Source organism: Anabrus simplex, chromosome 11 (genome assembly GCF_040414725.1).
Source record: "Anabrus simplex isolate iqAnaSimp1 chromosome 11, ASM4041472v1, whole genome shotgun sequence".
NCBI classification, from domain to species: Eukaryota; Metazoa; Arthropoda; class Insecta; order Orthoptera; family Tettigoniidae; genus Anabrus; species Anabrus simplex.
Window position 1 is genome coordinate 111491375 of NC_090275.1, and position 144179 is coordinate 111635553.

The window sequence follows — 144179 nt, forward strand, 5'->3', positions numbered from 1 at the left end:
AACTCACTGTCACTAGGTACATCTGATAACTGGTCTGCACATTATTCATCACAAATATCCGTATCTGAAAGCAACTGCATGTGCCACGCCATGTTTACAGCTACACTGAAGCACCAAGGAATAGCTCAATATCTCAGATATTATTTTGTGTTTGCTATTTGTTTTACATTCCACGGACACAGTAGGTCTTATGGCGATGATAGGATAGGAAAGGCCTAGGAAGTGGAAGGAAGTGCCCGTGGCCTTAATTAAGGTACAGCCCCGGCATTTGCCTGGTGTGAAAATGGGAAACTACGGAAAACCATCTTCAGGGCTGCCGACAATGGGGCTCGAACCCACTATCTCCCAATTACTGGATACTGGCCGCACTTAAGCGACTGCAGCTATCAAGCTCGGTATTATTTTGTTTAAAGAAGATTTTAAAAAAGAAGAAAATATCCCAATAGCTGCCTTATACTATTTGTTAAAAACTTATAATCTCACTACCACATTGTAGCAGCGATCAAGGAAACACAACGTGCATAAACATGAAAATTCTCGTAGCCGGTGACATGACCCTATGACTAGGCCCTGGATCCCTATCAGACTCATTTCACCACTGTGAGTCACTACTTCCATCAGATGCCGCACTGTCACTTGTGCTGTTCTTACTCTCACACTCGTCGGTTTCACTTATTTCACTATCACTGTCAGAGAATCTAATCAGAAGTATGATCATCACTTACTTCCAAAGCAGATACTATTTGCTCATCAGTCCATAGTCTTTTCCACAATATTATGCAAAAATCACCAAATATGCACAAAAAATACAAACACATTTTAACATCTACAAAATATCATGTGCATGCATCTGAATCAACAGTTGCCTGTGGATATTTGTGAAGTCAAAGAAGTCTCGAGCAGTGATATGTTAAACATCAAACATGTGTCTGTATGGTGCTGCCATCTTCTCAGTCTAGCATTAACTATCACAGCAAAAATTGGCACCAGTTTTGAACAAGAGATGTATCTGTTCTCCACTTGCGGATGAAAGATCAGCTCATGAAATATCAATTTTCCACTCCACTGAGACTAACCATTATAGTCTTGCTCTCCTACTTTTCTCACACTCCATGACCGAGTCATTTTATCCTCCTAGGTAACTTATCCTTCTCCACTCACCACACATGACCCCACACTGAAGCTGGTTTATGCGTACAGCTTCAACAGTCGAGTTCATTCCTAACGTAGCCCTTATCTCCTCATTCCGAGTACCCTCCTGCCATTGTCCAAACTGTTTGTACCACTGATCATTCTTGCTACATTCATGTACATTACATCTAATTTATGAATAAGTTATCTTGAGTCCACCCAGCTTTCACTCCTGTAAAACAAAGATGGTCTGAAAACAACCAGCTAGAGAGTTTAGTACATTATTGGTACCAACATGAAAAACTATCACCTTCTCATTATCCTCATCCTTCTCTTCTACTTACCTACATCAGCATTAACCTGGATAACACTCTACTCTGTTTCCCCTTCCTCCACACTTTCCCCACATGCCTAAAAGTATAGAGTTCCAGACGCAACATGCACTTCCTGGCATAAGCAAGCATAGTGATAATTCCAAAACTCAATTACTTCCTTATTTTCAGAGCCAAGGCTCAAACTGGCACACAAATAGAAATGAACTTATTCTAACCAGTACCAGAATACACAGCCCAGTGTAAGCACTATATTTCAAACTATGCACCTCTACATAATTTTAACTCTTAATCGGGCGCGTAGCGGTCTAAACGACCGACCACTAAAAGTTTTGGTCAGGGAATCCGTCTGAAGGTCAGCTTTGCCCCCCTTCTCCAGACTATCCCCAAGGGATAATCTAGGTACCTGATAGGGTGACAACTCGTCAGACACCCTGTAGACAGAAAGGTAGATGTTCGAGTCAGTCTGCGGTCTTTTACACCGATGCGCCCGTTAGTGTAACTCATGTCTCGATCTTTGTGACCAGTACGCGCCAGGCTGTTTTACTAGATTCATTTAGTTTCGTGTGCATATACATCTCAATATGGATCCTACTGAAGAGGAAAGGACCTGATTATGGATAGAGTGTGTTGAAAAGGAAGAAAGTGAATAACTGCATTTGTGAAAGACAGAGACAAAGCAGTAGGATGCCTATTGGAAGAAGTTGATGAGGCAGCAGAAGATACTTCCAGACAGCAGCCACAAAGTGATGATGAAGGTGAAACTGACAATCTTCAGGTTACTGACTGTGATATAAATAGTGAGCTATCTGGTGATGATGGATGCGGTGCTGGTGTTTCTGAAGTGAATTTGATAGGCAAGGACGGTAAGACATAACAGCATGCCCACCCAACATTCGCAAGGACTGGTCGTGGACCAGGTCATAATATTGTAACATGCCTTATAGGGCCTAAAGGTTTAGCCAGGAATATTAAAACTCCAATTGGAACCTGGGAGCTATTTTTTCCAGATGATATTGTACAAAAGATTGTCGACTATACCAATATTTGGTTAAAATAATGACAATAATTCTTCAGGGTGTTCACATACAGAAAATAGTGCAAAATTGAACTTGAATATGAACTCAAATATACGTAAAATATTGTATAATTCTCTCATATACATGTTTTTTCACAAATGTGGTAGTTATGCTGTAAGATTAGAAGTTTTTATCATTTGAATTACAAGTATTTCTGAAGAAAAAAAAAAACGGTGTTTTAATTTATGATTACTCATGCCAGAAATATTACAGTGACAATGGATGAAGGGAAGGATATATATATATATCTAGTTCAAACAGCTTCCAGTTTACAAACCAGAAAAAATAAATAGAACGGAAAGTTATTTTTCAAAGCTTTCAAAATTAATTTGTAAATCAACTCAGTTTTCAACAAGTTTTTATTTTCCTAATGCGGTCATCAAGTACGTAAAAATGTTTTAAATATTATCTAAATAATAGTAAACTTACTTGCAACAGTATTAAAGTTCAACATTTTTATTAGATTACAAGGCCGTACAATAAATTATGAAAATAATCGCTGCGGTCTAAAAGACCACGCGCGCCCGATTGAGGGTTAAGGTTATAATATTTTGTAAGTAAGGCAGCATTTATCATTGGCTTGTTGAAAGCCGTGACTGCACTGGAGCCTGGTGTTTATTTGGGAGTATAAGGAAACATGTAGCCTTAGAACCACAACCACTTTTCACATCCTACTCTGTCCTGACCTATTCCTGGATTAATTGTGTATAAGGAAACATGTAGCCTTAGAACCACAACCACTTTTCACATCCTACTCTGTCCTGACCTATTCCTGGATTAATTGTGTCGTCTACGTAAATGTCTAAGAAGGCTGCTACGTCTAGTGAACTCCTCTTCACACTCTGGACATTTGTGCTCCTTGAGTCCAGAATGCGTGAGCAGATGTTGCTTCAATGTGTTTTTCTCTGCAAAACCTTTGGAGCAGATATCACAGCGATGGCTCTTGATTCCTGAGTGACGGAACAAATGTTTTTTGAGGGCATCACTCTCCAGAAAAGATTTTGAACATAAATTGCACCTATATTTCCTAACTCCGGAATGAGTTTTTAGGTGGGTGTTAAGAGTACTAACTTGGGCAAACATCTTGTTGCAATATTTACAATAATGTCGTCTCTCACCAGTATGTATAAGGATGTGGGTATCCAGGTGCGACTTGCGAGCGAATGCTTTATGACATAGCAGGCAATTGTATGGCCGCTCACCTGTATGTATTATATGATGCTTTGTCAAACCTCCTTTGTCGAAAAACATCCCATTGCATATATTACATTTAAACCGGCGTTCACCGCCATGTTTTAGAATGTGAGTGGTCAGTGTAGCTTTGCTAACAAAGTGTTTCGAACAAATGTCACACTGGAATTTCTTTACCCCTGAATGAGACCGCAGGTGCACGTTCAGGTGTCCACGACGAGTAAAGACCTTTGAGCAGATCTCGCACTTGAGATTTTTTCCATTTGAAGACGGTTTAGGATGAAGGAAAAGCCGAGCACTATGAAAAACAAGAAAACAGGTACTATTATAATAAGCAAGACGTTATTTGATGTGATGAGCTAACACAGCAGCTCAGGAAATTGTGTTTACATCTGTGTAATCTAGATTTCACTAAGTGTTACGGAGAATGTCCTGTATGACAGAATGGGCAAGGGCAGAAGTTTACCTTGGAAAATCAGTGAAACATTGTACAGCATGCTTGCCTATTAGAAGTACTCAGTAAATAAGTGAACATAATGAAGGAGGACCAAAGAGAATGACAAGAATGAAGTAGATCATACAGAATAAGACGACACTGTACTACAAATGCCAAAAATACTTGCCAATGTGTTCATCGGTTCAATAAGCCGACAGATAAAACAAGAGCAAACTGAATTAAGGACCTGGTAATTCCTAGCCTATGTTCCCAAGTCATCTATGTTGTTGATGATCACTGCTTTAATAGAAAATACAACTAAGCAAGGATTCCCTCTAAACATAACTTGGAAGGAAAAAGATCCAACCCTTTGAAAAATGAAGGTTATAATTTGCAGGTTTGAATTGTCTGGTTAGCAGTGATTAGAGATTGTCAGGAATGTGTTAAGGGGTTCATCACCGGAGTTGGTTTAGAACTACTTCTTGAGGCACAGATAATACACAGGATGGTCAAAATAAAATTGGCCCAGAAAGAGCAGGGCCTGGAAGACGGAAAATTGAATGTAATAATTCCTAGCCCTTACAAACCAAACAATGTCAGTGTCAGAACGGAAGAAGAGAAGGCTAGATATAGATATGGTGCAGATATGGAATATAGAGCATAAGGAATTGCTGCATCATTCTTTCTTTGATACTTCATGCAGTTAACAAACTAATATCAGAAATGTAAAGCCTCAGTGCAGTATGCAACTATCAACATCACACGGTGTATGCAGTTGGTAACAGGTAACGATATTCATGATGAATGATATGCAGTGGTTATCGAATGTACCAACTAACAGTGAAATGAATATTTCTAAATATGTTAATCATGTGGAAAGTGATCTTGGTCCTTCTACATCAAATCATGGACAATCTCACATGTTGGAATACAGCAGTGACTCAGAAACAGCACATCAAGGTGTAAACATATGTTATATGGTAGGTAAGTGAGGCAAAGGGTACTGCAGTGAAAGGTATCACATCATTAGGAAATACTAAACAACCTGGTAAGTACATTTTCCACATTTGAGCACGATATCTTGAATAATTTGTGTGTTACAGGTCAGTAGATTGATTGCAGCAGTGTAATCTTGTTCTTAGAGGCTTGAACTGTCCCATCAACAGAGCATAGTACTTCAGAGACTGTCACCAATGTGTTTAGAGGTTCATCAAAGGAATTATTCCAGAACTACCTCTTCCAGTACAGAAAATACACTGTACAGGGTGGGCAAAATAAAATTGTCACACAAAATATTGATAATACCAACACATATCGACCCTTGCTAATGAACAGGAGAACTGCGTATCACAGAAAAAGCTAGAAACCATGATTTCGATGCACCTATTGGTTGGTGCCACAGGTCTACATGTGAGCATCTTCCGTGTGCTCTGTCCCGAGTATGTTGCTGTGTCACTGCATGTGAGGGAGTGAGAGGAGCAGACATATTTAGTGACCAGTTGAATGCAACACAAAATGGTGCTCATAATAAAACAGTGCATGTTCGTTGATGTTATGCAAATCACGATTTTTGGAAAACCTGTGTCGAATCCTTTGTGCAAGAGGTTAAGAGGAAGTGTTTTGACAAAACCTCCAAGTCTGCAATGCAAAAACTCAGTGGCAAAATGATGTGAAATGGGCTCTTTAGTGAATGAAAACTATAACTATCTGATCAAATACCAGAAAACACTGTTTGAATGAAGGAAATTCTGGAATGAATTTTGACGAAATCTCAACGCCGTTCATCCTAATGTGGGACTTAAGAGATCATCACGTCGAAACACTATCAAAAAAGGACCTGCATCTATACCCTTAAAAATGTACACTTCTACATCCGTTAAAGCATCCAGACATGTTCAGTTCTGCCAGTGGTTTCTGAGTGAAATGGAGTCAGGAGTTTTGGATCAACAGTTTTTCATTTCTTTAGATGAAGTGATTCACATCTACTGTGATATTCATTAAGAAGGGTCAATCCTGCATTAGTCCTTTTGGAAATATTTTCTGGCCAGTTTCATTCTGACCACCTGGTATTTACATTGGGCACAATTTAATACATGGGAAAGACAGTTGCATCAGTAAAGGTGTAGCAACATTCAATGGCAACACAGAAACTGCTCAGTCTTGACAGAGATAATGTTCAACAATGATTCCAATAAAGAACTTTTGCCCTCACTTTTCTAATATGAATGTGAAGATAATGTGGACATTTTGCCTCTTTTGTAGAATTTTTCATTGCTCTTCCTTAGTTTACAAATGACTATATGGTAGGTCTATTGTCTAAGCAGAGCTCACATTCTTTGTCATTAGATATAACATACGGTCATTGATGTTTCTTCTATCTCAATAAATTTAAAATGTGTAGCAAGAGGCAAGGAGAAATGCTACTAAGAAAAATACCTGAACATAGTCTATGTATGGCCCAGATCCAGACTGCAGTGTCTCTCCTGGTATGGGTTAGATTAAGTTTGTTACTGTAATTTCTCTGTGTCAGTCTCATCCTGACTGAGGTATGAGGAATGCGAGCAATGTCATTCCTTAGGCAGCCAGTACATTAAGAATTGTGTAAAAATAATGTTCATAAGGTTAGTTGATGTATGTATTTTAGTGCACTTGGCAGACTGATATGCAATAGCAACTTCTGGCTCAGTGAGGAAAGAAACAGCAAACAAACTCATGCCTCATTTCCCTAGAGTACCTCTTCAGTGACACTTAGACTAATTACAACAGCTGAAGGTTCCATCCAGGACTCAAAATAATTCAGCAACACTTGGGCTACTTAGAACAGCTGAAGGTTCCATCCAGGACTAAAAATAATTCATGTACAAAAAGCACACTAAATGGCAAAATCTTCACAGTTACAATAGAAATTTGCAGTACTTTTTGCATAGTTACCAATAAGCTGCAACATCAAAACATCCTTTTCTAACTTAAGATTATTCTTTGACGTATTGTCGTTGCCGGAAAAGAACCTCCTATGTGATAATATTTTTGGAGATATACTGACCTGCAGCACATACAGTATGAAGAGGAAAATGCCTTGAAAATATTCAAACAATATTGCATCTTAGATGACAGAACCTTACCAGCCAAAGTTCTAAGCTGAAATACACATAGGAGATAGGAGGTTTTATCCTGGCAGCGACAATATATTAATCTCATTACAGTGAAAATCAAGAGTTTAATAAGGGTCCACGGAGGACTCCTGTAAACTCCCAATTTTCAGTGTAATGAGATTAATAGTAAAAGTCCATACAGACCAAAAGAGACCATATCAACTGTCAAATTAGTATATTTTACATATATTTCATCGTTTTGTTTTCTTCCTTGTAGTAATTATATCTTGGATAAAAAGAAATTCCAACTCCAAGAAGACATTAGTTAAGAGGAATAAAAATTAAGCTAAGCAACTTTCTAAGTAATTTGATTAAGGTTTCCACCTCAGGTTCAAGTATGTGTAAGAAGACATGTGACACGTTAATAACTGCTTTAATCACCACTGTGTTGAAGGCAAGCATGCATTGTGTCATTCAGGTTTTGTATGTCATTTTGTAGGATGGAGCCCCATGCCTGCTTTACTTAATCAGTCAAATCAGTTACTGCATGATAGTGGATTCGTCATCCCTTAATGTCCCATAAGTGCTCAAAGGGCAAAAGGTCTAGTTATCTCACAGGCCAAGGCAACTGGTTGACAATCTGTAGAGCACATTGGGTGACAGCAATGGTTGAAAACTGAGAGTGAATGGTAGCACAACAGGTACAACCACCAGTTTGACGTACAAATCTGCTGTGAAAGTTCTTGGGATAATGACGATAGTGCTCCTGCTGTCAAAAGAAATTGCTCCCCAGACTATAACACCTGGTGTAGACAGTGTGTCGATGCCACAGACAGCTTGTTCCCCAGTGCTCACCTGGCCTCCTCCTCAAAAGTTTACAGCCATCACTGGCAGGAAGACAGAAATGGCTTTCATCTGAGAACAGAACAGTTCTTCACTCTGCCCTCCATTGAGTTCTACCATGACACCACTGAAGTCGTAGATGGCAGTGATTCAGATTTATTGAGATGAATGCTACATGACGTCTTGTTCGGAGCTCTCCCTCAAGTAATCGATTTGTTACAGTTTGCTGTGTCACTCTGGTGCCAACTGAAGGACTAATGGCTGCTGGAGATGCAGTACGATCCATCAGTCATACGGCGAATACTGTGGCCGTTGCTCTTCCATGTGGCCCATACGTGGCATGACTCAGGTCCTCTTGAGACAGTGCCTTCCCATAAATACTGTTGCAAACATCAATGCACTGTGGATACATCCCTGCCAAGTCCTCCTGCATTATCGCAGAAAAACATCCATCTTTTTGTACCTCTATTATACGGCCCAGTTCAAACTTGGTAAGCTGCTTTACTGCCTTCTTCCCCTCCTTAAGAGCACACATGAATCACATCTAGCCCACAGCATCAGCACCAGACAATGACTAACATACATAAAGTGTACAACGTTACTAGCACCAGTCTTCTTTGATTAGTGTGCAAATTTGATTAGGCGCCATCTTTCATATGTCCAAACGTGCCTCCTGATTTTTGTTTATCCAGCACAACTCCATCTTTGTGTAGAACAATCATAACACATTGCAGTTGTTATTATTATTATTATTATTATTATTATTATTATTATTATTATTATTATTATTATTATTATTATGATGCTGATGATGCTTGTTGTTTTAAGGGGCCTAACATCGAAGGTCATTGGCCCCTATTATTATTATTATTATTATTATTATTATTATTATTATTATTATTGGCAATCGTCCTCTATTAATACTCTTGAGAGGGAAAATGGAAGTGGTCCGACACTTTGAAAAATGAAGGGTTTGTGAAAAGAAAGGGAAGGGCGTGAAGATGCAAGACTCTCTAAGTCTTGTAAACCTAAAACTAATGAACAGAAGAGAATAAGAGTTAACCAAGGGAGGTCAAATTGGAGAGACAAAAGTGAGGAGTTTGACTGAACAAGCAATTCCAGACTCAACCAGGGAAACTGCAGTCATCAATCCATGCTCCAAAGTTGAGAGCCTATGATCCCCTTTTCAGTTGCCTTTCATGAAAGGCACAAGATACCTTGAATATTTATTTTCAAAATCTTCCTTCACTTGGAGGCTGCCTAGGACGAAGAATATACTAAAAAAATTAATTAAAAAGAGTAAAGTATAAGCCCATGATCTCAATATGATGATGATGATTGTTGTTTAAGGAGGCCTAACAGCTAGGTCATCGGCACCATGATCTCAGTATGGCAAAAAGAAGTGGTGTCAGAGTGTCAGAAGAGAACCCCGAGCACTTTCAGCTCCAGTCGATGAACTCCTTGGTACTGATATTGAAGGTCTTCATCAGCTCTATCGTCTTCTAAGGGACTGTCCTTCTTGCACCGATCATGAGATCCCTCAATCGTACGTTGTCCAGACCATATTCATTCATATAATATGGCACTGTACACAGGTAGACTTCTTTTCTCTGCCTACTATGTCTGGTTGGTCAGAGTATGTTTCAAATCTTACTGTGGAAATATATATCCTTTTTTCCATTTAATGGTGATTATGTCTATCTTTCTCTTTCCTGCCATTTACTCCGATGCCATGGACTTCCTCATGCACTTAAATTCCCTTTTCATGGAGAAGCTGTGCTTGGGACAAACAGATGTACTCTGATGGCACAACGGTACATCATGGATATCCTACATCCTCATGTGTGATCCCTCATGCAACAGTATTGCGGTGCCATTTTTCAATAGGACAATGCTCGTCCATACACAGCACATCTCTATGAACTGTCTGCATGACGTTGAGATATTCCCGTGGCCAACAAGATCCCTATATCTGTCCCTGATAGAACCCGTATGGGACCAGCTTGGATGAAAACTCCGTCTCAGTGTCAGTATTCAAGATATCAAGGACCAGTTACAACAGTTATGGGCCAGCTTGCCTTTGGAGAGGATACAACGGCTTCATGACACCCTTCCCAACCTAATCAGTGCATGCATCCACAAAATGGTTTTGGGAGACACCGAGGTGCCAGAATGTTGTTCCGTAGGACTTATATTATGTACCTGTAAATCTACTGACATGAGGTTGACATATTTGAACACCTTCAAATACTACCTGACTGAGCCAGGATCAAACCTGCCAAGTTGGGATCAGAAGGTCTGAGCCACTCAGCCTGGCATTATGAGATATCATTTGGTTGATGGTGCAATGAGCTGCAATAGGTTTCTTGAAATATGATTTCTATATTTTGCTAATAAAACTGACATTGATATGCATGACAAACTTTGCAAACAGAGGCCTCTTATAACAAAAATCGAAAACAACTTCATGAAGCAATTTGCTTGCAAGATAAACTTCAATGAATCAATGATCGATCATATATTACGATGCAACCCTTGCAAAGAATTCATCACGGGCAAACTGATCAAATTTGGTCATAAAACATGGTTTCTTAACACACAGGGGTGTTATGTAATCAATTTTAATGTGTGTTGAGGTAGAAACCCTAATTTTCAAGACGATTACAACATGAAATTCGGAAAGGAAGGTCCTCAACTAATTTATTTCTTAAATGAACTTCCTTGTGAAATAAAAAGTTTTCCATTTGATATCATTTTTAATAGTTTGTTTACTGAAATGAATTTGCTCTCTTACTTGAAGTCATGTAGTTATTCCATGGCAGGAAGTACTAGAGAGAACGGATCCCCAAAGAATGTAAAATTATTCCTCCTAAAGATATATAGCGAAAAGAGGGATACATTTGATTACATAAGAAGTAATGACGACATCACCTTCGCTCGCTGGCATGATAATAGTGCAGTAACTCTATGCTCTACTACGTATACTGTTTTCCCCATCGATCAAGTCAAGAGGTACTCTTGCACTGACGAGTGTAATCATGGTTTAGCGTCCTTTCCTGCTTGGAATTTCCTACAAATTCATGCGAGAATATACCTCATGGATGAAAATGTCAATATGCAATGTGTGGGAATAAGAAGCAAGAAATACTGGTGGGCAAAATTCTCCTGGCTTTTTGATGTATCTCTTCAGAATGCATGGTACCTTAACACTATGCCATGAACGAGGACAACTAAGCTGGAATTTAAGAGAGAAGTGACACAGTACTGTGTGAAATCTTTCAGTGTTGAGACAAAGGGAGCCTGTTGGCCATCAGCAGGGCATGCAGGGAAAGAGCATGCGAATGAAGGCTTGAGATATCATGGATAGAATCATCTTGTCACTGAGATTCAAACAAAGAAGCAAAGGAAATGTGCCAGTGAAATGTGCAAAAGGAGTGTTCGCATTGCACGTTCAGAATGTGACGTGGGAGTCTGTGTACCGTGCTTTGCACCGTACCATATTAAAATAACATGTGCAAGCTGATGTGTGACATTTGATGAAGTAAATTAGAACAAACTAGGATACACACAGACAGTGCAATTCCTACTTCTCTTGGTAGTCCCTTAGTTCCATCTCTTGCTAAAAGGTCAGGGCTGAGGTGAAATGTGGCATGTTTTATGGCCAGATGATCTTCCTGTTGCCAATCTCGGTTGATGAGCTCATGATGGTGAATGAAATCATGTGAGGAGTTGGAAGGAATCGGCTGTGGCCTACGAATAGGAACTGTCCCAGCATTTGTCTGGAAGTGAAAATCGGAAACCACTGAAAGCCATCCTCAGAACATCCAACAGTGGAATTTGAACCAACATGTCTCCTGAATGCAGAGCTTACCTCTTAGCTTTACATATGAAGTGTGTTCAAAAGGAAACTTTCAAATAGCATACCACCTGGCACAGGGAGCACGTTGCGGCTACTGAACGCATGTAGAGGCAGGTTTAGACAACGCAGACATTTACTGCTTTTCGCTTCACCGTTAGTTGAAGAGCTACAGCTGCTGAAGTGAGCAGGTGCACAAGCTGTTCGTCAAATTAGTTCCCAAGTGACAAAGAACGAGCTTGTGTGTGAAATTTTGTTACAAACTTGGCAGAACTTTCACAGAAACATTTCAATTGCTTAGCCAAGCATACGGGGAGGACCATATGAGTTGCGCGCAGCACTACAAGTAGTTTAAGTGTTTTGAACAAGGCAGAATGTCGGTTGATGACAATTCCAAACCTTACACATCAACAGATGATGAGTATGTTGAGAGAGTCTGTTTTGTGATTAGTGTAAATTCTCGTTTAACTCTTCAAGGAGGGGCTGACGAAGTGGGCATCGATATAGGATCATGCCATAAATCTTGAGTGACAAACTTGAGATGTGTCATGTCAGTGCAAAATTTGTACCGCGCCAGCTCACAAGTTGCTCCATTTCCGCAGCTGTCCAGCAAACTTCACACTGCTGTTGTGCTGCATCCACTTTATTCTCCAGACTTAACCCCAGCAGACTTTTCCTGTTCTCCAAACTTAAAACCACATTGAAAAGATGTTGTTTCCAAACCATAGAAGAGATTCAGGACAATGCAACAAGAGACATGAGCACCATTCTAGAAAGTACATTCCATGAGGCCTCCCAAAAATGGAAGAAATTACGAGAATGGTATAATGTCAGTAACGTGGACTACTCTGGTAGGGACAGTGATTAAAATTCTGTACAACAAGCGATAATGTTGTTATAACAAAATTTCATTTTCTTTTTGAAAACCCCTCGTATACGTAACTGTGTGTATTTCCAAAACTAGAACGGTCAGTTCTATAAAACATCATTTGAGTGGTTTGTTGCCTTTTGATAATATAATTGATTAACAAAAAACATAAATATCCTAAAATAATAATTCACCCGTTCAAGAGTTAATTTCTCTTGTCTCAAAGAAGTATTTCACTTAAACATAATTGTTTTACTTATTTATTTAATAATTTTTTCCAGGTACATATTATTATTCCCATTTTGAACTTGATTTGGGCAACTAGTTGTCATTCATGATTTTCTTATCATTCATGTTAGAGATTACATTGCCTGACAGAAAAAGTTAAACACCCAGGAGTGGTTGAAAGTGAATGAACTACATATGCTAAAAGACCATGTGCCTTTATCGAACTGATTACAACATGGGATGAAAGAGACAAGGCCGTTGGCAGTAACAGATGGAATGTTGGCACCAGGTCAGTAGGTTTTTGCATCCCCTCCTGGCCGCAATGCGACCTTATGCAATTCAGAATGGTGTCAAACAGCTTTTGGATCCTCTCGTGAGGCAAGTTCGTCCACAGTTGTTGCAGCTGTCCCTCCAGAACTTGAAGGTTTGTACTGGGATGGAGTCCCCTTCCACTGTCATCCCACGTGTTCAATGATGGAGAAGTCCGGGGTTCTTGCTGGCCAGAGGAGCACCTCAACATGCTCTAGGCAGTCCATAGACATACATGCTGTATCTTGTTGGAACACTGTCCCAGTGTGCTGTGCCATACGGGTTAGGGTGTGCAGACGCAGAATGTCTGTGATGTATCGTGCCATCAAAGTCTGCCGAAGTACTATTAAAGGTGACCTGAACGCACATCCCATGGCTCCCCACACCATGATGCCAGGGATTATGCCTATGTGTCTTTCCACAAGATGGGCAGGATCTACCAACTGCCCTCAATGCTGCAAAAGAAACCCAGCACACGATAGTCATTGGAGGTTATGGAGAAGCGGGACTCATCACTGAAAATCCGGCAATGCCAGACATCTTCTGTCCTTGCCTCCTGGGCAAGGCACCATTCCAAATGCAGGCGTTGGTGTTCTGGTGTCACTGGCAACCGACACATGGGGCAGTAAGACCACAATCCTGCAGATGTTAGTTGTTGAGACACTGTACGGGAACTCACAGGATAATACCAATATAAATGGTCCGTTATTGGACATTATAAATTTTCCAGCTAGCTCATTCTTGGTTGCCAGCGTTTCGCCCTCGTGTGCTAGGGTGGGCTCATCAGTTGGTACCTAGCACACCTACCAATACGCTGGCTAGTGCATACCGTGGAGGCCACTGCGTAGGCTAACTGGAGCCACCGGCAGTGCCAATGCACTAAGAGACTTTGTCTCATCACTAAAAATTGATGCCTGCTTGGCCATCAGATGATATAGATGTTGATTCCCATAGGGAATCTGAAATATTTGTCCTGAATGAGCAAATTTATAATACCAATATAAATGGTCCGTTATTGGACATTATAAATTTTCCAGCTAGCTCATTCTTGGTTGCCAGCGTTTCGCCCTCGTGTGCTAGGGTGGGCTCATCAGTTGGTACCTAGCACACCTACCAATACGCTGGCTAGTGCATACCGTGGAGGCCACTGCGTAGGCTAACTGGAGCCACCGGCAGTGCCAATGCACTAAGAGACTTTGTCTCATCACTAAAAATTGATGCCTGCTTGGCCATCAGATGATATAGATGTTGATTCCCATAGGGAATCTGAAATATTTGTCCTGAATGAGCAAATTTATAATACCAATATAAATGGTCCGTTATTGGACATTATAAATTTTCCAGCTAGCTCATTCTTGGTTGCCAGCGTTTCGCCCTCGTGTGCTAGGGTGGGCTCATCAGTTGGTACCTAGCACACCTACCAATACGCTGGCTAGTGCATACCGTGGAGGCCACTGCGTAGGCTAACTGGAGCCACCGGCAGTGCCAATGCACTAAGAGACTTTGTCTCATCACTAAAAATTGATGCCTGCTTGGCCATCAGATGATATAGATGTTGATTCCCATAGGGAATCTGAAATATTTGTCCTGAATGAGCAAATTTATAATACCAATATAAATGGTCCGTTATTGGACATTATAAATTTTCCAGCTAGCTCATTCTTGGTTGCCAGCGTTTCGCCCTCGTGTGCTAGGGTGGGCTCATCAGTTGGTACCTAGCACACCTACCAATACGCTGGCTAGTGCATACCGTGGAGGCCACTGCGTAGGCTAACTGGAGCCACCGGCAGTGCCAATGCACTAAGAGACTTTGTCTCATCACTAAAAATTGATGCCTGCTTGACCATCAGATGATATAGGTGTGCTAGGTACCAACTGATGAGCCCACCCTAGCACACGAGGGCGAAACGCTGGCAACCAAGAATGAGCTAGCTGGAAAATTTATAATGTCCAATAACGGACCATTTATATTGGTATTATAAATTTGCTCATTCAGGACAAATATTTCAGATTCCCTATGGGAATCAACATCTATATCATCTGATGGCCAAGCAGGCATCAATTTTTAGTGATGAGACAAAGTCTCTTAGTGCATTGGCACTGCCGGTGGCTCCAGTTAGCCTACGCAGTGGCCTCCACGGTATGCACTAGCCAGCGTATTGGTAGGTGTGCTAGGTACCAACTGATGAGCCCACCCTAGCACACGAGGGCGAAACGCTGGCAACCAAGAATGAGCTAGCTGGAAAATTTATAATGTCCAATAACGGACCATTTATATTGGTATTATAAATTTGCTCATTCAGGACAAATATTTCAGATTCCCTATGGGAATCAACATCTATATCATCTGATGGCCAAGCAGGCATCAATTTTTAGTGATGAGACAAAGTCTCTTAGTGCATTGGCACTGCCGGTGGCTCCAGTTAGCCTACGCAGTGGCCTCCACGGTATGCACTAGCCAGCGTATTGGTAGGTGTGCTAGGTACCAACTGATGAGCCCACCCTAGCACACGAGGGCGAAACGCTGGCAACCAAGAATGAGCTAGCTGGAAAATTTATAATGTCCAATAACGGACAATTTATATTGGTATTATAAATTTGCTCATTCAGGACAAATATTTCAGATTCCCTATGGGAATCAACATCTATATCATCTGATGGCCAAGCAGGCATCAATTTTTAGTGATGAGACAAAGTCTCTTAGTGCATTGGCACTGCCGGTGGCTCCAGTTAGCCTACGCAGTGGCCTCCACGGTATGCACTAGCCAGCGTATTGGTAGGTGTGCTAGGTACCAACTGATGAGCCCACCCTAGCACACGAGGGCGAAACGCTGGCAACCAAGAATGAGCTAGCTGGAAAATTTATAATGTCCAATAACGGACCATTTATATTGGTATTATAAATTTGCTCATTCAGGACAAATATTTCAGATTCCCTATGGGAATCAACATCTATATCATCTGATGGCCAAGCAGGCATCAATTTTTAGTGATGAGACAAAGTCTCTTAGTGCATTGGCACTGCCGGTGGCTCCAGTTAGCCTACGCAGTGGCCTCCACGGTATGCACTAGCCAGCGTATTGGTAGGTGTGCTAGGTACCAACTGATGAGCCCACCCTAGCACACGAGGGCGAAACGCTGGCAACCAAGAATGAGCTAGCTGGAAAATTTATAATGTCCAATAACGGACCATTTATATTGGTATTATAAATTTGCTCATTCAGGACAAATATTTCAGATTCCCTATGGGAATCAACATCTATATCATCTGATGGCCAAGCAGGCATCAATTTTTAGTGATGAGACAAAGTCTCTTAGTGCATTGGCACTGCCGGTGGCTCCAGTTAGCCTACGCAGTGGCCTCCACGGTATGCACTAGCCAGCGTATTGGTAGGTGTGCTAGGTACCAACTGATGAGCCCACCCTAGCACACGAGGGCGAAACGCTGGCAACCAAGAATGAGCTAGCTGGAAAATGTATAATGTCCAATAACGGACCATTTATATTGGTATTATAAATTTGCTCATTCAGGACAAATATTTCAGATTCCCTATGGGAATCAACATCAATATCATCTGATGGCCAAGCAGGCATCAATTTTTAGTGATGAGACAAAGTCTCTTAGTGCATTGGCACTGCCGGTGGCTCCAGTTAGCCTACGCAGTGGCCTCCACGGTATGCGCTAGCCAGCGTATTGGTAGGTGTGCTAGGTACCAACTGATGAGCCCACCCTAGCACACGAGGGCGAAACGCTGGCAACCAAGAATGAGCTAGCTGGAAAATTTATAATGTCCAATAACGGACCATTTTTTATTGGTATTATAAATTTGCTCATTCAGGACAAATATTTCAGATTCCCTATGGGAATCAACATCTATATCAACTCACAGGATGTTGTAGAGTCTCCAATATCCTCTTCCGACCCAATATCTACATATGTGGACAAATATGTTTTATTCTCTGACTAACAATGAAATTCAAATTTCCCTCCAATTTTACTTTGAGTGTGTTCTCAGAAGATCTCTCTTTAACCCCTTGACGTACTTTGACGGATCTCTCCGTCCTGGCTCTCAACTGCACTCCGGTACAAAGACAGATCTCTCCGTCCGTGCGTAGTGTTTATTTCTGGACCCGCTCCAAGCCGGTTTCCTTTGTGAAAGGATTTGATATTAGTAAGGTAACCTCTTGACAGATGGAATCACTGTTTTATTCCAATGATGTACTCGATAAACACGCCTGTGCAGTTATTTTGCGGAAAGAATAAGCAGTATCTTAGCAACCTCATCGTAAGCGAAATCATGGCTCCCTCCATTATGAGTTACGAAGCGATTATATGGGAATTTTTAGAAGAGAATGACATTGATATAGAAATAAGCGACGAAGAATTTAGTGGATATGGAAAGTAGTGAAAGTAGTTCGTGTGATAGAAACTTTAGCGCTGGTAGAGGTGAACAAAGTGCTGTTTTGCCGTCAAATATGTCACTGAATTTTAGGCCTACAACTGATGCCGCACCAGCGGCTTCTAATCATGTTTTACACGATAGGGAATGGAACTGGGAGCACGTAAGTAATACTCCAGAGTATCATTCATGCGTCGCAAGTGGTGAAATAGTGTTTTCCAAAGGCACCTAGGACAATGCCCGAACGAACTACAAGTTGTGAACGAATTTCTAACAGCAGACTTTTCGGGAACATCTAACCAATGAGGTAAATGCTTATGCAAGTAAATGTCTTGTATCGGCTGCCGAGGATATAAATAGGGTAGTGTCATTTGGAAAGGAACACTGGTTTCCTATATCTGTGGATGAAATGAAGGCCAGATTACCTTGAAGTGGTAATGTATGATGGAAAAAAGACGTTCAGACCCAATCTTGTTGTTGACTACAACGGTGGTGTTGATTCCCATGACCAGAGACTCGCATCATTCCCCTTGATGAGAAAATATGTAAAAGGATACAAAAAATATACTTCTACATGCTAGATATGACACTTCTGAATTCCAACATCATTCACCCCCTCCTCAACCCTGAAAATAAGCGAGTAGGCTTTATCACCTTCCGGATCAATTTGTCCGAACAGCTGTTGGCAAGTGTGACCTTGCCTGACTATCCAAATTAAGGCACCCAAGCCCTAGAGATACACCACTGAGACTTCAAGAGAGGTACTGGGGACACTTTCCAACCAAAATACCCCCAACAACATAGAAGGTTATCCCATCACGGAGATGCAAAGTCTATGTGACACGGGGTCTGAGGAAGGAATCTTCATTTGAATGCCACCGGTGCAAGGTGACGATGCACGAATATGACTGTTTTATGACCTACCATATTCACAAAGACTTCACAAAGTACATCTGACAGTAGTTTGTATATATCCTTTCATTACGTTGCTGTAAAGCATGCTTTAATAGTGTTGGTGATAATATCATGTAAAGTAATGAAAATAAATGGTACACCAAGGCACAAATAAGTTCAGTTAAATGGTATGTGAATGGGTTAAACTTCACTGTTTTTCAACTTTCTATAACCTCCTTGGTAGCACTCAGCAAGTTGGCAGGAAGTGAAGACATGGATACATCACAGGACAGCCGACTTACAGGTAAATGCTTGTTAACGCTTCATTTACGGGCTTGTCTGATAAACTTTTTCAGTTAGTTTCTGGCAATCAAAGATCCGAACTGACGAATAATGCAGAAATGTATTATTGTTTTTATTTGGTGTCGATTGTATGTGCATGCAAATTATTTTGTCCACATATGTGGACATTAGGTCTCCATAACAACATAACAACAACAACAACAGATTTAACTAAATCTACATTAATCTAGAACACATAGGGGAAACTGTCATAAATAATCATATTTAGTTACACAATCAATCTGTTTCTAGGTTTGCCGGTCATCTTCCTCTAGCCATGGATGTTAAAGACGAGCAAAGATACCGAAATCCTGGCTGCAACGAAAAAAGCCGCATTCTCTGCATAACATGCAAAGTCTACTTGCATTGTCTTAAGGACAGGAATTGTTTTGTGCATTTCCATATGTAAAAGGGAAGAAAACGTAGTCTGTTACTGAACCCATTGAGTCTAAAATTGGGCCACAGTGACAGCTGAATGGCCCACATGCCTAGCCATTGCACGATACGACCAACCAGCCTCGTGAAGTCTCACAATACAGCCTCTGTCAAATGCTGTCAATTGGTGGATAGCCTGTCTAACACATCTGAGAGGCATCACAGGTACTTTATACTGTACGCAGTCCTCTCTGCACGTCTTGCTTAACTGTACGATTCTCATCAGCTGACTGGTATCAACTTATCAACAACAGGACAGCGCCATAACAAATGCACTCTGGTGGGCATTCTACACATTAGAGATCCTTGTAAATCTAATCATTTACTCACACTCAATGGTATGCATGTATAACGAAATGGGATAATATCGGGCCTCTCCCTCTAGGTGCTTAACATTTTTTGTCAGGCATTTGTTTTTAAATTTTATTTCCGGTGGTTTAATGTTCCATTAAGACATCAAAGGTTTTCAGCAATGCAAGGATGGGAAAGGGCTAGAACTGGGAAGGTAGCAGCTATGGTCTTAATTTAAGTACAATCACAGCATTTCCCTGGTTTTGAATATTAACCTCAGTATTTATATTATTCTTTTCCTCGTGTGGTGCATCTTACTTTATAATCTTTTTGCCTTTTAATTATGTTTGGTAACCATCTACAAGAATGCTACTGTAATATTTTATTCATTCAGCTAAGCTATTCCATTAATAATTATAATAATATAAAGCATGCTTTTTTAAAACATCCACTAATATCATTAAATTTATAAAATATTAGGGTGAGCTGTGAATCTGTTGCATCTTTCTACTGTTGGGTCATGTAATTGTTGCCCAGCTTTCTTTGGTTTCAACATTGCATGCCTTTGTGATGTCATGACCCATTGTTTGCTGGATCCATATTATGAACGGACATGGCTGCTATCTTGTCTTGTGGTGACTGAAGATATACCTGTAGTTTTGGGATTTTTAACTTGTTTTGTGATTTGTTAAATTATATGATTCTGATGGTGTTAGAAAATGTTTTTTTCAAAGATCTGTTGATTAAAAATTCAAAAGGTGGTGTTTTCTGTTTCTCTGGAAAAATGTAAAAATTTGGAAAGCCATCAGGTTTGTACATTAACTGCATTTTGAGTCAAATAAAATTAATAAAACATTAAATAAATGAAAACAAATACCAGGTAAACCATTAAACATGCCCATGAAATGATGAGAAAACGCTTAAAAGGAAGTCACATTTGTATTTTACATTCACCTCAAAGCAGCGTTTCGAAACACATTTTAAATGAATAAATAAAATATATAAACCCTTATTATTGTATTCTGTAAGTCTGTCCAGGGCAGAAACTGCTGTCTTTGGCATTTTTAAAACCAAATTTCCAACGTCTGGTAACAAACACTGTTATCCACATAGTTGATTGTAGACACACCAGTATAAAGCAGTAACTGCATGCAAAATTTACTTATCTGCTTTTTGCTTACTGCCAAGTTTGGAACTACCACAATGAACACATGACCACTAACCTATTCATGCAAATAACACACTAGCTTCAATGATAACACACAATTTGTGTCTTTCTATTTAATTATATAGAATTCTCTGCTATGAATTATATTCAAACAAATACTGATGTAACAGCAGGTAAACATAATTCTCTATTTGAATAACATACACATTACATTTTGGCCAAATGATTCACAGCACGATGTAACGGCTGTTCACCACTACCCACAGCGTTACTATCGATGTTTCCTATAGTTATCCATCGATATAATCATTTTGACCAACATCTTTTTAGTAAGAAGACTATGAAAAATATACTGTAGTATTGGTTGCCACTCATGAAACTAAACAATCAACCATTCTTGAATTTACAACAAACAAATTTGAATATCAGCTGTGGAAAAGAATGTTTTGAGCGACGTGGGAAAACTTTATAAAAATGTTGTTATTTTTCAGATTGTCATGTTTGTGGTGTTATTCACAAAACTTGTGTTGTTAAATTCACTCCTCAACAACACAAAACATTTAAATACGTGAAAATAAAACCATCCTAACCTATAAACATGATTGTTTTATTGCTCATTAGGGGAAAGTAACACCTCTAGTGATTTAGCTTCATACTTCAGTGATTTTTCCCAAATCCCAATTTTATGCAAACCAAAATGAAGAATGGTGGTTCATGATCTCCCATTGAGGTTACGTTCTCATGAGAAAGGACTTAAATGTAATGTTTTGATTTGACCGTTTTTCTTAAATTATTTTCATTTTATTTCATCATCAGCAATATCATCATTTTACCGTTCCAGTTTCCCAGGTAATCTTGGTGAGCCTCTTCCCCACTAATTGAGATACTTTCCATTGTTAATGGTGTCACGTTGGTGATGAGTTTTAGCTCTCCCCAACCATTTTTCAAACCTGCATTCATGCTATAGAAATTGGTGTCATTCGGAAATTATTTCCGTCTTGTATTCAACTAGTACTTTCTACGTGGCCTTGCCCACATTATTTATTTGATACCATCTTCATCATTGTAACCATGAAGTTATATTGCTTTAATGTTTTCTCTTGGAATCCTTAAACTTGGTCGGTACAATTACATGCACTAAGTTGTAGTGTCTTCTTGAGGGCGAGTCTATTACTTTCTCTTTCTGCTCGGTGGGGCCATGCTGATTATTGGTGTGCCGCCATGAGTTGTGCCTTGTGTAAGATGAAGGAAGGACGTGTGTTTGCTGTGCTCCGGGATATGGTTCCTATCTATGATATGGAGCCTGGATAGTTGTTATTTGTGTGAGGGCTTGCCCTCGGAAATCTTCTTAATCTTTTTCAAACAGAACATCCTCTTATTTATTTACTTTTCTTCTGGATATGGTAAAGTACTAGTGCCTCTACATGAGTAGACCATGGTAACGTGTTTCTGCAGCTTGAACCAACATGTAAGTCTCTTCACAATTCTAATCCTTTTGGCCTCTGGATTCTATGGAAGATGATGTACAAAACTTTGCGTCTGAAGATTTTGGGTGTGTGAACTTCTAAAAGGGTCCATCTTCGCATTCTTTTGATTTTAGTTAGGGTATTCATTAAATCGGGTTCCTTTATTTATCTTGATAATATCGCTTAATTGTTTCTGAAAAGTGAGCGTAGTGAATTTTACGAAGGTTACTTCCAAATAAGTATTATGATTTCGCATTTCTTCTTGTTTCAAAAAGGCAAATTGGTTTAAACTTACCTAACCTTTATGGTATGCATAATTGGAAAGGTAGCTACTCTGTTTATAAATTATAGAGCACAAGAGGTTTCACCTGAATTTCAGTGAAATGTTTTTCTGCCACATTCTAATTCTGGTTAATTAATTTTATCTTGTAGTGTTCATTTTTCATTATTCCTCCTGTGTATGTACCATTGTTGTACTTGTTTTGATAGTGGTGGTCGCTATGGACTCATGGCGCGTTTACGTTACCATAGCAACTGGTTGGGTTGATGATTATTATTATTATTATTATTATGGGGTGGCTCACGCTCTTTGCGTTTGATTTTTATTACATGGGTTGGGTGTCCCTACATCTCGGTGGTGTATTAACTTGTTTTCCTTGCCTTTTCCTTCTTATTTCCCTTCATTATTTTGCTGGGGTTGGTTTAATTCTGCCCTCCTGTTGGTGGTATGATTATGTTTTCCGGCAGTAAGATACATACTGAATTCTGGTGGAATCTCTGTGATGATTGTTGGTGCTGTTCAAGTATAATAATAATAATGAAAGAAAATTAAATTGCTTGAAACTATGGAAGAAAATATCTTAAGCAAAGAAATGGTTTCTGGTGGATTGTAAAACAGGTTACTAAATGCTCAATTTCTTGGAGGTGTTTAAAAATATAGAAAATCTATTATTTCTTTTTTTTTCCCTTTTTGTTCGGCCGAACACTTAAAATTTATACATCACTATTTTGATTTTAAGTAGTTTATAGTTTCATCTCGAGGGCGTTCATTTCTTTAATTTTATACTAATTATGTCTCCCTTTTAACTCTTATTTATTGAATAAAATAATATGTACCTTGTTCTCAATGAACCTCTTGTTTTCTTTGGTAGTGTTAAAACAACTTATTGCCATACCAGGGGTTATTTTGGGTTCATGGTCTCTGGGTAACTGATGGATTTAATTAAAGTAGCGGTAAGTGTTTGATGTTAATGAACTATTTTTGCTGTTGCCTTTAATTTTCTTGCCTATGTTTAACTTCTGCTGCTGATAGTCGGTAAGGCGGCAGAATGGCATCCTCCAATATCCTTCCCCAATCTGCAAGGTCCGTTTTACGATGTCCATGCAGTGGGTTCTTGGTTTTTCCACCATCCGTTCTCCTGCCACATGTCTCTCCAAGTTAACATACGCTGTCCTTGTTGGCTCCATCTTCATTATATGCCAGAACCATCTCAATCTGGATATGCTGACTTGATTTAACAATGTCTCAATCCCAGCTTCCTTTCTATACATGTCATTCCATAACTTGTCTGGTTTTTATGATTCCTCCTAGTGAGGGTTCAGGTTTCTATACCATAGGTTAAGATCGGTATGAAGTACTGATTCAACATCACCAGCTTTGATTTTGTTGGTACTTCAGGATCCCAGAGGAGTGCTCTTACTTGCTGGAAAAAGTCAGAGCTCTTCTAAAACCTCTGTGGCTAGTGTGTCCCAAGAAATTACACTGCCCAGGTATGTAAAGATTTCCACACTTTCCAGAGGATGGTTTCCTATCATGATGTTCATTGATCATCCTTCTCTGTCTATTGTCATCATAACTGTTTCGGGTTCGTTTACAGTGAGACTGAATTCCTGGAACTTAACCTTCTATTCATTGAGTCTCAAATGTACTTCTTCCTCAGTTTTTTCCAAGATCATAACATCCGTGAAAGCCATTGCATTTAGTTCATCAGAGGTTTTCTTGATGTTCTTCATTATCGGGCCAGCATATCCAGATAGTGCACTGCCTTGCTGGGCTCCACTTTCGGTCTGGAACCAGGATGAATGTCCGTCACCCAATCACACACACTTGGTACAGTGCTCATACAGCATCTGAACTTTCCTCACCAGTCTCTCTGGCACATTCCTTTTTCTCAAGCATTTCCATAATCTTCTCTCTTGCAATGCTGTCATATGCCTTCTCAATATCAAGGAAAACCATGAATAAATCTTTGCCTTTCTCGAATATTTCTCCATTAACATAAGGACACTGAAGATTAGGTCTGTTACAGACCTATTAGGCCTGAAGCCATATTGCTCCCCTTACACTATGGCTCTCAGATGACTCGCAATCTGCTCTCTAAGATTTTCTCAAGAATAACTAAAACCCATGGCGCGACAGCCCCAAAGGGCCTTGGCCTACCAAGTGACCGCTGTTCAGCCCGAAGGATTGCAGATTGTGAGGTGTCATGAGAATCGCAAGATGAATCCGCTCGGCCGTTATTCTTGGCTTTCTTAACCGAGGCCGCTATTTCACCGTCAGATAGCTCCTCAAGTGTATTCACGTGGGATGAGTGGACTTTGAACCAGCCCTCACATCCAGGTCAAAATCCCTGACCTAGCTGGGAATTGAATCCGAGGTCCCTGGGTAAGAGACAGGCACATTACTCCTGCACCACGGGGCTGGCTTCTCAAGAATAAGCCCATGAGAAAGGAGTGGTATTCCCTGGTAGTTGCAGCATTTTTGGTCATTTCTATTCTTAAACAGGGGGATAATGAGACCCTTGCTCCAATCAGCAGGTATTTTGTCATCCTTCCAAACTACACTGAACACCCTATGTAGCCAATGTACACCCTGTGTGGCAGTATGATTATGGGACATTTATTACTAACTGTGGCATTCTATATGTGAGAATTTTTTTCATATCTAAATGTATGATCATAATTATACACCATTGACTGTGACAGAGCATTTGCCTGTATTCGTTAACTAGTGTACCTCCATCTTGGACTGAAAGATAAACATGTAATTGCTATATTTGCTGTTCTTTGACAGCACTGCATGATCCTCACTTGTTTATAAGTACTGCCTGCGGGCAAGCATCTCCGTGTTCTGTGCGTTGCTACTCGACTCTCTTCTAGGATGGTCGTGTTGTGGGCTACTCTCTGTCTAGCCATGTTGGTTAAACGGAATGATTATCGACCACCATAGTGAACTTCAAACAGCTTTGGAGCCTCAGTTTTTAACATCTATTAACAAATTTTGAATGTGGTGGTGTAAAATTAATTTTTAATTTGTTTTATATGTGACTCAAGTGATGTTTATTAACATAAGCTTTAATTACCTAGTACTCAAGTATTCAATCTGTGAGGTTTGTGCATTATTACAAAGTGAGCCTAAGTAGATTATTCCTGGGATGCGATGTCGGTAAGGGCTCACCCACTTACATTTTTAAGACTTTTCCCAGACAAAACAACTCGCCTCATGCTGTGTATTGGAACTCCAAGATATCGGACAGCAGCTACCTATTATTCACTGAACTGTACACATCCTTACCACTTTTGTAATGAACTGATTTACTTGAAAATTGTGGTTCATCAGTGGAAATAATTTTTGAGGAGGTATTAACAGTGTTTCCCTTCGAAATTCTCAAACTGACCTACTGCCTTATTTAAGTAAATTTTCAAAACAAATACTTAAAACTGTGGTTCCTGTTGTCAACTTGCATTGCCTTGCACACTGTGTAGGGGCACGTAAATATTGTTCTAAGTAAAGAGAAGGTTCCCATAATTTTATTATTAAAATTTGAAACTCTTTATTGTATACACCTTAACCTATGTGGATGTATGACCTTAAGCAATATTCTTATTAGCTGCTTGGGTCACGATACACATTTACTTGTGAATACTACTTTTAGGGTTTCTTGAGTAACAAAGATATTTAATTTCTAAAGAGAACTGAAGTGGCATATTTAATCTCTTTGGGGTTTTATTTCCCTAAATGTTATGGACTTGTTTGTTTTCTCGTAACTGCCATCCCTTCCTATTGCTGATGGGTGGCGTCACCTCGCAACGCTAAATAAGATAGGATAGATGTAACACTATTTGGCAGTCTGTAATTGCCTTCGAGGAAGCATTGTTGGATTGACGCTTGGTTGGCATATACTTAAAAGTCATTGTTTTGAAAGTGATGTGTTCGGCCTTTTCCTCACGATGAATATCTTGAAATGTGGAATTTAACCCTTTGCAGTCCAAATTTCTGTCACGTGTTATAACAGTCTGGTCCAAATTAATTTTGCACATTTTTACCTAGTCAGATTAAACTCAGATCTTTTATTAGTAACGATACTTATAATATTATGATTATTATATCACATAAACATGAGTCTAGTGAGTTACTTACAGGTCTGCACAAAAGTTATCAGTGCAGGAGTGAAAGATAACAAAATCTGAAGTGGAGTGATGCAGCTAGAAGGTAACTGCGGTCCTCTAGTTTCCTGACCTGATGAATAACTTAGTCTAGGAGGCTCACTATAATGAAAAGTTACATTCCGGTAAACACTACTGTCGTTTGCATTCCCACTTGTATATGCGACAGTATTTTCAGCATCACTGTTACTCAAATGATCAACACTGATCTGAGAAGCATCATCATTGCCGTGTGCCATATCCCCTCCTCCACCCCGGCACATTACCTTTGTGCGTCTTCTTGCTACTGTAGCAGACACTGGAACTTCCTATTCTGAATCTTCAGAAACAGCATATGATGGTCCGGGATTATTCGGTGCTTTTATACGCACAGGTCCTGTCGCTGAAATTTTCGAATTTCTTTTTTAAAAATGGGTATTAATTGAACTATATACTTCAATTTTCTATTAGAAATTTGTCTTCTATAAGGGGGTCCCCCTACAAATAATTTATTGCAGTATATGAGAGTTCTCAAGGTAAGGTCTTGCATTTATGAACTGGAGTTTGGTTGTCAAAAGGAAAAATAGGTATATAAGATGTATAAAGGATGTTCATTACGAACTGTAACTTAAGTGGTTTTGAGTATTATTTTCAGAGAGACTAGGCGAGATGGCCATGTGGTTAGGCCGTGCAGCTGTAAGCTTGCATCTGGGAGATAGTGGGTTTGAAACCGACTGCCGGCAGCCCTGAAGATGGTTTTCTGTGGTTTCCAATTTTCATACCACTTAATTAAAGCCACAGCAACTTCCTTCCCATTCCTAGGCCCTTCCTATACCATCGTCATCGTAAGACCTATCTGTGTCGGTGAGACGTAAAGCAAATAGTAAAAAATATAAATATTTTCAAAGATATAATCTTCCTAATTTTCAAGTTTTCTTTTAAGTAAAGAATATTTTAACTGAGAATATCTGTTAAAGACTTTAAATTTTTGTGATGGTACCAATTTCTAGAAGATATTGTAATGAACTTCAGAGAATTACTCCAAAAAGCATCCTCACGATTTTAAAAGCATTCTGGAGAATAATTTTGATGATTCTTTCAATTTTTGTTTATGAAATGCATTTCAATTCAATTATTCAAATGTTTATTTATGAAGAATTTTTTTTATGTTTATTTCTAACTTATTTTGTATACCCATCAGATTTTACAGATTTTCCTCAATAAATTTTGTGAGTTTAATTACTGGTGTTCTTTCAAGTATTGTTCTATCCTTATTTACTTTATTTACTCCTCTGTTGCAGTCATTTGACCTTGGTTTTCTCAGATTTCCATCGCTTCCCTGTCCTGTTCCCTTGTGCTTATGTCAAGACCAAGGCATAATTTCACATTGGGATGGTCTCTAGGCTGGTTGTGCTGGCAATTGACACTATGTGCTTGCAACATTGTGCTGTCACTTGTTTTGTTGTCCTGGTTGAACACCAGTTGGTACACCATACCTGGACTCTTCCTGCTTTAATCATGTCAATGCTGACTTCATCAATTCCTGGGGATTTCTCTCGTGGGATCTTAAGAACTGCTTGTGTTTCTACCCATGTAATAGGAGGTTCTTCTGTGTAGTTTTCAACAGCCATCTTTTTATTTCATGTGATTCCATCTTAATTAATTTTTACAATACTTACTTTTATTATTTCACTGTCACCTTCCCCCTTATGATGATGATGATGCTTGTTGTTTAAAGGGAGCCTAACATCGAAGGTCATCGTCCCCAATCTCCCTTATTACTAAAATATATCATGTCATTCATTTTATCTCATTACCACCTAAGATGAGGTTGACATCACGAACAGCATGCGATTATAAAAACTTGCTACAAAGATTTGTCCCACTTCATACCTGACCCTGTAGAGAAAACAAGGGTGGACACACACATGCACACTCACTTAAACACTTATGATTGTATCCTCTGCATTTTTAAATTTTCATTTAAATATTAGTGTTGGTCTGTTACTTCTTTGAAAGATCATAATTTTTCCCAATACTTAAGCATCCCTTATCTTCTTTCTATTTCTTATTTTCATTGTTTTGGGAATTGTATGGGTTATTTTTCTCCACATTTTCCATGAACTATTCCTATGTTGCTACTTGTTGTACATTGGTAAGTATTTTCCCCGATACTACCTACCATACACGTCTTTGTCCAAAATTTAACTGAGTTACACTAGTAACAAAGCCTGTCCTCTTTACGTCACATCCGTGAGAATAGTGTCACTGGTAGTGTACTACTTTAACTTAAAGTAATTGCCACTGAAATAAATAGAGTCCATCCAGTGATAGCTGCCCAAAAATAATGAATATAGTATTAACATTCTTTCAGGGCCTATGAAAATTAATTATTAATTTTTATTGTCTTCTTAGATTCATCAGGAGGCTGAATCCATGTGGTTTCCCTCTTATAAGGGGACTTATTTGAGTGGATTTTCTCTCTCTCTCTCTTGGTAGTAAATATTTTACATTTATACATTATTATTTACTGTATTAGTCTCCTTGGTCTCTTCTTTATTTCATTAAACTGCTGCAGTGTTTTTGTTTTCATGCTATCAGGTAAAGAACAAGTGTTCCTTATTTGTCGTATGGAAATCTGGCAAACCTAAATCATGTGTGTTTTCATCACTCTAAAATGTTTAGTTTTTAATTCAGTCACTATCCTTGTGGTGATAGACAACACAGGGACAAACAAGTAATCACTTACTTTTCATTTTCTTTGACAACCACATCTGCAGCTGGCTTGTCATCAGTCTCTTCCTGGAACAAACAAAGTCATTTATGTTGACCGCATACATGATCTACACGTTTTGTGATAAATGTTCTATGTATTAAAGAGTCACATGGGAACATACATTTAAATGTACATCATGCACAGAGTGATTAGGCCGTGCAGTTAAGGGCGTGCAGCTGGGAGCTTGCATCCAGGAGGCAGTGGGCTCGATCGCCACTGTCAGCAGCCCTGAAGATGGTCTTCCATGGTTTCCCATTTTAATACCAGACAAATGGTGGGGCTGTATCGTAATAAAGGCCACAACCGCTTCCTTCCCACTCGTGGGTCTTTCCCATCCCATTGTCATCATAAGACCTATCTGTGTCGATGCCAAGTAAAGCCAATTGTAAAAAATAAAAAAAAAGGATCATGCAAAATCTATTTGATATGGACATTATTTCTGGCTTTTTTGTGACCTATTAGGAATGCTGACCAGTACTTCCCTCCTCATATTGTAAAGGACTGTGTAATTGTACTGTACATATGACATTCCTTGAACATAAAAATGCTGCCAAATTGATGTTGTAGACTGAAACAATAAATATGACCAAAAGTTGCACTATTTTAACTAAAATTAATAACATTCTTCATTGTATAATAATCATGTAAGCAATGTACACAGTACAAAAATTTCTCCTGTGCAGCTGAAATTCTCAAACGGAGCTATTTTAGAAAAGTTACTCCAAGTGCATACAGTTCGATCTTCAACTTAATAACAAGTTAGCTATGTAATAAGACCTGTTCATACATTGTAACCGACAACTGTTTTCAATTTTTGGCATCTTTTTTTTTTTTTTGGCATTTGATGAAAAGTTCTTAATGATTATACTGCAGGATAGTTGATTTCAAAAATATGTTACCATGTCAGGCAGGAAATAAATTCCTATACTGGAGGATGTCAGATGGAAAGGAGGATCAGGATTATTTGGAGATGGTTAGGACCATCCATCAATGTTAACCATAATTTATTATGTAATCCTTATAGTTTTTCCCATGAAGGGTCCTAAGTCTGCACAGGTACTTTTGAAGGGTTCCATTACGAGATGCCACAGCTGCCATGTTTCTTTACCACTCTTTCAATGAGCCAGTCAATTTTCTGGTACTGCACATAATGATGTGCTCTCATGCAACTTACTGAGAACTCTTCAACTGTCAGGAAGTAAAACACAATCATTCTGGAAGACATTTCCATCCTTTAAGGTGTACTGGTAACAGTTACTGCAGTTTTTCAGGTCTTCAAAATTCTGTTAATTTCTGGATCCTTTTGGTTTCATTTCTTTCAGTTTACAAGTGCAGAAGATTGTTTTTGGGGTATGCAATTTTGCCCTACCCTGAACTTACACATCTTTTGCATTTTGCTTCTGTCACCTAGTGTAGCTCACTTGAACAATAAAGTTGGTATCACTGCCACTGGTCATATTCCCTTGCTGACATCTGGTGACTGTACGTACGTCATTCACAGTGTGACTGTTGTGAGAGACAGGAGGACTGTTCCAAGGCTGGTAGGTTAGAATGTAGGAAATGGCCCTTAAAAAAAAAATTTCCCTTCTGGTTAAGAGACATGGTTATTTTAATGTTATGTCTTAAGTACGTAACTTTTAACCTTCCAGTGCTGGCGCCCAATCAAGATTATCAAATGCACTTTCTAGATCTATGAATGCCATGTACATGGGCTTGTCCTTCTTATTTCAAACTCCTAGGATTAGCCGTAAAGTCAGCATTGCTTCATGTGTTCTTACATTTCTCCTTGAAGCCAAACTGATCTTCTCCCAAGTCGGCTCTGACTTTCTTTTTTTTTTCCATACTTCCGTAAATAATACACGTTTACATTTTGCAAGTGTGAGATACTAAACTAATGGTATGGTGGTAGTTTCCAATTGTCATTACCTGCTTTGTTAGGAATAGGTATAACAATATTCTGTCTAAAATCAGGTGGCACTTCTCCTGTATCATACATCTTATACACCAAATGGAATAACCTCTCTACACTGGTTTCTCCTAAGGCAGTCAGGAATTCTGAGGGTACTGTATATCATCAATTCCAGGTGTTTTGCTGCTATTTAGGTCTCTAAAAGCTCTGTCAAATTCTGACCCCGAATTGGGTCTCTCCATCTCACCAGCAAGCCTCTTCTTGTTCCAGAACATTAGCATCCACTACTTTCCCTTGATACAATTGTTTAATATATACTTGCAATCTTTCTGCCTTGTCTTGTAGAAGTGGTTTTCCATCTGAGCTCTTAATATTCATACACCTAGTTTTCTTTTCATCCAAGGACTCTTTGATTTTCCTGTATGGAGCATCTACCATTCCTACAATGATACAACCTTTAACATCTGGCACTTCTCTTCCAGCCATTCCTCCTTAGCTGTCCTGCACTTTCTATTGACTTCATTTTTTAATTGCCTGTATTCTTTCCAGCCCTCCACATTTATTTGCATTCTTGTATTTTTTTTGTTTGTTACTCAGGTCTAATATCTCTCAAGTTATTCACGGATTCTTACTTGATCTTACCGTTCTTCAGCAACCCTGCAGATCTCATTCTTCAAGACTGTCCACTCTTCAACTGCTGTGTTTCCTTCAGCCTTTTCATTTAGTCCTTGTGCAACATGTTCCTTGAAACAATCCCTCATACCCTTTCCTTTCAAGTTATCCAGATCCCGTCTTCTTGCATTCCTCCTTTCAGTTTCTTCAACTTCAGATGACATTTCATGACCACCAAGTTGTGGTCGAGTCCACATCCGCTCCTGGGAATGTCTTGCAATTGGACACCTGATTTCTGAATCTCTGCATAAGTACAATGGAGTCTATTTGATACCTTCCTGGGTCTCCAGGTTTCATCCATGTATACAGTTGTCAATCGTGGTGTTTGAACCAAGTATTAGCAAGGACTAAATTTTGATCAGTGCAAAATTCAATTAGGTGATTTCTTTTATCTTTGTCTGTATTATTGTCAAATGGTTTCTCCTTATTATCAGTTATAATGTCCTCGAGTAAAGCTTGTAATCACCTTTTTCCTTGGTTGTAAGCCACAGTTTGAAAATTAAGTGTGAGTTATGAATTAAAACAGCAGTTCCTAGTCATTCAGCAGAGTCATACAGAAAACTATCCTGTTCAAAGAAATTTACAGCTTAGGATGTGCAAGAGAGCACAAACCACAATCACGCTTGCAGTTACATCAATACTGGCCCCACACTGCTAAAATCTCAGCTTACAGTAAACATACACCATGCACATGTTCACAGACACACTAGATGCTGAAACAGGAAGTTAGACCACAAAACATGTTTCAAAGCCCACTCCTCTGAGTGCAGTCAAGGAACACACAAGCTTCAGGTCTGAAAGACTTGGCATCAGCACTGGAAGGTTACATTTGGGCATTTACATCTACTCTATTTCGTTGTTAAACAATGCAGGTGAAATTTACAGTCTTTTATCAAGCTAGTAATGGAGAAACTTTTCTGTCATGTGAGATAAACAAAGGCACTTGAACTTGTTTGAATTTCTCTTACATAAAATTGATGAATACCATGTTGGTTCCATATTAAATTTGAATAATAAAATAATTATTGCTTTAAATGGAATATGATGTATTTTCCACCATTCAATACGTAGAAAGATATGAATAAATATGTTAGTAAATGTTTTCGTCTGTGTGGCATCCTTTAGCAAATGAATTTAACACTAGAGCACTAGCACTTACAAATTGTACGAGTCAAGGACAGATACTTCCCTCCCCTCTATCCTGTGAGCCGTTAGGCTCCGTCTCATTCCAGGCATGCTGCCCCGGGTCAGTTGTGGTTCCGCAGCTACTATGAGAAGGCCGCTGCTTGGGGTAAGTTTGCCACAATATATTTTTGTAATTAATCACTTCTTTGTAATTTAATGAATGCTAGTTATGGGAGGTAAAGGAATTCTTACAGAAATCAGCAGTGATATGCAGTCGGTGAGTTCCTTTACTATTTCACATTCTCTGCATGAAGCCTATCTTACCGACATTGGGTTATATTTCTGTAACACGGATTTGGTCTTTTGTTCTTTTGGTGAAAAATTAAAATAATGAACCATCAGACACTTGCAGAGGATTATATTTTGGATTTGCTTTTACCTGACGATTAAGGAGAAAATTATTTACACCAAGCAGATTTTGGTCACAAGGATGGACAGGACAGCAATAACAACCCAGAATACATTCTTGATACTTCTGATTCAGAATACGCAGAAGAGAGTATATGGGTATGCCTTTATGAAATGGAAAGAACAAATGTAAAATCGATAGCTAAAAAGTTTCCACTTATTCAATATGCACTTATTGTAACAATAAAGACATAGATTCGGAACTAGTTTCGGTCTCTCTAGAGACCATCTTCAGCCAAAATTATGTTAAAAACAAATCACGACATACAATAAAATCATGATAAACAATAATAAAATAAATGTTGTTATTGTAGTGTATGTCATGACCTGTTTTTAACATAATAATTTGGACTAAAGATTGTCTCTAGAGAGACCAAAACCAGTCCCGAATCTATGTCATTATTGTCACAATAAATGAATACTGAATAGGTGGAAATTTCTTAGGTTTTGCTTTCACATTTGTAATTGCTCTTCAATTGAGATCATTATGAAGTTTACTGCTTATGAAATGGAAAGTAAGCGGAAACAAAGAGGAAGACCAAGAAAGCTTCTGAAGTGTACGATGGGAAGTCTAGAAATGGGCAATGACAGCGACGATGAAGAAGAGGGGGAAGAGATACTGACCAGCGGAGAGAATTAAATTAAAAGGAGGAGAGGGAGAAAGCAAGATAAAAATGAAAGTGATCAGGAAAACAGTCAAAATGAATTTTTTGCATAAAGTCAAATTATCTGCAGAAATAGGGGAGAAAACACAAGATCTACACATAAAAGTAGTTGCAATCTATCAGCTGAAAGAAACACTGATACTGGAGTGGAAGGAGAGTGTCCAATTGGAGATAGTAGAGGAAAACCATACATAATTAAATTACAAGATACAGAAGAAATCACTGGAAAGAATGGTTTTAACATAGTGTCCACAGAAATGTTCTCTCAAGTTACCCTGACTTTCCTTGACCTATTAAGAAAAATTTTCCTGACTCACGAAAACCGAGTGACAAGTTAATTCGCCGAACACCACATTTCACAAGGAACAAAAAGAAAAATTCCAGCCTCCACCATCCCCATAGCTGGCCTAATTCTCTCTCCACTTCCTTTTCTTCAATTATTTATAGAAAAACAATTACATTGATGGCACTTTACATATAAACAAATATTTTAATGGTAACATGTAACATATACCTTTATCTTATAATTTCCAAGGCACAAAGTAGAAATGACTTATTAATAGAGTAATTCAAATATGAAAATAAAATTATTTTGCCACAGCAATCTAATACTATATTATGTCAATTTAAAGCACTCTTGAGATCAAAAGCTTGTGTTTCTAATGTAGGTGAATATAATAAATTCCAATTAGTTTAGGTCTATATTCAAAACAGTTTTCAAATTTGAAGACAAATCAGTCAGAAAAGCTAGGAATGAAAAAGAAAAGTTTGCACTTATCCAAAACGTTACTTTTTTAAAATGTTTTCAAGAACTATTTTCTTCCTTTCAATTTCAGCATCCTGCTTTTCTCTTTCAATTTTTAACTTTTTCTGTTTTATCTCCAAATCTCTTAATTGTAATTCAAATTTTCCTTTTCTCCATTTTCTTCTTTTCCTCTTCTGATTGCTTTTCTTTTTTTATTTTCTTGAAGCTTGGATCAATGTCAGCACACTTCTAATGATGCCAACATTCCTCAAACCACCAATGTGTTTCTCACTATCAAAAATAATTCTCTAGGTCACAAGGGATTCTTTCAGAAGATTTTTGACTAGTAAATGTTTATTGACAGAAAAGCCTGTCTCAGCAAATGCATTACCATGGGATAAAATGAAACAAAGTTTCATTACAGACCAGAGATCTCATCTTCTCCTACGAGATTGTAGTAAAATTCATCCAATCCCCAAGTCATCTGTTCTTTTAGAAATGAAGTCATTAATTTTTTTGTTAATTCCTGCATTGTTCTGAGCTTCTTTGGTTATCAGACAGAACTGTCGTTTGGCCTTTTCAGCACTTTCATCACATATCCTTGTATGATTGTGCAAGTTTTCACGAATAACATCAATCCTTTTCATTGCCAAACTGTCCGACTCGTTGGCTGAATGGTCAGCATACTGGCCTTCGGTTCAGAGGGTCACAGGTTCAATTCCCGGCCGGGTCGGGGATTTTAACCTTCATTGGTTAATTCCAATGGCTCGGGGGCTGGGTGTTTGTGCTGTCCCCAACATCCCTGCAACTCACACACCACACATAACACTATCCTCTACCACAATAACACGCAGTTACCTACACATGGCAGATGCCATCCACCCTCGTCGGAGTGTCTGCCTTACAAGGGCTGCACTTGGCTAGAAAAAGCCACACGAAATTATTATTGCCAAACTGGATTTGAGAAATATCATTTTAGGGTCTAGGGCAGTGAGACCCCTTGCTAAATGTGATTTTAGAGGATTTTTCCCTCTGAGTTTTTCTAACATGGTGATCAAGAGAGATTTTTGAGCTCATTCTTAAAAGTAACTTTTCCTTTTCATAACACTTGTTTGAGTAGGCTCTTGGCAGCATAACCAATACCTATTTTTTCTACTGAAAGCAGATTGGCACTATCTTGTAAATCTAAATTTATTACTTTTTGGAAGTACTTGCTTCAGCTATCTTTTCAGACTTAACAAATCTCATCATTATGTTTTTCATAAGTTCTTCAAGCAATATAAGGCACCATATGTTTCTGACTTCGAAGTCTTCTGAAGAAAGGTTTAACATCTGACAAAATACTTCTAGAAGCACTTAATTTTGCCTTAAATAGTGGATTCTTCACAGCTACTCCAAGGCATTGAAGTTTCTTTTCAGTGTACTCTTTCACAGATTTGTCAACGTGATCATATATTTTTAAGAGCTTGATCAAGACAGCGTCCATTTTCCAACCATCTTCTTGCAGTGAACTTGTAAGGGAATGTGGTGCTTGCTGTTACGTCTGTATATTTAACACGTCGAGCAGGGCTATCTTTAAAAAGACTGTACAGAGACATGAAAAATGGATAAAGGTCCCAGTCAATTTTGAAGATCCCAGTTTTCATGGTTCCATTCACTGCATGCAAACTGCATATGCCTATATCAAAAAGAGATTTTCCCTTCAGGTTTAGAACTTGCAAATGAAGGTTTACATTCCAAAACCTTATTCACAAGTACAAATTTGTTTAACAATTCATCAAAACAAACAGTGTAGTGAGAACACTTTTTTAAGTCATTTTGCAAACTTTCTTTAAAATACGCGGCTAATCTATGATTTATAACATAGGAAGCCTTAGTTTTCCCATAGTAATTTTACTCACTAGAAACACTGTTTTGAATGCTACAGAGGTTTCATTGGGAGATGAGGGACACCTTTCCAGCGACAACCTGGAGAGCCCATATGGCTTCAGCTGATGTAACATAATCCTCATTCAAACTGGAAGTCTTTCAACTCTTTTGACTTGTTCCTGCCACTGCTAATTCCTTTGCAGCTGTGGATGTAGTGCTAAATCTTGGCTGTGCATCAAGTGGAGAAAGAAATTGTTGGCTGTGAAGACATAGCTTTCATATATTTTAAATGAGAAGGTACTTTAGCATAAGAAGTGACTGCTTGTTCACCTATATTACTAGGTTTGAATGATTTACAACACTCATTATGCTGAAGTTGCATCATTTACCACTATATGCAACCAACCAATCAGTTTAGGATACACTGCTTTGTTAGCCATTGTCATGAGTTTCAAACAAGCATCCTAGAACTGAAATAAAAGAGAATAACATAAAAATGGTTGAAGGAAATGGCACAAGGGCACAACAAAAATTGTAGACTTGTTGTGCACTTCTTGTAACAAAATACCTGAATGCTACAACAGCCTGGGTTACAGCAGACTAGAGCCTAAAAATATCCCCTCAAATCCATCATTGGGGAAGATTTCCCTGACATTCCAGTTTTTTCTCTATTTCCCTGACTTTACCTGACCAAACTTTTCTCTGACTTACCAGAATGTGCACATTATGTTTTAAGTGGAAAACTAGTGAGAGGGCACCTTTAAATGGAAAAATGATGCAAAAAATTTACTCTTCATGTCAGGCCAGGTCTCATAACAAATATAAGTGGTGTCACAGAACCAGCGGATGCTTCCAAGATATTTTTCCCACTTCATTTGCTTGAAGAAGTTTTGATTCATACCAATAAAGAAATCGTGCTCCAGCAAGTAAAGTATAAGAAATTTGCTGATGCCATTCTTCAAGATGTCAAGATGAAACAAGTTGAAGCTCTACATGGATTATTGATACTGACTGTAGCCCTACGGGACAACCATCTCAACTGAACTTCCTTCCTTATGTTAAATAAAAACACTGCTTCTTCCCAAAAGTTAATCATCTACCTTCCGTAACTCTTCCACGAAATTGTATCTGTGAAGAAGTCCACACATGTGTAATTTGGACCAATATATGTTAGGCCCCATTATACAACATGCATCATCATCAATCTTGTGTAATTTGTCATAATATATACAATTCCCTGTTGCAGTGAAACATACAATAACATTCAAATTACTTTTTTTTTTTTTTTTAATTTTATAAATGCAAAATCTGGTACAGTAAAACTTTGATGCATCGTTTTTCAAGGGAGAGGGGAAAAATTACGATGGATGAGGGAAAACCATAAATGCGGGTAACATGAAAAAGTTGGAGGGAAAACAAAATAATAAAATACGGTTACCGTATTTGGACATATTTCTGTATGACACAGACACATCAAAATATTGCAACCACAATATACGTGATGGAAATAATAAGCATAATTTTTACGGTGTTTCTTTTCACTTTTCTTTGCATTGTCTCATCATCATCATCATCATCATTTCCCAACTCCAGTTTCCCAGGTGTGGTGTACAAGCGCTCGCCATCTCCTTCTGTCTTCATACATCTTCTGATCCAGTACATCCTCCCATTTGTATCCTCTCTCCTCCACATCTGATCTTACAGTCTCTATCCAACGTTTTCTTGGTCTTCCCTGTTGGCTTCTTCCTACGAGATTAAGGTCGAAATATTTTCTGGCAGGTCTTTCCCTGTTCATTCTCATTATGTGCCCATACCACTGAAGTCTGCGTTTCTTTATGACACTGATAATAGGAACCTCGATACCAGCTACTTTCCTATTCACTTCATTTCTGATCTTGTCCTTTCTGGTTGTTTGGTTCATGGTACTAATGAATCTCATTTCAGTTGCTTGGATTCTACTGAAGTCTTTGTTCAGTAGGGTACATGTCTCTAAACCGTACATGAGGATTGGTATGAAGTAAGTGTGGTTCATGATTGTTTTCGCTTTCTGTGGTATTTTGCAGTCCCAGAGGAGATTTCTGACTTGACTGTAGAAGTTCGATGCTTTCTGTGTCCTGCTGAGTATTTCCTGCCTAACAGTGTTGTCTTTCGATATTGTGCTTCCAGAAATATATTTGAGCTTGTTCCTTCCCTGTTGATGGTCATTTCCACTGTCTTTGTTTTGCTCATCTTCAGTCCAAAATTTTTGAATGTGTTGTTCCATTCATTTTCTTCTGAACTTCAGCTTCTGTCTCTCCCCATAAAAGCACATCATCAGCAAATACCAGGGCGTTTGGTTCACTGTCCATTTTCTTGATAGATTTGATGACCTTGTCCATTACTATTACGAACAGGAGTGGTGACAGAGCACTTCTTTGTTGGACACCTCTCTTTGTTTCAAACCATTTTGATCATCGGTTGCCTATCTGGACACAACTGTAGCACTTCTGGTATAGCATCTTGACTTTGTCAATTAAGTACTTTGGCACCTTTACGTCTTCCAGACATTCCCATATCTTGTTTCGAGGAACACTATTATATGCTTTTTCAATGTCCACAAATGCAATCACAAGATTTCTTCCGTATTCCCAGTACTTTTCTGTCAGCATCTTTACTGCAAAGATATGATCTACAGTACTTCGAACTTTCCTGAACCCGTGTTGTTCTTCCTCAAGCAAAGGTTCCACTATCTTCCTAAGTCTTGTTTCTATGATCTTTTCCAGCAGCTTCAGTGAGTGTGACAACAGCGTGATGCCTCTGTAATTTCCACAATTCCGTCGGTTGCCCTTTCTGAACAGTGGAATGATGACTCCTTTACTCCAATCTTCTGGAATTTTCTTACTTTCCCAAATCACCGATAACACTCTATATAGCCAATTCAAGCCTGGTATTCCAGCTGCCTTTATCATGTCTAAGCTGAGATCATCAAAGCCTGGGGACTTCCCATTTCGCATGCTCTTTAGTTATGTTTCTACCTCAAGCCATGTTAATGGGTATTGGTTGTTTTTGGCTTCATCTACACTACAATCATTGGTGGTGGTGTTGCCCCCATCTCCATTTAACAGCTTGTTGAAGTACTTCTTCATTTCATCCCTGATCCCTTCCTCTGTTTGTATTAAGCTACCATCATCTGTTTCCAGTGCAAGGATGTTTATATTTTCATTTCTTTTACTGTTTACTATTTTGTATAGTAGTTTCCTACTTCCTTGACAGTCTTCCTCTAGCCTTGTAGTAAAGTTATCCCAGTACTTTTCCTTTTCTTTCTGGATCAGTCTTTTTACAGCCAGTTTCTTTTTCCGGTATTCCTGTGCTAGATGTTCAATTTCTAATTCATTTCGTCTATCATCTGTTTTCTGTTTTTTGAGGTCTAATTTTCTTTTCAGTATATTTCTATATTTTACTGCTGTCTTCACTCGGTCATTCCACCAAGGTGTTTCCTTCTCTTTTGGTGTGGCATTGTGAAATAACTGAAAACCATTAAGGTCAGTTTTCTTTAGCAAATTACTGCTATAAGTGAATATTATGGTGATAACCTCCATTTTCGATGAATACAAATGATTTAAAAGAATGTGTCATTTTTCATTATTTAGAATTGAAATAGAAATTTGGTAGGCTTCATTTTGTTCCTTTATTTTTCCTACTTGTTTAACGTCGCACTAACACATCAGAAGGTTTTCAGCGAGGGAAGGATAGGGAATGGCTAAGATTAGAAAGGTATCAGTCATGTCGGTAAATAAGGTACAGTCCCAGCATTTGCCTGGTGTGAAAATGGGAAACCATGTAAAACTGTCTTTAGAGCTGCTGATGGTGATAATCGAACCCACTATCTCCCGAAGGCAAGCTAACAGCTGCGCGACTCTCAACGCAAGACCAACTTGCTCGGTTGTTTTGTTCTTTACTGTACATATGACTCGATTAGAAACGTGGTGTATACGTTCTCAATTCACCAGCCATGAATTGTTTAATCAATTTGTGAAAAGTAGATCACTTAATTATGGACATTTAAATGGTAATCATGAGCATGAAGTCGGCTTCCAGCTGACGAGCCGAAATCCGCACACTGTAGAGGGGACAATGGGCGACGTTCATTATCTTGTGAAGAATGAGGGGATGCACCAACATGAAGGCTTTTTTAATAGCGGTGTTTGTAATATTCTGTCAATTTTCAAAGTATACTTACTATAATTGCCATTTGTTAAATTTAAAAACAAATGTTCATTCATTAAAGTATGAAGGCTTTGGGTCTCTGAGTACACGACCTCTGATTGGTTCACGCCGTGCAGTATGTCACCAGGTTGAATATATGAGGGCATGAATTCTGACTGGGTCGCTCCGAGCAGTCTGTCATATGATTGGATCTCGGAGTGCACAACCTCCGATTGGGTCGTGCGGAGCAATGGATCCTCTGGTTGGTTGACTGTAATGTCCCTGATCTGAGTAAACTTCGGCCGTACGTTATATAAAGGGGTGTACCAGGCCTTGCTGAGTTTCAGTCCTTCCTCCTTTCTATTAAAGTTATCCGGATGTTTATGTATTTCGATTGCTTCCCTGTAGAAAGTGAAAGTGGGATGTTGTGGCCAGTATGTCAGTATCCTCGTAACGGATCTCATGCTTTCTGTCAAGCGGTGCATGCTCCGCTACTGCTGATTTGTCGTATTGCCCCAAGCGACAGTTCCTTTTGTGCTCCGTCAGGCGAGAATTGACACTTCTGCCAGTCGTGACAACACAAACAGCTCCACAGCCGCACGGTATCCTATAGACCCCAGTAGATGTTAGAGGGTCACGTGGATCTTGGGCAGAACGTAACATGTTTTGTAGCTGTCGGGTCGGCTGAAAAATGGTTTTAACATTGTGACGTTCAAGGATCCTTCCAATACGATCCGTGACATCCCGTATATACGGCAAATAAGCGATACCTTTCTTCCTGGGTTCTTCTCGCTTACTATTCGCTGGCTGTCTTCTGGGGTGGAGTGCTCTCCTGACCTCTTGTACCGTGTGGCCATTGGTTTGTAAGGCTAGATCAAGATGCCATACTTCCTTCTCGATGTACTCTGGTTCACAGACACGAAGGGCCCAATCTACCAAGGTCTTCATCATGGCGCGCTTCTGGCCAGGATGGCGACTGGAATTTTTGTTTAAGTATCGGTCTGTGTGTGTTGGTTTTCGGTATACTTGATGCCCTAGGGATCCATCATTCTTCCTCTTCACCAGCACGTCCAGGAAAGCTAATTCCCCATCCTTTTCCTTCTCCACAGTGAACTGTATACGAGGATGAATACTGTTCAGATGTGTAAGAAAGCCGTCAAGTGCCTCCTCTCCATGTCCGCATATCACAAAAGTGTCATCCACATAGCGGAACCAACACCTGGGTTTATTTACAGCAGTCTGCAGGGCTTCCTCTTCAAAGAACTCCATATAAAAATTAGCAATAACATGGCTAAGTGGGCTTCCCATGGCAACACCGCCTGTCTGTTCATAAAATTCATGTTTCCATTGGAAAAATGTCATCATAAGTACATGTTCAAATAAAACTATTGTTTCCTCTGAAAAGAGATGTTGAATATGTTCTAGAGTATCCTTGATTGGTACCATGGTGAACAGCGAGACGTCAAAACTAACGAGTATATCCCCTGGTTGTACTCGCAAGTGTCGCAATCTGTTTATGAAATGGGCCGAGTCTCTGATGTGTGATTCCTTAGTCCCTACGTAAGGTTGCAGTAAATTGCTTAAATATTTCGCGACTTCATAAGTAGGAGAGCCAATGGTACTAACAATGGGGCGAAGAGGAACGTCTGACTTATGGATCTTAGGAAGACCATATAGTCTTGGACATAAGGCTTCTGATTTCTTCAGCTTCTTTTCTCCTGAAATAGAAGATTTCTTGATCAAAGTATTGGTCTTGCGCAGGATACTCAGTCGGATCGCGAAGAAATTTCTTGTAGATCAAAGGATCAAGAAGTTCTTTGATCTTACGTTCATAATCCACGGTGTTCAAGATAACAGTAGCATTACCTTTGTCAGCTGTTAATATGGTAATAATTTCGTCGGCTTTTAAATTCTTTAGCGCAAGCCCCTCCTTCTTGTTAAGACTATGTTTTAGTAACTTGGCCTTGCAGAGTATCTTGGAACAGTCGTGACATATTTCCTCGGAAACCTCTGGTGGCAACTGACGTATTCCTGATTCTATGTTGGAAATGATATCTTCTATTGGAATGGCCGTCGCTGTAACAGCAGAATTGCCTCCTTTTGCAAGCACAGTAGTTTCATCTTCTGTTAAACAATGGTTAGATAAATTAACGACTGTCCGGGCAGGATCCACTCTGTGGATCGGATTCCTCGTCCTCATATTGCCACTTACACGTTCGTACTTTTTCTTCTGCCGCAGCGTATCCTTCTCCTCCTGATGTTCCATGGTGCTGTAAGTAATCCTGCCAATTTGGTCCCGGTCACCCAGTGCATCGAGTTGCCTGTCGTCAAATGTAGTGATAAAAGCCATTCATCATTAAGGGCCAGTTCTTTACGAGTAAAATGAATACATTCCCTAAGAGCTTGTACCGTCCTGTTATAAATTCTATGTGCCGAAGAGATTGAAAAAATTTCTCTTCTGTTGTAGAAATTGTGGAAAAACACAGGTCCGTTATTGGACATTATAAATTTTCCAGCTAACTCATTCCTGGTTGCCAGCTTTTCGCCCCCGTGTGCTAGGCTGGGCTCATCAGTTGGTACCTAGCACACCTACCAAGACGCTGGCTAGTGCATACTGTGGAGGCCACTGTGTAGGCTAATTGTAGCCACCGGCAGTGCCAATGCACTATGAGAAATCCTGTCTCACTACCAAAAATTGATGCCTGCCTGGCCATCAGATGATATAGATGATATGGATCTTGGAGTGCACGACCTCCGATTGGGTCTGAGATCCAATCCAATCAGAAGACGGACTGCTCGGAGCGACCCAATCAGAATTCATGCCCTCATATATTCAACCTGGTGATATACTGCATGGCGCAAACCAATCAGAGGTCGTGTGCTCAGAGACCCAACCAAACGTCAGGCTGCTCGGCCCGACCCAATCCAAGGTCGTGCTTTCAGATACCCAATCAGATGTCGGATTGCACGGCGCAAACCAATTGGAGGCCGCACACTTACATATAAATACAGCTGCTTCCCAAACAACTTTCGCAGTCGCCAGCGGGATACAGGATAGCGTATCTTCATGACGCCACAGAAGATGACTACCGCAGCAGTAGTTGAAACGTCTGGAAGAAGCGAGAGGAGTGGACCACGGCATAATAGCCCAGAAGATTTTTATTATATTAACACCGGCCGTGAAAGCCTTCATACTTTAACGTCAGTATACTGTTTAGTTTCATTCTGAGTGGACCTGTAGTGTGTCTTTGTTGTGTGCGGTGATTACAATTTTATCTATCGTTCGTAATTACATTGTTTTTCTCATTTTAGTTCCTATGTATTATTGCTATTCATGACATGTCACATCCCATGAAAAAAAATAAGAACTCTGCAAGAACGACTGAAAATTACAGAAGTTGAATCGAATCCGTTCGAAAAATGAGTGGGTCTCGCTAAACATCTTGGGTTAGCGTTCTCAACTTTAAACTCCATATCAGTAGCTTGGTTCTAAAAGGGCCAATGTCAAAAAACCTGTTTTTGAGCCATGAGCATTTGAAATTTTGCTTATAGTTTCCCAACTTTTTTTTCAACAACTAACTTTGAATAATTTTATACTTTCTTTGTGGAAATCACCTGATTAAACACTAATTTTTTCTATCATATTCTTTAAAAATCGCCAGGTCTCTAATCTTTATTGGTAATCTAATATTGTTGCCAAGGGTTTATTTAATTAAACGTTAATTGTTCGTTTAGTACTTATCAGAGACATTGGCCCTTTTAACATGTTGCAAGCCAGGATAAAACACATTTGTATCAGTTAATACCTCAATTTTGATAAAAAATGACATTGGCCATTTTAGAACCAAGCCACAGATATTTGCTAAGAAAAAAGAGATAAGAGAGCAAATTGATAAATATGGCAGTTCATGTAAAAGCAGAAAAACTGGAAGAGAATCTACATTTGCTCAGCTGGAGAATGTCCTTTTCACTTGGTACCAGAAAGCAAGGGCTTCCAATATCCCTATAGATGGAACCATATCATGGGATAAAGCAAAGAAAATAGCTGCAAGATTGAAAATTGATAATTTTACTGCATCGAATGGATGGATCGCTCGATTTAAAGAGCGACATGGACTAGTCTTCAAGAAGGTTTCTGGAGAAAGTGCTTCTGTGGACACGGAAGTTAAGGATCTGTGGATTGAGAGGCTGCCTTCACTATTGGAGGGGTACGAGCCACGTGACATATATAACGCAATTGAGACTGGACTTTTATACAGTGTTCTTCCAGACAGAACACTGGTGCTGAAGGATGAATCTTGCCATGGAGGGAAAAGTTCAAAAGAAAGCCTAACTGTTCTGTTGAAGTGTGAACAGTGATGGCAGTGAAAAGAGAGTGCCAGTCATAGTGGGAAAATCATTAAAACTAAGTTGTTTTAAGAATACGCAAAAACTGCCCATGACGTATCTTGCAAACAAAAAAGCTTGGATGACCCACTCACATTTTTTTCACAGTTTTGAAGGTCATTTGGTGCCTCCATGGGTGCACAAGGAAGAAAAGTCATGCTCTTTGTGGATAATTGTGCCGCTCATCCACACGACACGCTATTTCTTTGCATTGTGAAAGTTGTGTGTTTCACCCCAAATAGTACCAGCGTGGTGCAGCCTCTTGACTGTGTGCTTGTTGGATTCCGGGAAAGAAATGAGCAAAAATACCAATTTACTACAGGCGATTCATTTCACGGTACCAGCTTGGCGGCAGGTATCCCAGCCAACTGTCATGAACTATTTCCACAAGGGTGGTTTCAGCTGTCAGCTACTGGGGCGGAAATAGACTCCGCTGAAAATCTCTGTGCTAATGGTGAAGATAGTGATGACGATGATGTCTTTAATGAAGACTGGAAACAATTAAAGGGTGAAAGTGACTCTGTCCCCGTTGATTTTAGAGACTATGTGTTGATCGATTCCCATGTAGCCATGTGTGAAGTAGAAACAATTGAAGAACTGTGTGATGATGGTGCAGGGGAGAGGAGTGATGAAGGGGAAGAAGACGATCGTGAGCCCAAAGCCGTCCCAAGTTTTGCTGAAGCGCATAACACCTTAACCAAGATGAAATCACGAAGAGGAGAATGTTATGCAAGTAGAGCAGGCTTTGTTTCATCTGAAACGCAAAGCTTTGATGAAACAAAAAACAATTAAGGACTTTTTAACTAAAAGGAGCAAGTAGTAAAATAACAGATATGGCATTGCACTGTTATTTTGTTATGTTTATAACAAGATTGATACGCATTAAAATTAGCATCCTGTAGCATTAATTACTCAAAGCTATATCATTTATTACCTATCATCTGTTTTGTTATATTAGGCCTATTTGAGAGACACAAATAAAATTAAAATGTTATGCCTGTATAATTGAATGTACATAACCTAACCAACATTACAGTGTTCTGTAAATAACTAGACCAGTAATAGTATCGATGTTGCCAAGAACAGAAGATCAGATTATGTAAGTTTTGTGTGTACATTTGAATTAAATAATAACATTCCACAAATTTCAAGAGTTTCTTTCGTCAGTACTTTCCAATATAAACTCCGAGATCCAATCAGACGACAGACTGCTCGGAGCGACCCAGTCAGAATTCATGCTCTCATATATTCAACCTGGTGATATACTGCACGGCGCGAACCAATCAGAGGTCGTGTGCTCAAAGACCCAACCACACGTCAGGCTGCTCGGCCTGACCCAATCCGAGGTCGTGCTTTCAGATACCCAATCAGATGTCGGATTGCACGCCGTGAACCAATTGAAGGCCGCACACTTACATTTTTTTTGCTAGGGGCTTTACGTCACACCGACACAAATAGGTCTTATGGCGACGATGGGATAGGAAAGGCTTAGGAGTTGGAAGGAAGCGGCCGTGGCCTTAATTAAGGTACAGCCCCAGCATTTGCCTGGTGTGAAAATGGGAAACCATGGAAAACCATTTTCAGGGCTGCCGATAGTGGGATTCGAACCTACTATCTCCCGGATGCAAGCTCACAGCCGCGCGCCTCTACGTGCACGGCCAACTCACCACTTACATATAAATACAGCTGCTTCCCAAACAACTTTCGCAGTCACCAGCGGGATACAGGAGAGCGTATCTACATGATGCTACAGAAGATGACTACTGCAGCAGTAGTCGAAACATCTGGAAGAAGCGAGAGGAGTGGACCATGGCATAATAGCCCGGAAGATTTTTATTATAGCATACTGACGGCTTGGTGCTTCAAGCAGAAACCTTAGTGCCACAAGGCTCGTAGTCGTAGTTAGGCCTATATGTGCGTAAATAATCTGCGCACTTCAGTCCAGCCTACATATACCTTGCTCCAGCCGAGAAACTTGCTCAAGCCTAGTAACTTCTAATCGCTTGAAACGCATACGTTACAGATTGCCACTGTTCCATGTTGCTTTAAATTCAAACAAATGTTTGCATATATTTTTCTCAAAAACGATCAATGCGGGTGAGTTGTGGCCAAGGACTAGTAACTTTTTGATGATTGATGCGAGAAAATGATAGTTCGAGGAATGATGGATGTAGGGAAATTTAACATTAGTTTATATGGAACATTTTCGGGACTAAATAAACTGAACGATGCATATGGGAAAACATCAGTTCCAGGAACGATGCATCGAGGTTCCACTGTATATGAAATCTCTCGGGTGTTTACACTCTCAGTGTAGTGAATAATCTTGAATACTATATTCTAGTTTTTCATTCATCAGTGAGGCAGGTTCGCTGTTCTTTGGCAGCCATGCGGCTTCACACTTGATAAAGCCTGTACCTTCCACAACTACAGACTCCAAGGCTTCCTGAAACATCACCATCTACTGCAAACATTCCCACAAATTTATTCTAACAACACAAATACAGTCATATAACGCTGAAGAGGATCTTTTAGACTAATTGTTGTAAACATTAAAATTGTTGTAACCATTCTCCATGAGAGATACTTTAACGTTCTTTGTAATTTGGCACTATGCTTTTTCTGATTCTAAATGTATGTTTTTTTCATTCCTAACTCTGGCTATCATTTCCAGATTTACTTCTTTACCTCAGGTCCTAAGTCAACTTAAAGACATCATATTATGACAAGAATACCATAACAATAATTCTTGTTATTATGTGTTTTAAATAATTATTCCTGCAACATTGTCTTTGTCTGGTAAACATATATTTTAGTTATCACATAATCTGTTTCATTTTTACTCGGCTGAAGATGACCAATAAGTGGCTGAAATTAGTCGCAAGACTTATGTAATATTATTTACCTGATACATTATACTGAAAAGGTGGGCCCTCTTATCAATTCATTTCTTATAATGGCTGCTAGCTCATGACTTTGTAAACAGGAGGGTTCAAATCCCCTGTCGACCATCCTCAGATTGGTTTTCTGTAGTTTCCTATTTTAACTCCATCCAAATGGATGGTAACTTTCTCCCTTTCAAATCCCAACCCATATAATGTACAACCACAAACAACCTCACACAGTGATATATATAGCTCACATCCAAAGGATGTACAAGGAAAAGCAGGTACAGAACTGCCAAGCAGAATATAACCTCAAACACTCCCGGTACTGAAAGCCCTCATGATCATCACCATCACCATCATCATTTTCATTTCTGCATGTCCAGCTCCTGCAAGGTCGGGATATTGATGATAATTCTCCACCGTAGCCTCACCTTTTCTGAGGCTGATATTGACCTTCACTCGTTTTAAAGCTATAGTTACAATGGCGTCACCACTTCCAAAGGCATTTTAGAGCTACTGCCAGCAATTATCCAGGTTGCCACTTACATGGAGAACAGACACTGCTAATGAATAGTGTACTCATACCAATCCCTGAGAAATGGGCTGCCTCTTCTGCAACTGCCAATGTTCTGAAGTCCATCTCCTCCACTGTAGGTTCCAGTAAGGTCATAAGGTCATAACCCTGAACTCGAACCCTTACCAGATGATATCGGGCCTTAGTCTAATTAAAACAATCACCTCTTCTACCAAAAGTTTATCATTTATCTTTTGTAAATGAACCAGGACATCTGTGAAGAAGTGCAAACTTGTCTAATATGACATTAAATGTACAATTTCCTGTAGCAGTGAAACATCCATAACTTTCAAATGATTTAAATTTTTGTTTGAAAATGTTACAAATTTAAAATCTTTACAGTAGAACCTCGATGCATTGTTCCCAGAACTGTTGTTTTCCCGTATTCATCATTCAATTTATTCGGTCCCAAAAATGTTCCATATAAACCAATGTTAAATTTCTCTGCAGCTATCATTCCTGAAACTATCGTTTTATTGCATTGATCGTCGAAAAATTATTTGTCCACTGCCATAATTTTCCCGCATTGATCGATCGTATGTAAGAAAAATATATGCAAAAGTTTTTTTAATACAGAGAGACTGCTCAATACTCTTAGCACAGAACAGCGGCAACCTGTTACGGGAGAATGTATGAATGATTCTGTGTTGCTAGTCTTGAACAAGGATCTTGTAGGCTAAAGTGCTGTGCGCAGGTTATTCATGCGCAAGCTCACTATGAGCCTCCTGGAGCCAATGCTTCTCCCCAACCCACTAACTGACCCCTAGAAGTATTCTTATTTATAAGAATTAAAATGCAGGCAGTGTAAAACTCAAATTTGCCTCCAAATTCCTGAGTTGGTATAGGCTGGCTAGGGATGCCAACTTCGTTGAAAATGAGAAAACTGCACACTGCACCGGATACATATGGTGATTAATGGCATCCTACCTTGTGGAGTGTATGGGATGCTAGAGGCTTCTTGCCGCTTTGTTGTCTTTTGCCCAACAGTCTTGTTACAAGCCAGACCAATCATCTTTTCTCATAGCCTAGTCTAGTAACTAATTCCTAAGTTGGCAGCCTCACACAGGCTGCTGTGATATTGTCCGAGATGTGCGGTGAATTTCTAACCTCTGTGACATAGTTTGAGCCCAGCTGTGAGAGCCGTACCATATTGGGTACTTAATCTATCATTCGCGAAGGATCTACACAATCTTTTCCTAAATACAGGCTTTTGCCATAATATCTTCGTATATCCTTAATTTGCAATAAAAGAACTGAACTTAAAGGTTTTCAATTATTACGAAATGTGAAAAGAAAAGTCAAACGAGACAGCGTAAACGTCGCGCTTTTTATTTTCATCGCGTAGTCCTATGTCATGGATGCAACATTTTGATACCATTATATATAGTATGAGCTAAAAGATTAGTGCGTTGGCCTTTGGTTCAAGGCGTCTCGATCGGGTCGAGGATTTTAACTTTCCTTGGTTAATTCCAACAGTTCGGGGGCTGTTTATGTGCCGAATTAAACATTAGAATTCATCTTAGGTAGGACCGCATTTTCATATGCACGTAGATCGCCTATCACGCGACAACTCGAAAGACCTGCAGCCGTATCCGGAGGCCAAACACAATTATTGTTGTTGTTGTTTTTATAATAATAATAATAATAATAATAATAATAATATATTTATGTAACGAAAAAGGTCCAAATACAGTACCCGTATTTTATTATTTTGCTTTACCTTATTCTTATGTTGCCCGCATTTATCGTTTTCCCGCATCCGTTGTCATTTTCCCCCTCCCCCTTGAAAAACGATGCATCAAGGTTTTACTGTACTTGAAATTTCCCTAATGTTCATACTCCCAGTCAAATGAATAAACTCAAATATTACATTCTAATTTCTCACTCACCAGGGAGGCCGGTTCTCTATTCTCTGGCAGCCATGGGATTTCACTCTTGATAAAGTCTGTACCTTCTACACCAATAGATTCCAAGGGTTCCTGAAACATCACCATCTAGTGCAAATATTCCCACAAATTTATTCTCTCTAACAACACATAATGCTGAAGAGGATCCTTTAGACTATTTGTTGTAACCATTCTACACGAGAGATATATTACAATTCTTTGTGCTTCAGTACTATACTTTTCTGACTTTAAATAAAGAATTTAATTTTGTGGATTAAAGATAATACTGTTTTTCTCGCATAATTAATCTTCTTGCATAATTTACGCATCCCAATATTTTTGGGTCCATAATGGAGAATCAGGAAAGGAGTAAGACAGGGGTGTTCCTTATCACCATTTCTATTTAATATGTACATTGAAGAGGCCATGAAAATTTTTAAATCCAAAACACCTGGCATTAAAATAAATGGAACAACTGTACACTGTATTAGATTTGCCGACGATATTGCACTTCTGGCTGACAATGAGAAGAACATGCAGATCATGCTCAACAAATTAACATCCACCTTAAAAGATTTCCAACTTAACATTAATGTAAATAAAACTAATGTTATGGTTGTAAGCAAATCTAAAATGAAGCCAGAGGCACAGCTCAGAATAGGAAATATTTTAATAAAACAGGTGCACAAATTCTGCTACTTAGGATCAGTTATTACCGATGACAACAGATGCACTGTGGAAATAAAAAGAAGGATTTCCCTGTGTAAGAAAGCCTTTGAGGAGAAGAAGCAGCTCTTAACTAATAAATCCTTAAATACTGAACAAAATAAATTATTTATCAAAACGTTCATTTGGAGTGTGCTGCTATACGGCTGTGAAGGATGGACTCTCTTGAAGGAAGACGTGAAACGACTAGAGGCAGTGGAAATGTGGCTATGGAGGAAGATGACAAGAACTAGCTGGATTGAGAAGAAAACTAATGAAGCAGTGCTTAGAGAAATAAACACCCAGAGACATTTAATAACAACGATAAAAAGGAGAAGAGCGTCAGTTTGCAGTCACATTCTCCGGCATAATAACTTCATAAAGAACTTGTTCGAAGGCAAGGTGATGGGAAAGAAAGGCAGAGGGAAACCACGGAAGAAGATCATTGAAGAGGTAGTTGAGATGATGGGATGCCAAGGTTATGGAGAGATGAAAAGGATCTCGGAGAGAAGAGATCAATGGTTGCAGCGACAAGGCGAAGCCTTTAGATAATGATGATGATGAATGGAGAAAAGGAAATGTTCATGTAATTGTCGCACCCACTTCTTCAAACATCGTTCATGCAGCTCCAGATGTGTTTCGAAATAAAGATGTCAATTATTCAAGTAGCAGATATTCCAAATACAAGGCAACGTGCGGTTATTAGCCAGCAGAAAATTCCATTGCACTAGTTCAATGAGAGAATCAGCCCAGAAGTGACAAGTGACGCTCTATTCCAGTTTGGTACAAACATATTTTACAAGTGTTTTGGGTATGGGCCATTCTGTGATCTCAAAATTGTTTGTTGGTCCACAGTGAGCAAGTATCAGAGTAATAGTGCATCCTACAAACTCGCAGTGATCAGTTATGCCGAAACATATGGGAATAGGCCAGCGGGCTGCAAATATTCAGTGTCTGAATGCAACGTGCACCACCATGATAACAGAGAAGTGCACTTCAAGCGACCAACAAATCTCGCAAATTATTTCATGGACCAAAAAACGGCAAGTTTCCACAAATAGAGGGAAACCAAATATATATAAGATTTTGTTACGCAATGTTGGATAAGCCATTTCTCACAAAATGTTGTATTTTAAAGAATGAGAAATAGCCGCTGCACATGGAATCAGTGTCTCGAATTTGAAGGTTAACCAAGGCTTGATTCATTTTATGAAAAGAAATGGACTTTCTCTTCAACGAAGAACAATATTATTAAAAAAAATGACGAATGATTTCTACCATTTTCATCGCTTTGTGATTCAGAAGCACGAAGTGAAAGAATATTTGATATCCCAAATAGGAACCGCTGGTCAGACGCCAATCAGTTTCCATATGCCACAAAGTCGAACAATCAATCAGAAAGGAACATCAAGTGTTATCGTATGTGCTACCGGAAGCAAAAAATGATTAACGATGTACTGCAATGCTTGCTGTAACAGCTGATGGCAGAATGCTTTCGCCTTACATTGTTCTAAAACAAAAATAATGCCTACAGCAAAATTTCCGTGAGTGATCCACGTTTGTATTCAAGAAAAATGGTGGATGGACATGTCACACATACAAGAATGGATACGAACAGTTTGGGAAAATCTAGCAGTGTGCCTCCTTCGATGCCCGGCCCGTCTTGTGTTGGACAGTTTTCTTTTCTTTGCCGGTACCGGTATGTCATTGTTATGACATTACATCAATTGCATTTTTATTAGTTCATGTTTGTTTCACTTCAGGTCGCATTATCAACTCGTAACGGGAAAAAAAAAAATTCCAGTGTCGGTACTTCAAACCCACATGTCTAACTTACCTGATGTACCCTATTTGACTTTTCAGCAAAAATCTCACACCAGAATTTTACGCCAAAAGATGATAACCGCAAATGAGTTGAATCAATTGTGTTTATATTATATTTGATGTGTCTTTTAAATGTAAATGAATTGTAAATAATTTTTAAATATCTGAATTCCTTGAATAATATACGCATACAAACTTTTTACCAGTATTTTTCACAAAAATGTGTAAATTACATGAGAAAATACGGTAAATAATTGTAAGGAATTTACCACTGTTACGCAAAATAACCTCTTCTACCTCTGAATAAGTTAGCTCAGCCTGTTGGGGCATGTCCAGTTATGGCTACTAGCTCTGGAGTTCGTACAAAGTTGGATTTGAATCCCCCATTGGACATCCTAGAAATGGTTTTCCATTTGTTTACCATTTAAACTCCAGGCCAATGTTGAGATAGTACCTTCCTCAAGGCATTGTTTGCTCCCTTCCCTAACCCAACCTATACAATTATACCCACAAATGAAACCCTCACACAGGGCTACAAGTAGCTAAACTGTGTGGGGTTTACAGGGAAAAGCAGCTACAGAAATGGCAATCCAGATATAACCTAGGACACTCTGACATTAAATGCCTTACACTGAAAAAGCCCACCCCTCCTAACAATAGCTAATGATTTATCTTTTGTAACTGGACTAGGAAATTATAATTCCAATACAATTCATCCCTTACCGGAAATTATAAACTTTCCAGCTAACTCATTCTTGGTTGCCAGTGTTTTGCCCCACTGTTCCAATTTGGGCTGATCAGTTGGTAATTAGCATATGAATGACCTGCATAAGCAGAACCATATCAGGAAGAAGAAGAGTTGGTAATTAGCACACCTACCATGACTCATGGTTAGTGCATGTAATGGAGGCCACTGCACAGCCTACCAGAAGCCTCACACAGTGCCACTGTACTATGGGGGAATTGATCTCTTTTACAAAAATTGATGCCGGCTATTCCATCAGGTAATACAGATTTTGATTCCTATAGGGAACTTGACACATTTGTCCTGAATGAGTAAATTCATAATTCCAATACAATTGGTCTGTAACTGGAAATTTTCCAGGAAATTATATCTGCAAAGAAGTCCAAACTTGTGTAATTTGGTATTAGATGTACAATTTCTGGTTGTGGTGAATATTTAATAACCTCAAAATTATTTTATTTTTTGTTAGAAAATGTTATAAATTTGAATTGTTATGTATCAAATTTCTCTGGTGTTTACACTCTAAGAGTAATGAATAATCTTACATATTATATTCTAGTTCCTCACTTACCAGGGAAGCCAATTCACTATTCTCTGGCAGCCATGTGGCTTCACACTTAATGAAGCCAGTATCTTCGACACCCACAGAATCCAGGGTTTCCTGAAACATCACCACCTAGTGCAAACATTCCCACACATTTATTCTCTCTAAAACCACATATACAGTAATATAATTTTGAAAAATAAGACTTATTGTTGTAACTATATTATATGAGGGATATAATACGGATCCTTGTAATTTAGTGCTATACTGTTTCTGATTCTAAATAAAGAAATTAATTTTTGTGTTAAGAAAACCAGAATTTACCACTATCATCATCATCATCATCATCATCATCATAATTTCTTCGCTCCAGCAAGCTGGGTGCGGTTGTGTACGAGCCTTCTCCAGTTTGTCCTATTCATACACAGATGCTGCTGATATATGCAACGCCAGTTCACATCCCTAATTTCAAGGTCCTTCGATATCTGTTTTTCCCAAACATCACGAGATCTTCGTCTTGGTCTCTTCCCACGAACGTTGTGATCAAAGTATGTTCGAGGAGTCCTGTGAGGGTCCATTCTTTTCATGTGACCATAACATTCCAATCTCCTGACTTCTAGAGTCTCCAGCAAGCTTCTTTCAAATCCAAGCTGTTGCTGGATAACCACATTCCTTATTTTATCCATGTTTGTTTTTGGTAGACAAGAACAGAGGAACTTCATTTCTTTTGCCTGAATACGACTCTTTGTTGGTCCAGTAAGTGTTGCTGCTTCCAGGCCATACATCAATATAGGTACTAGATATACTTTGTACAAGCTGATCTTGGAAGCAAATGGAAATGTTTCATCCCAAAGTATTTGATGTACAGCGTGATAAAATTTGTAAGCTTTCTGTATTCTGTTGCTAATCTCTTGATGTACTGTATGGTATTGTCTGATAGCAGAACACTACCTAAATACTGGAAGTTGTCTACAATATCCATCACCTCATCTCCAATTCTTAGATGAACAGTTAGAGAGTTTCTACTCATCACCAAGCCAACTGTCTTCGTTTTACTGATTTTGAGACCTAAGGTTGTAAAAGCTTCATGCCAGAGATCTAGTCTAGTTTTTACTTCCGCTTCTGTCTCACCCCATACCATTACATCATCAGCAAAAACCAGGGCATTAGTTGTTGGATCCTTTCTTTTAACCGCTTTTAAAACTTCATCCATTATGATAATGAAGAGAAGTGGTGAAAGACAACTTCCTTGCTGGACTCCACTCTTCGTTTCAAACCAACCTGACCTTCCATCCTGGACCTGGACACAACACTTGGTTTCAACATATAATCGTTGTACTCATGTTATGATGTAATCAGGCACTTTCCTACGTCTCAAACATTCTAGTATATGCCTGCGTGGTACATGGTCGTATGCTTTCTCGATGTCCAGAAAAACAGTTATAAGTGGTTTACTTTTCTCCAAATACTTTCCATAGAGCATTCTGGTGACAAAAATGAGGTCTGTAGTTGATCTATGAGGTCTAAATCCATGTTATTGTTCCTCAAGTGTAGTTTCAACATATTTTCTAATCCCGCTCTCAAGGATGGATTCGTAGATTTTGAGGCCATGTGACAGCAGAGTTATACCTCTGTAGTTGGTACATTTCTTTCTGTCACCTTCTTTCAACAATGGGATGATGACTCCTTGCTTTCAGTCATGGGTATTACATTCTCTTTCCAGATTCTATTTAGTACCCTGTACATCCACTGTTGTCTAACCTCTCCTAGTGCTTTGTTCATCTCAACACTTCATTCATCTGATCCAGTTGATGTGTTGTTTTCAGCTTAGATATTGCTGTCTCTACTTCCAACCATGTCAGACTAGTGGTATTTGTGCTGCCAAAATCATAAGGTTCGTCGTCTAATGGAGTGACATTTTCACAACAGTTCAGCAAAGTTTAAAAAATCATTTGGAACTCCTGTAATATTTTGGTCTTATCCCTAGTCACCTCACCATTAGGAAGTTCTACAGATTGGATAAATTCATTCTGAGTTCTTCTATTCTTAACAATACTGTATAACACTTTTTTATTTCCATCTTGCATTATTTTGGTAGCTAGATTTTTCTTGCATTTCTGCTTTTCAGCTACAATGAACTGTTTGACCGGTAATTTTTTTTCTTTCTGTATAGTGACAGCTTCCCCTCTATTTCACGTTCATCTCCCCATGTTCTTGCTTCTGACATTGATAGCCTTTTTAATATCATCATTCTACCAGGCAGGTACTTTAGGTTTTCTTATTTGACTCTGTCATCCACATACTTTTTCTGCTGTACCAATCACAACCTTCTTTAGAGTATCCCATTCTTCATCTAACAATTTTAGTTCTTCCCTCTGTAACAACCTGCGGACACCTTCCCTGAATTCTTCCTTTACACTTGCCTCGGTTAGTCACCAAGTTTTTATTTTTGGGACTTTTTTGTTAGAGACTTTGGGAGGTCTTTTCTCTGCAATAACTGCAACCAACAGTCTATGGTCTCCACCAAGGTCTTCACTTGGAATGACCTTGACATCATTGACATTTTTCCATACATTTTGATCTATCAGAATATAATCTATTACTGTACCTATTTTATCATCCCAGCTATATCTTGTGAATTTACCACTATAACACAAAATAATCTCTTCTACCTCTGAACAAGTCACTCAGCCTGTTGAGGCACGACCAGTGACTAACTCTGGACATGGTAGAAAGTTGGATTCGAAACCCCCGTTGGCCATCCTCAAAATACTTTCCCGTAGTTCACTGTTTCAACTCCAGGCAAATGCCAGGATGGTACCTTTCTCAAGGCCATGGTTGCTCCCTGTCCAATCCCAACCCATATAATTACACCTACATCCAAAGATACCCCTCTTACTCTTAGGGTGTGTCCAGACAGGATCCGTCTTTTCTGGCAATCCGTCTTTTCAGGCAACTGCGCTATGTGCGTCTTGAACATACCTACCTGTGTTAATGGAGGTGGCCGCACAGAATGCATGTGCGGCTTATTAGTCTTCTCCACCGAGTCCGTCATCTGTCTTATTTCAAAACAGTTTGTTTCTAGACGCAGAACGGACAAGACGCAGTGACTAAAATGAGTAGTGAGCCATGCAAAGAGGACATTATTTCACGGGTGTTCAAGTATCCGCCACTGTGGGATTCATCCAACAAAGATCACAAGGACCACAATGTAATCCATCGTATCTGGCGAGATTTAGCGACAGAATTAGGAGCAGACAAAGGTATGCAAATAATGTTATTAAAATGCATTTAATTTAATACTGATACTGTATTTAATTAATATTAAGTAATATTTCAAATTGTAATAATTCAGTATAGCAGAAGCAGAATGTATGTTTACAAAATGCAAGCACATGGAAGTTGTTTATCGTTCTATTTCTATAACAAACGGTACTGCCATGGAACTTCTCCCTCGGGACTACAAAAGTACAAAAGTACTGTGTGAATCTCTGCCTTATCAATTTTGCTGAAGTGGTATAACGGTTGTGAACTCTTATTACTGGAATATGGTCCACAGATGTTGTCTCACAATCGGGCAAATTATCTGTTGATGTTACACCGTCATGAGTCATCACAATGTTATGAAGGCTGCTTTAACTATTGACACAGATGTTTCTACACTTGTTTCTATAGCTGTATTAAGCACTCGCCATTTGGCTGTAAGAATTCCGAAACTGCATTCGACCATTCGACGGGCTGATGCCAGTCTGTAATTGAAAATTGTTTCTGAATCCCCCAGTGATTTTCTCGGATATGGCCTCATGACGTGTTCCATCAATGGATAAGCTCTATCGGCTACAAAAATGTACGGTGTTTTACATGTTGTCCCCAGTAAATACCCATCTTCAGGAATATTCAGGCAATTACTTTGTAGTTGATCATACAAAACAGATCTTCTGAACACTCCACCGTCACTTTCAGTACCATAGTCACCAATATCCAATACAGTAAATTTATAGTCCGCATCACTGACAGCTAATATGTTGATGGAATAAAACTGGTTGTCGTTATAATATTTCGATCCAGATCGAGGGGGGCACTTGATAACTACATGCTTGCCATCCTGGCTGCCTAGGCACTTGGGAAAATTCCACTTTACTCAATATTGTTTTGCTATGGCAAGCCACGTATCAGCTGTTGGTGTTGCAATATACATACTACTTAACAGGTCCCATAGTACATCACACGTTTCCTTTACTATTTCTGCGACAGTACTTTTCCCCATGCGGAATGAGAATGCCAGTGCCTGAAACAAACTGCCTGTAGCCAGATACCTGAAACAATTCTTTTTTCAGAGAACCTCAAGATGAAATGGCGTGGAATACGGGACTATTACAGAAAGGAACCGAAGAAACTGGAGAAACCCCGATCGGGTGACGGAGCTGATAGCCATTCAACCTCCAACTGGCCCCTTTTCCCTCTGTTTTCATTTTTGAATGGTTCAATGTCTACTCCGCCCAGGACAACAAATCTTGAGTCAACAAGGAGTGAAGATGCACTGGAGCCAGCTCAAGAAACTATTGAAAATGCTAGTAATGACTCCGTTATGGAAATCAGTCAAAAAGCAGGACCCAGTCAAGACATCACACAAAACCCTAAGTCATTATCTATAGAAAGAAACACTCAAAGGCAAGACCTAAAGAAAAGAGGGACCGATCTGTACCGGCAGTCAATGTTGGAGTTTGAGGCTAAAAAAGTTAAGCTTCTTGAGAGGGACTTAACTGAGGATGAAGATAAAGATTTATTATTCTTTAAAAGCATGTTAAAAGATTTCAAATCCCTTCCGAGAGAGAGAAGAATGTTACCAGAGGTGCCAACCTTTGAAGGGGGCTATCAGTAATCCCATTTTTAACTCCCCCCCCCGTTGTAAACGTTTACGAGTTAAATCCAAAGCACCCGGTTTGCCCTTTCCTACAGCAATCCATTCTAAAATATATCATATTACACAATCACATTTGCTCATTACCTGTTAGTTCTGCGATAAAAAATTCTTTGTAGCTTGTTTTACACCCAGCAGCTGCTTTTCGGTGTAGGTTTTCTTGAAACATACCTCCGCTTGAGATGACATGTTCGTCTTCAGAACCATAAGTGATTCCAGTGTGGATGTACTTAATGTAGGCCTGAATTCTGTCTGATTTTTCCTAACAACACTGAAAACTCTTTCTGTGGGAGAGTTACTATGAGGTACGCTTAGTACTGCAAATACTACATTACTTAAGGTTTTATACTTAATTTGCTCACTTTCATTTTTAAGCTTTGCAATGTTGCCCCAGTTCACATCAATGTTAGGTCCATGTACAATATATTCCGGGAAAGTATCACACCGGTAAACGGCAAATTCCTCTTCACATTTGTCATGTTCACTTTCTTTGACCAAAGTTGGGAATCTTCGAACAAAGTATTCAAGAGATGAATAGGAAACCTTCATTCTGAGAGAGATGTCTACAACTTCTGCATGATGGAGAAATTCATCATCAAGGGGGAAATTTCCTGATAATGTAACTGCAAGCTGCCATATAAAACTCTCTTACAGAATTATAAAACATCTCTTCATCACAGTCATTATCCTTCAAGTATGCCCTAGCTTTTACTCCAATTACAAAGTCCTCATTGGTTTTCTGGTATTTCTTCTTCTTGAATTCAGCACTCAAAAGGGAGGTAGATTTTGACTGAATAGAACATGGCTGAACAAATCTGACCAATAGGTCAGTTAAAAGACCAGCAAGTTTCCACCTAGGAAGATGTATGGCTGGAGCATCTTGTTGCAGAAATATATTCACTGAGTTAAAAATGGGAAGTGTACTCTGAAGAAAGTAGCAAAACAGTTTTGTGTGTGGGTCTTGTATGAAAGATTTTACAGTTTCAAACTGCTTGGTGGTCTCATTTTTATGGTGGATCTCACTATAAAACATGAATGTCAAAGCTTCCCACTGCTCAAGAACTCTGTCAATAGACTGAAGAAGTGAGAGCCAGCGGGTATTAACATATTTCAAAATTTTGTGACCCTCCGTGCCACAAACAGCCTGATAAACTTTTAGAACTCTTATCAAGATAGTAACATAACTGAACCAAAATGTTCTCTACATTAATTGGTAATTGGGCTGCTGCATTTTGTACACAGATGTGTATGAGATGAAATGAACAACCTGGGACATAAACAGAAGAATACCTGTCCTTCACAAATTTGGCAACACCTTTATTTGCCCTTATCATTGTGTATGCATTGTCAGATGAAAAAGAAATGCAATATTCCCATGGAATGGCTAAAGAAGACAATTCACTGTTAATAACACAGAAAATTCCCTCACCTGTATTGTCGGTACTCTCTAACAATGACAATAGAAGAGTTGATATTTGGCCTCTCTGAGCATTAAAGAAAGAGACAACTATAGGATAAAGTTTAACTGCATTTGAATCCGTGCTACCATCAGATGCCAAAGAAAAAGGTGTTATTTGCAAAAGTTCACTTATTTCCTTTTTCCCTCAGATGCCATGTATTGAACTAAAGCAGAGGTTTTAGTTCTTGCACAGCCATATTTCTGAGATATTTTATAGTCGGGGAACATTGGTCTAAACAAATTTCCAGCATCATCTGAAACAGATAACGGAATATTATGCTCCAAAAGAAATGATGTGAACAGCAATTCGGCATTCGTCACCGCAGTTTCATTACCTTTTACGAAGAACGATGAAACAGACTGGTTTTGTAATTTTGATTCACCGTATGTGTGATGTTTCTTGGATTCTATGTGTCATCTGCAATCCTCACGTCCACCGTGAGACACAGAAAAGTCAAATGAACACGCACTGCAGAACACGTGGTTTTCACTAACACGAGAAGCAAGTAGGCATGGCCATTTCCTTTGTGTAACCGCCTCGATATTTCTGTAACATTGCTGTCTTCTTAGAAGAAGATGTAATTTGACAATTGCTCCGCTTCATTTTACAAAACCAATCACTTCTTTTCGAATCAATGACTAGGATAATTAGAACTGAAATGCGCTAAATATACCACTCGTTCTACACACCGAATGCGCGCACTGGAGAACTGCAGCAGAGCAAGGAGTAGCGAGTAGCAAGGAGCAGAGCCTACCTCACGGCCGACTTGATGCGTCATTCTAGCTAAGAGAGCAGCGTATATTTATGTAGCTGGCCGTAATTTCACAACACTCGCAGGAAACAAAAGGAAGTGATGACCAAGTAACTGGCAAATATGGTTAGTTGCCAACTTACAAACATTGAAATGAGGAGGATTGACCAGTTATGTTCTAAGGGATTGAACATTTTTTATTTCTTCCCCTTTTTTCGTAGAAATTAATTTTTATCGTGACAATGTTGCTTTTTCGTAATAATTTCCCCTTCGACCGTAATGCCGTAATCACGAAGTGAAATCCACAAACATTACGGACAATCCATAATAGTTGGCACCTCTGTATTACTAAAGCTTAAATTTCAAGAGATGCTGTACAAGGAAATTACCGGTGACTCAGTACCTGACGGATTAAATCAACAACATTACTCCACGTCACCAAGTACAACATTATCAACATGGAGTGAACAGACTGACACTAGTATGGTTGACTACCAGGCACAGTTCTCTTTTATTAATAATGAATAACTCACAGTGAATTGCCATTATTTTGTATCTATCTGTACTTAATTTTTTAAAATAAAAAGTCAATGATAGTGAAACCCTAAAGAAAAGTCCTGAATGTAACTACTAGCCTTTCCTCCATAGAAATTGGATCACGGTAATTTCATTTCATTTTTGACAGTCTGTCTCGAATACTCTCATGAATAATGTGAAAGCAGTATTTCGACATCCTGAAGTACTCAGCAAATTTTTCATCGCGCTTCAAAAGTTTCGGAAATAATGTATGGTATTCGCCATAACTTCATCTGATATAGATGTTGATTCCCAAATGGAATCTGAAATTTTTTGTTCCGAATGAGTAAATTTATAATACCAATTAATTAATTAATTAATTAATTAATTAATTTTGGTAATGAGACAAAGTCTCTCATAGTGCATTGGCACTGCCGGTGGCTATAATTAGCCTACGCAGTGGCCTCCACGGTATGCACTGGCCAGCGTATTGGTAGGTGTGCTAGGTACCAACTGATGAGCCCAGCCTGGCACACGGGGCGAAACGCTGGCAACCAGGAATGAGTTAGCTGGAAAATTTATAATGTCCAATAACGGACCATATATATTGGTATTATAACTTCATCTATCATTATTTATTTCATGACACCAACTTCTCTCTTCACACAAACTTAATTTCAGTGCAATATTTTCACAGAACAATAACCTCTGTCCTATCCTTCCCAGTGGCATGGTGAAGACTGAGAAAACGGATGACTGATCCTGTGTGGCCACGCTGTATAAAACTGATAAGACACTGTTGTATAAAACGCATCATGACATGTTGCACGCAGCGGAATGGATCCTGTCTGGACACTCCCTTACACAGGGGTACACATAGCTCACTCCCAAGGGGTATACAGAGAAGAGAAAAGCAGCTACAGAAGTGGCAATCCAAATATAACCGCAGACAATCTCGGTGTTAAGAGACTCAAGCTAAAATAAAACACCCCACTTCTTCTATCCAAATTTAATCATTTATCTTTTGTAACAGAATCGAGAAGTTATACCTGTAAGAAGACCAAACTTCTGTAATTTGGCATTAACACATTGCAGACGGGAGACGAGTTAACTCATCTTTGGCTGGCCGAGTGTTGGGGACATGAGACAAGTTAACTCGTCTTCACGAGACTCGTATGTTTGGTGACACCTGTCAAAACTTCTGAAACTAGCTGGCAGTCAAGGTCACTAGAATCTCAGTTTTGAAGCTTGTATTCCATGATAGCTTTGCGTTATGTTCTTCTTCTGCTTTATGATTCATTTGCTAAATTTTCTGACCTCATGTTTACATCATTCAAGGACCCATGTGGTGGGTAAGATGGTGCTTCCCAGACTGAACACGAGCTTAGATGCAGACAAGCTTTTTAATTATATCCAGATAAGTAACCGGATTGCCCCAGTGATGTTGAAGAACGCGATGTCAATGTTGAAAGCTATTCTAAGAAAAGTGTTTTGGTTGATAATAATGATGTACGCCCCCCAAAACAACGTAGCGTACAGGCGGTCGAGAACGAGGCTGAAAGTGATATTGTGAGAGTAAATGGAAGTATATGCCTATTCATTCTGATGAATAGGTAGAAAATAATAGTTCACCGAGGATTTCCGAGGAGTTGCTGGCAAAATGGTAAAACTTGATGAACCTCAAAATATTGAGTAGTAGGGCTTAATTTTTGTGATGATTTCTTTGAACTTGTTGCTGAGCATACGAAATTGTATCACGAGCAAACTTCTTCATCACACAAAATATCCCTAAGAGCTTGAAGTGGCCTGATGTAACGACACAACACGATGATTTTTTGCTTTGTTTATATTGATGGGACAGGTAAAGAAGTTGTATTGGAAAGACTACTGGTCAACTGATCCCCTCGTTTAAACCACCATGTATAGTGAGTAGAAATAAAGGTCTCCTGTAAATTTCACCATAATCAGTACAAGGTTAATGAAGCTCGACTCGTTTGTTTATGTGCATGCACTGTAGCAATATGTTACACAGAAAATGGCCGGACACAGGGGTTGGGCAGTGTGATGATCACCCAGTCTGCAATGTGTTAAGTATACAATTTCCTGTCTCACTAAAACATTCCATAACTTTAAAATGATTTTTATTATTTTGTCTGGAAATGTTACAAATTTAAAATGTTATATATAAAATTTATTTGGTGTTTACACTAGTGACAAGCGATATTGTGATTTGTGAGTCACAGCGTGATTTGATACCATGATTTTTTTATATCAGTGATAACTAACCATGACATGATCACAATCACTCGACTGCACGTGCTGCTTATTTGTAGCTTGTGATCATGAGAAGCCCTTGTTATTGTGACTATGTCTCCGTGTAAATACTTACAAGACAATCATCCACGCATGGTCATATATGACAAATAGAGGAAGGGAGGTCCACCTATCACATATGATGATCATATACATAAGTCTGTATTTGGTTGCAGTAGAGAACATGATGGTTGCCAATTTACTTCTAGGTGCAAAAATATAATAATTTTTGCATCTAATTTTTTGGACAAGCTGAAATCCAACCAATATGTCAAAAATAAAAGGTTAGGACCACGAACACTGGTAACGGTCATCTTCTGTACCATAACCGATTATTATTTGGTATGTGCTAGAAAATTAAATTTAACACATTTGTCTGGCACAACTGAAGAATATAATAATGGATAACTCTGTTCTTGGCTACCTAAAGGTAAGGTTAGGATTACCAATGTACTTTCTTCCTAGATATATAATCATTTATCACTTCAAGAAGTATCGAAGCATCATGTGATCCTAAAGCAGAAAGTCACTTGTTAAAAGAAACTCAATTAATCTAAAACAGAGCAGAGGTGCCAACCTTTGAAGTGGATTATCAGTAATCGCCCTCCGCCCCCGAGAAGAATTTCGAGTCAAGTCCAAAGCATGCTCCTTCCTTGTCGATAATGACACCCCCTTTGTCCTTCCCTCTAGCAATCTATTCGAAAGTATACCATATTACACAATAACATGTGCACACAACCTGTCAGTTCTGTGATAGCTTGTTTCTCACGCAGCAGCTGCTTTTCAGCGTAGTTTTTCTTTAAGCATCCTTCCCACTGTGATGGTATTTTCGTCCTCTGAACCATAAGCGATTCCAGTGCTGATGTGCTTAATGTAGGCCTTACTTCTTTCCAGGTACACTTAACACAGCAAATACGACATTACTGAAGGATTTATAGTGGAGAAGGGCAGCGCCTGAGCTCCTTCATTCACAATGAATTTTACAGCGCTTGTGGGTAGCAAAGGAAGTCACGATCGAATAAGTATCGTTGCCAACTCACAAGCATTGAAACGAGGACGATTTAGGAGAAAGGCTAGAAAGGATTGAAAACTTTTCCTTTTATTTTTACCATTTAAAATTATTTTTTCGTGATGTCTGCTTTTCCGTAATAATTTCCCCTTTGACCGTAATTCCGTAATCGTGAGGTGAAATCCGTAATTATTACGGACAATCCGTAATAGTTGGCATCTCTGACAGAGCAAATAAAATACCTAAATCACCGCTTAATATGCCAATGAAACATTGTTATTTTAGTACTCTAGGCAAGTCCTGTGAATCACGATGCAATCTGAATGCATGCTTAAAAATAATACCACACTCCGACTCAACATGACAGTTTCCTAAAATTGATATTAAATTACTAGGTATGACGAGTATTAAGTTATTCTTTGTTCGGGCGGAATATGCTCGATTTTTATAAATACTTTATACTTACAGTAATTTGATTATCTTAAAAGAATTAAATTACAAATGTCCATATGGTTAACTAGGATAGTGATGCTCCTTCCTTTATCACACAGCTTTCCTTGCATACCATTACGGCAGTACGTTACAATATCATAGCTGTTTACAGTCGATGTTTGTGCAGTAACATTCAGCAGTTCAGTGTATGGGGTTATTAGGGCACGCGATGATAACACTGGAATGAAACCTTGAAATCACAGCTGATCATAGTGACAGTGCAGGAAGTAACATTCATTACTCGTGATTTTTAGATATAGGTGAAAAAATCACAGTTTGTGAAATATCGCCCATCACTACTTTACGCTCTCAGTCTACTGAACAAACTTTAATATTATTTACTAGTTCATCACTCACCAAAAAGGCAGGTTCGCTATTCTCTGGCAGCCATGGAGCTTCACACTTGATGAAGGCCGTAGCTTCCACACCAACTAAGTCCGAGGGTTCCTGAAACATCACCACATTATGCAAACAATCCCACAAATGTATTCTCTAAGAACTGAAATAACATGATATAATCTTGAAGAGGATCTTCTGCCTTGGTGTACTGAACAAGCTGAGTTTTTACCAGAATCAGCGGTTCAAATGGAGCTCCACACAGATAATACTGATGATGAAACTGAACTTCCAGTAAGAAACCTCAGTCAATGCACTTAGCTTCAACACCATAGCAGTTAGGCACGCTCACAGCCCTCCCAAGTCTGACAGCAAGCAGTCACCACTGATGTCAACGTCATAGTGGATATGAAACTTGGAGTACCAATGGACGGCACTAAAGTTGTCTGGGAAAGAGGTAAGGAAAAACTGCAGGACAAAATCTGTAAACTAGAACAGGCCAATAACAGGAGTGAGTTGTGATCATTATTGTTTCATAAGGTACGACTACGCAAACATCCTCTCTTAACAATAATCAGTCTGGCTCAATGGCTAAATTCTTAGCATGCTAGCCTATGGTTCAAAGCAACCCATGTTCGATTCTCGGCTGGGTCGGAGACTTTAACTTTCAATGGTTAACTCCTCTGGCTTGGACAGGCTGCATAATTGTGGCATCTTAATCATTAGAATCATCTCAGGTAGGGCTCCATTATGAGAGATGCAAAGGTCACCTATAGGTCGTCTAATAGTCTCTTTTTTTTTTTTTTTGCTAGGGGCTTTACGTCGCACCGACACAGATAGGTCTTATGGCGACGAAGGGATAGGAAAGGCCTAGGAGTTGGAAGGAAGCGGCCGTGGCCTTAATTAAGGTACAGCCCCAGCATTTGCCTGGTGTGAAAATGGGAAACCACGGAAAACCATCTTCAGGGCTGCTGATAGTGGGATTCGAACCTACTATCTCCCAGATGCAAGCTCACAGCCGCGCGCCTCTACGCGCACGGCCAACTCGCCCGGTTCTAATAGTCTCAACACTGAAAAAAAAGAAAAAAAGGTGACGTGTGTCTGCCTTGTCAAGAGTACCAAAATAGATAGATAGATAGATAGATTGAGAAAGCCTTTATTATCTATGGAGAAGTTAGGGCTCCTGGCCCTTTCTTACACTTAACCACACACATATTATTAAAAATATTTTTAAAAATTTAACTAATTGTAATCTTGCAGTACTAGATCTGAATTAAATTCTGTAATTACTACTAGCTCTGTTTACTTCTAATTGGTAAATACAGTACAGATGATTTTAATTTTATTAAATTTTTGATATACACTGTTAAATCAGAAAGTCATTAGATCCGAAAAATAACTTAATCTAGTTAGGATGAAAATTGCAGACTGAAAAGTTACAAAACTAACCTTAATTTGAATATTTTATTTATAGACCAATACGATCAAAATAATAAATTTGTTCAGCTCAAAAGACATACATAAGGCCTCTACCAAGGCCACATGCCACAAAAAGAGGAAGATAACAGCAAAAGAAAAGGAAGGGCCACAAAGCATGGGAAAATGAAAGACTACCTAGACCTTGCACACGTACTGTAATAGTGTCGAGCTTGGAAGATTTTTATCGTTTTTACAATTTGCTTTACGTCGCACCATCACAGGTAGGTTTTATGGTGACAATGGGACAGAAAGGAATTGACCATGGCCTTAACTAAGGTACAGCAACATCATTTGCCTGGTGTGAAAATGCGAAATCACACAAAACCCTTTTCAGGGCTGCTGAGAGTGGGGTTCTAACCCACTATCTCCCGGATGCAAGCTGATAGCTTTGCAACCCTAACCACACGGCCAACTTGTTCTGTGAGGTTAGAAGAGAACAAGAGCAGACCAAGACAAGAAAAATGTAACAGAGAAGCCTGGTGCAAGTAAGAAGAAGCAACGTGCGACTCAGCTAGGGAAACCGTGGCCACCAACCCAAGCTCTCAAGCCGAGAGCCCCCGGTGCCCCTACTATAAACCACTAAATGGTTACTTAACCACCACCATTAACTACTGATGCGTGCACACACACATGCACACACATACACACATGCACACATGCACACCACACACCAAAAATGGTTGAGTAATGAAAATACCATTTAAATACAAGTAAGTATATTCTTTTAGATCAAATCTTTTATAATGTTATTGTATATTAAATTGTAAAATAATGAAATTCTTGAATTGTACAATTTATATTGTAAGTTAGGTGTCCTCCTACAAATACCTTGGAGAAATCATACTACCATCAGGATTAGAAAGTAGGGCTAACGTAGGAAGAGCCACCAAACTCCATAAGGCATACAGACTAACTTAGAATTACTACAACAATGTATAATGCGAAATTACGATGCTACAAGACAGTTGTTTTAACAGAAGCTTAATATGCCTACGTCACTCTAAAATGATAGAAATTGAAAAGCAAGAAAGGTAAATTCTCCAGAAAATTTATGGTACCACGACAGAAAATGGAATGTGGATTAAGAGAAGAACAGTGGACCTCTACTCATTAACTGACAGGTTCACTGATTCTGAATGCAAGAGATGCCTGAAATTCTACGGCCATATCTATAGAATGGACAGTGACTGACTCGCCAAAAGATTATTTAAAGTAATCAACTCAAAGAAAAACTGGCTAGAAGAAATTAAGGCAGACCGCCAAGAAATGAATATCATAGACGATATCACAGAATATTGTGAAGCCTTTAGTACAATAGTAGCTAAGCATAAATTTGTGGAGACACCTAAAAAGAAAACTGGTACGAAGTGGTCTAAAGGACGTAAGATGCAAAACAACACATTTACAGAGATTAGAAGGATAAGAAAACGAAAACCGTCAAGCCAACGAACAACTTCAAACGCACTCTTTGAATGGGTATAATGAAAAAATATTAATAATTCTTTGAAAAAATGTACCACCGTTCATCTTAAATAATCCAGGATCATCCAGGTCTTTTCAAACACTTCGATGGAAGGTGCAAAGGAAGAAGCAGGAGTAGAAACAGGTGTCTGATAAATTTTCAATTCCTTATTTGCTGTATTACTTCCATCAGTAGTGCATAATAGTGGTACTATTGTTTATGTCTTCTCAGTCCGGCTTTCTTCATATCCTACATCAAGACTGAAGATCTGTCTAGATGGAACCACAGTGAGTGGTGAAGATGGGAAGTAGAAACGAGCTCTTTGGGGGCTGAGAAGAGATGGATGTAAAAGAAGTGGGACTGACGAGGAGAAGATGTAGAGTTTGTCCTTGTCATTTTGTGTTTCCATGTTTGTCCTCGTCTGTTGCTCCCTCTCCCCACACTGACCTGCCATTGTGCTCGTCCTGTTATGTTTGTTCCTTTTTCACTCCCCTCTCTGTTTCTCTCTCACTTGATTCTTCACTTAGAAGCAAGTTTTGTTTTTACAAGAATGTTATAGTGTTGGACAGACTGAAAAGCTTTGAAGTTACATTACCGAATAGCTGAAATGTTGTAATGTAATGGGACAGTGTGGTTGTCTGTTTGGCTGTCTTTACTAGCCCACCTGATGGCCATGACCTTTCTAACAGAATTGGATGGCAGGGAAGGAGAGGTGTTTGTGACAATTGGACCAGAGCTGTCCTTGGTTCAGTACTTACCTGAGCGAGAGGATCATCCTCCTGGGACCGAAGCTCAGGTTTATGCTCCATCATCCTTACTGAGTGCACTGGAACAAAATGGAATACGTATTATCTGAAGACAATCTGAAGGGTAGAAGAAGTAGAGGAAGACCAAGGAGACCACAGAACTGGATGCAAGTAGAGGATTGTACAGATTCTTAGTTAACTCACAGAGGCTTGCAGACCTGACATATAGAACACTGAACAGTACACTATATATGACTAGGAGAGCACATGACCTTGTTTACTTGGTGACTGATGGGTGATGATGTAATTCCTGACGTCATAGGGTGTTTGAGAGAGACAGGGCATTAATATTCAAAAACGAAATCCATATTTTTGCTGCTGCGGATGCACGGCAATTTTAATTGTTTAACATTTCACTGCGGACAAGAAAAATTCTTGTGACATAATTATGACATCACTCTACCCCTATACAGACAATTCATGTAATACACCTGCAAGAATGTGACATAAGCCAGGGCAGCCAATTTGTCCTCGTGGAAGGAAGGAAGGAAAGCATAACATTCATATATTATTAAAACATTATTAAAACAATGCATACCATCACATATAAAAATAATCAAGTTTTTAAGTAAAAAATTCAGAAAAATAAATTATCTGATCTATTTTCTATGTGACTGAACAGGTAAGTAGGGTTGTTAGGTGTTGAAAGGATGGGATCTCAGAGCAGTACCCTAAATAAGGTGCGTAAGCTGCTGATTACATTGAATGACTTTGTTGTATTCTGCCTCCATGCTACTAAAACAGGCTGCTGTTTCACAGTCTGTGACTTCTGGAGTTCTAACCCCAAGTGGTAACAATTTTTAGGTTGGTACTGCTGAGAAAGGTCTCAGGCACATGTGTAGATTGAAGGAGGGGGAGGTAATCAGCTGCAGTTTGACAAGTCACCATTACCAAATGCTTGTGATCATGGTATCATTACTGTCAATTCAAGATTTGATATTTATTTAACTAATGACTCGTGTATGTAAAATGTGCAGAACTGTGTATATAAATAATCAATTAATGGTTCACACATATTCATAGTGCATTGTTTAAAATGGAGTTTAACTACAAACGACAGTGCGATGAAACTAACCTTGTGAGTACTTTCAAATTCAAATATGCTGGCTTTGCAGAAGATTTCGACAGTATGTGCACTGGATATCATAATAACCTTGTATAGAAATCTGTGAATACCATATGAACACACTACTTCCTACTCTTGCTACTATGTAAACTTGCAATATAATGTCTTCAATCTGATTTTTCTGTACAAGTAATGTATATATAAAAAATAAGAGTTTTGTCTGTACATTGCTCAGAATTTAAAAAAGATGGTATTTCTGTATCGGTTGTGTCCATAGAAGCAAGAAACTGCACTTTTTAATTTTCCATAATTTCTGTCTGTCTGTCTGTCTGTATGTATTGTCCCCTTCAAAATTGGCAAAATCATTTATTGGAAAGCATTTATTTCTACTGTATGTTAAAATATTATTTTATGAACCAGGAAGGGAGTTTTAACACGTCGAGTTGACTGAGCGAGATATGCCAGGTGGCTGGGAATTCCACTCAAGGCCAGGCGAGGGGAGAACGCAGAGACAGCTAGCCAAATAACCTTGGAATCAGCCGTGAATGACACGTGACCAGGCTGAATGTGTGTCAAGTGCTCGATCGATAATTGTGAAGGTGCATGACGTCTGACTATGGCAGCCAATCAAGCGATTAATTTGGTGCTAAGTTAATAAATTAACCAATCGCTTATGAGGAAAAGACGCACCCCTGTCTTAAGACAGTGAATAATGGATTTTCCTAGGGAAAATTTACACAGAAATTTCTACCTCTGAACACGTCTTGTGGAGGATTACTCTAGCTTCAACAACGGACGGAAGAAGACGTATTTCGCTTACTGAGAAGAATTACTCAAGCTTCGACTACGGGCAGAAGAAGACGCACTTCGCTTGCCAGGGAACTTCGTCATTCAGAGCCTACAACTGGTTACAACTGCAGTTCAGATGTTTGCAGACTCCATCTATAATTCAGCAGACTCTAAAAGTTAAGTTTCCTTGTCATCTTATCAAACATCGGTGTGAGTTTTGGACTTTGTCTTAGACGTGATTTTTAGTTTCAGCTTCACAAGATTTCCACTGAAGAGGTCACCGGTTCGAGTCCGAGTCAGGATGTCAGTCTTCTTTCTTCGTGAACGGTGTGATTTCCAGCGCGCCAGCATGTCTCCAATGCACGAGTAAAATGTAAGGCAGTCCAGACGGGCGTGACGAGGATCGATGGTGCGTAAGGTGATAATGCACTAGGTCATCAGCCCGAGTTCTACAACCGACAGTCACCACCAAGTAATATTTAAACTTTGTTATTCTTTCTTTCCTTTTGTAAAGTAATTGTAATGACATAGCCTCTACTTATTTGTTTAGACATTTTCTATTAGTTAGAATTTTTCCATCTCTTCTTTCTTGGTGATGGTAGATTGAGGATGAGTGAGTATTTGAACCTATTAGTTTGTTTGAGTGGATGTCTTCGAGAAGTGTTTCAACTGTCCCGAGTTCGTTGTGGCAGGAGAAATAAGTGTAAATTGACCCCAACGTTAAACTTGGACTATTTGAATATATTTTGACTTTTAATGAGATCAAATGGGACAGAAATTCCGTGGATTCTATCATGTCAGAGTTCATTCTTCAATTATGCGACATATGGTTGAGTTTTGTGTGCAATAGAGTCATCTGAAATATTGTTGTGTAGTAGCTTCCGCACGTATGATCTTGCGCGGCCAGTAATAATAATAATAATAATAATAATAATAATAATATTAAAAATAATTTAACTAAATTACCGCGTAAAAGAACACCTAAGGTCATGAGCATAATATTAGTTATTATTGAAAATGGTTGATGTGCGCTCATTATTGTAATTTAGGCCTGGGAAATGGCAGTATCTGACCGATACAATTTGTTATATATTTGCTGTGCTGTGATGATTAGTTGATTGATTGATGGATATTACTGAATTCAGCAGTCGAGCTGTGCATCCATTAATGAGTCAATGACGGAATAAATATGTTACTTGATGTAATGTCTTCGTTATGAGTGCAGATTAATCGAGAATCACAATTATAGTGGAGAAGTAAAAATAAATGTCGTAGCTCATGAACCGCGTGCGCGGAATATTTGTTCTGGCCTATGTTTAAGCGATTTATCGATGATTTTTTGGATGATTTTGTGTTCGTAAATTTTCTCTAAACGTTGTCGTATAACTGTGTTCTATAATTAAGTGATAATCCTTGCTCTGTCACATTTCCCAGTTGATGAGAGGAGGTCACCACGATAGTGTCATCGTGAGAATAATTTTCCTAACTTTGTCTAAACATAAAAATTAATAATCAAGGGCTAGCGTTCGTGTAAATATGTATATAATATTTCCGTGTATCCTTGTGTGAGTGTAGTATGTGTGATTGACTGTGTTTTGCTTAATGTAAGTTTATAATCCATAATTGTGATGATGCTCTTCATTATTTTGTGGAATTTTCGGCCTAATTTACGCCAACTTTAGTGGTTCACCATTTGAATGAATTCAAACCTTTAGTAAATTTTATTCGTTTTTAAGGAGGAATAGGATCTTATTTAACAAATACATATGAATAAGTATAGGCCATGTCAGTGGATTGAACTCACAAAGTCGAAAATTGTAAGAATAATTTAATTACTTGTTTCGAGTAACGGATAAATGTAAATTGACATGAGGTCAAGTTCCGAGCTATTGTGTGAGAAGCAAATACTAAATAATTATAAAGTTGAGTTTATTCATTAATTTAAAGGTCAAGGAAGACGACTTAACTATAATTTTATAAGAGAAAAATTTTTATTTAATTTTCAAAGAGAAATGAAAATGATCATTTTCAAATTTGTTTAAAATCAAATCCATGAAGGAAGGAAGTTTATTTTCAAATTATTAAATTATAAATAAGAGAGATCATCTCAAATTAATTATTATTAATTATTTAATTAATTTTTCACTAAAAATATGAATATTATATTTGCAGATACAGGCATTTACTGTTTCGTTTACCGATGAAGTATCTATGTGACTACGACATAAAAGAAGACAATCATATAAACAAAATACCTAGATTTTGTTAATTATTGTATAATTTATGAAGAGCAGTAGTTGTAATAAATGTCTAAAACCTATTTAGCTTTCTCTCATTTGCCACTAGTTCATTATCTATCCCTGCACTTTAAAATTTTCGCACAGCCGATAAGCGAACGATCTGCACCCTGGAGATCTTCGCTCACCGGCCGAGCTGAGCCCGGCATGACGGGTGCAGGTATAGATTTGGCGGCCAACGTGTTAAGGCCCGATTTATTGGCTGTACCAATAAAGAACTCGATCTTGTAGTCCAGAATTTGGATGCAAACAAGATGCAGTGGCAAATTAAAAATTTCAGGTTTATTTTGTGACATTTATTAGCCCAAATTTTTGTGGCGAACTACGCTCATGTTAAAGGTTAGGAAGGGCCTTGGTGCTATATTATAAACAAAATCTGGATGATATTTTCAAAATTTATCCCTTTTGCGGCAGATTTCCGCATAGTTTGGACTTAAATTATAAGATATTATTGTGTGCGATAATAATCTTCTTTTATGACTGTGAATTCAATCCACACGTGACTGTCGATCGGAACTCGGGTATTAGACCATCGAACCTGGTCCGTCCAATGTCTGAACTGCTAGTTGTCTCAAATTAGAATGGGTACTGTGACTATGGAGGACCTTCGTAGGCTCTTAGAGGTAGTGACTGCGGACTTGAAGGACAGTTTAAAACAAGAGTTAAATGAAAACAGTAATTCATTGAAGCAGGAGCTAAAAGTGGAGCTAAATGAAAATAATGACTTATTGAAACAGGAATTAAATGAAAACAATAAATTACTGAAACAGGAATTAAAACGTGAGCTAGGTGAGAACAATGAACTGTTGAAACGTGAGATTAGTGAGAACAGTGAATTGCTGGAACGCAAATTAACCGAAAATAACACTCAGTTGGAACTTACACTAACAGGAAAATTAAATGCAGGACAGGACAAACTCAAACAAGATCTTAAGGGTGCCCTAGAGGAAATTCAAGCTAGGACGGATGAAAACTTAGGGAAACTGCACATGGACGTTAAATTATTTAACGGAAAACTAGCGTCAGTCCAGAGTGAGTTGGTGTCCGTTAAGCAAAATTTTTCTAACCTGAAAGGGGAAATCCAGGCCGGAATCGATAGCTCCATGTCAGCTATGTCAAATGAGTTTAGCGAAAGGCTAGCCAAAGTACAGACAGGAATACTGCATGGACTAGATCAATACAAGGACGAAGTAAATGGAAATTTTAGGACCATTGAAGAGAAAATTAGTGACAATGCCGAGGACTTGTCTGCAACTAAAACCGCATGGGGCAGGAAGTTCACCGAAATCTATGAAACGGTAGAACAGGTGGAGAAGGGCGTAATAGCCGAGATTAAGGTAGCCCAAGTCACTAATTCGGAACGACTCGAATACTTTTATGAGACAATCGAGGAAACCCAGCAGAGTCTTGAAACAATAAAAACATCCGTGGACAAGGAGATAAGTGAAGTTAGAGCTAGCTCGGAAGTCTACAAACAGGAATTACAGGGAGAAATACAGGAGCTTACCAAGGAGCTGAAGCTACTCAAGTTACAAGGAGAGAGTAATAATATTGTAGCTAATTCTTTAATAGAACGGCAAGGACAACTGGAGAAACGTGTATCTGGGGAAGTTCAATTTTCAACTCCCAAGACCGATGAAAGGGTAATTCTAAACGTTCCCGTAAACTCCACCAACCCATTTTTAGAGCCTGTTAGAGGGGAAACAAGTCAACTGAACACTTCTGGTCAAACCCAGATCGTAAATATAATACGATTGCATGAGGACCACCCAAAGAAATTCAATAATGTAAAAGGAATAACCCCCAAGAGTTTTATTAACGAATTGCAGGAGTTCTTCCGAGACAATAAAATCCCTGTGGAACGTCAGCTACGAGTAACCGAGAGATACCTGGAAAACTCAGTGTTGACGTGGTTCACAGCCTTCCGATACTCGTTTGACGATTTTGAAGGCTTTAAAAGGGCATTTTTAGAGAAGTACTGGAACTCAGATATTCAGGACCAACTTAAGACAGAACTGTACGCTAAGAAATATGCTCAGTCTACACCCACACGCTTCTCAGAATTTTTTTCAAGTCAATTACGCAAATTGCGTGAGCTTGACGCGCCACCTACAGAAACTGAACTAATAAAGGTCATCGTAAGACAACTGCCTGCGGATATCCAAAGAAGTATGATAGCCTCGAACGTCCAGACGGCAATTCAGGCAGAGGCTATTCTCAGACAGTTAGATATGACATCTAGGGAACCGTCTCGGCGAAGTACAAACCCAGAGCAACAGGTGTTCCATGCAACTGTCAATCGATCAGACGACAGGAACCTTACCAGCCAAGGGAGAAACCGGAGTCGCGAAAGTGAAGAAAGACCGCCCAGGGATCGTTCTCCAAGACCAGGCTATAGGAATGAAAGAGAATGGAATTACTACCGGCGGAACAATCGGAGAAGGCCGTGTGAAAATAATAGAGATCGCTGGAGAAGAGAACCCAACGACCGCAGACTCGAAACCCGGAAGAGGAACTGGAGGCAAGAAGAGCGGGAAAAATATCTCCGCGAGTTACAACAATCCAACCAAGAACGACGCAAATGGCACCGTGCTATCCACGACCAAGACGTCAATCCTGACATGGTCGGCGCCGAGAGCCTAGAATATCAGAGAGCTAAAGAAAAGGAGGAAAGGGAATGTCCTGAAAGAGAAGAACAGAGTCAGGGCGCTATTAAAAAAAAAAAACAATCCCTGAACTAACGGGAGATAGCCGGAATTCTAGCCCTTGTACTGTCAATAAGACACGAGAATGAATATGTTCTTTTAAAGAAACCAGCCATTTCGGAACCTACCAGTAAATTTTACGCGAAATTCGCACCTCTTTTCGTGGGTCCCTATAAAATTATCCGAGTATATGGGAATAATGCCTATAAAATTCAAAGTCTTGATAAGAGCTATGAGGGAATTCATAATGCCTCAAATTTACGAAGCTACAACTGCCCTAGACCAGTAAATAATGCCCAAGTCAACACTATAATGGAAGAAGAAACGTCATGGGATACAAGTGAGGATGCAGTGTACCACCATGCATCGACCCAAGTCAACCTGCAAGAAGAAACCTGTGAGGAATGTCAAACAATGCAGAACACTATAATGAATCAACTTCGACTACTGGGCGCAGCACTAGAAGCGGACAACAGGAGGCTACGTGCCGGAACAAGAGCTGAAAATATGGCTTAGAAGTGTTACACATGTTTACCACTCAAATTTTTCAGGGAACATGTTAAGGGTCTATTTCCAGCATTAATGATTTCATCTTCCGACTAAATCATTAACCAACCAAGGGAGATGATGTCCCCTTCAAAATTGGCAAAATCATTTATTGGAAAGCATTTATTTCTACTGTATGTTAAAATATTATTTTATGAACCAGGAAGGGAGTTTTAACACGTCGAGTTGACTGAGCGAGATATGCCAGGTGGCTGGGAATTCCACTCAAGGCCAGGCGAGGGGAGAACGCAGAGACAGCTAGCCAAATAACCTTGGAATCAGCCGTGAATGACACGTGACCAGGCTGAATGTGTGTCAAGTGCTCGATCGATAATTGTGAAGGTGCATGACGTCTGACTATGGCAGCCAATCAAGCGATTAATTTGGTGCTAAGTTAATAAATTAACCAATCGCTTATGAGGAAAAGACGCACCCCTGTCTTAAGACAGTGAATAATGGATTTTCCTAGGGAAAATTTACACAGAAATTTCTACCTCTGAACACGTCTTGTGGAGGATTACTCTAGCTTCAACAACGGACGGAAGAAGACGTATTTCGCTTACTGAGAAGAATTACTCAAGCTTCGACTACGGGCAGAAGAAGACGCACTTCGCTTGCCAGGGAACTTCGTCATTCAGAGCCTACAACTGGTTACAACTGCAGTTCAGATGTTTGCAGACTCCATCTATAATTCAGCAGACTCTAAAAGTTAAGTTTCCTTGTCATCTTATCAGACATCGGTGTGAGTTTTGGACTTTGTCTTAGACGTGATTTTTAGTTTCAGCTTCACAAGATTTCCACTGAAGAGGTCACCGGTTCGAGTCCGAGTCAGGATGTCAGTCTTCTTTCTTCGTGAACGGTGTGATTTCCAGCGCGCCAGCATGTCTCCAATGCACGAGTAAAATGTAAGGCAGTCCAGACGGGCGTGACGAGGATCGATGGTGCGTAAGGTGATAATGCACTAGGTCATCAGCCCGAGTTCTACAACCGACAGTCACCACCAAGTAATATTTAAACTTTGTTATTCTTTCTTTCCTTTTGTAAAGTAATTGTAATGACATAGCCTCTACTTATTTGTTTAGACATTTTCTATTAGTTAGAATTTTTCCATCTCTTCTTTCTTGGTGATGGTAGATTGAGGATGAGTGAGTATTTGAACCTATTAGTTTGTTTGAGTGGATGTCTTCGAGAAGTGTTTCAACTGTCCCGAGTTCGTTGTGGCAGGAGAAATAAGTGTAAATTGACCCCAACGTTAAACTTGGACTATTTGAATATATTTTGACTTTTAATGAGATCAAATGGGACAGAAATTCCGTGGATTCTATCATGTCAGAGTTCATTCTTCAATTATGCGACATATGGTTGAGTTTTGTGTGCAATAGAGTCATCTGAAATATTGTTGTGTAGTAGCTTCCGCACGTATGATCTTGCGCGGCCAGTAATAATAATAATAATAATAATAATAATATTAAAAATAATTTAACTAAATTACCGCGTAAAAGAACACCTAAGGTCATGAGCATAATATTAGTTATTATTGAAAATGGTTGATGTGCGCTCATTATTGTAATTTAGGCCTGGGAAATGGCAGTATCTGACCGATACAATTTGTTATATATTTGCTGTGCTGTGATGATTAGTTGATTGATTGATGGATATTACTGAATTCAGCAGTCGAGCTGTGCATCCATTAATGAGTCAATGACGGAATAAATATGTTACTTGATGTAATGTCTTCGTTATGAGTGCAGATTAATCGAGAATCACAATTATAGTGGAGAAGTAAAAATAAATGTCGTAGCTCATGAACCGCGTGCGCGGAATATTTGTTCTGGCCTATGTTTAAGCGATTTATCGATGATTTTTTGGATGATTTTGTGTTCGTAAATTTTCTCTAAACGTTGTCGTATAACTGTGTTCTATAATTAAGTGATAATCCTTGCTCTGTCACATTTCCCAGTTGATGAGAGGAGGTCACCACGATAGTGTCATCGTGAGAATAATTTTCCTAACTTTGTCTAAACATAAAAATTAATAATCAAGGGCTAGCGTTCGTGTAAATATGTATATAATATTTCCGTGTATCCTTGTGTGAGTGTAGTATGTGTGATTGACTGTGTTTTGCTTAATGTAAGTTTATAATCCATAATTGTGATGATGCTCTTCATTATTTTGTGGAATTTTCGGCCTAATTTACGCCAACTTTAGTGGTTCACCATTTGAATGAATTCAAACCTTTAGTAAATTTTATTCGTTTTTAAGGAGGAATAGGATCTTATTTAACAAATACATATGAATAAGTATAGGCCATGTCAGTGGATTGAACTCACAAAGTCGAAAATTGTAAGAATAATTTAATTACTTGTTTCGAGTAACGGATAAATGTAAATTGACATGAGGTCAAGTTCCGAGCTATTGTGTGAGAAGCAAATACTAAATAATTATAAAGTTGAGTTTATTCATTAATTTAAAGGTCAAGGAAGACGACTTAACTATAATTTTATAAGAGAAAAATTTTTATTTAATTTTCAAAGAGAAATGAAAATGATCATTTTCAAATTTGTTTAAAATCAAATCCATGAAGGAAGGAAGTTTATTTTCAAATTATTAAATTATAAATAAGAGAGATCATCTCAAATTAATTATTATTAATTATTTAATTAATTTTTCACTAAAAATATGAATATTATATTTGCAGATACAGGCATTTCCTGTTTCGTTTACCGATGAAGTATCTATGTGACTACGACATAAAAGAAGACAATCATATAAACAAAATACCTAGATTTTGTTAATTATTGTATAATTTATGAAGAGCAGTAGTTGTAATAAATGTCTAAAACCTATTTAGCTTTCTCTCATTTGCCACTAGTTCATTATCTATCCCTGCACTTTAAAATTTTCGCACAGCCGATAAGCGAACGATCTGCACCCTGGAGATCTTCGCTCACCGGCCGAGCTGAGCCCGGCATGACGGGTGCAGGTATAGATTTGGCGGCCAACGTGTTAAGGCCCGATTTATTGGCTGTACCAATAAAGAACTCGATCTTGTAGTCCAGAATTTGGATGCAAACAAGATGCAGTGGCAAATTAAAAATTTCAGGTTTATTTTGTGACATTTATTAGCCCAAATTTTTGTGGCGAACTACGCTCATGTTAAAGGTTAGGAAGGGCCTTGGTGCTATATTATAAACAAAATCTGGATGATATTTTCAAAATTTATCCCTTTTGCGGCAGATTTCCGCATAGTTTGGACTTAAATTATAAGATATTATTGTGTGCGATAATAATCTTCTTTTATGACTGTGAATTCAATCCACACGTGACTGTCGATCGGAACTCGGGTATTAGACCATCGAACCTGGTCCGTCCAATGTCTGAACTGCTAGTTGTCTCAAATTAGAATGGGTACTGTGACTATGGAGGACCTTCGTAGGCTCTTAGAGGTAGTGACTGCGGACTTGAAGGACAGTTTAAAACAAGAGTTAAATGAAAACAGTAATTCATTGAAGCAGGAGCTAAAAGTGGAGCTAAATGAAAATAATGACTTATTGAAACAGGAATTAAATGAAAACAATAAATTACTGAAACAGGAATTAAAACGTGAGCTAGGTGAGAACAATGAACTGTTGAAACGTGAGATTAGTGAGAACAGTGAATTGCTGGAACGCAAATTAACCGAAAATAACACTCAGTTGGAACTTACACTAACAGGAAAATTAAATGCAGGACAGGACAAACTCAAACAAGATCTTAAGGGTGCCCTAGAGGAAATTCAAGCTAGGACGGATGAAAACTTAGGGAAACTGCACATGGACGTTAAATTATTTAACGGAAAACTAGCGTCAGTCCAGAGTGAGTTGGTGTCCGTTAAGCAAAATTTTTCTAACCTGAAAGGGGAAATCCAGGCCGGAATCGATAGCTCCATGTCAGCTATGTCAAATGAGTTTAGCGAAAGGCTAGCCAAAGTACAGACAGGAATACTGCATGGACTAGATCAATACAAGGACGAAGTAAATGGAAATTTTAGGACCATTGAAGAGAAAATTAGTGACAATGCCGAGGACTTGTCTGCAACTAAAACCGCATGGGGCAGGAAGTTCACCGAAATCTATGAAACGGTAGAACAGGTGGAGAAGGGCGTAATAGCCGAGATTAAGGTAGCCCAAGTCACTAATTCGGAACGACTCGAATACTTTTATGAGACAATCGAGGAAACCCAGCAGAGTCTTGAAACAATAAAAACATCCGTGGACAAGGAGATAAGTGAAGTTAGAGCTAGCTCGGAAGTCTACAAACAGGAATTACAGGGAGAAATACAGGAGCTTACCAAGGAGCTGAAGCTACTCAAGTTACAAGGAGAGAGTAATAATATTGTAGCTAATTCTTTAATAGAACGGCAAGGACAACTGGAGAAACGTGTATCTGGGGAAGTTCAATTTTCAACTCCCAAGACCGATGAAAGGGTAATTCTAAACGTTCCCGTAAACTCCACCAACCCATTTTTAGAGCCTGTTAGAGGGGAAACAAGTCAACTGAACACTTCTGGTCAAACCCAGATCGTAAATATAATACGATTGCATGAGGACCACCCAAAGAAATTCAATAATGTAAAAGGAATAACCCCCAAGAGTTTTATTAACGAATTGCAGGAGTTCTTCCGAGACAATAAAATCCCTGTGGAACGTCAGCTACGAGTAACCGAGAGATACCTGGAAAACTCAGTGTTGACGTGGTTCACAGCCTTCCGATACTCGTTTGACGATTTTGAAGGCTTTAAAAGGGCATTTTTAGAGAAGTACTGGAACTCAGATATTCAGGACCAACTTAAGACAGAACTGTACGCTAAGAAATATGCTCAGTCTACACCCACACGCTTCTCAGAATTTTTTTCAAGTCAATTACGCAAATTGCGTGAGCTTGACGCGCCACCTACAGAAACTGAACTAATAAAGGTCATCGTAAGACAACTGCCTGCGGATATCCAAAGAATTATGATAGCCTCGAACGTCCAGACGGCAATTCAGGCAGAGGCTATTCTCAGACAGTTAGATATGACATCTAGGGAACCGTCTCGGCGAAGTACAAACCCAGAGCAACAGGTGTTCCATGCAACTGTCAATCGATCAGACGACAGGAACCTTACCAGCCAAGGGAGAAACCGGAGTCGCGAAAGTGAAGAAAGACCGCCCAGGGATCGTTCTCCAAGACCAGGCTATAGGAATGAAAGAGAATGGAATTACTACCGGCGGAACAATCGGAGAAGGCCGTGTGAAAATAATAGAGATCGCTGGAGAAGAGAACCCAACGACCGCAGACTCGAAACCCGGAAGAGGAACTGGAGGCAAGAAGAGCGGGAAAAATATCTCCGCGAGTTACAACAATCCAACCAAGAACGACGCAAATGGCACCGTGCTATCCACGACCAAGACGTCAATCCTGACATGGTCGGCGCCGAGAGCCTAGAATATCAGAGAGCTAAAGAAAAGGAGGAAAGGGAATGTCCTGAAAGAGAAGAACAGAGTCAGGGCGCTATTAAAAAAAAAAAACAATCCCTGAACTAACGGGAGATAGCCGGAATTCTAGCCCTTGTACTGTCAATAAGACACGAGAATGAATATGTTCTTTTAAAGAAACCAGCCATTTCGGAACCTACCAGTAAATTTTACGCGAAATTCGCACCTCTTTTCGTGGGTCCCTATAAAATTATCCGAGTATATGGGAATAATGCCTATAAAATTCAAAGTCTTGATAAGAGCTATGAGGGAATTCATAATGCCTCAAATTTACGAAGCTACAACTGCCCTAGACCAGTAAATAATGCCCAAGTCAACACTATAATGGAAGAAGAAACGTCATGGGATACAAGTGAGGATGCAGTGTACCACCATGCATCGACCCAAGTCAACCTGCAAGAAGAAACCTGTGAGGAATGTCAAACAATGCAGAACACTATAATGAATCAACTTCGACTACTGGGCGCAGCACTAGAAGCGGACAACAGGAGGCTACGTGCCGGAACAAGAGCTGAAAATATGGCTTAGAAGTGTTACACATGTTTACCACTCAAATTTTTCAGGGAACATGTTAAGGGTCTATTTCCAGCATTAATGATTTCATCTTCCGACTAAATCATTAACCAACCAAGGGAGATGATGTCCCCTTCAAAATTGGCAAAATCATTTATTGGAAAGCATTTATTTCTACTGTATGTTAAAATATTATTTTATGAACCAGGAAGGGAGTTTTAACACGTCGAGTTGACTGAGCGAGATATGCCAGGTGGCTGGGAATTCCACTCAAGGCCAGGCGAGGGGAGAACGCAGAGACAGCTAGCCAAATAACCTTGGAATCAGCCGTGAATGACACGTGACCAGGCTGAATGTGTGTCAAGTGCTCGATCGATAATTGTGAAGGTGCATGACGTCTGACTATGGCAGCCAATCAAGCGATTAATTTGGTGCTAAGTTAATAAATTAACCAATCGCTTATGAGGAAAAGACGCACCCCTGTCTTAAGACAGTGAATAATGGATTTTCCTAGGGAAAATTTACACAGAAATTTCTACCTCTGAACACGTCTTGTGGAGGATTACTCTAGCTTCAACAACGGACGGAAGAAGACGTATTTCGCTTACTGAGAAGAATTACTCAAGCTTCGACTACGGGCAGAAGAAGACGCACTTCGCTTGCCAGGGAACTTCGTCATTCAGAGCCTACAACTGGTTACAACTGCAGTTCAGATGTTTGCAGACTCCATCTATAATTCAGCAGACTCTAAAAGTTAAGTTTCCTTGTCATCTTATCAGACATCGGTGTGAGTTTTGGACTTTGTCTTAGACGTGATTTTTAGTTTCAGCTTCACAAGATTTCCACTGAAGAGGTCACCGGTTCGAGTCCGAGTCAGGATGTCAGTCTTCTTTCTTCGTGAACGGTGTGATTTCCAGCGCGCCAGCATGTCTCCAATGCACGAGTAAAATGTAAGGCAGTCCAGACGGGCGTGACGAGGATCGATGGTGCGTAAGGTGATAATGCACTAGGTCATCAGCCCGAGTTCTACAACCGACAGTCACCACCAAGTAATATTTAAACTTTGTTATTCTTTCTTTCCTTTTGTAAAGTAATTGTAATGACATAGCCTCTACTTATTTGTTTAGACATTTTCTATTAGTTAGAATTTTTCCATCTCTTCTTTCTTGGTGATGGTAGATTGAGGATGAGTGAGTATTTGAACCTATTAGTTTGTTTGAGTGGATGTCTTCGAGAAGTGTTTCAACTGTCCCGAGTTCGTTGTGGCAGGAGAAATAAGTGTAAATTGACCCCAACGTTAAACTTGGACTATTTGAATATATTTTGACTTTTAATGAGATCAAATGGGACAGAAATTCCGTGGATTCTATCATGTCAGAGTTCATTCTTCAATTATGCGACATATGGTTGAGTTTTGTGTGCAATAGAGTCATCTGAAATATTGTTGTGTAGTAGCTTCCGCACGTATGATCTTGCGCGGCCAGTAATAATAATAATAATAATAATAATAATAATATTAAAAATAATTTAACTAAATTACCGCGTAAAAGAACACCTAAGGTCATGAGCATAATATTAGTTATTATTGAAAATGGTTGATGTGCGCTCATTATTGTAATTTAGGCCTGGGAAATGGCAGTATCTGACCGATACAATTTGTTATATATTTGCTGTGCTGTGATGATTAGTTGATTGATTGATGGATATTACTGAATTCAGCAGTCGAGCTGTGCATCCATTAATGAGTCAATGACGGAATAAATATGTTACTTGATGTAATGTCTTCGTTATGAGTGCAGATTAATCGAGAATCACAATTATAGTGGAGAAGTAAAAATAAATGTCGTAGCTCATGAACCGCGTGCGCGGAATATTTGTTCTGGCCTATGTTTAAGCGATTTATCGATGATTTTTTGGATGATTTTGTGTTCGTAAATTTTCTCTAAACGTTGTCGTATAACTGTGTTCTATAATTAAGTGATAATCCTTGCTCTGTCACATTTCCCAGTTGATGAGAGGAGGTCACCACGATAGTGTCATCGTGAGAATAATTTTCCTAACTTTGTCTAAACATAAAAATTAATAATCAAGGGCTAGCGTTCGTGTAAATATGTATATAATATTTCCGTGTATCCTTGTGTGAGTGTAGTATGTGTGATTGACTGTGTTTTGCTTAATGTAAGTTTATAATCCATAATTGTGATGATGCTCTTCATTATTTTGTGGAATTTTCGGCCTAATTTACGCCAACTTTAGTGGTTCACCATTTGAATGAATTCAAACCTTTAGTAAATTTTATTCGTTTTTAAGGAGGAATAGGATCTTATTTAACAAATACATATGAATAAGTATAGGCCATGTCAGTGGATTGAACTCACAAAGTCGAAAATTGTAAGAATAATTTAATTACTTGTTTCGAGTAACGGATAAATGTAAATTGACATGAGGTCAAGTTCCGAGCTATTGTGTGAGAAGCAAATACTAAATAATTATAAAGTTGAGTTTATTCATTAATTTAAAGGTCAAGGAAGACGACTTAACTATAATTTTATAAGAGAAAAATTTTTATTTAATTTTCAAAGAGAAATGAAAATGATCATTTTCAAATTTGTTTAAAATCAAATCCATGAAGGAAGGAAGTTTATTTTCAAATTATTAAATTATAAATAAGAGAGATCATCTCAAATTAATTATTATTAATTATTTAATTAATTTTTCACTAAAAATATGAATATTATATTTGCAGATACAGGCATTTCCTGTTTCGTTTACCGATGAAGTATCTATGTGACTACGACATAAAAGAAGACAATCATATAAACAAAATACCTAGATTTTGTTAATTATTGTATAATTTATGAAGAGCAGTAGTTGTAATAAATGTCTAAAACCTATTTAGCTTTCTCTCATTTGCCACTAGTTCATTATCTATCCCTGCACTTTAAAATTTTCGCACAGCCGATAAGCGAACGATCTGCACCCTGGAGATCTTCGCTCACCGGCCGAGCTGAGCCCGGCATGACGGGTGCAGGTATAGATTTGGCGGCCAACGTGTTAAGGCCCGATTTATTGGCTGTACCAATAAAGAACTCGATCTTGTAGTCCAGAATTTGGATGCAAACAAGATGCAGTGGCAAATTAAAAATTTCAGGTTTATTTTGTGACATTTATTAGCCCAAATTTTTGTGGCGAACTACGCTCATGTTAAAGGTTAGGAAGGGCCTTGGTGCTATATTATAAACAAAATCTGGATGATATTTTCAAAATTTATCCCTTTTGCGGCAGATTTCCGCATAGTTTGGACTTAAATTATAAGATATTATTGTGTGCGATAATAATCTTCTTTTATGACTGTGAATTCAATCCACACGTGACTGTCGATCGGAACTCGGGTATTAGACCATCGAACCTGGTCCGTCCAATGTCTGAACTGCTAGTTGTCTCAAATTAGAATGGGTACTGTGACTATGGAGGACCTTCGTAGGCTCTTAGAGGTAGTGACTGCGGACTTGAAGGACAGTTTAAAACAAGAGTTAAATGAAAACAGTAATTCATTGAAGCAGGAGCTAAAAGTGGAGCTAAATGAAAATAATGACTTATTGAAACAGGAATTAAATGAAAACAATAAATTACTGAAACAGGAATTAAAACGTGAGCTAGGTGAGAACAATGAACTGTTGAAACGTGAGATTAGTGAGAACAGTGAATTGCTGGAACGCAAATTAACCGAAAATAACACTCAGTTGGAACTTACACTAACAGGAAAATTAAATGCAGGACAGGACAAACTCAAACAAGATCTTAAGGGTGCCCTAGAGGAAATTCAAGCTAGGACGGATGAAAACTTAGGGAAACTGCACATGGACGTTAAATTATTTAACGGAAAACTAGCGTCAGTCCAGAGTGAGTTGGTGTCCGTTAAGCAAAATTTTTCTAACCTGAAAGGGGAAATCCAGGCCGGAATCGATAGCTCCATGTCAGCTATGTCAAATGAGTTTAGCGAAAGGCTAGCCAAAGTACAGACAGGAATACTGCATGGACTAGATCAATACAAGGACGAAGTAAATGGAAATTTTAGGACCATTGAAGAGAAAATTAGTGACAATGCCGAGGACTTGTCTGCAACTAAAACCGCATGGGGCAGGAAGTTCACCGAAATCTATGAAACGGTAGAACAGGTGGAGAAGGGCGTAATAGCCGAGATTAAGGTAGCCCAAGTCACTAATTCGGAACGACTCGAATACTTTTATGAGACAATCGAGGAAACCCAGCAGAGTCTTGAAACAATAAAAACATCCGTGGACAAGGAGATAAGTGAAGTTAGAGCTAGCTCGGAAGTCTACAAACAGGAATTACAGGGAGAAATACAGGAGCTTACCAAGGAGCTGAAGCTACTCAAGTTACAAGGAGAGAGTAATAATATTGTAGCTAATTCTTTAATAGAACGGCAAGGACAACTGGAGAAACGTGTATCTGGGGAAGTTCAATTTTCAACTCCCAAGACCGATGAAAGGGTAATTCTAAACGTTCCCGTAAACTCCACCAACCCATTTTTAGAGCCTGTTAGAGGGGAAACAAGTCAACTGAACACTTCTGGTCAAACCCAGATCGTAAATATAATACGATTGCATGAGGACCACCCAAAGAAATTCAATAATGTAAAAGGAATAACCCCCAAGAGTTTTATTAACGAATTGCAGGAGTTCTTCCGAGACAATAAAATCCCTGTGGAACGTCAGCTACGAGTAACCGAGAGATACCTGGAAAACTCAGTGTTGACGTGGTTCACAGCCTTCCGATACTCGTTTGACGATTTTGAAGGCTTTAAAAGGGCATTTTTAGAGAAGTACTGGAACTCAGATATTCAGGACCAACTTAAGACAGAACTGTACGCTAAGAAATATGCTCAGTCTACACCCACACGCTTCTCAGAATTTTTTTCAAGTCAATTACGCAAATTGCGTGAGCTTGACGCGCCACCTACAGAAACTGAACTAATAAAGGTCATCGTAAGACAACTGCCTGCGGATATCCAAAGAATTATGATAGCCTCGAACGTCCAGACGGCAATTCAGGCAGAGGCTATTCTCAGACAGTTAGATATGACATCTAGGGAACCGTCTCGGCGAAGTACAAACCCAGAGCAACAGGTGTTCCATGCAACTGTCAATCGATCAGACGACAGGAACCTTACCAGCCAAGGGAGAAACCGGAGTCGCGAAAGTGAAGAAAGACCGCCCAGGGATCGTTCTCCAAGACCAGGCTATAGGAATGAAAGAGAATGGAATTACTACCGGCGGAACAATCGGAGAAGGCCGTGTGAAAATAATAGAGATCGCTGGAGAAGAGAACCCAACGACCGCAGACTCGAAACCCGGAAGAGGAACTGGAGGCAAGAAGAGCGGGAAAAATATCTCCGCGAGTTACAACAATCCAACCAAGAACGACGCAAATGGCACCGTGCTATCCACGACCAAGACGTCAATCCTGACATGGTCGGCGCCGAGAGCCTAGAATATCAGAGAGCTAAAGAAAAGGAGGAAAGGGAATGTCCTGAAAGAGAAGAACAGAGTCAGGGCGCTATTAAAAAAAAAAAACAATCCCTGAACTAACGGGAGATAGCCGGAATTCTAGCCCTTGTACTGTCAATAAGACACGAGAATGAATATGTTCTTTTAAAGAAACCAGCCATTTCGGAACCTACCAGTAAATTTTACGCGAAATTCGCACCTCTTTTCGTGGGTCCCTATAAAATTATCCGAGTATATGGGAATAATGCCTATAAAATTCAAAGTCTTGATAAGAGCTATGAGGGAATTCATAATGCCTCAAATTTACGAAGCTACAACTGCCCTAGACCAGTAAATAATGCCCAAGTCAACACTATAATGGAAGAAGAAACGTCATGGGATACAAGTGAGGATGCAGTGTACCACCATGCATCGACCCAAGTCAACCTGCAAGAAGAAACCTGTGAGGAATGTCAAACAATGCAGAACACTATAATGAATCAACTTCGACTACTGGGCGCAGCACTAGAAGCGGACAACAGGAGGCTACGTGCCGGAACAAGAGCTGAAAATATGGCTTAGAAGTGTTACACATGTTTACCACTCAAATTTTTCAGGGAACATGTTAAGGGTCTATTTCCAGCATTAATGATTTCATCTTCCGACTAAATCATTAACCAACCAAGGGAGATGATGTCCCCTTCAAAATTGGCAAAATCATTTATTGGAAAGCATTTATTTCTACTGTATGTTAAAATATTATTTTATGAACCAGGAAGGGAGTTTTAACACGTCGAGTTGACTGAGCGAGATATGCCAGGTGGCTGGGAATTCCACTCAAGGCCAGGCGAGGGGAGAACGCAGAGACAGCTAGCCAAATAACCTTGGAATCAGCCGTGAATGACACGTGACCAGGCTGAATGTGTGTCAAGTGCTCGATCGATAATTGTGAAGGTGCATGACGTCTGACTATGGCAGCCAATCAAGCGATTAATTTGGTGCTAAGTTAATAAATTAACCAATCGCTTATGAGGAAAAGACGCACCCCTGTCTTAAGACAGTGAATAATGGATTTTCCTAGGGAAAATTTACACAGAAATTTCTACCTCTGAACACGTCTTGTGGAGGATTACTCTAGCTTCAACAACGGACGGAAGAAGACGTATTTCGCTTACTGAGAAGAATTACTCAAGCTTCGACTACGGGCAGAAGAAGACGCACTTCGCTTGCCAGGGAACTTCGTCATTCAGAGCCTACAACTGGTTACAACTGCAGTTCAGATGTTTGCAGACTCCATCTATAATTCAGCAGACTCTAAAAGTTAAGTTTCCTTGTCATCTTATCAGACATCGGTGTGAGTTTTGGACTTTGTCTTAGACGTGATTTTTAGTTTCAGCTTCACAAGATTTCCACTGAAGAGGTCACCGGTTCGAGTCCGAGTCAGGATGTCAGTCTTCTTTCTTCGTGAACGGTGTGATTTCCAGCGCGCCAGCATGTCTCCAATGCACGAGTAAAATGTAAGGCAGTCCAGACGGGCGTGACGAGGATCGATGGTGCGTAAGGTGATAATGCACTAGGTCATCAGCCCGAGTTCTACAACCGACAGTCACCACCAAGTAATATTTAAACTTTGTTATTCTTTCTTTCCTTTTGTAAAGTAATTGTAATGACATAGCCTCTACTTATTTGTTTAGACATTTTCTATTAGTTAGAATTTTTCCATCTCTTCTTTCTTGGTGATGGTAGATTGAGGATGAGTGAGTATTTGAACCTATTAGTTTGTTTGAGTGGATGTCTTCGAGAAGTGTTTCAACTGTCCCGAGTTCGTTGTGGCAGGAGAAATAAGTGTAAATTGACCCCAACGTTAAACTTGGACTATTTGAATATATTTTGACTTTTAATGAGATCAAATGGGACAGAAATTCCGTGGATTCTATCATGTCAGAGTTCATTCTTCAATTATGCGACATATGGTTGAGTTTTGTGTGCAATAGAGTCATCTGAAATATTGTTGTGTAGTAGCTTCCGCACGTATGATCTTGCGCGGCCAGTAATAATAATAATAATAATAATAATAATAATATTAAAAATAATTTAACTAAATTACCGCGTAAAAGAACACCTAAGGTCATGAGCATAATATTAGTTATTATTGAAAATGGTTGATGTGCGCTCATTATTGTAATTTAGGCCTGGGAAATGGCAGTATCTGACCGATACAATTTGTTATATATTTGCTGTGCTGTGATGATTAGTTGATTGATTGATGGATATTACTGAATTCAGCAGTCGAGCTGTGCATCCATTAATGAGTCAATGACGGAATAAATATGTTACTTGATGTAATGTCTTCGTTATGAGTGCAGATTAATCGAGAATCACAATTATAGTGGAGAAGTAAAAATAAATGTCGTAGCTCATGAACCGCGTGCGCGGAATATTTGTTCTGGCCTATGTTTAAGCGATTTATCGATGATTTTTTGGATGATTTTGTGTTCGTAAATTTTCTCTAAACGTTGTCGTATAACTGTGTTCTATAATTAAGTGATAATCCTTGCTCTGTCACATTTCCCAGTTGATGAGAGGAGGTCACCACGATAGTGTCATCGTGAGAATAATTTTCCTAACTTTGTCTAAACATAAAAATTAATAATCAAGGGCTAGCGTTCGTGTAAATATGTATATAATATTTCCGTGTATCCTTGTGTGAGTGTAGTATGTGTGATTGACTGTGTTTTGCTTAATGTAAGTTTATAATCCATAATTGTGATGATGCTCTTCATTATTTTGTGGAATTTTCGGCCTAATTTACGCCAACTTTAGTGGTTCACCATTTGAATGAATTCAAACCTTTAGTAAATTTTATTCGTTTTTAAGGAGGAATAGGATCTTATTTAACAAATACATATGAATAAGTATAGGCCATGTCAGTGGATTGAACTCACAAAGTCGAAAATTGTAAGAATAATTTAATTACTTGTTTCGAGTAACGGATAAATGTAAATTGACATGAGGTCAAGTTCCGAGCTATTGTGTGAGAAGCAAATACTAAATAATTATAAAGTTGAGTTTATTCATTAATTTAAAGGTCAAGGAAGACGACTTAACTATAATTTTATAAGAGAAAAATTTTTATTTAATTTTCAAAGAGAAATGAAAATGATCATTTTCAAATTTGTTTAAAATCAAATCCATGAAGGAAGGAAGTTTATTTTCAAATTATTAAATTATAAATAAGAGAGATCATCTCAAATTAATTATTATTAATTATTTAATTAATTTTTCACTAAAAATATGAATATTATATTTGCAGATACAGGCATTTCCTGTTTCGTTTACCGATGAAGTATCTATGTGACTACGACATAAAAGAAGACAATCATATAAACAAAATACCTAGATTTTGTTAATTATTGTATAATTTATGAAGAGCAGTAGTTGTAATAAATGTCTAAAACCTATTTAGCTTTCTCTCATTTGCCACTAGTTCATTATCTATCCCTGCACTTTAAAATTTTCGCACAGCCGATAAGCGAACGATCTGCACCCTGGAGATCTTCGCTCACCGGCCGAGCTGAGCCCGGCATGACGGGTGCAGTATGTATGTATGGCTGAAGAGAAATTCATGAAAATCAGTATGTAAGGTCCAGGAATAAGTCGCTACAATCTAAGAACTAAATAATCTTATTCATGCTCAGAGAAATGGTAGCTTAGAGGAAGGCTTACAATTTAATTCTCAAATATTTATGGTATTTGTGGTCCTATCTTCACGAAAATCGGTATGCAAAGTCGATATTCAGTAATTAACAGCAGTTTTTATTCTGTTAGGGTTTGTAGGATAAAAAATAGAGCACGACTAAGTAGTATTGTAGTGTTGTAGTCGTATATTAATTACCTTATTGTTGTGTGATCTTTGAGTACTATCCCAGACAATATATCCCACCGTTCATTTATTTTTTGCAAATAAGTTATTTTATTTTTAATTTCATTTTTCTCCCATAAAGAATGGCTAAGGAGCACAAGTGTACGAACTGTGGGTGTGGCGAGGCATTGAGGGGTAAGAGGGAGGATTTGGAAAGTTTGAAGGAGATAATTAGGATTCTCACAGAAGACAGGAAGGAAGACAGAACTCCCTCAAACAATGTACAGGTTACAGTAGGTATACAAGAGGGAGGGGAAGGAAAGGGGGGAGTTGTAGAAGACAGGTGGTCTAATGTTCTAAGGGGAAAGAGATTGCAGGCTAAGGGCTCTATTCAGGATCAGGCTAAGGGCTCTATTCAGGATCAGAATTCAGGACAGGTGTCTGTGCAAAATCAGTACGAGTTACTCCAGGTAGAACAACAGAGGGAAGATGAGGAACACGGAACTGTTGGTGAGATGTGTGGAAGTAGGAGGAAGGGAAAAGGTAGGAAAGGGAAATGTAGAGTAGAGGATAGGAAAAGACAGGTGGAACAGGGTCATGGGAAGGAGAGAAGGGAGGAGGAAGTAGCTTCTGCAGCTATCAGGAAAGATAGGGCTGACCAGGAGGGGAGGGGATCAAATGAGGTGGGTAGGGTTGAGGCTCTGGTCATGGGGGATTCCATCGTTAGACACGTGGGGAAAGTGTGTGGAGGAAAGGGAACCAGGGTAGAATGTTATCCAGGAATTAGGTTGAGGCAGATGTTGAGGAAAGTAGAAGAGAGGGAGGAGAGGAAGGAGAAGGTGGTAGTGTTTCACGTTGGTACCAACAATGTAAGGCAAGCTGATATAAGTACCAACATAGTTGGAGATGTGTGGGATCTGGTAAATGTAGCACGGGTGAAGTTTAAGAAAGTGGAGATTGTTATTAGTGGAATACTGTGTAGGAGGGATACTGACTGGAGGGTGATTGGGGATTTAAATGAGACTACGGAGTGGGTATGTGGGAAACTGGGAGTGAAATTTCTAGATCCTAATGGGTGGGTAGGAGATAGGGATCTGCGCTCGGATGGCCTTCATTTAAACCGCAGTGGTACGTATAAGTTAGGAAATTTATTTGGAAGGGTAATAGGGAGGTACATTCAGGGAAACAGGATGGCCTAGGGAGCGGTGATAAGGGAACAGGGAACTGGAAATAAAGTAGGGATGACATAAAATTGTTAGTGTTGAACTGCAGAAGGATTGTAAAGAAAGGAATAGAATTAAGTCATTTAATAGATATATATTTACCAGATATTGTAATAGGAGTTGAATCATGACTGAGAAATGATATAATGGATGCAGAAATTGTCTCACGGCACTGGAGTGTGTTACAAGTAACTATTCTCATTTTGGTTCCGTATTGAAGTTGACGTATGTCTCAAGTATTATTACAATATTATAAGTCCACCTGTTCAATACAATACAATATGATCCACTATTTCATATGGTCAAATATTTTTTATACATAATACATAAAAGTCAAAGGTACATGCTTCACCCTCCTTACGGGCATCATCAGCCTATATCAATCTTAAAAATAATACATATACTTATAAATTATAGGTTAGAATGTTGAAAAATGGTTTCGTAAAACATTATACAATAACATCTAAAACAACGATAATGCACCAAAGTATGTTAAAAGAGAGTGAAATTAACAGTTTTGAAGATTAAAACGTGATTAAACATGAAATTTTGAGAGTCTGAAACTAAAATGGATCCATATTTTTATATCATTAAGACTGTGAAGGCCTTGAGTATAAATACAATCATCAAAGGGGGATGTTTCTTCAATTCCCAAGTTGAATCCAAGGTGGTAAAATCACTTTCAGTTATTTAAAACGGAAGTGTGAATGTAATAAACAAGTTTAAAATGTATATAATTGGGATATCTGAAAGTTGAGAAGAAAATGGAACTTCTGTAGAGGCGTTGCTTGTGATAAAACGTATGTCAAAGCTAGCGGAGTTCGGAAATTATGGTAGTCGAATGGATCTAAAAGATAGTCAAGTTGATATTATAATTCCGTTGAAACATTTGTTGGAAGAAATGTTCAGCGTTGCTGTAACAACCTGACGTACTTAATACGCTCCGTACGGAAAATCCTGAACATTTCTTCCAACAAATGTTTCAACGGAATTATAATATCAACTTGACTATCTTTTAGATCCATTCGACTACCATAATTTCCGAACTCCGCTAGCTTTGACATACGTTTTATCACAAGCAACGCCTCTACAGAAGTTCCATTTTCTTCTCAACTTTCAGATATCCCAATCATATACATTTTAAACTTGTTTATTACATTCACACTTCTGTTTTAAATAACTGAAAGTGATTTTACCACCTTGGATTCAACTTGGGAATTGAAGAAACATCCCCCTTTGATGATTGTATTTATACTCAAGGCCTTCACAGTTTTAATGATATAAAAATATGGATCCATTTTAGTTTTAGACTCTCAAAATTTCATGTTTAATCACGTTTTAATCTTCAAAACTGTTAATTTCAATCTCTTTTAACATACTTTGGTGCATTATCGTTGTTTTAGATGTTATTGTATAATGTTTTACGAAACCATTTTTCAACATTCTAACCTATAATTTATAAGTATATGTATTATTTTTAAGATTGATATAGGCTGATGATGCCCGTAAGGAGGGTGAAACATGTACCTTTGACTTTTATGTATTATGTATAAAAAATATTTGACCATATGAAATAGTGGATCATATTGTATTGTATTGAACAGGTGGACTTATAATATTGTAATAATACTTGAGACATACTGGAGTGTGTATCGTAGAGATAGGATAGGAATGGTGGGAGGGGGAGTGTTTATTCTGGTGAAAGAAGAATTTGTAAGCTACGAAAAAGTTAAAGATGAGACACATGAAATTCTAGGTGTAAGGGTCATTTCTAAAGATAATAGGCAATTTGATATATTTGGAGTGTACAGATCGGGAAAGGGTAGCACTGACGCGGATTCGGAATTATTTGATACGATAGTCGGCTATGTGGGAAACGACATGAAAAGAAATGTGATTGTAGCGGGAGATCTGAATTTGCCAGAGGTCAATTGGGAAGGAAATGCAAACGACAGGAAGCATGACCAACAAATGGCAAATAAGTTAATATGGGAAGGACAGCTGATTCAGAAAGTGATGGAACCAACCAGAGGGAAAAATATCTTGGATGTGGTGCTGATAAAACCAGATGAGTTCTATAGGGAAACTGAAGTAACAGATGGTATTAGTGATCATGAAGCTGTTTTTTGGTAGTTAAAAATAAATGTGATAGAAAGGAAGGTCTTAAAAGTAAGACTATTAGTCAGTACCATATGGCTGATAAACCAGGCATGAGGCAGTTTCTAAAAAGTAACTATGATCGGTGAAAATCGGTAAATAAAAATGTAAACAGACTCTGGGATAGATTTAAAGAAATTGTTGAGGAATGCGAAAACAGGTTTGTACCTTTAAGGGTGGTAAGGAATGGTAAAGACCAACCTTATTATAATAGAGAAATAAAGAGACTAAGAAGGAGGTGCAGACTGGAAAGAAATAGAGTTAGAAATGGCTGTAGAAGTAAGGAGAAATTGAAGGAACTTACTAGAAAATTGAATCTAACAAAGAAGGCAGCTAAGGATAACATGATGGCAAGCATAATTGGCAGTCATACAAATTTTAGTGAAAAATGGAAAGATATGTATAGGTATTTTAAGGCAAAAACAGGTTCCAAGAAGGACATTCTGGGAATAATTAATGAACAAGGGGAGTGTGTATGTGAGGATCTTCAAAAGGCAGAAGTATTCAGTCAGCAGTATGTAAAGATTGTTGGTTACAAGTATAATGTTGAGATAGAGGAGGAGACTAAGGCCAAAGAAGTAATAAAATTTACATATGATTAAGTTACAAAAGTTGAAAACTAGAAAAGTGGCTGGAATTGATCAGATTTCTGGGGATATACTAAAGACAATGGGTTGGGATATAGTACCATATCTGAAGTACTTATTTGATTATTGTTTGGTCGGAGGAGCTATACCAGATGAATGCAGAGTTGCTATAGTAGCCCCTGTGTATAAAGGAAAGGGTGATAGACATAAAGCTGAAAATTGCAGGCCAGTAAGTTTGACATGCATTGTATGTAAGCTTTGGAAAGGCATTCTTTCTTATTATATTAGACATGTTTGTGAAATTAATAACTGGTTCGATAGAAGGCAATTCGGTTTTAGGAAAGGTTATTCCACTGAAGCTCAACTTGTAGGATTCCAGCAAGATATAGCAGATATCTTGGATTCAGGTGGTCAAATGGACTGTATCGCGATTGACCTGTCTAAAGCATTTGACAGGGTGGATCGTGGGAGACTACTGGCAAAAATGAGTGCAATTGGACTAGACAAAAGAGTGACTGAATGGGTTGCTATATTTCTAGAAAATAGATCTCAGAGAATTAGAGTAGGTGAAGCTTTATCTGATCCTGTAATAATTAAGAGGGGAATTCCTCAAGGCAGTATTATCGGACCTTCATGTTTTCTTATATATATAAATGATATGAGTAAAGGAGTGGAATCGGAGGTAAGGCTTTTTGCGGATGATGTTATTCTCTATAGAGTGATAAATAAATTACAAGATTGTGAGCAACTGCAACGTGACCTCGAAAATGTTGTGAGATGGACAGCAGGCAATGGTATGTTGATAAACGGGGTTAAAAGTCAGGTTGTGAGTTTCACAAATAGGAAAAGTCCTCTCAGTTTTAATTACTGCGTTGATGGGGTGAAAGTTCCTTTTGGGGATCATTGTAATTATCTAGGTGTTAATATAAGGAAAGATCTTCATTGGAGTAATCACATAAATGGGATTGTAAATAAAGGTTACAGATCTCTGCACGTGGTTATGAGGGTGTTTATGGGTTGTATTAGGGATGTAAAGGAGAAGGCATATAAGTCTCTAGTAAGACCCCAACTAGAGTATGGTTCCAGAGTATGGGACCCTCACCAGGAAAACCTGATTCAAGAACTGGAAAAAATCCAAAGAAAAGCAGCTCGATTTGTTCTGAGTGATTTCCGACAAAAGAGTAGCGTTACAAAGATGTTGCAAAGTTTGGGTTGGGAAGAATTGAGAGAAAGAAGAAGAACTGCTCGACTAAGCGGTATGTTCCGAGCTGTCAGCGGAGAGATGGCGTGGAATGACATTAGTAGACCAATAAGTTTGAATGGCGTTTATAAAAGTAGGAAAGATCAAAATATGAAGATAAAGTTGGAATTCAAGAGGACAAACTGGGGCAAATATTCATTTATAGGAAGGGGAGTTAGGGATTGGAATAACTTACCAAGGGAGATGTTCAATAAATTTCCAATTTCTTTGAAATCATTTAGGAAAAGGCTAGGAAAGCAACGGATAGGGAATCTGCCATCTGGGCGACTGCCCTAAATGCAGATCAGTATTGATTGATTGATTGATTGAGGAAATAAGTCACTACAATCTAGGCCATAAATAATCTTATTCATGCTCAGAGAAATGGTAGTTTAGGGGAAGGCCTAAAATTTGATTCTCATATATTTGTGTTCTTTGTGGTCCTATCGACAAATACTACATTACTGAAGTTATATAGTATTAAATTTCCGATCATTTATGTGTTACACATTTTTACTGTAAAACAGAGATATTCATGAATTTGGATTTTTGTTGCTAAGTCCATATCAGCACCAAGTCGCGAGAAAATGGGTAAACAGAATTTTATGAAAATCAGTATGTAAAGTTGGGGAATAAGGAACTACAATGCACACTGTAAATAACTTCATACGATGCCCTAATATCACAGAGTCGAAAGAAAACTAAATGTGAAGGCCTACAATACAGAAAGCTCATAACATTCAACAACAATAACATTACATTGACCACTGTTTGTTGTGATGTGCTTTGTGTCGTCTGTTGCCAGTTATGTCCGATAGATGGGATAAGTACTGTTTTCCGAGTTTTTTAAAAAACTTGCTTTACGTCGCACCGACACAGATAGGTATTGTGGCGACGATGGGATAGGAAAGGGCTATGAGTGGAAAGGAAGCAGCCCTGGTGTTAATTATGTTACAGCCCGAGCATTTGCCTGATGTGAAAATGGGAGCCAACGGAAAACCATCTTCAGGGCTGTCGACAGTGGGATTCGAACCCCCCCCTCTCCCGGATGCAAGCTCACAGCTGTGCACCCCTAACCGAACGGCCAACTCGCCCGGTCATACCGAGCATAACAGCCTGCCGGAATATTGACAGGAAGTAGCTGGGGAATTAGATAACTTTCTTCTTTAACATACCATTCCTCTGGCTCATAAATTTTGTGATACTACTGTACATAATGCACTGGTTCATCATAGCATTCGAGCTATTTAATCCCTACTCTATGGCACTCATTGGAATGAGGAATGTGTATATTTAATGGAATGATGTCTGAGGAGTGCTCACAGCTGTCTGCGGCTTGGTCATTCCAGCACTGGAACTTTGGACTGTTAGATCGGCACCGCAGTACTGATATACTAACAATTTGTTGGTTATTTAGATCCACCTTTTCAATACAAATTACAGTTTGTGTTGCTAAGTTGTAATGTTACAACACTAATTTACCGGGACATGTTTCGCTTTTATTCACAAGCATCATAAGCCTATACAATTGCCTCAAGGTTTGTCATATTTGGATTGTTGTTACAAATTTCATTACATTGAATGTAAATCTAATTTCAGGGATAACAATATTTAAAACACAAGAATAATAAACACATTAAAAGGTATGACAATATGATTTGCAATGTTAAAATGGAGTAACTCTTAATTCTAAAATACATTGACGTCCAAAACTCAGTTTTTACAATTTGAAAATTTGGCTAAAAATTATTTGTAATGTTAAAATAAAATTGATTCAACTATAATTTGGCATTAAAATTTGAGTCATAAATATAAATATTGGATGTTAATATATAGGAGCCATAGTTTCTGAAGTGCGTTGGTTTCTAGAATACAGTAACATTTCAGTATTGAGAATTTTAATTAAGAATTGTGCTCTCTAAATAATGTTATTTAAAAAGACTGTAATTTTGCATTATGCATGATTAGTCATGATGATAATCTAGAATTGAAGTCTTGGGTTTGTTGGAAAATGGCTTCTAGATTTGATGAGGCTTGCTGCTGCAGTTTGGCAATTTGATCAGAGAAAGTATTGACTTTTTTAATTCTTGTTTGTAGTAAGCAGACTCTCCGTTGGAAGTTGATTGTTTTGATGTAAGTTATGGTTAAAAGGGGCTTCAATCCAAATTTTGAGTATCTGATTATGTTTCTTTCGATTTATAGAATGGAAGAAGCATCTGGAACAAATGGAAATGAACTTAAGTAATATTGTGTGTGTGTGTTGTGCTTGTAATGTGAGTGTTGATGTTGCATTATCACCTACCCCTTTGTCTGCTGCTACAGAATCTTGTGGACCTTATTGCGTTACTGTGACTATTGTCTGTAGTGGCTCTACTCCTTGTGTTGTATGTATGAAAGAGCTGTTGTGAAGGGCGGGTAGGGGATTGAGAGGAAGAGATGTTGGGCAGGGCGTTTGCTATTGACGTGCTATGTGGTAGGGAATTCTTATCTGTTGCCGAGGTGGGGATAGAGGACGATCCTGCAGGCGGGGCGTTAAGCTTTGGCGTGTTATGTGGAGGGGGACTTTTTTGCGTTGCCGAAATGGTTTCAGTAGTGGATGTATTTAGATTGAATATTTTAAAGAATTTGCTTTTATCTGATTTGAGATTTCATAATAATGTTGGCAACTGCTCTATTAACGGACTTTTTATTTCGACCGCGTCATTCAAGTTTTTTCCTTTATTAAAGTATTGATCCAAATAAATATATATGTTTTCGAATTCTGTCATTAGCTTCCCCTTTTTGATTCTTTTGATTATTGTAAGGTCTCTGTCTATTGAGATGTAATGATGGCCGGTTTCTTTCATATGATTACTCATTGCGGAGTATTTATTGTGTTTTAAGGCATTAAAGTGTTCCATGTATCTGGTTAGGAAACTGCGTCCAGTTTGGCCAACATATGAAGATTTACACTGTGCCTTGAAATTTGTTATTGTAGGCATTTACTGTGTTATGGTTAAAAAATAAGTTTTTGTTACTGTTATATGTTTTAAAGGCTATTTACATATCCCGTTTTTTGACTGGGTTTGCTATTTGGTGAATCTTTGAACTGGTGTAAGTGAAGGTTGTGTATTTGGATTATTTAGTCTTTTCCGGTGTGAGGTTTGTGGCTATTTTTAGCTTTACTTTGTTGATGATTCAATTTACTATGTCTGCTTTATATCCATTGGCTAGTGCTAGTTCTTTTATAAAATTTATTTCTTTTGTAAAATTCGCAGGTGATAAGGGTATTTTGTAGGCTCTGTAGACCATACTGAAAAAGGTTGCTTGTTTGTGGGATTTGGGGTGGAGTGAGTCATTTCTTATTGTTATTGGCGTGTGTGTTGGTTTTCTGTATATCTGATAATCAAATTTGGATTTTAAGCGTGTTACAGTAACATCTAGATAATTCAATGAGTTGTTTTTTTGTCTTCTTTGGTAAATTTTACGTATCTATCGATGTTGTTTAAAAATTCAAGGATTTTTTCGCTGTTATTTTTTCGGTTGTCTGTTATTACAAATGTATCGTCAACAAATCTCAGCCAAAGACAGATTCCTTCTATGTTTGGTTTTATTATGCTATGTTCTATGTTATCCATATAAATATCTGCTAATGTTCCTGAGCTGGGGTCACCCATGGCTAAACTTAATTGGTGGTAAATTTTATTGTTAAAGGTGAAATAGTTGTTATTTAGTACGAATTTAAGTAGTGTAATAAATTCATCTACTTCTAGCTTACTTAAGTTGCTATATTTGGAAAGGTTTGAGTTAATAATTTCGATCGTTTCTTTAATGGGGATATTTGAATACATATTGGAAATGTCAAACGAGCTCATTCTATGGTGGGGTTGTAAGTTGAAGTTTTTTAATCTTTCGCAAAATTCAATTGAGTTTTTAATTGAGGAGTTACTCTGGAACTTATAATGCTTTTTGAAGAACTGATGTATAAATTTTGATATTTTATATGTTGGGCTATTTCTGCTGTTTATAATTGGTCGAATGGGTGTATTGTTTTTGTGTACTTTAGGTAGTGCCTTTGCCTTGGGTAAATTTGGGTTCATGTTGACCATTTTTTGTTGTTCTTGCTCGTTAAATAAACAAATTGAATTTTTAAGGATTGTTTTTAGATTCCTTTGAATTCTAGACCGGGTCTTTATTTACTATAGTGTAAGAATCATTAGAAAAGAATTCTTTGGTTTTTTGATGTAGTCACTTTTATTTACTAGGACTATTGTTTCGCCTTTATCTGCCTTAGTCACGATAATGTCATTATCTTTTATTTTGTCTTTAAATCTTTTATTTGTTTTAGGAGGGTTTGGTCGGAATTAGTTTTCATTTCTTTTACTAAACTTGGGAGTTTCTTTTTTACTTCATATTTAATGTCATTTTGTATTTCTGCCGGCAGTTTCCCTATATTTGCTTCAGATTCCACTATTGTGATAGTTAATTCTTCCATTTTGTACGGGTTAGGCCAATTGAACTTAGTTCCTTTGCCGAGTATGTTCATTTCATTTTCAGAAAATTTCGTGTCTGATAAATTAATTGTCGCGGGGTTGTTTATCTTTAAAGGAATTGAATCATTTTTTCCATTAACGGTTAACTTTTTTTGATCTTCTATTAGGTGTTTTAGTTCGTTTTCTAGAGTTTTTTTGCGTTCTGTCTAAGATGTTGGAGAGTTTTTCAATAGTATGTCGTTGAATGGAGCTCCAGTCTAAAGGCGATGTAAAATGGGATATACTTAAGTGTGCTTTGTAGAGCTGTAAGTTTAGTAGCGATTTTTTTCTGTACAGTAACTTTCATTCGTTTTTTAGCCATATTTTGTTTACTCTGTTTTGGGTGTCAAGAGATTTTGAACTTGATATGTTCTTTCTTTGGGTAGCTTCCACACCTCTGATAACGAGATTCTGCACAATGCTTGGCACTACATTTACATGGAATCTTTCTTATAACAGTTGTGCTTAACAGTTGTCAATGATAACCCTCATAATATTCATATAGCCTGAGTGCATGCATTTTAATTTGATCTATCTAAGCTGCCAGCAACTCAGTTTCAACTTTCCATTTCATTCTACCAGAAGGCAGAGTGAAGTGGGATTGCTGGACAATCTATGGCCGAGTTATAATTTTGTTGATTAAACACCAGATATGTTTTATTTATGGTACCGGAATCATACGACTCGAAGTGCCAAACAGACTTTTTCTCCACCCTTCAAATATCCAACTACTTCTGCCAGGTTTGAACCTGTGACGTTGGAATCCAGAGACCGGTACTCTGCTGCTGATCCATAGAGGCAATAACACAATTACAACTTAGCAGCGACGCCTTTACTGGGGAGTCAAACTCTGATGACACGTGTAAGTATAGCCACATACAGCGCCTAAGCACAGGAAAGTGTCCGCTGAGGGAAAGCATTAATGTGAATGTGGGTCCCCCACTGCTGTAAGTAAAGTTACATACTGTCATTTAAAAATAAAGCAGACCTCTGGATCTCAGGCAACTATTGAACTGAAATAGAGTAACTATAAGAGTCAAATATGTTAGAAATTATAATTCTTGGAATTCATCACAAGTTTCTTGTTAAAAGAGGTAATGACCGATTTTAATTTTTCCTCAGTAACAAACCTATACCTTGACCTACTTAATCAGTCAGGACACATGCTCGGCATTATAATATACGAGCCGATCGCAACATACCAGCATGGTATACAAGTCCAAACAAAGCTTTAATTTCCTATTTACTGGTTTCTGAAGCCTCTCTCCCCCTACCACAACTGAACTACACTATACTACCAGAGTAACATCTAAACTATACTTGTGTTTTGGTTTTTCTTTTATTTCAATTTTCATCCTCTGCTCCACCACGTGATACACTGAGCTTAGCGACACTTGAGGCCGATGCTATTCACTCCTTTTAATAATAACATACCTTAACTTGTAATAAGAGATATTCATAGTTAAGCATCATAGGCTTAACCCTTACCCCTCGTCTGTTGGATGAAGTCTGATATTATGATATTCCTGTTCCGGTCACATGTCGGGCGAGATCTGACATTACATTGTATCGCCCACCGCTCGTCTGCTATCCCTTAGCCAACAATGTACAGCCATCTTTTGGTTCAGCGTGGAACTTCGTAAAATCCAGATACTATTTGACAGTCAGTCAAAAATCTATTAATTGGATGGCAGCATAGCTATCAGCTGTCCACTCATGCACACGAAAGCTCGAGCGATAGTAAACAAATATGGTCGCCATATGCTCTTCAAGTCATAGTCATATATAGTTTACTGTTCAATGTTGTATATGTAAGGTAACACACAAAACCACAATACTTTTGCACCTCTACTCCTTCCTTATACCATAATGAATATATCTACTAGAATCTGACGATGCCTAAAAGTGAACCGGCAATGGCCGGCTTGAGTACCGTAACCCAACACGTGATGGCTGGTACAATTATAAATCAACAGATCCAGATTTCAAGAAATCACAGTTTACAGCGGTTTCAGCCTATAAACTACCGAGGGGATTGAAGCCAGAGACTGAATTAGAGTTTTTCAATTGGTTCTTACTGATAATTTGTTCAGGGAAATGATTAACAAAACCAATCATCATGCGATAACAACAGTAATAATAATGAAAATGCAAAATTCATCATCATCATCATGAATGTCCCACTCCAGTCGCCCGGGTGTGGTTAACAAGCTTCCTCCACTCCTTTCTGTCCTTCCACTTTTCCTGCTTCATTAATTCCACCACATCCAATCCAGCTTCTCTAATGTCCTTCCAAATCTGATCCATCCACCTTCTTCTCGGTCTTCCAACTGGTCTCTTTCCCTTAACTTCTCTTTCCAATTTCTTTCTTGCTACCTGTTCCTTTCCCAATCTTTTTACATGTCCGAACCATCTCAGTCTTCCTTTTTGTATCTTCTGTACGAATGGTTCTATATTTAACTCTCCTCTGATTTTAATATTTTGAATTCTATCTCTTCTTGTCTTTTTAACTGATGTTCTTAAAAATTTTATTTCGACTGCTTGGATCCTACTATCTTGTCTCTTATTAGTTACCAGTGTTTCTAGTCCGTATGCTATAATTGGTATGAAATACTGTTTATATAATGTTAATTTCATTCTCTTGGGTACTTTGTCATGCCATAAAAGCTCTCTGACTTGATGATAAGATGTTGTACCTTAACTTAGTCTGTTCTTAATTTCAGTGTTGATTTTATTATCTCCATTAATAATGCTACCCTTTCCATTTTACTTCACTTAATCCCAGGATGTCAAGTTTTCATCTCTCCATTAGGTCAATCAGTTCATTTTCCTTCCCATTCAATGTTTAAATATTTATTGTTCCAAGTCGGGTTTTGTTCTCTGATCTAACACTTACACGAACATCAGCATTACCATCATACTGTGCAACTGTACTCAGAGACTTGTCAATTCCATTTCCATTTTTAAACTACCATCCGAGGCTTGTATTACAGTTGAAAGGAAGTACAAATTTACTCATCTGCTGACCTGCTAAGCCTAACGCATCTGAGGATTTTCTTTCGGGGTTTACTCCCTTAGCCTTTGAAGATCCCTCACCTCCACAGAAGCAAGTGCTGACTCCAAAATCGTGAAAGATAAATACAGGTCATATAAGATAGAAATTCACATCCACCATTTTCGCCATTCTGAAGGTCTCCTTCTCTGCCTAAAATGCTGTTAAGGTCTTCACCCGTAACCCTGGGCATGGGTTCCACATTATACCCCGTCCGTGAGACTGGGTCCCTGCCTGAACTTAGCTCTCCACACTGGCCTACTGATATGGAGGATATCCTTTTATTTGCTCCAGTATAGCTTGCTGTAAACGTGTATAGCCTAAATACATCATTTAGAAGCAAGTGCTGACTCCAAAATCGTGAAAGGTAAATACAGGTCATATAAGATAGAAATTCACATTTAATATATGAGTAGTATAGACAGCACAGAGAACTTTAATTCGAGGGGTAAGGGTTAAAATCTGCATAGAGGGGTGGTCATTACTATTCGCGTGAGCTGAATAGCTCTCACAAACATCAACACACGGGATCGTTGTGAGTGATCCAACTACATTACACCACACTACACCATAGCTATGCAAGAATGCCACTCTACAATTAAGCTATTGTCGCGGCCACCAAATTAGGCGGGTGAGGAAAACTGCGCTGTCGTCAGATATGGGAACGGCGAAGCAACAGATGGTTGAGAGTCGCTTACCTCCGAGCACGGATTGGCAACGCTGATCGTGCAGTGCTGTCTAGTTGAAGCCCATCCGCTCCAGGCCACCTTAATCCGAGTCATTCCCTGCCATGTAGCTGCTGAACTCGCACCGTAAGTGCTGTTAAAGACGGATAGTGAATGTATTCAGCCTGGTGTTTCTTCGGGTCTATCATCTGAAGAGGACGAAGTAAGTGCGAGAAACGCACAAGAAACTCCTCTGAAGCATCGCTGGTTGGAAGGGCTTAAGAAGAAGGATTTAGACAGCCAGACAAAATCCATAATAGTGAATGTATTGCAATATGTGCAGAAGTTGGCCGAATCAAATATTCTGCAGACTGTGAACTTCAAGAAAAGCCAAGAATTAACTGCAACGGTGTGTAATGTTCGCCTTCGCTCAGTCCAGAGATGTGTTAATGAAGCAAAATATTCACCCAACCAAAAAATACTTTTATCTCCAAGGAAAAACTCGATGAATTAGCTCTCTCTTGGGGCCACGAGGTAGTAAGGTTGACACCCTACCACTGCCAATACAACCCAATTGAATTGATTTGGGCTCAAGTCAAGAGAGAAGTGGCAGAGAGGAACAAGACATTCAAATTAAAGGATGTAGAAAAACTCACGTCAGAAGCCATCGACCGTGTGACGGCTGCAGATTGGAAAAAGTGCTTCAATCGCCGTAAAATCTTCAAGCAGATGATTGGGCCAAGGAAATAGTAAGGGATGAAAGAATGGAGCCATTCATTATCAGTGTAAATGACGACTCGACAGATAGTGAGATGAGTGATGACAGTGACTAAGAAATCTTAGACTGCCTTGTAGCTAGAAACCGATTCTTAATTCATTGTAAATTAATGTAAACCTATTCTTTAAAATAGTTATTTTTCTATATTACTCAGTCCAATATACAGTATTCAAATATTTAATATTATAATGCAATAAAATTGATACAGATTAATATGTAATCCGAACATATTTACGGCGCCCTGCAGCCTGTGCTGGCGCGCGCGCCCCGAACTGCCTCAGATAGCGACATTTACATGATCACTTTTCGAGCCATTTTCCAGGCAAACTACAAGCCTCACAGAAATATGTTTCAGATAAGAAATATAAGTCAGGCAATTTTTAACATTTTTCCCGCTGACAAAATGTTATTGGCTGAAAAAATAAAAACTTGGCCACTTACTGAAATTTTCAATACATGATTCTCCGAACTTAAATTCACTCTTTCAAGATTTTATTTTTAATAATTATTTAAAGTGGTTTATATGAAAAATAGTTATACCACTGAAATCAGCAGTCTTTTCTGAAGCTTGTAGTATAATTTGTTTTGAAACATTGTATGAAGTAACATCAGGAGCTTGAGAGAGAACAATCTGCCTGGCGCTCAAAAATTATGTGTTCAGTTAGACATTTCTTCGCCAGTTGCTACATAACCTTGGCAACAGCGTAATTTCTCTGACCGCCTAATTTGGTGGTCGCGACAATAGACTGTCTACTGCAAATATAAATCACTGAGAAAATTAAAACTAACTCTACTTACATTTGTATACATGCTTGGTAGAAATTACCCAACATTGGCATTAACACAGAAACACGTCCCAAGCTTGAATAACACAGGTGCAAGTAAAATATCAAGCAATAACGAATGTTTGGGAGAGTCTGTTAAGAAAGTAGCAAGGGTTAGAAGACAAAATACCCATTCAAAAAGGAATTATTAATAATTAATTTTGCCATGGGTAAAAAGTTACCCATGTACCCCCGATTACAATTTGTCGCAGTTTTATATCATGTTAGCCTAAAGGTAGGAAAATATAGGTAGCGATGTATAAAAACAATCATTTTAGCAGGGGAAAAATATGAAAGGAAAATAAGAAACGTCAATGATCTGCTAAAATGTGTCACACCTATACTTCAAATTTCGTTAAGTGCTCACACTGGAATTCAATTTCAACATAATTTTCTTATCACTTGTCGCTTACTCATACATTTACTTAGAAAGAGCTTATACATGGCTCATTATCATGGTGGGTGAAAGAATATGCCTGCGACACTGCCTGGAAAATAGTCTCATAGTGCATTGGCACAGCCAGTGGCTCCAAGTAGCCTACACAGTGGCCTCCACGGTATGCATTATCCATGTGTCTTGGTGGGCGTGCTATTTACCAACTGATAAGCCCAATTTAACACACTGGGGTGAAACGCTGGCAACCAGGAATTAGTTACCTGGAAAATTTATGATGTCCAATAACGGACCAACTACATTGGTATTATAAATTTACTACTACTACTACTACTACTACTACTAATAATAATAATAATAATAATAATAATCGTATGGCCTCAGCTACCATGTGCAACCATTTCAATGTGATGCCATTTGGCTGTCTGCTCGTCAATTTCGACGTTCCCCTTTTATTCTAGGCCTACTAGATGGCAGACCGAGTAAATCGAAACTCTCTTAGCCATTTATGACTGAGATTTAATGAATTTTGTCGAGTAAAGCCCAAATGTGCCACCAGAGATCTTTTATATGCCGACGTCATACGACATGGAGCATCAAATGGACTTTTTTCCGCCATTCAAAAATCCAACTACCTCTCCCAGGTTTGAACCTGCTATCTTGGGATCTGGAGGCCGAAACTCTGCAACAAATATTTCAGGTTCCCTTTGGGAATCAGCATCTATATCATCTGATGGCCAGGCAGGCATCAATTTTTGGAAATGAGACAAAGTCCCTCATAGTGCATTGGCACAGCCGGTGGCTCCAAGTAGCCTATGCAGTGGCCTCCACTGTATGCACTAGCCACGTGTCTTGGTGGGTGTGCTATTTACCAACTGATGAGCCCAGTTTAGCACACTGGGGCAAAACACTGGCAACCAGGAATGAGTTAGCTGGAAAATTTATAATCTCCAATAACAGACCAACTACATTGGTATTATAACAAATAAAATGCCGTATAGTTTCTTCAGACCATACCAGGTGCAGTTTCTGAAAGTGATTTTTTTTTTGCTAGTGGCTTTACGTCGCACTGACACAGATAGGTCTTATGGCAACGATGAGATAGGAAAGGCCTAGGAGTTGGACGGAAGCGGCCGTGGCCTTAATTGGTGGCCCCAGCATTTGCCTGGTGTGAAAATGGGAAACCACAGAGAACCATCTTCAGGGCTGCCGACAGTGGGATTCGAACCCATTATCTCCCGGATGCAAGCTCACAGCCGCGCGCCTCTAACCGCACGGCCACCTTGCCTGGTGAAAGTAATTTACTTGATTTTGAAGATAAATGGCCATTTCAACACCCTCACCAGCAGCTTTCTTTATAATGTTCAGTGGTTTGAGTTGCGTATTACAATCTTCAAGCTGTTTACTTCATTGGCGTAATTTTTCTTCCAAATCTACTATTTTCTTCTTCATTCTGAATAGTGCAACATGAAGCCTTTTATTAGTTCTCTTTAGATTTTCCATGCTGCTATCATCCAACATATCAACTTGAAAACCAATGTCAGACGGTTCATTTTTACCAGTATTTAGGACTACCTGTGTATCCATAAAAGGAGAGTCGACTGGAAAGCGAAAGAGAGAACCTGACAGTTTAGCTATAACTGTAGAACCGAAACAACTAAATAGGCCCTACTTGCGCAATGAATAATAATAAGAAGAATAAGTATAAGAATAACAACAGTATATTGACACGATTCTATACCAGTACTACTAAACAGCAGTATTAACAGTATTAACCGACAATAAACAAAAGAACCCTCGGCTACTTCGGTTCGCGCAGCTTGTTTCGGTTCATCCTGATGTTAACCGATGAATCAAGGACAAGCACACACGCAGCTGGCTAACGGACATGCCGGCTGTCAAGCTGGTGTTAACACATACTGCAAGTAGCTGCAGTCAGGCTCTTCGACTGAGGTTATCCTTTCATTAAAGCCGGAAACGCAATGCAATTAAAAGAACGAAAGTAAATGTAAAGTGGCCAAAAGTATTAAGCATTGAGTTAAATGGAACTACTTACAATACCCAAGCTGTAAACCATATTTTAAAAAAAATAAAAATAAAAATATACTGTTCCAATAAGCGTACACACAAGAGGACATTATATGAACAACACAAAATAACTGTCGAAGATACTCTCTGCTACAGGCAAGTATCTTTTCCAATTTTAACACACGCTTCAATTTGTCCAGTGTAGGTACAGCTTTTTTCATTACGTAAAATTTGCTTATTTTCCGACGTATCACATCTTCTGTGAAGTCGTCTGTTTCAATCCTTTTCTTGTGGACTGTTTTCTTGCCATCAGGTGTAGAAGAATGCAAACGACCCTTGGCCATAGAAGTCTTCCCTTCCGCTAAAATACGTTTCACCAGTGACTTTGAAACCCCTGTTGCTTCACTTGTTCAAGCCACTACATTATAATTCAGTTTATGAACTGTTTTCTGTTCTCGTAAGTAAGCAGCTATGTTATATACTATTTCTCTGGCTTGTCCCCTTACAGGCCGTCCAGATTTGCTACCAGACTTCGAAGTAGCAGCCATAACTACTGTACATTCAAATGACACTCTCACTAGAATAACATGGTACACAACACTATATAGGTGAAAGACGGCTGCCGTCAATTATTTCGCTGCTGAGCAGCTTTAGATGTGTGTGTGTGTGTGTTGGCATACCAGTTGCGCAACTGCCGATACCTCTAATTCTGTTTTTTACACAGTCAAGAATTTAGTTTATTCACCTGGTTAATGTGCTCCGTAATGAGTAATGACCCTTGAAGGTCGCTAGGTAACACTGTTCCAACACTATATACATAAAAACATTTACCAATACAGTACACGCTACACGCGAAGGAATTATAGGACTACAATTACTACAACTAAAGAAACAAATGTGAATAAAACTGACAAAACAACAAGAGCGCGAAAACGGATACAGAAGAGACAGCGAAACTCTTGTGTAACCACGCTTCACAGTGTGCACAGTACAGTGGCCAGACAGCATGTGACCCCCTCCACTAGCCCCTATGATGTCAGACATCCACTCGGAGAGAATGCGCGGGGAAGTGAGCTTTGCGCAGGTTCTTTTGTTAGTTGCAGGGTAATACAATTGTCCCCAGAAACTATATTACTTAGTACGTAATACTTCAAACCTTATATAATGCTTACCATTTTCTGCAATGATGTTTAAAGAGCTCTTGTTAGACGTCTCTGTGCTTGAATCCCTTCTCTTCCTCTTCGCCGAACGTAGTGGTTGTTTATAAGCTGGATAATCAGGGAAGAGGCTGGGTACAGATCCTGTTTTTAATTGTCGCGGTTTACTGGTCACTTTGAAATCGTCATTTACGAAATGTAGACTGCAAACCACGGAATGGTCAGAAGGAATCCATTTACTTCCCTTGCTGTTTCCTTCCCTGGATATAATACTTAACCACTTTCGACGCAATTCTGTACTTGAAGGTATTTCATGGAATGAAATGCCACGGCATTCTGGTTTCCCTTTCTTTGATTTGCAGAAAGGCACGCAGCAGTTCACCATTTTCAATGAAAACAAGTACGGTACCGTACTACCCTATTTTCCGCTATTTCATTCCGATTCCGACAAGTCTGGGGCTATTTGGTGATACTAACTATGGTGGGTATTTGTAAACGGAGTGTTTCATTTAGTGCCATGTTAAAATATTGTAAAGAGCAGGCAGTATAAGCAACCATCGGATGCAGATCGAGCAAGCAGCGACCTGCGAACGGGGAGACAGACACCTTCATATGTCGAGGCCATTGCAGTTCGCAATTCACCTATCTCAACAACAAACCCACATGCGCCGGCAATTCGGTAGAGTATTGCCAAAACTGGAATTACTCATCTGCCCTTGTACTGCAAATGAAAGGGAGAAATGAAACAGGTGATAACAGTGCCATTCTCACTGAATTTTATAATATTCAATCAAAACTATTTTCTAGTAACTGTAATCATGCAACACTGATCTTTTCTGTGACATGTCTAGAAAAATGAAGCCTAAAAGAATGTTTGGGCTATATTGTGTTCCATACAAGCCTAATGATATGTGAAATTATTATTAATACTCTCTGTACCTGAAACTAACCAGCGCAGAAAAGTCATTCTTCGCCTTGCCATCAAAAAATATAATAACCTGCCATTAGTCATGACTGATTTCTGTTCTCACAGTAACACAACCGCATTCTTTGCTTTGTTTATTGCTGCGTCAACAACTTACCCGGACAGCTCTATCTCGACTTCTTCTTCTTCTACTACATGTTGTTTATGGGTTCCTGTATTTTCCCCCAGTAACATTTATTGGGTTGTATAAAAACATATCGAAAACATGTACTTTACTGTGAAACATGTGATGTGGTGTTGTGGTCCCCCAGTATGAACAAACATACACCCTCTTCTCTACACTCGTTGATCGTGTTGGTCACTCCAAGATATCACTAGGTCACTACACAATGTGTAGGTATCGTAAAAAATCTTGTTCAGAAATTGTCAATGGAAGTAGTAGTGTATCGGCAGGGAAAAAATATAACGGTACAATTTGTTGTAACTCAAGGTTACAATCGTCAATAAACTTATTGATCACAGCAATCATGTGATGTCGTGTTGTGGTTCCCCAGTATGAACAAACATACAAACATACCCCCCACCCCCACCCATCTCTCCCTCCCCCAGGGGCTTTGAATTTGGGAGCGTGTGTTGGCCACCACGGGACCCTCAGCTGACTCCTGGCGTCTCTTCCACTTACTTGTGGCGGGCTCCTCACTTTCGGCTATCCTGCCCGACGTCTTTCGGTCAACTCTTATTCTTTTCCGAACCCGACGGTATTAGGTTTGCGAATCCTAGGTAGTCTTTCATTTTCACGCCCTTCGTAGACGTCTTTCTTTGGCCGATATCTTCATTTTTGGAAGTGTCGAACCCCTTCCATTATTTCTCTCTGATTAGTTCTTTCTTTTTTTTAAAAAAAGGATGGATGCCCAGTTGTACTTCCTCTAAAAACAATAATCACCACCACCTCCACCTTTCAGGACTAGTTCACAGGTAACATCATTAAATATCCATGGTTTGCTGTTATACTATAGTACTTTTCTAACAATGTCATTCTCTACCCGGTGAGCTGTGTTGTACAGTAGCGCCGATTGGGAATTAGAAGTTGGGAGGGGGGTGGGGGTGCGGCGGGGGGCAAAAAATATACAGACAACAGAAAGTAGCCGGGTTGAGGAATAAAGCGCGCGGGGAGGGGGGTTATACACATCAAAACTGAACAAAAGAGCTACAAAATGGTAAGTTTTTGATGCTCTTTGAGCGAATTTTGACAAAGATACAGGTTGACTGTTTACTAACTTAAGTGCGGCAATAATAGACTAGTGTTGGGACAGTGACTTTCTTATGTGTTTATTTGTGCAGTTGTTCTTATTGTATTTGTTGTCGTATAGCATTATTGAAGTGATTTTTTTGTGTCCCCCGCTCGGCTGGTCTGTGACGCCCTTAACAGTGGGCGGGAGAGACTTGTCTCGGCAACAATGGTCGAGTGTAGATTCCACTTGAGCTATTATGTTTCACTTGTGGCAGTTAGCAATGATTGCGGCGCGCTGTTGTATGTCTGAAGTGTTTGATGTAAATATGGTTAATAAATTATTATTAATTGTCTTCCGTATATGTTTTTCAAAATGAGCTACCAGAAAGATGTTGTTTCACCAGCAAACAAACATTTTTTGGTCCCCCGGGTCGGATATTGTGAATAGTCTTCCGCCGTATGTTACGAATACTAACTTATTGTGAACTTTCGTGCACGGGTCTTTCAGTTCGTATCGTATGTTACGCTACTTTACGTACGGTAGCCAGTTCCGTGTTGTGTACTGTTCGTCGGTCGTTTTAAGCATAAACTGTATGTTATGTTTTGTGGATCTCCGAATGGACTCTCGTTTCATCGCGGCCGTGCTTATCTGCTGACGAAGCGCCAAGTGACACACTATCGTGCGGGCTCCCGTTCAAATACAACCCGGCTTGCTGTTGAAGAATTCCGCTGGAGAGCTGAGTAACCTACTGGACCCGGCGGCGCGCCTGAGTTCGACTCCAGGCCGAAGCATATCTACAGGCAGACGTAAGTACCTAAACTGGCAACAACCAATCCTTTCTTACCTAATATTGTTAGTCATGTTATCCTCGCCCGTTTATTGACCCCAGTGTTCCTAATTATTGTTCTTGTGCATTCCTCTTCTACGGTCCTTATCTGTCAGCATGAAATTAGTCACTACTCATGCAGTAGCAAAAGCCAGCCTCAAGCGTCTCGCGAAATTCGTACAAGAATTTCAAACGGATTCAAATAATCAGACCATCGTAGTTCGTTTGAAGGAACTGCCCATTATTCATGACAAATTTGAAACTGCTCAATCTCAGCTAGAAACATTTGATACCGGGCGAGTTGGCCGTGCGCGTAGAGGCGCGCGGCTGTGAGCTTGCATCCGGGAGATAGTAGGTTCGAATCCCACTATCGGCAGCCCTGAAGATGGTTTTCCGTGGTTTCCCATTTTCACACCAGGCAAATGCTGGGGCTGTACCTTAATTAAGGCCACGGCCGCTTCCTTCCAACTCCTAGGCCTTTCCTATTCCATCGTCGCCATAAGACCTATCTGTGTCAGTGCGACGTAAAGCCCCTAGCAAAAAGAAAAAAAATATATATATATTTGAGGATTTCCAACACCATGCAGAAGACAGAGATCACTTTGAAAACATGTATTTCAATACAGAAGCAAAAATGAATAGCTTAATCGCATTGATTACCGAAGCTGCTGGCCCCAGTAGTTCTTGTTCTAGCAAATACAGAAGAGATAATACGCGACACTTACGGATTTCGCCTTGCTAAAATGGGAGACAATTCGACGGTGGCGCTCCTATTGACTTGACATGAACAAATCGCGCTAAATTCAAATATCGATGGAAATGTATATACGAAAATGGATAAATAAATTACGTCTAGAAATAAAGTGTTATTGAGATATTAACTTAGAAGTTGCTAAGGCAATTCTGGATAAAATAATTATTTAAAAGGTTATTATTCAAAGACTGAAATTAGACATATAAACAAGAAGTGAAATGGACTGGTGTGAAATGGCTTGATCTTTCATTTATCCATTACTTTTTTAGCTTTAGCATTCCTGCCTGAACTCTTACGGTTGGATTTCTTTTTTTCTCATTTAAAAACATTGTATCATCACATTAAGACACTTGTCAATAAAAATATCGGCACATTCCTTACACATATGATGTAATGAATTAACATTTAATAGCTGGACAATTTTCCTCTTAACATGAAGCCTACTAACAGAAAGATATTCCTTACACATATGATGCAATGAATTAACATTTAATAATAATAATAATAATAATAATAATAATAATAATAATAATAATAATAATAATCATGATAATAATAATAATAATAATGTTTTTTGTTTTACTTCCCACTAATTACTCTTACGGTTTTCTGAGACGCCGAGGTGCCGGAATTTAGTCCCGCAGGAGTTCTTTTACGAGCCAATAAATCTACCGACACGAGGCTGACGTATTTGAGCACCTTCGAATACCACCGGACTGAGCCAGGATCGAACCTGCCAAGTTGGGGTCAGAAGGCCAGCGCCTTAACCGTCTGAGCCACTCTGCCCGGCGAATTAACATTTAATAGCTGGGCAATTTTCCTCCTAACATGAAGCCTACTAACAGAAAGATAATCTATAAAATCCCGGCTTTAATCTGAGAAGAGGGATAAAGAAAGAAAAGTATGAAAATGTTGTCGATAGTGATGCTTTAAGGAATATTTACGTACAATTAGAGCAAAAATGTAACATACCCTTGGCTGTATTGTCGAGGATTTCTAAAGTCGCTGGCCTGGAAATTATCTGAACAGATCTTATAATTCTTATATAAGCGTAACGTCCCTTCTTTCTTGTACACCTTATCCAAATCGCTTCTGTGACATTTCAAAACCCACAGATCACACCTACAATGAAGGTTAACTCCTGCACTATAGAATAAAATATGCGTATTACATTTTATGCCAGTTAAAATATGGGTCGAGCAGGTCAGAAGATTATGAAGTACTATAAAAATCTCTGTCACTGGAAGAATATATATGCAAACACAATATTACTTACATGTTCTTTTCAAGAGGGAACCTGAAGAACGACCGCGCATTTTTCTCTACTTTGTAATTACTGCAGCCAAACACAGCACATACCTTTCCCCTCATGTTGAGAGGAGATATCAAGGAATGACACACACTACTATTTATTTATGCCAACTCACTCTCCAGTAGCTGTCCCTCGATACCGGTATCTCGCTCAGTGTCGCGTATTATCTCTACTGTATTTGGTTCTAGTGACAGTCAGCCGTGTTTAAGTGAAACTAAGAAGGCAATTAAGCTCCCTACCATAAAACTGCCAACCTTCAGTGGTGATGTAACTGGATTTAGACATTTTTATGACACGTTCATGAGTCTTATAGTTAACAATGAATCGCTGGACAACATTCAAAGATTTCATTACTTACTGAGTTCTCTAACTGGCGAAGCGCACGAACTAATAGCAAACTTCCCAGTCATTAGCTCCAACTTTAACGTGGCTTTCGATAAGATTTGCAATCGCCATAATAATCCGAGGTTAACTGCATCCGCACATCTTAAGAATCTATTGAACTTACCTACGATGAATAACCCACCAGCGAATGAACTCCGTGCTCTACTCAATCATGCTTTGAGTAATTTGAATGCTCTCAAGGCCTTAGAGCTAAATGTACCTTTAGATGATTTGATTGTTTCACAGCTAATTCTTGGAAAAACGGAAGAGTCAATTCGTAGAGAGTACGAAACTACTTTGAGTCCCAAGACATTTCCTACTTTTAGAGATACCTGCGACTTCTTGGAAACGAAATGCAAGTCCATTGAGATTGTGAGTTCTACTTTGCCTGTAAAACCAACCCTTTTGAACACCGGAACGAATTACCCATCCAGTCGTTAGCAGCTTCAAACCCAGAAGTCATATGTGATGACCACTCCGCAGTGCACGTAATGCGACGAAGCTCACACACTAAGTAAGTGTCGTAACTTTGCATGTATTTCTGTCAATGAGCGCAGAGACTTGTAAGAAGCAACAATCTGTGCTTCAACTGTTTACGGGGAGATCACAAGGTACAGGCTTGTAAGTCTGGTACCTGCGGCATTTGTGGTGAATGGCATCATACTCTAGTACATGCAGACACTACATCTCAGCACTTTACTCAACAACATGGTCTGTCACGCAACACCGAGAAAGCGAGTACTTCAGCACAATCTGAGTCACGTATCAATAAATATTATTCACTAAAGGTGGAACCAAGTAAACACATCCTTTTATCCATTGCACGCATCAGAATTAAGGATAGGAATGGAAAATGGCAGACATGTAGAGCTCTACTAGATTCAGGCTCCCAATCATGTTTTATGTCCGAGTCCTGTGCCCAGCGATTAACAGCCTAACAGAACACCTGTCCAGGGAATAGGTGATACCATTTCAGAAAGCAAGTACAGTGTCTCAATAGATCTTGGCTCATGCACTAGTGACTTTACAACTTTAGCAAATTGTTTTGTGCTTCCTAAGATAACAGATGACTTACCGGGTCACAGGATTGATTCTGCTACATGGAACATTCCCCAGAACATTGTTGTAGCTGATCCCGAGTTTTATAAGCCCTCTAAGATCGACATCCTTCTAGGAGCTGAGGTCTTTCCGTACATTCAGCAGCCAGGCAGGCTCACCAAAGATGCTAATCGCCCCATTCTTCAAGAAACCAAACTGGGATGGGGTTTAACCGGAGGATACACAATTAGTGAAGGTCCTTCAGGTGTCTCACGGCGGCCGGTACTGTCATGTTTTGCTAAGACAGATGTCGAAGTCCAATAGCAGCTTCGAAGGTTTTGGGAGATCGAAGAGTTGCATCAAACTCCGCATACGAAGGAAGAAGAACAATGTGAAGCATACTTCGTACAACATACCAAGAAGGATTCTACAGGAAGATTTGTTGTTCGTCGGCCGTTCAGAGAAGACTCGAAAAAATTGGGTGACTCATTTCAAATGGCAGCCAGGCGATTCTATCATCTAGAGAGAAGATTACGCAAACAACCCAATATGAAGCGAGAATACGTGAAATTCATGATGGAATATGAAGAGTTAGGGCACATGGAACTGACACTCCCTTCTGCGATTCCTGCATAGTATGTACCTCATCACGCAGTTATCAAGGAATCCAGTTCTACCACAAAGCTACGTGTTGTATTTGACTGTTCGACTAGTTCCAGCAGTGGAATTTCCCTGAACGATTTACTTTATGTTGGACCATCAGTACAGCAAGATTTGTGTTCTATAGTCACCAGGTTCCGGACCCACGAGATCGCGTTTGCTGGTGACATAGAGAAAATGTACAGACAGGTACAGGTAGATGAAGGAGATTGCACTTACCAGCGTATTCTCTGGAGAAATGACGAATCGCAGCCCTTGCAGGAATATCAGCTCAAGACCGTTACATATGGTATGGTAAGCGCCCCGTTCCTTGCGACACGATGTCTATATCAGATTGCAATGGAAGCCGCTCATGAACTTCTTAGAGCATCTGAAACGCTATTAGACGACTTTTATGTTGATGACTGTATGTCTGGATCACAAACTGTAAATGAAGCTCTCCTCGTGCAGCAGGACTTGAGACATTTGTTAAGAAAGAGTGGATTTTCACTGCGAAAATGGTGGAGTAATCATCCAGCTATTCTTGAGAATGTTATTCCAGAATACCGAGAGACTCACCTTCCCCTACAGCTTGACAATGATGAGAATGTAAGACGTTAGGTTTGTTATGGCATCCAGCATCTGACAAGTTTCAGATAGTTAATAATGTTCAACCAAGTCTCCACGCTCCACCATTTTCTAAACGCAGTGTTCTCGCAACAGTATCATCCATATTTGATCCTTTGGGACTAATTAGTCCAGTGGTAATTTTGGGAACAATATTTCTACAACAGTTGTGGCTAAAACAGACGTTGTGGGATGAACCTTTGGATCCAGGAATGCCACGTGCTTGGGAAACACTATACCTTCCATTGAGAAGATTCGAATCGATCGTCGTGTCCTGGTTAATGGCCCTATCAAGGATATTCAGCTCCATGGATTTTGTGACGTCTCTGAGAAGGCTTACGGTAACTGTATATACATACGATCAACTAACATCCAAGGCTCAGTCAGACTACTGTGCTCTAAATCACGCGTCGCTCCTTTGAAAAGGCTGTCACTTCCTCGACTAGAGCTCTGTGGAGCCCATCTTCTTTCACGGTTGGTTAAGAAGATTATCCTTGCACTGAAACTATCGGTCTCAAAAGTCGTCCTGCGGACAGACTCAACCATCGTCTTGGCATGGATAGCTGCTCCATCTACAAAATGGAAAACGTTTGTAGCAAACAGAGATTCAGGACAGCACTGAGAACAGTGAATGGAGACATGTGGCGTCTCAAGACAACCCAGCAGACATTATATCAAGAGGATGTTGTCCTGATGAGCTTGGTAAAATTCATTTGTGGTGGCAAGGACCAAGCTGACTACAGCAACACCATGATATGTGGCCTACCTCTGCAAATAATAGACTACCACTAGTGCTGCCTGAAGAGAGGTGCAAGGTGACATGTAATATCGCAAAGATTTCTGAGGATAATATTATCAACCGCTTTTCCAAGGTTACCAAACTGCAGCATGTCGTAGCATACTGTCTAAGATTTGCAAGAAATTTCAGGGCAACTCGTGGGTGCAGAGCAACAGGTGCACTATCCTTTCTAGAGCTCAACAGCGCAATTCTCCACTGCATACGAATAGCTCAGTTGACATCGTACTCTAAGGAAATACATCTGCTGCAGTCCAAGAAACCTATTCAGAGCAAGAGCAAATTAAAAACTCTAAATCCGATGTTAGACAGTACCAATATCCTGAGAGTGGGAGGAAGACTCGAACAAGCCAACATACCGTATGAACAAATGCATCAAGCGATACTGCCTGCAAATCAGGACCTTACGAATTTGATTGTTGAACAAGAGCACAGACGAATGCTGCATGCCGGCGGACAGCTTCTACTATCATCGATTAGACAGCGGCATTGGATTGTTAATGGCAAAAATGTCATCCGACGAATTTTGCACCGTTGTTTGATTTGTCAGAAATTGAAGTCAAGCACTGCTCAACAGCTGATGGGTCAGTTGCCACGCCCTCGTTTAGAAGTAGTTAGACCATTTTACAACTGTGGGATAGACTATACTGGGCCGTTCTACATAAAGACTGGTTCCAAGCGATCACAATCAAGACAGAAATGTTATATTGCCTTATTTGTATGCCTGGCCACTAGGGCAACTCACCTCAAGGTTGTAACCGATATGTCTACTCAAGCCTTCCTAGCGGCATTGAAGAGATTTGTCTCACGTCGTGGCCGATGTCAGTCCATTTACAGCGACAACGGGACAAACTTCGTTGGAGCGGACCGAGAACTTCGTGCAGTGATTAGGTCCTGTCAACAGCAAACGGAAGTCAGAAACTTCGCAGGACAATAACATGGATCTTCATTCCTCCTGGAGCACCACACTTTGGCGGATTATGGGAGGCTGGCGTGAAGTCCTTCAAGTACCACCTTCGCCGCGTCATGGGAACTATGTGTCTCACTTATGAAGAGCTGACTACCCTCACTTTCCAAATAGAAGCCTGCCTGAAATCCAGGTCCTTTATTCCCTTGTCTTGCAATCCTGATGACCCTGAATCCCTAACTCCAGGTCACTACCTGATTGGTACAGCTCTCAGTACCATTCCCCAGCCAGATCTAGGTAATACTAAGCTTAACCTACTGACTAGATGGGAAATACTACAGCAGCAAATGCACAGGTTCTGGCACCGCTGGTCAAACGACTACCAGCATCACCTTCAGCAGCGATCAAAATGGACACACTCCAGTCCAAATGTGCAACCTGGAGCACTGGTGGTGTTAAAGGAGAATAATCTTCCACCATTAATGTGGAAACTGGCAGTGATCACGGACGTTCACCCAGGATCAGATGGACTAGTACGTGTGGCTACTTTCCGCACCTCTCGTGGGATATTGAAGAGGCCTATCAATAAACTGTGCCCTCTTCCAAACGACGAAGAGTGATTTATGTGTGTTGTAGATATTGAGTGTTCTATTGTGAACTTGTCTAGTATTATTTTATCTGAATTTGTGATTTCAACTTTATTATGTGTACCTTTGCAGTTGTATATTTTAAGAAATTGACATTTCTTGGCGGCCGAAATGTTGGAACAGTGACTTTCTCATGTGTTTATTTGTGCAATTGTTCCTATTGTATTTGTTGTCGTATAGCAATATTGAAGTGATTTTTTTGTGTGTCCCGCTCGGCTGGTCTGTTGACGCCCTTAACAGTGGGCGGGAGAGACTGTTGGACTTGTCTCGGCTACAATGGTCAAGTGTAGATTTCACTTGAGGTATTATGTTTCACTTGTGGCAGTTAGCAATTATCGCGGCGCGCTGTTGTATACCTGAAGTGTTTGATGTCAGTATGATTAATAAATTATTATTAATTGTCTTCCGTATATGTTTTACAGAATGAGCTACCAGAGAGATGTTGTTTCACCAGCATAAAACAAGTAGTTTTTTTAAGATTTTGATTCAACACCCCCCCTATGGCACTACAGCCCTTGAAGGCTCTCGGCCTGCAAAGCGACAGCTGCTCAGCCCGAAGGCCTGCAGATTCATCTGTCAGGCATTAATCATTGTTCCACAGGAGTGCGTCCGGCTTCGGCAGCCGGCACATTTCCTATCATCGCCGCTAGACGGGGCCTTCATTCATTCCATTCCTGACCCGGTCGAATGACTGGAAACAGGATCAGGATTTTCATTTTCAGTATTATTCAATAATTTTTGTGAAAGACGAAGACTTGAGGAGAACCTTCGTTATTTTCATGGAGTGGCACCGGCACCTTGGAAATAAACCTGAGAGCAAGAAGATTTACAATTAGGGAAGTATCCATAACACCGTGTGTGTCTGTGTACCCTGAATCACAGAGTGACCTATAATGTTGACACTGGAGCACCATCAATTTCAGACTTCATGAACACAAAATAACACTGGTACATCAATTTCAAATTTAAAATGTTTGTATCTGTCTTATGACCTGAAATAAGGACTTGGAACTCGTGCGCTGAAGGGAAATTCAATTCAGTAGTACTGGATGTAGCCTCTGATACTGCAGTCGAAGCAACATCGTACTTTACGTACACCTCGAAGCTAATATATATATATATTACGCATGTTTTCAAAAAGGCTATTTGCACTCAAAGAATTCAATCTTAACAAAAACACCAAAAGGAAAGGTTGGTACGTTTAGTCCTTCCCTTTCAGTCAACTCGCTTCCTTCCGGATTATTTTTCGCCCTTTTTCTTCAATTCGCTTTCAAATCCGCAATCTTCAAGGCACCTATATTATTTTCCATCTCTTTCAAAACACCAGCAGAATATGATAAGTTCATTTTCATGCATCTACAGTAACAGTTTCGTTTCGGTTATCATAAATTTAGAAATCCTCCATATAAGTCTCATGTAAAACAATCGAGAGGTGACAAGCTCATACAGTGTATTACCATTACGCTGCCCAGCGGACAAGTTTTGCGTGATACATCCCTATTGTTTACCGATACCCAGTGGTAAAGCGTGCTAGTATCCATTGTTACCACTCGTAACAGTTTACAAATATAAACATCTAGTATTCTCTAATATCAAATTATTTGTTTCTTCGCCACGACGTGTCCCGAGAACTCTATTCCAGTAGATAGCGACCATCAAAGCTGAAAGAGAGATTGTTAACAACTCCAGGTGGTGGATATGCGTTAAATCACTGTTAACAGCTAAGCGAGTATTAATGCGCCTGCGCCAAGCAAAGCCCCTCTCCGCCCAACACTAATAAGGGACACCTTTGACCTTGAACGCTCGGAACCGCACGAAATCATGCTTAGAATAACAAGCAATCATAAACAAAAGAGTGGTGCGCATCATTCCCATGCAAAATGTTGCATTCTGCCTCAAGTAACATGTTAATAGAGAGAAACAAAGTAACAAGATGTCAATACCATAGCAAGGAAATTACATGTAATTTAATGGCGTCAGTGTATCATTATATTTTCAATCAGCAGCGCCAAAAACTCTCTGCTTAGAGTACTTATAATTGCGCAAAACACACATATATAGCAGTACCACACATCTTAAGTGCTTATATTAGTCCTCAAAGTGCAGATGCGGGATTTAGATGAAGTGGTTAAAACAGAGTGGGGCAGAACAATGTTCACACCTCACTAAAGCCACGTTATCACATTCTTCACTTTGGCATTCACGCAGTCCAATATCAAAAGCCACACTAATTACATTTCTAAATGATGATGTTGACATTGCCCCCTTCTTACCAGGCTTGCTCAGCCGGAGAACGAGAGTCTCACGGGTGGACCGTTCGTTGTCTGGATTTGCTTATTTTTGAAGGCAGGGAAAGAGACAAGGACTAGCGACAATAATACCGAAAATATAAAACAACAGGTTTTTGACATTTATTATAAACTAGCACTCAACAATAGCAAATTAAATTAAACAAATCTTGATGTTTAATTATTTTCTCTTCTCCGCCAGTTCATTCAATACAGCATTTAATTTCTCCAATATCCTTGACGTCATTAACTCTGCAAATATACAGATGGATATTAGCCTACTTCTGGCTCAACGAAACACAAGAAAAATTCATGGGAGGACCTCCTCTCAATAATGTCGTTATTATTTACAAGTTGAAAGAAAATAAAAAGACTGTCTGATTCATATTTTCTTGAACGCGTAAATATCAGATCTATTCATGTCTACATTCACTATCTCAAAGGAAAACTTTACTCCTTTAACGTACTGAATTAAACATTATCTCAATTAAATTGAAAAAAAAAACCAAAATCCTATCGGGAATATTACTCAAAAATGTCTCCATCGGACTTAATTTTACAAAATCATGCTTATACAATAATTATTACTCTGAAACTCTCTCTGATATTCGATCAAACAAACGTGATGTCAATCTTTAGTATCTGACACCTTGAGAAAATTTTTAGCAATGTAGGCTTTACAAAAAACAAATGGTGAACCTCGTCCACTGAAATAATTCTTTCTTATTCATTACTGTATGATACTCTAAACCTTTCTCAACTTAAATTGAAAATAAAATTCACTAAAGGTTTAACTCTCAAAAAGTTAGATCAACTCAAACAACGATGCTGATAACCAGGGCCCAACGTAACGAACACGTGGCTGGGTCAAAACCATAGTCAAAGAAAAATATCACAATTCACTGAAATAATTATCAATCACACACACAGCATTCACACTAAGGCACGCGAGAATTATTTACATTATTTACAACGAATTCTAGTCTTCCAATATTATATTTGATTTTTATCCTAGATATTTGGAATTTCTCGATGACGGTATCGGGTAAAGAAAAATTCATTTACGTCCCTCAGAAATGTGATGAAGTCTGGATGATTACTTAGTTAAAAAAGATGGTATTTACAACGTTGGTCATGATAACATCGCAAGTTGATAACCGGAATAATTGTCGTCTACAGAAACGCACATAGTCCAGGCCAAATATCAGCATTCGCTTTCATGGTTCATGAGTCACGACATTATTATTATTATTACTTAACTCCACGTCTATCAATTAACACGTGCTCCACTTGAAGAAATTACGTCCAACAACACGTATTCTTCAAATAAAAATTCAATAAATGGATTCACAAATCAATAATACACAGTAAATGATCCATTCTCAAGTCAATGAAATACAATAAATGATCCGTCCAGATTCTGCCATATTCCAGGCTCATATTCATACTAACTGAGCACACATTAACATCTTACACACAAGATCAAGCAATATTTAAACTCATGACCCTTATTCATTTATTTAACCCGAGACGAAAATATATTATTATTATTATTATTATTATTATTATTATTATTATTATTATTATTATTATTATTATTATTATTATTATTATTGCTAGATCTCAAATTCGCTTAAACTAGGGTTCGACAATATGCCAGATGACAATAACACGCCTTAAATCATACAGGAAGAAAATTTTATATAGAAATCCAGCGTGACAAATTATGCCGTAAATCTGTCCCACACGACTTCCGAGAAAAATATTTTCAAAATTTGAATTATTAATTATCGGTGAGGATAATGATTTTTAAATCAAACTAGACTATTAAATGGGACAGCCAGAATAATCGTAGAAGACACACGCACGTTCTAGCTATTCTAACAGAGACCAATAATCACTCACACACAAATGACAATACTACCATATCCCATGTGAAAGAAGGATGAAAATATTCAAAACTACCGCAAGACTAGCAGAAATATAACCACTAATGAATAAGTAAGCATTATTTCTACAATTATAAACAGATAACCATTAGAAAAAGAGTACTTAAATGAATGATGAAACTGGATCTCTGCCGATGATCTGGAACATGTGGTGGGTTACCTGCCTCCGGTCGCTATCTCCCCATGTCAGAGATCGCCTACATTTTGGCACACCATTGTAGCCGTGATGTTCAATGCAGGGTTGTGGTAGGCTTCCTCTTCATAGTGTAGCAACATCTTGAAACACTCGATCCAACACGTGGCAAACCTCTTCCTTCTTCTCGGACAGTAGAAGCTGAAACTGACAAGAATTTTAGGAGGTATCTTGCCAATAGCACGCTTCAGATTGCAGAAGCAATTAAGCAAGTAGAATTAGAAAATTATGTAAATAGACATTTAATTGAAATTGAAGGCCTTCTCATACAACTGTATGAGCATTGCAGTGTTGTATTGTCAGGTATAATGAATGTACAGGTAGGAGTCATTCAAGTTCAAATAATTTCACCAGATGATATCATTAAAGGTTATAAGAAAGCCCAGGGAGATTTCCCTAAAAGATTGTCCTTGCCATTTGATTTAAAATCAGCTTACGGCTACTTGATTTACAAAGTAGCCACAGTGGAAGTGTTCGCTAACAAAAATTATCTAGTGTACATCATCAAGACACCCCTTACTTATACATTGTATCACATGATTCCATTCCCCACGTATATGAGAAGTAATCCACATCATTTTGTTTATCTTCAAGAGACCAAGGATTATATCCTTATGGACAAAGAGAAACAAGCTTATGTTCAGTTAGATAAGGATCAGGTAAAGCAATGTAAAGTAGTAACATCCAGTTGGAAACTATGTCATGTTAAATTCCCCATTAATACAGTGTACACGCAAAATAGTTGTGCAGTAAAGCTCCTTATAGGAGTTAGTCAGATTCCAGATAATTGTAATAAAAGAGTACTTCCAGTTCAGCAGCTCATGTGGATACCTATTAGAGCTAATAGATATATATATGTATCCCTAGAAGAAACCAAGGTAACATGTGTGTGTAAAGATACCACCAGTTATGTTAAGTTAGCAGGCACTGGTATTCTTGTTTTAAGTGCAGGCTGTATAGTATATGGACCGCAAAGTAAAATACAAAGTGTAGGTAAAGTGAACACCACACAAAGTAAAGACTTTGTACCAGAAGTTACACTTGATTATGACTGTTGCGCGAAGATAGGCAGTGAAATCAAGTTAGAACAGATACCTGAAATGAATAAGTTATTAAATAACCTATTAAATCTCATTGACGACTTAAAATGGGCTACCCATAAGACACAGGAAGTGGAAGAAATGGTGAAACAAAAAGAAGAAGAACTGCAAAGACAAATGATTTATCAGCATATTAATGTGTACAAATATATTGTGTGGATAGTTATTAGTATCATAGGTTTAATTTTAGGATGTTATTGTTGTAATTGTTGCTGTCCGAAACTAGGGTTTCCAGCAAAGAGATGGTTCGAAGATGCACGGACTCATTGTCCAAATATATGTATAAAACAAACGGTCATTACGAAGGGAGACAAGGTTAAGACTTCAGACGGAGATTTAATTATATTCCAACATCCCAGACGGATCCGGGGACGCTCGGAGATGTCTGAGGAGATCATGGAATTACACTCCAGGCCTGCTGGGGGACGTCCTAGTACGCCTGTGAGATATACCGAAGCAGTAGAAATAGATACAAGTGTTAATCAGAGTAGAGAACAACCTTCCCCTTCACCACAGGGTTGCCGATCCTGACGCACAGGCGACATCAGAGTATAAATAGTGTAGGACAGAAATGGACGCAACGCATGGTTGCATCCATTTCTTCCCTACGGGGGGGAGATGTCGTGTATCGACCTCCCCAGGGACTGGAAACGGCGGACTGCCAGGTGGGCGGCAGTCGGGATTCGCAACCGAGACTCGAACCCAAGGTGTCCAGAGAAACAAACTAGTATTAGAATAATAATAATTGATATGAGACACCTTGTAGTATCAGAGTAATTGTATAATAATTATAGTCAGAATTAATATTTAGAAGGAAGAAGGAACTTTTCAAGAAGTTACATGTAGCGAAGATCAGCTTGTGAAATGCGCTTACGAAAGCCTGTTGACAAGAAAGGATATTTACTTGTTTGTTTGATGTGGACAAACAGAGTTGGTATGCGAGCTAAACGGCTTGCCGACGTCCGACAAAGGGACAAGGCAGGGAACAAGCCCCAGTACAGTTGCACTTTAGAGAGACGAGGAAAGAAAAGTACGAAGTGAGACAGAGACAGTAGTGCCCAGAGGGCAGCACGTATTGGGATAATTATTTGAGAATAATAGTTGAGGGCGCCACCGACAAGGTGAATAGCTAAGTAGCGCCCATAAGACCCAACCCCTAGGATGGTGTGAAGGAATCGACCTTTGCTTCAGGAGAGCAGATATAACCCTAGGCCAAGATGGCGCGGGGCTCTCTCCCAACCAGTAATTCGTACTTTGAGAATGAGGCTCTTTCGAGCAGTTGTTCGTGTCAGGAAGTTATACGTGCCACAGGGCAAAATTCAGATATACGCATAGTCGTAGAGTAGGCGCGTGGAGCAAGTTCTCTCTTTTTTCAGAACGACATATCCAACTTGTAAATATTTGTAAATAGTAGACTTAGTCGTCTTAGGACATAAAAGGCAGTGGAGATTATCAATTTTTTCATTTCGTGAGTTGCGGGACAGAGTCACGCCTACAATTACCTCCCTACTTTCCGCTCGGCAGGACATCTAATACTTCAACATCCAACTGCCTGGTGACCAGCCTATAAGAACGTCTCTCAGGACAGGTAGGTCACGACAGACAAGCAGATTAGAGCAGATGTAGGATGCAATAGTTACGTAGAAATGAAAGCGTTAGCACAGGATAGGCTAGCATGGAAGCTACATCAAACCAGTCTACGGACTGATGACTCAAACAACAACAATATTATTATTATTATTATTATTATTATTATTATTATTATTATTATTATTATTCCGGGGTATTTGTGAAACGCGTGGATGGTGAAAGAAGGTGCGGGCTTGAATGGGTCTAACTACAATATCACGATTTGAATTAAAATTTTAACAAATGTTATATTTCTTCCAATATCAACAAACAAATACATTTCCACAAGGAGAAATAACAATCAGGTAAAATATCAATCTTGAAACCAGATTTGGAGAAATCCAAGTTGAGAACCTTAACAATTTTGGGGTTCAAGCCCCTAGCTTTACAGTCAAGGGCAGAAATCCCCTAATTCAAGAGCACTTGCCACCTAAATACACTCATGCTCAGAAATTATGGATAATGCTGATACATGGTGAAACAACGCTATGGTGGGCGCTTTGCGGTTTTAAATCACCTCGGGGTATGACCATGTGGTGCATTTGACCTGCGGTCGTCGCACGGTGGCGCTGGCAGCAGTCCAAATACGCAGAGGTGTGTTGGTGCATGTCAGAGTATGGTGCAGCGAGTAATTGTGCAGATGTTTTCAGACGTGCTAATGGTGACTGTGTGGTGAAAATGGCTCAACGAACACATATTGATGATGTTATGAGGGGTGGAATAATAGGGCGACTGGAGGCTGGTCAAACACAGCAGGTCGTAGCACGGGCCCTCCGTGTTCCACAAAGTGTGATCTCAAGATTAAGGCAATGATTCCAGCAGAAAGAAACGTGTCCAGGCGCTACAGTACGGGACGTCCGCAGTGTACAACACCACAAGAAGACCGATATCTCACCATCAGTGCCCGCAGACGGCCACGGACTACTGCAGGTAGCCTTGCTCGGGACCTTGCCACAGCCACTGGAACACTTGTCTCCAGACACACAGTCTACAGACGACTGAACAGACATGGTTTATTTGCCCGGAGACCTGCAAGGTGCATTCTACTGACCCCTGTTCACAGGAGAGCCCGTAAAGTCTGATGTCAAGAACACAGTACATGGTCATTGGAACAGTGGTCCCAGGTTATGTTCACGGATGAGTCCAGGTATAGTCTGAACAGTGATTATCACCGGGTTCTCATCTCGCGTGAACCAGATACCAATCCCGTAATGTCCTTGAAAGGGACCTATATGGAGGTAGTGGTTTGATGGTGTGGGGTGGGATTATGATTGGTGCACGTACACCCCTGCATGTCTTCTGACAGAGGAACTGTAACAGGTCAGGTGAATCGGGACGCCATTGCACCAGTATGTCCGCCTTTTCAGCGGTGCAGTGGGTCACACCTTCCTCCTGATGGATGAAAACGCACGGCCTCACCGAGCTGCCATCGTGGAGGAGTACCGTGAAACAGAAGATATCCGGCGAATGGAGTGGCCTGCCTGTTCGCCAGACCTAAACCAGATCGAGCACGTCTGAGATGCTCTCGGTCGACGTATCGCTGCACGTCTTCAAACCCCTAGGACACTTCAGGAGCTCCGACACGCACTGGTGCAAGAATGGGAGGCTATACCCCAGCAGCTGCTCGACCACCTGATCCAGAGTATGCCAACCCGTTGTGCGGCCTGTGTACGTGTGCATGGTGATCATACCCCATATTGATGTCGGGGTACATGCGCAGGAAACAGTGGCGTTTTGTAGCACATGTGGTTTGGAACGGATTTCTCAACTTATCACCAATACCGTGGATTTACAGATATGTCTCGTTTGTGTTCACTATGCTCCAATGCTATTAGCGCCAGTTTTGTGTAGTGCCACGTTGTGTAGCACCACAATATGCAATTATCCTTAATTTATGAGCATGAGTGTACAATATCTAGCCTTCCAGAGGCACTCTTTCCTATTACAAAACCCTGAAAAGAGCTAACAGGCTCTCAGTTTCTTACAGCCCGCTCAAGGCAATATTTCATCAAAATATTACAATCTCTACCCTCACAAGGCACGAATTACAAATGGAAATAGTTTAACGCAGGGGTATCTAGTGCCCAACCTACAGGGCCTTTGCGAAAAAAAGAACAGGTTAAATAAACGGCCCGAACAAAAACTGAACGGAGGCATACACTGTGCTTGCAGATAATGAAGTATTAAAACCTACAGGGCTCTCGGCCGATGAAACAGGGGCTAATCCCAAACTACTGAGGTGGCACGCATGGAAATAACTGTAATACATTACCGGAAAGCAAAGGTTGCGAAATCGTAGTCACCTCAAACCAAGATGAAGGGGAGCTCGAGAGGGTAACTCACTCTCTATCCCCGATTTACAGTCAAAGACTTTATGGAATTTTACATTAGCCGAAAGAACATTTACATTTTAGAAAAGTATGTTACATAGTAAAAGATTCGGACCTTCACCGCAGATAAAGTTGCGGAGACAGCAAGAAAGATAGAATTTACTTGGCCATTACCTTGTAGATGTTTTGCCGGCTGAAGAAAGAGGCGCCCTGCCTCCTGCCTTAACACACACACTTAGAAGGCCAGTGATCAATTGACAAGGAACTTATATACCCTTAGGGAAGGTTCGAGAGAATTCAAGACTAAACCGGCCAAACCCTCTCAACATTTACTGGCAAATTCAAAGTGAACAAGAAATGCGGGATTGGTTGAAAATTAATTACAAAAATTCCTGATTGGCAAGATTCAAAACTGGCGGAAAGAGAAAGAAGTGCTGCCAACCTAAAAATAAATGAACATAGATTCAGTTATGGAAAACCTAGGAATACGAAACTTCCTTAAGTTATAAGTTCTTCCAGCTTGCATCAGAGTGCAAGATCAGAATTTTTGGTAGTGACGTCTGTGTAAAAATGGTCAAACTTCTTGATGTATAGCAAACAAAAAAGGAGAAATTCAGTCAGTTTAGGCAACTTCACAATAACCAAATTACTTAATATTTCAGTGATGAAATCTTCTGATTAAAGTTCTAAGTTCATGTGGTATCCGTTTCAACTTTTGATCTCTAGAGGAGTTTATTAAGGCATTGATTTGGAATGAGCGGAGTTGAGGTGTACCTCCCGGTACAGGCCTCCCCCCCCACCAATGTCCTTCCTTGGGGTGACACAGAAGAATTTTGAGAAGACATTTCCAGCTGAAACAATTTTCTAACTCTTTTTCCGAAAGTAGATTTGTAGAAAATTTGGACAAGTAGATTTAAAATCACCTTGAGGTCGTAGAAGTTCATTACATGGTAATTAGGTTTGACGCCAAGACCTGCCACCGCTGCCGATATCCAGGTGAGATCGCACGGACACCCCCAAGTACCCTCAGATACACCACTCCAGCTACTGTGAGAGGGGTAGTTGTGGTGATGGACGCCGCAGATTGGATGTATATGTGCAGTCCCCAGATGTGTTGGCGGCAGGGTTACAGCAATCATCAATCACTACTGATCTGCATTCAGGGCGTTCGCCCAGGTGGCAGATTCCCTATCTGTTGTTTTCCTAGCCTTTCCTTAAATGATTGCAAAGAAATTGGAAACTTACTGAACATCTCCCTTGATAAGTTATTCCAATCCCTAACTCCCCTTCCTATAAACGAATGTTTGCCCCAATTAGTCCTCTTGAATTCCAACTTTATCTTCATATTGTGATCTTTTCTACTTTTATAGACACCACTCAAACTTATTCGTCTACTGATGTCCTCCCACGCCATCTCTCCACTGACAGCTCGGAACATACCACTTAGTCGAGCAGCTCGTCTCCTTTCTCCCAAGTCTTCCCAGCTCAAACTTTGCAACATTTTTGTAACGCTACTCTTTTGTCGGAAATCGCCCAGAACAAATCGAGCTGCTTTTCTTTGGATTTTTTTCAGTTCCTGAATCAAGTAATCCTGGTGAGGGTCCCATACACTAGAACCATACTCTAGTTGGAGTCTCACCAGAGACAAATATGTTCTCTCCTTACATCCTTACTACAACCCCTAAATACCCTCATAACCATGTGCAGAGATCTGTACCCTTTATTTACAATCATATTTATCTGATTACCCCAATGAAGATCTTTCCTTATATTAATACCTAGGTATTTACAAAGATCCCCAAAGGGAACTTCCATGCCATCAACGCAGTAATTAAAACTGAGAGGACTTTTCCTATTTGTAAAACTCACAACCTGACTTTTATCCCCGTTTATCATCATACCATTGCCTACTGTCCATCTCACAACATTATCGAGGTCATTTTGCAGTTGCTCACAATCTTGTAACTTATTTATTATTCTGTACAGAATAACATCATCTGGAAAAAGCCTTATCTCTTATTCCACTTCGTTACACATATCATTGATATATAAAAGAAAACATAAAGATCCAAAGACACCGCCTTGAGGCATTCTCCTCTTAATTATTACAGGGAAAGATAAAGTTTCACCTGCTCTAATTCTCTGAGTTCTATGTTCTAGAAACAAACCACCCATTCAGTCACTCTTTTGTCAAGTCCAATTGCACTCATTTTTGCCAGTAGTCTCCCATGATTTACCCTATCAAATGCCTTAGACAGGTCATTCGCGATACAGCCCAATTGACCTCCTGAATCCAGGATATCATTCTGCTATATCTTGCTGGAATCCTACAAGTTGGGCTTCCGTGGGATAACCTTACCTAAACCCAAACTGCCTTCTATCAAACCAGTTATTAATTTCGCAAACATGTCTTATATAATCAGAAAGAATGCTTTCCCAAAGCTTACATACAATGCAAATCAAACTGACTGGCCTGTAATTTTCACCTTTATGTCCATCACCCCTTCCTTTATATACAGGGGCTACTATAGCAACTCTCCGTTCATTTGGTAAAGTTCCTTCATGCAAACAATAATCAAACAAGTACTTCAGGTATGGTACTATATCCCAACCCATTGTCTTAAGAACATTCCCCGAAACCTTATAAATTCCAGCTGCTTTTCTAATTTTCAAATTTTGTATCTTACTGTAAATGTCTTTGCTGTCATAGGTCAATTTTAATACTTCTTTAGTATCAGTCACCTCCTCCATGTGGACATTATTCTTGTAACCAACAATATTTACGTACTGCTGACTGAATACTTCTGCCTTTTGAAGATCCTCGCATACACACTCCCGTTGTTCATTAATGATTCCTGGAATGTCCTTCTTGGAACAAGTTTCTGTCTTAAAGTACCTATACATACTCTTCCATTTTTCCTAAAATTTGTATGGCCACCAATTATGCTTGCCATCATGTTATCGTTAGCTGACTTCTTTGCTAGAATCAATTTCCTAGTAAGTTCCTTCAATTTATCCTTACTTCCACAGCCATTTCTAACTCTATTTCTTTCCAACCTCCACCTCCTTCTTAGTCTCTTTAATTCACTGTTATAATATAGTAGATCTTTACCATTCCTTACCACCTTTAAAGGTACAAACCTATTTTCACATTCCTCAACAATTGCTTTAAACCTATCCCAGAGTCTGTTTACATTTTTATTTACCGTTTTCCACCGATCACAGTTATTTATGAAAAACTCCCTCATGCCTGTTTTATCATCCGTATGGTTCTGCCTAATAGTCCTAATTTTAATTTCTTCTATTCTTTCATATTTTTTAAATTACCACAAAAATGCTTCGTGATCACTAATACCATCTATTACTTCGGTTTCTCTATAGAGCTCATCTGGTTTCACCAGCACCACACCCAGAATATTCTTCCCTCTGGTTGGTTCCATCACTGTCTGAATCAGGTACCTTTCCCGGGTACGAAATATCACTGTAAAATTCATCACAAATGGAACTTAATAATTGCTTTTACACAGTTTAAGTCTGAAATCTGCGGTAAATTCAGAAATATTTTATTTTGGGAGAATATTATGTATACCTACTTTACTACTTTACAAGTACTTTTGGTGCTACGCCCACAGTTACACACATATGTCTTTTGTTTGTCTTACACTTTCAACAATTTCGTGTTTGATGTCTGTGTTCACTGAAGTTCTTTGCTTTCGTTTCATTGCTTCAGTTGTCAATGGCATCATTTCCTTAATTTATCGCGATATGCAAGATTTAATAGGCGACAAAAAGCTATGGCCAATGTACATAAGAAGAATTCTGTGGACTAGTGATTTATTGGTCCAGGGATCATGCTATTTTTCTTTCAACAAAAATAATTTTTGTGGGACTAACGATATTTCTCTGTAATATGCAGCACCAAGTTGTTGAATGCGTCCTTAGTTCTTTTTCCGTAGAGTTCCAGCCACATGATAGGTTTGAGATGGAATGTTCTGTTGAGTCATATAAAAAGAAGATGAAATTACCAAAAATAGAGTTGGTTAAATTTAGCGGTGATATAAAGGACCGGCTTTCCTTTTGGAGTCAGTTTCGCAGAATTCATGAAGAGAAGACATAGCCGCAGAAGACAAATTCCAGTACCTGATCCAGGCGACAGTTCCAGGAACAAGAGCACGAGAGATCATCGGCAGCTATCCACCGACTGCAGAAAACTATCAGAAGGCTGTGGACGGACTGACTGAAAGATTTGGTAAGAAGGAGTTGCTGACAGAGTTCTACATCAGAGAGCTCCTAGGTTTGGTCATAAAAAATGCCACCAGTGTGAAAGGTAAGGAACATACTTTACAACTGTACGATAAACTTGAGTGTTACTTAAGAGCGCTGGAATCCACTGAAGTGACTTTTGACAAGCATGCGGCAATTTTGTTTCCACTTGTTGAATCAAACATTCCTGAGGAGCTTTTGAGAATCTGGATGAGGAGTAGTTCAAGTGTGACTCAGGCAAGTGATTACAGTGAAAAATTGAAGATGTTGCTAGAATTTCTAAAGGCTGAGGTGGAAGGAGAGGAGAGGATAATGTTAGCTAAAACTGGGTTTAAATTGACTCATAGATCAGGTAAAACCTCCAATGAAAGAAAAGATTCAGAGGATGAAAGTGTACCTACTGCATATAATCTGTTGACTATTGAAAAACAGAATACACGATCAAATGTTTGTGTATTTTGTGAGAAGTTTCATGAGAGTAAGGAGTGTTTTAAAGCCCAAAGGATGTCTCTTAGGGAAAAGACAGACATGTTAAAATCTAAGCGGGCTTGTTTCGCATGTTTAAAACCCGGACACAGGTCTGTAAGGTGTAAATCCTCACTAAAATGTTTGATCTGTGGGAAAAAACATTATCCGATAATGTGTTCTGATCTGCCTAGAAATAACGATAAACCAATATTGTCAGAAGAAAATAGGAGGGAAAACACGAGTGTCGTTGGTGCAAACCACTGTTGTTCTCCAGACGTCCTGTTGCATACTCTAATGGTAGTTATCACAGCTAAGGGTAGTCGACGTGTGGTAAGGGCGATAATAGATACTGGATCCCAGCGTTCTTATATTCTAAAGAAGACTGCTCTGGAAATGGCTTGTTCTTGTGTTGGGTCTGAGAATCTCATACAAGTTCTGTTTGGGGGAATCTCGTCGCAAAGACAAATACACAAGAGATATCGAGTATCACTTCATAGCATGACAGGAAATTATTCATGTCAGATTGAAGCCTTAGATCAAGTTTCCACATGTGGTTCAATTCCTCGCATTAATCAAAGTGCTTGCCTTCAAGAATTAAAAGATAAGGGCATTGTAGTCTCTGACACTGGAGCTGGTCATCCTACTATTGAAATTTTAATTGGAGCTGATTATGCAGGAAGCTTATTCACGGGAAATATGGTAGGACTACAGTGTGGCTTAGTGGCGCAAGAAACTCGTCTTGGCTGGGTGATAATGGGATCAACACAAATTACAGGGCATGGTAACATGGCTAACCTGGTAACATCCTTACTAACACATAGTGAAGATCTGGCAAGACTCTGGAGGTTAGATGTGCTCGGGATTACAGATCCAGCAGACAGGAAAAACAGAGGGGAGGTGGAGTTAGCAGTTCTGAATCATTTCAAGAGAACAGTTGCTGTTAACAAAGATGGTAGATATGAAGTCTGCCTACCCTGGTGTGAAAGAAGAGAGGATCTTGAGAATAACAGAATGGTGGCAGAGAAAAGACTTGCATCGATGACTTCAAAACTTGTCTCCGAGAACAGATACGACGAATATCATTTAGTACTACAAGACTGGCTAAAAGAAAATATAATTGAAGAAGTTGATGATGACATTGGAAACAAGCAGGGATACTTTATGCCTCATCGTGGAGTTTTCAAGAGTGATTCAACTACGACGTGCCGACCCGTGTTTGATGCTTCCAGTAAACAAGGAGGAAAGCTGTCCCTAAATGACTGTTTGGAGAAAGGCCCCAACTTGCTGGAACTTCTACCATCCATCCTGCTGGGATTTCGAGAAAGGGAAATAGGAGTAGTGTCAGATATAAAGAAGGCATTTCTGCAAACCTCTGTGAACGAAGTGGACCGTAATTATCTGAAATTCCTTTGTTGGGATGATTATGCGACCAGGAAGATTAAGATTTTTCGCCACTGTCGCGTGGTATTTGGTGTAAATTGCAGCCCGTTCATTCTAGGAGCTGTTATAGAGCATCATCTCGATAACTGTCCTGCTGGGTACCGTGAAACTGCAGAAAAACTCAAGCATTCATTTTATGTGGACAACTGTGTTGCTTCAGTCAGTTCGGAAGAAGAATTAAACTCTTTCATACAAGAGGCTTCTCGTTTGATGGCCAGGGCAAAGTTTGAGTTAAGAGGTTGGGCGAGTACTGCACTAAATGAAAGCGATGTGATTCAAGAAACCATACCGGTACTCGGATTACTATGGAACAGAACAGCTGATAGCCTGTCTTGTGTAGGGAAAATACAAAATATAGAGCCACCTGTAACAAGAAGAAAGATTTTGTCTGTCTGTCAGGCAGTATTTGATGTAGGGTATACATGTCCTGTCACTGTTGTACCGAAAAAACTATTGCAGGAAAGTTGGAAAGAGAAGACAAGCTGGGATGCTGAGGTCTCGGAAGATCTGCAAAGAAACTTCGAGAGGTGGTTAGAAGAATTGCATTGTTTGGCTGATGTTGAAATTCCTAGACGATTTACTTCAAGCAGCGATCGAACATCATACACTTTACATGTCTTCTGTGATGCTAGTGCTTCAGCCTATGCTGCTGTTGTATTTTTAAGAAGTGAAAGTAACTGTGGGATGACAGTGCAGTTGTTACTAGCGAAGTCACGAGTTGCACCGGTGAAGAAAGTAACTATGCCTAGACTAGAATTGTTATCTTGCTGCATTGGTGTCCGACTGCTAGTCACTGTCAAGAACAGTTTAGGTCTCATGGAGACTCCTCAATATTGTTGGACTGATTCGACTATTGTATTGAGTTGGATTAGGATGGATGGAAGATGGGGAACCTTCGTAGAGAACAGAATAAAGGAGATACTAAACTTCACACAAAGGGATGAGTGAAACCACGTTCCTGGGAAACAAAATCCTGCTGACTTCCCGTCGCGAGGATGTTCGGCTAAAGAACTCTTAGAATCTGCCTGGTGGGAGGGACCAGCATGGCTAAGGCTACCTGAGGAGGAATGGCCTAGTAATATGGCTGTGGACATAGAGTCCTCTTGTCAGGAAGAGGAGAGATGGGTAGTGATGACAGTTGGTAGTACTGCCTCATGGTTTCTGGAGTACTTTTCAAAGTATACCAAGATAGTGAGGATGGTGGCATGGATATTGAGATTTGTGAAGAATAGTGCAAAACAAAGAAATGAAACGATAAAGGGAAGTTAACAGTGCAAGAGATAGAAAGGGCTGAAAAGAAGCTTATACAACTGGTACAAGAGGAAACGTTCACCAAAGAAAGGGTTTCTAGTTTGAAATCTCTATGTGTCTTCAAGGATGCAGAAGGAATCCTGCGGGTGAAGACGAAAATTGTGGAAAGGAAGGACGATGATAACTTCAAATGTCCCGTTGTCTTGCCAAACAAGCATAAACTAGTTCAGCTTTTGATTCAGGAGGAACATGAAAGACTGCTTCATAGTGGAACTCATATACTACTAGCTCACTTGCGCCAGAGATACTGGATACTGAAAGGTCGAAGAACTGTTAGAAATGTGATTTCATCGTGCAAGAACTGCAGACGACATGAAGCCAAAGGTATGGTTCCAGAAGTGCAGTGCCCTCTTCCAGAAGATAGAGTGAAGGACGCATCGATGTTTGAAGTTGTGGGAACAAACCTTGCAGGTCCACTAATCCTCAAGGGAGGACAGAAGTCGTGGATTGTACTATTCACTTGTGCCGTGTATAGGGCATTTCATCTAGAACTAATAACCACTCTGTCAACAAATGGATTTATTATGAGTCTTCGTAGGTTCATTGCGCGAAGAGGAAGGCCAAAGATAATTTACAGCGACAATGGAAGCAACTTTGTTGGGAGTAATAACCTGCTCAGATCAATTGACTGGAGCAAGATAGAAGAAGATGCCTCGTTGCTACGAATCCAGTGGAAGTTCAACCCTCCAACCGCTGCCTGGTGGGGAGGTTGGTGGGAACGGATCATCCAAACAATCAAAAGAGCCCTTCGTCGTGTGCTGGGAAGAGCGTCTCTAAACTACGAAGAACTACTGAGTATAATATGTGACCGCGAGGCTCTGATAAACTCTCGACCTCTCACTTACATGTCAGAAAATCCTGAAGATTTGAGTCCAATCACGCCTAGCATGTTTCTACAAGACCTGCCTAATGTGAGTACTCCTGATTTGGACTTGATAGATGAGAAGTGTTTAACAAAAAGGATGAGATATATCCAGCAACTACGTCAGGACTTGAGGAAGCGATTCAGGGATGAATATCTGGGTCAGCTTGTACACTGTCATCAGAAGTCAAGTGGTGAAACTACAAAAATCAAGGAAGGGGACATTGTGCTCTTTGGTTGCGACCAGAAAAGACGGATCGAGTGGCCTATTGCCAAGGTGCTTGAGGTATATCCTGGAAGAGATGGTGTGGTACGAGTGGTACGGTTGAAGACTTCTTCTGGTGAACTTACCCGCCCTTTACAGAGACTCTACTTGTTGGAGGGATCCTCAGCTTCAGATGTTAGTCCTGTCATTGATGTTGATGACAGAGACCGACAACCTTCAATGTCTCCACTGAGGGAGGTACAGGTGACGAGAAGCGGAAGGAGAGTAAAATTTCCTGAGAAACTGAACCTTTGAGCATAGTTGATTGTTGCTTTGTGCAACAATCAAGGGGGAGGATGTGAGAAACCAGTAATATGTGTTCTTTGTGTTGTTTACTTCCTTGAACTTGGTTATGTACTCTTTGGAAATAGAGGGACTCGGGGAGTGTGTAAAAAGAAAATGGTGTGATTGTTTGTGGTTTGTAGATGTCTGGAGAATTAAATCTCGTGTGAAAGTATGCTCTGTGTTTTGAACTGTGTTTACATGTATAGATGACGTTCTGTAGTTTTTAATGTTGGTGCAAGGATCTGTGACACGGGTAGTGCGCGAGTGTCTAACCCAACACCCTGGACCTCAAGAAATTAACAAAAGACGGCACCAGCAGCGGAATACGACATAAAGGAGTCGTGTCTACAGGCCTTAAGTATGTATTCCTATTTCTCTAATAACGACGGTATTTTTAATTTACCGTAGATTTTTCACTTCATTTAAGTAAAAGCAATTATCATGTTCCATTTGTGACAAATTTTTCAGTGTCATTTTGTAGATAGGAATGCGCGACATAACCGCCCTTCCCATATTAACTTATTTGCCATTTGTTGGTCATGCTTCCTGTCGTTCGCATTACCTACCCAATTGACATTTGGTAAATTGAGATCACCCGCTACAATCACGTTCCTTTCCTTACCGTTTCCCAAATAGCTGATTATCTTACCAAATAATTCTGAATCAACATCTGTGCTACCCTTTCCTGGTCTGTACACTCCAAAGACGTCAAGTTGTCTATTATCTTTAGAGATGATTCTTACCCCTAGAATTTCGTGTTTGTCATCTTTAACTTTTTCGTAACTTACAAATTCTTCTTTCACGAGAATGAATACTCTCCCTCCTACCATTCCTATCCTATCTCTACGATACACCCTCATAGTTCCGTGAGAACATTTCTGTATCCGTTATATCATTTCTCAGCCATGATTCAACTCCTATTACAATATTTGGTAAGTATATATCTATTAAATTACTTGATTCTATTCCTTTCTTTACAATACTTCTACAGTTGAGCACTAACAGTTTCATGTCATCCATACTTGATTTCCAGTTCCCTGTTCCCTTAACACCGCTCCCTACGCCACCCTGTTTCCCTTGAATGTACCTCCCTATAACACTTCTAAACAAATTTCCTTATATGTACCACTGCGGTTTAAGTGAAGGCCATCTGAGCACAGATCCCTATCTCCTTCCCACCCATTAGGATCTAGAAATCTCACTCCCAATTTCCCACATACCCACTCCATAGTCTCATTTAAATCCCCAATCACCTTCCAGTCAGTATCCCTCTCACACAGTATTCCACTGATAACAATCTCCGCTCCCTTTAATATCACCCGTGCTGCATTTACCAGATCCCACACATCCCCAACTATGTTTGTACTTATACCTGCTTGTCTTACGTTGTTAGTGCCAACGTGAAACACTACCACTTTCTCCTTTCCCTCCTCCTTCTCTTCTACTTTTCTCAAAATCTGCCATAACCTAATTCCTGGATAACACTCTACCCTGGTACCCTTTCCTCCACACACTTTCCAGACATGTCTAACGATAGAATCCCCCATGACCAGAGCCTCAACCCTACCCACCTCATTTGATCCCCTCCCCTCCTGGTCAGTCCTATTTTTCCTGACAGCTGCAGAAGCTACTTCCTCCTCCCTTTTCTCGATCCCATGACCCTGTTCCACCTGTCTTTTCCTATCCACTACTCCACATTTCTCTTTCCTACCTCTTCCCTTTCTCCTACTTTCACACTTCTGGGCAACAGTTCCCTGTTCCTCATCTTTCCTCGGTTGTTCTGCCTGCAGTGACTTGTACCGATTTCTCACCGACACCTGTCCTGAATTTTGATCCTGAATGGAACCCTTAGCCTGCAATCTCCTTCCCCTTAAAGCATTAGACCACCTGTCTTCTACAATTCCCCCCTTTCCTTCCCATCCCTCCATTACACCTATTGTATCCTGCACATTGTGTGGAGACCTACTTTGCTTCCTGTCCTCTGAGAGTCTCCTAATTATCTCCCTCAAGCACTCCAACTCCTTCCCCATACTCCTTAATGCCTGGCCACACCCGCAGTTCCTACACTCGCACTGCTTAGCCATTTTTACTAAATAATGAAAAGAAAAGGAAAAATAAGCTAACTTATTACTTGAAATGAAGCTGTTAAAGCTGATCACTTGTGACTTATTCTGTGCAAAATAAAAATGAAAGGAAATAAATATTGTCTAGGTTAGTTCACAAAGGTCAGACGGCAGTAAGTTAATTAATATAGGCTACTACTACACTACAATACTACTTAATTGTACGATTTTTTATTCCTACAACATGCTAACAGGATGAAAATTGCTGTTAATTACTGGAAACAGAGAATAATACACAAGAATTACACAATTCTTAACTGCAGTTAAGTCTACCCTAATTACAACAACAGAATTTTAGTAAGAGTGTTACTACAGATACCACAGAAACAGTACTATAATACACAAATATTTCACAGAAATAGAATAAACACACACCTTTCTAATAAGATGCTATAATACACTACAATAATTTTATACTACGTTCAGACTAAGTACAGATACTACAATACATTACAATAGTTTTAAACTACGTTCAGACGTATTCTAATTACAACAGGTTATTACCAAGCAAAAACAGAAAAGCAAATTACCATTAAAGTTCGAAATTCGCAAAACTACCGGTATTCAAAATTATAGAATAGGCACTCTAATTTCTAATAAGTTACTATACTACACTACACTACAATAATGTTAAAACTACGTTCAGACGTATCCTAGCTCCTTACTAAGCACAAATAGAAATGAAAATTCCAATTAGGCCTAAATGATATATTCGCAAGAACTACCGGTAGGTACTCAAAGATTACCTACAAAGTTAAACACGTATACGGATTAACATTAGTACCGTACTACTCTGTCCTACAATGCTGTAATAGAAATGAAACCTGCCGTTTGTACAAAAAATACTCACGAATATAACAGACAAGATACTATCTAATATACCGTAAGTTCTAGCGCCTCCTCCTCTGGCTCCCTCCCATAGGCCTCCTCCTCCTCCTCTGGCTCCCAGGGGCCTCCTCCTCCTCCCGAGGGGCCTTCCCAGGGTACTCCTTCTCCCGCGGGAAATTTGAATTTTGGCGGGAAATTTGAATTTTGGCGCGAGATTTGAATTGGTAAACAAAGCCACGTGCTTTTTGACAGCTGTCATCGACAACAACGCATCGCTAACCTCATTGCTGCCATCTTGACGGGCCTAAACCTCAGTGGTACCAACTTAACCTAACTAGCGCGAGATTTGAATTGGTAAACAAATCCACGTGTTCCTTGACAGCCACGTGCGTTTTGACAGACAACAACGCATCGCTAACCTCACTGCAGCCATCTTGACGGGCCTAAACCTCAGTAGTACCAACTTAACCTCACTAGCGCGCGATTTGAATCGGTAAACAAATCCACGTGTTTTTTGACAGCCACGTGTTTTCTGACAGCCACGTGCTTTTTTGACAGACAACAACGCATCGCTAACCTCACTGCTGCCATCTTGATGGGCCTAAACCTCAGTGGTACTAACTTAACCTAACTAGCGCGAGATTTGAATTTGTAAACAAAGCCACGTGTTTTTTGACAGCCACGTGCTTTTTGACAGACAACAACGTATCGCAAACCTCAGTGCAGCCATCTTGACGGACCTAAACCTTAGTGGTACCAACTTAACCTCACTAGCGCGAGATTTGAATCGGTAAACAAATCCACGTGCTTTTTGGACAGCTTTCATCCGCCATCTTTAAACAACAGAGCACCGTGCTGCCCACTTTATCGCAGTAGCTGCAAATTCGTCACCTGTCATCCGCAGTGCTGCCAACTTAACGGGCCTAAACCTTAGTGCTACCAACTTAACCTCACTAGCGTGAGATTTGAATCGGTAAACAAAGCCACGTGAAATTTTGACAGCTGTCATCCGCCATCTTTAATCAACAGAGCGCCGTGCTG

At 39.3% G+C, this 144179-nt stretch overlaps 1 protein-coding gene across 5 annotated transcripts; it reads right to left on the bottom strand.

Moving 5' to 3' along the window:
• Positions 1 to 3066: 3066 nt before the first annotated feature.
• On the bottom strand, positions 3067 to 113174 carry LOC136883569 (zinc finger protein OZF). Of its 5 annotated transcripts, XM_068229577.1 has the most exons (9): positions 112657 to 112790; positions 111733 to 112438; positions 70250 to 70317; positions 66572 to 66661; positions 54780 to 54869; positions 50938 to 51027; positions 29536 to 29588; positions 3309 to 4031; positions 3067 to 3228 (listed from the first exon to the last, which is right to left on the bottom strand). In XM_068229577.1, exons 2-8 carry the CDS (start codon positions 112100 to 112102, stop codon positions 3320 to 3322), a joined length of 1473 nt encoding a protein of 490 aa, XP_068085678.1. In that variant the 5' UTR covers positions 112103 to 112438; positions 112657 to 112790; the 3' UTR covers positions 3067 to 3228; positions 3309 to 3319. The 5 variants fall into 5 exon arrangements, with proteins under 5 accessions (XP_068085678.1, XP_067012055.2, XP_067012058.2 ...); XM_067155954.2 differs by having other exon boundaries at positions 3067 to 4031; XM_067155957.2 differs by lacking the exons at positions 111733 to 112438; positions 112657 to 112790 and adding an exon at positions 112800 to 113174 and having other exon boundaries at positions 3067 to 4031.
• Positions 113175 to 144179: the final 31005 nt, after the last annotated feature.

Bases quoted from the DNA above. Each gene is read 5' to 3' on its own strand.
- LOC136883569 (XM_068229577.1), bottom strand. From the start codon at position 112,102: ATGGTGAACTGCTGCGTGCCTTTCTGCAAATCAAAGAAAGGGAAACCA. The intron at 70,318-111,732 runs GTAAGCATTATA...ATTTTGTTCCAG, and splicing joins AAACATCATTGCAGAAAATG to TGCACTCAGTAAGGATGATG. The intron at 29,589-50,937 runs GTGAGTGAGAAA...TGTTTGTTCCAG, and splicing joins ATAGAGAACCGGCCTCCCTG to GAAGAGACTGATGACAAGCC.